At 43.3% G+C, this 144,179-nt stretch overlaps 3 protein-coding genes and 1 pseudogene across 5 annotated transcripts; 1 reads left to right on the top strand and 3 right to left on the bottom strand.

Annotated features, from left to right (window-relative positions):
* Window positions 1-44,639: 44,639 nt before the first annotated feature.
* On the bottom strand, window positions 44,640-73,371 carry DCTN6 (dynactin subunit 6). Its single transcript, XM_010370888.2, has 7 exons — window positions 73,262-73,371; window positions 65,325-65,389; window positions 54,308-54,413; window positions 52,262-52,350; window positions 49,810-49,857; window positions 48,643-48,785; window positions 44,640-46,173 (listed from the first exon to the last, which is right to left on the bottom strand). The coding sequence occupies exons 1-7, from the start codon at window positions 73,282-73,284 to the stop codon at window positions 46,075-46,077; spliced, it is 573 nt and encodes a 190-aa protein (XP_010369190.1). The 5' UTR covers window positions 73,285-73,371; the 3' UTR covers window positions 44,640-46,074.
* Window positions 73,372-77,269: 3,898 nt separating this feature from the next.
* On the bottom strand, window positions 77,270-78,175 carry LOC115899624 (annotated as a pseudogene). The gene has a single exon (XR_004059247.1). The product of XR_004059247.1 is annotated as a protein phosphatase 1 regulatory subunit 14B pseudogene (transcript).
* A 4,398-nt stretch (window positions 78,176-82,573) lies between these two features.
* MBOAT4 (membrane bound O-acyltransferase domain containing 4) lies at window positions 82,574-96,786 on the top strand. Its single transcript, XM_010370892.2, has 3 exons — window positions 82,574-82,775; window positions 89,329-89,553; window positions 95,551-96,786. Exons 1-3 carry the CDS (start codon window positions 82,657-82,659, stop codon window positions 96,512-96,514), a joined length of 1,308 nt encoding a protein of 435 aa, XP_010369194.1. The 5' UTR covers window positions 82,574-82,656; the 3' UTR covers window positions 96,515-96,786.
* On the bottom strand, window positions 89,739-135,608 carry LEPROTL1 (leptin receptor overlapping transcript like 1). 2 transcript variants are annotated; one of them, XM_010370889.2, is made up of 4 exons: window positions 134,690-135,608; window positions 128,030-128,105; window positions 125,519-125,705; window positions 89,739-90,811 (listed from the first exon to the last, which is right to left on the bottom strand). In XM_010370889.2, exons 1-4 carry the CDS (start codon window positions 134,703-134,705, stop codon window positions 90,581-90,583), a joined length of 510 nt encoding a protein of 169 aa, XP_010369191.1. In that variant the 5' UTR covers window positions 134,706-135,608; the 3' UTR covers window positions 89,739-90,580. The 2 variants fall into 2 exon arrangements, with proteins under 2 accessions (XP_010369191.1, XP_010369192.1); XM_010370890.2 differs by lacking the exon at window positions 89,739-90,811 and adding an exon at window positions 122,325-124,660 and having other exon boundaries at window positions 134,690-134,825.
* Between the last annotated feature and the right edge of the window lie 8,571 nt (window positions 135,609-144,179).

Raw genomic sequence — 144,179 nt, 5'->3', positions numbered from 1 at the left:
AGACTGTCTTGCAGCTAGGTGGGGTTATTATTAAGTTTTGGCCAATGAGTTGTGAGCAGAAGTGGTGTATACCATTTCTGAGTCTTGCCCTTCTAAATCCTGAGCATATTCCTCCCTGGTGTGTAGGTGTGGTGCTGGGAGCTAGCTTTGATCTTGCAGAGAAAAGCAATACTTTAAGACATGGACTGCTGGGAAACAGAGAGAGAAAAAGTCTGGTTACCTGGATGTCCTAATGCCTCGGAGCGCCCAGCCTCCCTGGACTGCCTGCCTCCAGATATAATAGGTAAACTATCCTGTTGGAGCTATATTTGGGGGTCTTTTGGGCAGCAGCAGCAGTTTAGCCTATGCTGTAAATAATTTATTACTCAAGCTATTTGAAGGAAAAAAGAAAAGAGGACAATAAAGGGGTACTATGCAACCCAAGCAGTGGAAAATGCTGCCCAGCCTTAGGGAGGAAAAGGAGCTAGGAATTGGAGTCTGGGGGGAAACCCACATATACCTTTTCTGACTCTCATCCCTGCTTTGCTCTGCACACCTGCTTCAGTTGTCTGTCCCCTGCAGAACAGCTTTGTCTGATTCTGCACTTACACAGCTCTTAGGGCTGCCCCACTGTTTCCAGTGTATTTGTTATTGTTCTAGACACAGGTCAGCAATAAGCAGTGGTTTCAATCTCACTTTCAGATTCCTGAGAGGAAGGATCAGATTTGCCTGTCCCGGGTCAGGAGTTCATCCGCGGAGCTGTCAGCTAACTATGAGCAAGACAGTGAGGGTCAAATACTGTCAACTGGGGGCTGGGCGTGGTGGCTCATGCCTGTAATCCCAGAACTTTGGGAGGCTAAGGTGGGGGGATCACCTGAGGTCAGGAATTCGAGACCAGCCTGGCCAACATGGTGAAACCCCCGTCTCTACTAAAAATACAAACATTAGCCAGGCGTGGTGGTGGGCAGCTGTAATCCCAGCTACCCAAGAGGCTGAGGTAGAATAATCGCTTGAACCCAGAAGACGGAGGTTGCAGTGAGCCGAGATGGTGTCACTGGACTCTAGCCTGGGCAACAGAGTAAGACTCCATTTCAAACAACAAAAACAACAAAAACACCTATCAGCTGGCTACCTGGACCCCAACCCACGGAGTGACAGAATTTTTGGACATGGTCATGGCTCTTGCACTGGGAAGGACCTCCTGATATGGCTTGGCTCTGTGTCCCCACCTAAATCTTATCTCGACTTGTAATCCCCACGTATCGATGGAGGGACCTGGTGGTAGGTGACTGGATCATGGGGGCAGTTTCTCCTGTGCTATTCTCACGATAGTGAGTTCTCAAAAGATTTGATGGTTTTGTGCTCTCTCTCCTGCCGCCTTGTGAAGAAGGTACTTGCTTCTCCTTCTCCTTCCACCTTGACTCTAAGTTTCCTGAGGTTTTCCCAGTCAGGTGGAACTGTGAGTCAATTAAAGCTCTTTTGCTTATAAATTACCAAGTCTCAGGTGGTATGTTTATAGCAGTGTGAGAACAGACTAATGCAACACCCAAAGCATCTACTCTGCAGGGTAAAATCAAACTTCCTTAGTTTGATGTATAAGGCCTGGTGCAACCTGATTCCACCCCATTTTCTCTCTCACCTGCCTTCCCTACACACATACCCACTCCCCACAATGAACATACCTTATCTCCCACAAGACTACAGGTCTCTGCACATGCTGTTCACACTCTGGAATTTTCCTCCTTCTTTTCTGCTTGGTTAGCTTCTATGCATGCTTCAAGAGCCTACTCAAATGTTGCATTCTCTTGAGTAGACAACTTGATTCTAAGTTTCATTTTACTGGAATTTTATCAGCTCAATTGCCATTGTGATAACACTTGTCATCCCTGAGGAGGAAGTAATAGATGTCTCATTAACATGAAATGTGCACAGTAAACTGCTACAGGACGTTCTACTCACCAGAAATTTCTATGAACTGGCATTTCTAAACTATGCAATTGCAACTGATGGCAACACTAGAAGATACAAAGTTGTTTCACAAATCAATTAAAAATAAAGTGAGGTGTGAAAGAGAGAGATGCTTTCTGACCAGACTGCTAGTTGCCCTGTTTTTATTTTATTTTATGTTTTATTTGAGAGGGTCTTGCTCTGTCACCCAGGCTTGGGTGTAGTAGTGCCATCATAGCTCACTGCAGCTTTAAACTCTTGGGCTCAAACAATCCTCTTGCCTCAGCCTCCTGAGTAGCTGGGACTACAGGCGTATACCACATGTCCAGCTAATTTGTCCATTTCTTTATTTTTGTAGAGATGGAGTCTTGCTATGTTGCCCAGGCTGCCCGACATTTCTAACTAGGCTCATCACTGCCTAACAAAAGGCTACATTTCCCAGCCTTCCTTGTAGCTATTTGTGGCCATAGGAGTAGGTCCATGCCCTAGAATGTGAATGGAAGTGCTAGGTGTGACTTCTGTGTTCCTTGCTTAAAAGCAAAATTGCATGCCCTCCACTTTTTCTCTTCCCTTCTCCAGGGTGAAGCATGGATGAGGTTATGACTCAGCTTTGACCATGCGGCCAAAGACAACATCCTAGGATCTGTGAGGCAAGGGGATGGGAGGAAGCCATGGCCCTGACTGACCCGATGGAGTTGAGTATCCCGACCAGTCTGGACCATCCACCCCTGGTCTTTTGCTGGAGAAATAAATTAATTGTATCTTCTTTAAACCTCTGAGTAGCTTATCCAGTATCTTATGTACCTCTCATATGTATAATTATATCTTATAATTAAGATTAGCAGCTTAGCAGCTTAGCCAATGCTATGGATATGGATAATTTTATATATATAAATGTTAAATAATTTTATATCTATATATGTATAAATAAATTTATATCTATATTATGTATAAATTTATAAATTATTTACACAAATTTATATATAATATAAACATAATTTTATATCTATATTATGTGTACATACCTTTATTTACACATAATGTAGATATAAAATTATATCTCATACATAATTATATATAATATAAACATATACCTTATATATATAATTATCCATATCCATAGCATTGGCTATGAAATATATGTGTTTCATATATATTTCATATATAGCTGCTAATTAAGATTAGTAGTCTGGGCTCGGTGGCTCACAACTGTAATCCCAGCACTTTGGGAGGTTGAGGAGGGTGGATGGCTTGAGCCCAGGAGTTCAAGACTAGCCTGGACAACATGGTGAGACGCCATCTCTATGAAAAATACAAAAATTAGCTGGGTGTGGTGGCCCACACCTGCAATTCCAGCTACCCAGGAGGCTGAGGTGGAAGGATCATTTGAGCCTGGAAGGTCGAGGCTTCAGTGAGCTGTGATCACACCACTGCACTCCAGTGTGGGTGACAGAGTGAGACTCAGTCTCCAAAAAAAAAAAAAAAAATTTAGCAGCTTAGCCGTAGCAGCTTAGCCAATGCTATAAATATGAATAATTATATACATCATTTATATATAATTATCTGCAATTAATATAAATATATCATATATAATTATATATGAAATATAAGTATATAATTATCCATATCCATAGCATTGGCTAAGCTGCTATGACAAATATACATACATATATACACATGTATAACGTGTATATCTATATGTATATACTACATAATATATAATAGCATATATGTGTATATGTATGCACACATATTTGTTGTAGCAGCTTAGTCAATTTTTTCTTTTTTTGAGTCGGACTCTCACTCTATTGCCCAGGCTGGAGTGCAATGGCATGATCTTCAGCTCACTGCAACCTCTGCCTCCTGGGTTCAAGCAATTGTCCTGCCTCAGCCTCCCAAGTAGCTGGTATTACAGGTGTCTGCCACCACACCCAGCTAATTTTTGTATTTTTAGTAGGGATGGGGTTTCACCATATTGGCCAGTCTGGTCTCTTGGCCAGGCTGGTCTCGAACTCCTGACTTCATGATCTGTCTGCCTCAGCCTCCCAAAGTGCTGGGATTACAGGCGTGAACCACCGTGCCCGGCTGCCAACGTTTTAACATAGCAGCTTAGCCCTTTCCTAGGCAGAGCAAGCCATGCAATTCTCTGGAACAGAGGTGAAATCTCTGTCATCTTTTCATTTCCAGCCCCCGGATAGCCCCTTACAAACAACGAATGTTCAATAAACCTCTGCTGATTGAATGTGTGCCTGAACTGGCAAGAACTAAGGCAGTAAAACATGAGTTGGGCCAAATATGAAGGGCCTGGGATGTACCAGTTAGGAATCTGGACTTTGCTCTTGCCCACACACATTTTGGTGCCGTCAAAGGTGTAGGGAAAAAGAACCTCACCTTTTTAGGCTTCCCTGAATCGTGTTGGCTGGGGTGACACCTGCTGGCAAATTGAAATACTGCAGCCTCAATCCGTCTCCACCAGAGATCCAGGAAGCCGTTGTTAAATATTGTTAAGTTACAAATAGGAGGTGCTGAGGAAAATATGATGAATAGCAATAGCTTGGAAATACTCTGGGCTAGTCATGGTAATGGGTGCCATAGTGGGGATGCAGAAACCTTTTGACAGTTCTGTGATGGTGAGTTTCAGGGTTTGGTTTTGTTAAGAGATGGTCTCGGTCCTTTGATCTTGATAAGCTGTAAAATGCCTCTCCCACATTTTCCTCTTCCTGGAATTGATCCTTCGTTATCTATTTGCATAGCTTTTGATTTTTCTCATTTCTGCCGAAGGGGTTAATAACCATGACAATGTTATTTGAGTCAACTTGTGAATCTGATTAAAAACAACGCAAAAAAAGGAACTACCACCCAAAAACCAACCAACAATGCCCCCCTCCGCCCCCACAACACTTATGAAAACAGAGCAGTTGGGCTGGGTGCAGTGGCTTATGCCTGTAATCCCAGCACTTTGGGAGGCTGAGGTGAGAGGATCACTTGAGCCCAGGAGTTTGAGACCAGTCTGGCCAACATAATGAGACCCCATCTCTATTTTAAAAAGAAAAGAAAGATAGAAAAAGAAAGCTGAGCAGTCTTCCCAGGTGAGATAGTGCATCAGTGCTCCTTGGCTGGGCCCACTGGGGGAGATTTCTCTCTGTTCTCATTTTTGAGAGACAACAAGATGTGCTATTCCTAAACACCAGTGTGATCACCCCTAAGGCCTGTGCAGCTGCTGCAATGATCATTTGCCCTTTTGCTTTGGCCTCCCGAAAACTTGGAGAGAATCCTAGTCCTCTTCCAGCAACTGTAGAAGACTGTGCTTTTCCCAGCCTGGGCAACATGGCAAAACCCCGTCTCTACTAAAATACAAAAAATTAGCAGGGTGTGGTGGTGCGTGTCTGTAATCCCAGCTACTCCGGATGCTGAGGCAGGAGAATCGCTTGAACCCGGGAAACAGAGGTTGCAGTGAGCCAAGATCATGCCACTGCACTCCAGCCTGGAGACAGAGCGAGACTCTGCCTCAAAAAAAAAAAAAAAAAAAAAAAAAAAAAGACTGCGCTTTGCTCAGTGCTAAAGACATAACCTGGCTTTTATTTTTTTTCTTCTCTTATTTTGCCCAATCCATTTGGTATTTTTGTAAGCCACCTGAAATCCCAAATACATTAGGACCAAACATTAGAACAAGTGGCCCAAGTAGTGCCTTGGTGGTGGGGCTGGGGAGTCATAGAAGTGAGGGAAGAAGCCAGGTGTGGTGGCTCACGCCTGTAATCCTAGCACTTTGGGAGGCCCAGGCAGGTGGATCACCTGAGATCCAGAGTTCAAGACCTGCCTGACCAACATGGTAAAACCTCGTCTCTACTAAAAATACAAAAATTAGCCGTGTGTGGTGGTGGGTGCCTGTAATCCCAGCTACTCGGGAGGCTAAGGCAGGAGAATTGCTTGAACCCAGTGAGAGACAGGACTAGCTGGATTTCCTAGGCCAACTAAGAATCTCTAAGCCTAGCTGGGAAGGTGACTGCATCCACCTTTAAACACTGGGCTTGCAACTTAGCTCACACTCGACCAATCAGGTGGTAAAGAGAGCTCACTAAAATGCTAATTAGGAAAAACAGGAGGTAAAGAAATAGCCAATCATCTATTGCCTGAGAGCACAGTGGGAGGGATAATGATCGGGATATAAACCCAGGCATTCAAGCCAGCAACCCGCTACCCTCTTTGGGTCCCCTCCCTTTGTATGGGAGCTCTGTTTTCACACTATTACATCTTGCAGCTGCACTCTTTTCTGGTCTGTGTTTGTTATGGCTCAAGCTGAGCTTTCGCTCGCCGTCCACCACTGCTGTTTGCCACCATCACAGACCCCCGCTGACTTCCATCCCTCCGGATCCGGCAGGATGTCCGCCTTGCTCCTGATCCAGCGAGGCGCCCATTGCTGCTTCCTATCGGGCTAAAGGCTTGCCATTGTTCCTGCATGGCTAAGTGCCTGGATTCGTCCTAATCAAGCTGAACACTAGTCACTGGGTTCCAGGGTTCTCTTCTGTGACCCACGGCTTCTAATAGAGCGGTAACACTCACTGCATGGCTCAAGATTCCATTCCTTGGAATCCGTGAGGCCCAGAACCCCAAGTCAGAGAACACGAGGCTTGCCGCCATCTTGGAAGTGGGCTGCCTCCATTTTGGAAGTGGCCCGCCACCATCTTGAGAGCTCTGGGAGGAAGGACCCCCGGTAACACCAGGAGGGGGAGGTTGCAGTGAGCCAAGATCGTGCCATGCACTCCAGGCTGGGCAACAAGAGTGAAACTCCATCTCAAAAAAAAAAGAAAGAAAGAAGTGAGTGGAAGACAGATGTGAATGAGGGACGGAGGTTAGGAAAGGGCCCATACCTGGGGAAGCAGGGCTTGATTAAGCATTGAAAGGTGACACCGATGGCAAACAATGCAAGGTGGGCTCACTCCCATCAACTGGCACCATTTTCTGATAACACTTCTCCTGGCCTCTTTAAATGACAAAGACCTGTCCCTTGAGTTCATTTTTAAAATACCTGGTGATAGCCTGGGCAACATAGCGAGACCCTGTCTCTACAAAAAATGAAGAAATTAGCTAGGCATGGTGGCTCATACCTGTAATCCCAGCTACTCGGGAGGCTGAGGTGAGAGGATCTCCTGAGCCCAGGAGTTTGAGGCTGGAGTGAGCTATGATTGCACCACTGCACTCCAGCTTGGCAGACAGAGCAAGACCCTGTCTCAAAAACAAAATCTCCCAGCTATAGATCCATGGCTTAGTCCTATGGGGAATGTGGCAGCCAACCTCCCAGATGGCACCCTGTGGAGAGTGGCAGCCTGCCTCTGGGATGGCACCCTCCAAGGAGACACTCTCACCTCCTGGTTTTGTCTGTTTGTGTGTAGCTCCCTCCCCCACTGAGAAGGGCCAACCTGTGTAACTTCCCTGGTAACTGGCCACCTCTCCACCTCTGAGGTGATGAAACAGGACACCAGCATTTCCACTGTGGCTGTCACGTCATCCAGAAGCCCAGTTGAACCAATGTCTAAAATAAATACACTCAGCCCTGCTGAAAGTAAGAGGGGTACCCTTCGGTCATGGTTTGTACAGAGATTTTTTTGGGCACACGTTTCCTACGGTGAATGAAGTTACAAATAGCAGGCAGCTGCCGCTAGAAGGGGCCAAAGGCTTCCGCCCACTTGTTGAGATGTTTTCATAACCACGCATGTCTGTGCATTGAAGAGGGACCTGGAGCTTTCTGGGTGCTTGGTTCCAGCTGCTGGACAAAGCCGGGCTTTCAGATCCAGGCAGCAACAGAGGCTGGAACGAAGCCTTCAGACTCAATGTCCAGCTCTTGGCTGGGCGCGGTGGCTCACACCTGTAATCCCAGCACTTTGGAAGGCCAAGGCAGGCAGATCACCTGAGGCCAGGAGTTTGAGGCCAGCGTGGCCAACATGGTGAGACCCTGTCTCTACTAAAAAAAAAAAAAAAAAAAATGCAAAAATTAGCCAGGCGCAGTAGCTGATTTAGTAATCCCAGATACTCGGGAGGCTGAGGCAGGAGAATTGCTTGCACCTGGGAGGCGGAGTTTACAGTGAGCTGAGATCGTGCCACTGCACTCCAGCCTGGGCGACAGAGCAAGATTTCGTAAAAGAAAACAAAAACAAAAAGGTCCAGCTCCTTTGCACAGTCCCTGTCTGTTTTCTAGGCAGGCAGGTAATCTACAGTTGCTGGCGTCCGATGCTGCTCCCTGGGCTCTAGAATCCTTAGATGGGCCAGGCCTTCAGCCCACCACTGGCTCTGTTAACTCCATACCTGAACCCGTCCTTCCTCTCCCTCCCAGCTGCAGCGAGAAGGTCATTACTGCATGTCTTCAACACCCCAATGCAGGGAAGTGTGGCAGAACCAAGTATAAATATTTAGAGTGGCAAATAGGAGGTCCTTGCTCTCTGGAGCCAAGCGTGTGTTTCTGTCCTACCACCAAGTGATCAGGGAGGATGGATGGGACAGCAGGAGCTTGGGGCTAGCCAGGAGGTCTACCAAGGGCAAGGTGCAGTAAGACTACAGAACTCAGAGGGCTGTGGCTCTGCCTCTGAACATAGTATTTACCTGGGTGGGTTTCAGTAGCTCCTGTTTCACCCTAATGGAGACTCAGAGGCTTGGGTTGATGATGGGAGAGAATTGATCTGAGTGTGAGGCTGCTGGTGTAGTGTGTGTGTGAGTGTGTGCGTGACTGTGTGTGTATGTGAGTGCATGTGTGGGTGTGTGCGTGTATCTGTGTCTGTGTGGCAGAAAGTGGTGTTTAAGCCCAGAAAAACTTCCCAGTACTTTATTGTTGAGGGAGAAGACTGAGGAGAGAGGTTTATTTAAGCAGTTAGACCTAGCCACACACACAAAATAAATGAGACAGGAGGACTATTTTCCAGTGTCTGTGGTACCCCAGGACTGGACAAGATCTTTCCTGCTCATTACCAAAGTTCATTCAAATGATCCCAGGGGTGGGTGCATGAGAGGGCACAGGGTGCACCACAGAGGGGTCGGGCACTGATAAAAAAGGAAGGAAAGTTCTTAGAAATAGAGCTGAAATCAACTGCTCAGGAGGCGTGAGCAGGTTCAGGAGAGCTGGGTGGCTACCCAAGCTAGGGCACTGTGCACACTGGATGCCCAAGGAGAGGAAGGAGGTGGGGAGCAGGGGGGGGAAATAAGGGAAAGACAAAAGAGGAAGGTCAAGGTCAGAGCAGCTGACCCTGTATTCCCGGACTCCACCACACTACCTACCACGGGTGCCTGCCCTTCTTTAAAGAACATCAGGAGAGTAATCCCAGCACTTTGGGAGGCCGAGGCAGGCAGATCACTTGAGGTCAGGAGAACCAGCCTGGCCAACATGCTGAAACCCCATCTCTACTAAAAATACAAAAATTAGCCAGGCATAGTGGTGGGTGCCTGTAATCCCAGCTACTCGAGAGGCTGAGGTATGTGAATTGCTTAAACCTAGGAGACAGAGGCTGCAGTGAGCCAATCGCACCACTGCACTCCAGCCTGGGCGACGAAGCGAGACTCCAAAAGAAAACACAAGACATTAGGAGAGAAATTGAACACAGATTCTATGTTGGACAATAATATTGTACCAATATCAAACATCTTAGGCATAATACTGGTATTGTGGTCATGTAGGAGTGTCTTTGTTGTTTGGAGCACGGACTGAAATGTTTAGGGATGAAGTGTCTTGGTATGTGCAACTTTCAAGTAGGTCAGTAAAAAGAAAAGAAGAGAGACAGAAAGAATGAAAGCCAGTATGACAGAACGTTAACGATGTAGAGGTCTAGGTCAAGGATCCAGGGGGCTTCATGGTACTATATTTAAGTTCTTCTCTAGGCTCAAAATTTCAAAAAAAAAAAAAAAAGTTAGGGGAAACAAATTACTGGTGCATGACAACATGGATTAATCAACATGCTAATTAAAAAAGAAATCAGACAGCCAGGTGCAGTGGCTCATGCCTGTAACGCCTGCAATCCCAGCACTTTGGGAGGCTGAGGTGGGTGGATCATGAGGTCAGGAGTTTGAGACCAGCCTGGCCAACATGGTGAAACCCTGTCTCTACTAAACATACAAAAATTAGCCAGGCATGGTGGCAGGTGCCTATAATCCCAGCTCCTTGGGAGGCTGAGGCAGTAGAATGGCTTGAACCCGAGAGGTGGAGGTTGCAGTGAGCCGAGATCCTGCCACTGCACTCTAGCCTGGGCGACAGAGTGAGATTCCATCTCAAAAAAAAAAAAAAAAAGAAAAGAAATCAGACAAAAGATCAATTAATTTGAAATTCTAGAGCATGTAAAACTCTACAGTGGAAGATACTAGAACAGTTGTTGCCTCAGTGTGTGAGTGTTTGTGGCAAGGGCTGGGGAGTTGACTGGGAAGGAGCGTGGGGAAACTTTCCATATTTCTAAAGGGATTTAAGTCATGGTGTGTAAAGCATTATTCAAAACTGGGCAGATGTATACCTAAGATTTGAGCATTTCATGGTATGTAAAATTTATATCAAAAGGGAAAAATGATTTAAAAAGAGTTGGGGGCATCTGGGCGCAGTGGCTCAAGCCTGTAATCCCAGCACTTTGGGAGGCCGAGATGGGCGGATCACGAGGTCAGGAGATCGAGACCATCCTGGCTAACACAGTGAAACCCCGTCTCTACTAAAAAATACAAAAAACTAGCCGGGCGTGGTGGCGGGCGCCTGTAGTCCCAGCTACTCGGGAGGCTGAGGCAGGAGAATGGCGTGAACCCGGGAGGCAGAGCTTGCAGTGAGCTGAGATCCGGCCACTGCACTCCAGCCTGGGCGACACAGCGAGACTCCATCTCAAAAAAAAAAAAAAAAAAAAAAAAAAGAAACAGGGTTTCACTCTGTCACCCAGGCTAGAGTGCAGTGGCACAACCACAGCTCACTGTGGCCTTGAACTCCTGGGCTGAAGCAATTCTCCTGTCTCAGCCTCCTGAGTAGCAAGGACTACAGGTTCCTGCCACCACACTTAGCTAATTTTTAAGTTTTTTTGTAGAGACAGGGTCTCACTACTTCACCCACGTTGCTCTCGAACCCCTGGCCTCAAGCGATTCTCCTGTCTTAGCCTCCCAATATGTTGGCATTACAGGCATGAACGACTGCACCCAGCCTAAACATGTTTTTATTATGAAGGTAATACATGCTCATTTTAGCATTTCCATTAATTGGAAAATATAGCAATCACTGTTAAGGCTGTGTGCGTGTGTGTGCGCACACGTGTATTCCCAAAGCAAATCCACTATAAATGATTTAGGACTAAATGAAGCTCTGAAGTAATTTGCTTTGTCACAGCCAAAGCTTTAAAGCCAACATATTTTCAACCTGGAGGCTTTTTGTATTAAAGGTATATTCTGGCAAACAACTTAAATCTCTTAGAAAGAATATGGATACAGTTAAAAGTGGGGGGAAGTGGATCTTTGTGGTCCTTTCTCTGCCTGACCAGAAAGGAATGGCCAGCAGGTGGGGAGATCAAGGAGAAGGACGTGACCCCCTACACCTGCACACCGCTTGGCCCTTTGCTCACGGCTTCGCACGTGGTCTCTGTGAATCCCCTCAGATGTCTGCTGACCCTGGCAGCCAGATCCACGGCCCTTCTATTCCACACAAGTGCCAGAGCTGTGCTCAGACCCAGGTCCCTCTGAGGCCACAGCCCATTGTATTTAGTTTGCAAGGGTTGCCGTAATGAAGTATCACAAAGAGGCCGGGTGTGGTGGCTCACCACTATAATCCTAGTAGTTTGGAAGGCAGAGGCGAGAGGATCACTTGAGGCCAGGAGTTCGAGACCAGCCTGGACAATATAGCGAGATCCCATCTCTACAAAAAATTTTACAAAGAGTTGGGCATGGTAGCGCCTACTGTAGTTCCAGCTACTCGGAAGGCTGAGAGATGGGAGGATCCCTTGAGTCCAGGAGGGTGCAGTGAGCTATAATTACACCACTGCATTCCAGCCTGGGTGACAGAGTGAGACCCTGTTTCTTTTTTTCTTTTTGAGAGAGAGTTTCGCTCTTGTTGTCCAGGCTGGAGTGCAGTGGCACAATCTCGGCTCACTGCAACCTCCTCCTCCCAGGTTCAAGTGATTTTCCCGCCTCAGCCTCCAGAGTAGCTGGGATTACAGGCACGCACCACCATGCCTGGCTAATTTTGTATTTTTAGTAGAGATGGGGGTTTCTCCTTGTTGGTCAGGCTGGTCTCGAACTCTCAGCCTCAGGTGATCCGCCTGCCTCAGTCTCCCAAAGTGCTGGGATTACAGGAGTGAGCCAATGCACCCAGCTGAGACCCTGTTTCAAATAAAAGTAAAATCACAAAGAAAGTGGCTTAAAACCATAGAAATTTATTCTCTTGCAATTCTGGAGTCTAGAAGTTGAAAGTCAAGGTGTCAGCAGGGTTGGTTCCTTCTTAGGGGCCTGTATTTTTCTGTTCTCACACTGCCAATAAAGACATGCCTGAGATCAAATCATCTATAAAGTAAAGAGGTTTAATGGACTCACAGTTCCGCATGGCTGGGGAGACCTCACAATCATGGAGGAAGGTGAATGAGGAGCAAAGTCACATCTTACATGGTGGTAGACAAGAGAGCGTGTGCAGGGGAACCCCCCTTTATAAAACCATCAGATTTCATGAGACTTATTTACTACCAAGAGAAGAGTATGGGGGAAACTGCCCCCATTATTCAATTATCTCCACCTGGCCCTGCCCTTGACATACGGGGATTATTATAATTCAAGGTGAGATTTGGGTGGGGACACAGCCAAATCATATCAGGGCTCTAAGGGAGAATCTGTTCCATGCCTCTGTTCCAGCTTCTGGCAGTGGTCACCATCCTTGACTCTCCTTGGCTTATAGACAAATGCATCACTCCAATCTCTGTCTCCATCGTCTCCATCTCCATTTGTGTGTATGTCTCTGTCTTCACATGGCCTTCTTATAAGGACACCAGTCACTGAATGTAGGGCCCACCCTAATCTAGTGTGGCTTCATTTTACCAAGTTACATATGCAAAGGCCCTAATTTGAAATAAGGTTGCATTCTGAGGTTCTGGATGAATACGGCTTTGAGGTGGGGTTGTTGGGGGCACTATTCTATCTAGTACATCAACGTTCAAACGTTATACTTTTTAGCCATCAGCAATGACAGCACCTGGGTATCCCTAATGGTTAAGTCCCTTTATTGTGAGCAATAAAGACAAGGGAAGAAGTGAAAAAAAAAAAAAAAAAACCAGAAAGTCTTTAAACTTGAACTCTGCTGAAATACACTTGACTAAAGTTTTGTGCAGGCCCCAGGAGAGCACAGATGAAGATTTTGCTGACTTCCCTGTTGCCTTGGAGAAAACAGAGGAGCAGTTCCTTGCAGGGGGAAACCCTCTAAGACATGGATAATGAAAGCAAACCTCATGGAAACATAAGGCCTGGATCACAGCTAATTTAGACAAGAAAATAGTGCAATGAATATTATGCAACCTATAAAATTGTCTTTAAGAAGAGTTCTAAAGTACATGGGAAAATGCTTATGCTGTAATATTAAACAACAACAACAAAAAGCCAGCATTCAAAATTGTCTTTGCAACATGAGCTTAACTATGCATAAAGGGGAAACATTCCCAGAAAATAAGTCTAGTGCCAACAGAGACATGAGGAGATAGAAGCAGAGCACTGTTGCCTTTTATTTTATATGCTTTTGTATTGTTTGATTTGCCCCCAATAATAATGTAGTACTTTTTGATCTTTGCTTTATTAATTTTTTTTTTTTTTTTTTTTTTTTTTTAAGAGAGAGGGTCTTGCTCTTTCACCCAGGCTGAAGTGCAGTGGTGTGATCATGGTTCGCTGCAACCTCCACCTCCTGGGCTTAAGCCATCCTCCCACCTCAGCCTTGCAAGTAGTGGGGAATACAGGCACCAGCCACCATGCCTGGCTAATGTTGTTGTTTTTTGTAGAGACAGGGTCTCGCTATGTTGCCCAGACTAATCTCAAACTCCTGTCCTCAAGCAGTCCTCCCACCTCAGCCCCCTAAAGTGCTGGGATTACAGGTATGAGTCACCCCACCCAGCCATAGTACTTTTTAAAAATAAGCTTTGTACTTAAGAATAGTTTTAGATTTACAGAAAAGTTACAAAGATAATAGAGTTCCCATATGGTATCCAGTTTCCTCAATTGTTAACATTTTATATTTGTCACAAGTAATGAACCAACATTGATACATTATTATTAACTAATGTCCATACTTAAATGGAGTTTCTCAAGTGTTTTTTTAATGTCCTTTCTCTGTTCCAGAATCCCATCCAGGATACCACATTATGTTTAGTGGTCATGTCCCCTTGTGACTGTGGCATTTTCTCAGACTTTCCTTGTTTTTGATGACCTCGACAGTTTTGAGGAATACTGGTCAGGTATTTTGTAGAATTTCCCTCGATTTGGATTTGTCTGCTGTTTTTCTCATAATTAGACTTGGGTTATGAATTTGGAGGAGAAAGACCACAGAAGTTAAGTGCCATTCACATCACATCATATCCAAGGATACATTACTTTTGTAATGAAATATACAATGAAATATTAAACAAGGCCGGCATTCACAATTGAATATATGTTTTATAATGAAACATACAATGAAATATACAATGAAAAGGATATATTACATTTGTAATGAAATGTACAATGAAATATCATTTCTTTTTGTTAGTTTTTTTTTTTTTTTTGGTTTTGTTTTGTCTTTTTCTTTTTTTTTTTTTTTTTTTTTTTTTTTTTTTGAGACGGAGTCTCGCTCTGTCGCCCAGGCTGGAGTGCAGTGGCCGGATCTCAGCTCACTGCAAGCTCCGCCTCCCGGGTTCACGCCATTCTCCTGCCTCAGCCTCCTGAGTAGCTGGGACTACAGGCGCCCGCCAGGTCGCCCGGCTAGTTTTTTTTTTGTATTTTTAGTAGAGACGGGGTTTCACCATGTTAGCCAGGATGGTCTTGATCTCCTGACCTCGTGATCCGCCCGTCTCGGCCTCCCAAAGTGCTGGGATTACAGGCTTGAGCCACCACGCCCGGCCTGTTTTGTCTTTTTCTAGAGACAGGGTCTTGCTATGTTGCTCAGGCTGGTCTTGAACTCCTGGGCTCAAGTGATTCTCCCACCTCAGCCTCCCAAAGTGCTGGGATTACAGGCGTGAGCCACTGTGCCCAGCAAAACATATTCCTAAATAGGATTATGCCAAAAAACTGTTTGACTCTGGGTGGTGGATTATAAGGATTTTCTAAATATTTTCCTTTACAGTTTTCTATAAAAAGCATACAATATATTTTATAATTTAAAAAATCCTACTCTCCCTGTGGAGACGGGAGGGAGGGAGGGAGGGAAGCATCCCGGGGCCTCAGCCTGGCCTGCGTGGGAGCCTGGCCTGCGTGGGAGCAGAAAGTGTCAGAGTGATGGGGAACACACCAGGACTTGGCTGCATGCTGGGAGCAGTCAAGATTACTTATGGCAGGACAGAAAGTAACAGCAACAAAAGGAGAGCGAGGGCCAGGGCTGGGAAGACAGCTCTAATGAGAACATTGAGATGCATTCCAGGCGAAAGGGTAACCCAAAAATGTAAGCAAGCCTAGAGCAGAGATTAGTTATAGCCAAATAAGTCAGGCAGAACTCAGAGGGTGCAGGCGGCTTCGGGGAGGGACAGGCCACCTCTGTGTCTCCAAATCCAGCAACCTGAGGCTTTGTATAAATACTGACTTTTTAGGGAAGACACAGAGGAGCCTCTCTCTTTTTCCACTGGAGGGATTAAGAAGAATTTATTGATTTTCAAACAGGCTGTTTCTAATCAGGGCTTATTTTAGATCTAATAAGGCTCTTATTTTTTTTAATTGGGTACAGAGAAGGGAATTTAATGTCAGTCTCTGGGTAAAGTATTTTTAATTACTTTGGCTGATGTTACATTGAAACTAAGATTGTAGGTCACGCACAAATCCCAGGGAACTGGTCCTACAAGGATATTCTACTAGAATTAGGGGAGGCTTGCACAGGGTGTCTCCCAGCTCTTGGTCCAGCATGAAGATGACTGGGCAGATGGGCTGGCATCCATAGATGGGGTAAATGATGATAACTTCCAGAGGAAACTGTTTTTTTTTTTTTTTTTTTTTTTTTTTTTTTTTTGATAGAGTCTTGCTCTGTTACCCAGGCTGGAGTGCAGTGGCTTGATCTCAGCTCACTGCAATTTCCACCTCCCAGGTTCAAGTGATTCTCCTGCCTCAGCCTCCCGAGTCGCTGGGATTAGAGGCATGCACTGCCACGCCTGGCTAAGTTTTGTATTTTAGTAGAGGTGGGGTTTTGCCATGTTGGCCAGGTTGGTCTCAAACTCCTGACCTCAGGTGATCCGCCTGCCTCAGCCTTCCAAAGTGCTGGGACTACAGGCGTGAGCCACCGTGCCCAGCCTAAACAACCTTTTTTTTTCCCTTTAATTTATTTTTTAATTTTTTTAAAATTTAAATTTTTTTTTTTTTTTTTTTCGAGACGGAGTCTTGCTCTGCTGCCCAGGCTGGAGTGCAGTGGCCGGCTCTCAGCTCACTGCAAGCTCTGCCTCCTGGGTTCACGCCATTCTCCTGTCTCAGCCTCCCGAGTAGCTGGGACTACAGGCGCCCGCCTCGTCGCCCGGCTAGTTTTTTTTATGTTTTAGTAGAGACGGGGTTTCACTGTATTAGCCAGGATGGTCTCGATCTCCTGACCTCATGATCCGCCCGTCTCGGCCTCCCAAAGTGCTGGGATTACAGGCTTGAGCCACCGCGCCCGGCCAAAATTTAAATTTTTTAATAATAGAGATGGGGTTCACTATGTTGCCCAGGCTGGTCTCGAAATCCTGGGCTTAAGCGATCTTCCTGCGTCAGCCTCCCAAAGTGCTGGGATTATAGGCGTGAGCCACCACGCTCGGCCTTTTAATTATAACTGGCAAACTTCTACACATCCCTCAAGACCCAAATCAAGTGTTCTGTGAAGTCTGCTCTATGAGCCATCACAGCAGCTCTGACTTCTGCCCCCACTATGGAATGTCACAGCTACTTTAATTATTGCATTTGTCACATTGCACTACAATCATTAATTTATGGTTCTGCTCCCCAGGTAGACTATAAACCTCAGAGAGCAGAGGCTGTAGCTTATTCTCATCTAGTATGCCTTTCTCCTTCAGGGTAGCTCAGTTATTAGAAAACAGAAGGCACTCAAATAAGAAATGCTTTTTCGGCCAGATGCGGTGGCTCCTGCTTAATCTCAGCACTTTGGGAGGCTGAAGTGGGAGGATTACTTGAGCCCAGGAGTTTGAGACCAGCCTGGGCAACATTGCAAGACCCAATTTCTATAAAAAAATAAACAAAATTAGCCAGGTGTCCTGGCACGTTCTTGTAGTCCCAGCTACATGGGAGGCTGAAGCAGGAGGATCACTTGAGCCTGGGGAGTTGAAGCTGCAGTGAGCCAAGACATCACCACTGCTCTCTAGCCTGACTGAGTGACAGAGTGAGACCCTATTAAAAAAAAATTGCTGGGCACGGTGGCTCACGCCTGTAATCCCAGCAATTTGGGAGGTCGAGGCAGGTGGATCACAAGGTCAAGAGATCGAGAACACCCTGGCCAACATGGTGAAAACCTGTCTCTACTAAAAATACAAAAATTAGCCGGGCGTGCTGGCATGCGCCTGTAGTCCCAGCTACTCCGGAGGCTGAGGCAGGAGAATTGCTTGAACCCAGGAGGCAGAGGTTGCAGTGAGCTGAGATCGTGCCTCTGCACTCCAGCCTGGTAACAAAGCAAGACTCCATATCAAAGAAAAAAATTTAAAAAGCTTTTTCCCTGAATAATAGACTTAGCTATCCTTCTGTAGATCTGGTGTGTCTAGATGTACTGTCACATGTGCATCTAGTCAATTTTTGATTTACTAACTTTATGAGGATTCATTGTTGAGCACTTCCTATGAGTGTAAGTTCTGTGCTAGACATAAAACTTCTGTGCAAGGTTGTGTAATCATGCTGTGGTGTAGCCCTTGATCTTTAAAGAAATACGATGGAGGAAAATATTAAACCGTTAGAGAATAGAAGAAGATGTAATTATAAAAAAATTCTAAGTCAAGTGCCCCCATGCATGATGAAGATGGCGCTTGTCAAGGGGCTGAGGCAGGGGAAGCGGCAATGGCTGGAGTCATCAGGAAGGGCTTTCTGGAGAAATGGGGGTTGGGTTGAGACACGGAAGACAGGGACAAGCAGCCAGGTGGAAGGAATGGCGGAGAGCTTCAGACCTGCAGAGCAGCCTCCAGGAGGGGATGGAGCACAGAGGGGAGGGGATGGTGAAGAGAACAGAGTGGGATTCCTGATTGCAGCTCAGTCTTTGAGGTCCACACCTAAGCTGTAGTGTAGGCCAGGATGACATCACGGACACTCGCAGTGAACCAAGAGGCCAAGTGCTGAGTGAGCACAGCTGACACCAGAAGCTTGCAATGATCTGAGTGAAACTGGGCCCAGGGATACAGCATCAGTAGGCAGACAGTGGGGGCCCTGGAGGCAGCGTCTGGATAACCAACAGGGATGGGGCTATAGGAATTGGTGAGATCTGGCAGTGCAGGCACCAGAACCCCAGGAAGCCGGATGATGCCACCGATTGTTGTGTCCCTATCCCTGCTCCTCCCTCCGAAACACGCCTCTTCTCTCTACGGTGCTTCACGGCCCTAAGTTATTCCTGAAGACTAAGAAGGGGCAGGAGGAAAGGAAAGGATGGGTTGAGGTGATATCTAGAAAGGAAACAAAATTCTGAGTGGAGGGAATTCAGGAAGAACCATGGCACTTGGGTAAGGTTTTGCTGGACACCACGCTATGGCAACCTGCTAGCACTGCGCCCTGGGCAGGCTGCCTGATCTCTCTGAGCCTTAATCTCATTTGTACAACTCAAATGCTCATCCTTCTCTTCTGTTTGTAATTGATGGGTAAATATTGTATATATTCATGGTGTAAAATTTCTTTCTCTCTCTCTCTCTTTATTTTTCTTGAGACAAGGTCTCACTCTGTCATCCAGGCTGGAGTGTGACGGTGCAGTCATGGCTCACTGCAGCCTCGACCTCCTGGGCTCAGGTGATCCTCCTGCTTCAGCCTCCTGAGTAGCTGGGAGCACAGGTACACACTGTCACACTTCACTAATTTTAAAGATTACTTTTAGAGACAGGGTTTCGCTATGTTACCGAGGCTGGTCTTGAACTCCTGGGTTCAAGTGATCTGCTAGCTTTGGCTTCCCGAAGTGTTGGGATTACAGGTGAGCCTCTGTGCCTGGCTTAAAGCTATTTCACACATACATTACCTCGTATATTTATTTTTTGGTGGTGAGAACATGTAAAATGTACTCTCGGCAATTTTCGAGAATACGATACATTGTTATTAACTGTAGTCACCATGATGTCTGATATGGTTTGACTCTCTGTCCCCACCCAAACCTCACCTCGAATTGTAATCCCCATGTGTCAGGGGAGGGGCCTGGTGGGAGGTGATTGGATCATGGGGGTGGATTTCCCCCTTGCTGTTCTTGTGATACTGAGTTCTCACGACGACATCTGATGGTTTAAAAGTGGTTCTCTTATGGCCAGGTGCAGTGGCTCACACTTGTATTCCCAGCACTTTGGGAGGCTGAGGCAGGCGGATCACCTGAGGTCAGGAGTTTGAGACCAGCCGGACCAACATGGAGAAACCCCATCTCCACTAAAAATACAAAATTAGCCGGGCGTGGTGGCAAATGCCTGTAATCCCAGCTACTAGGGAGGCTGAGGCAGGAGATTCACTTGAATCTGGGAGGCCGAGGTTGTGGTGAGCCGAGACCACGCCATTGCACTCCATCCTGGGCAACAAGAGCGAAACTCTGTCTCAAAAAAAAAAAAAAGTGATTCTCTCCATGTACCCCACCCCTGCCCCACTCCTGCCACCTTGTGAAGAAGGTCCTTGCCTCCCCTTTGCCTTCTGCGGTGATTGTAAGTTTCCTGAGGCCTCCCCAGTCATGTGGAAGTATGAGTCAATTAAACTTCTTTCCTTTATAAATTACCCAGTCTCAGGCCGTTCTTTATAGCAGTGTGAAAGTGAACTAATACAATGTCCAATGCATCTCTTGAACTATTCCTCCTGTCTGATATTTTGTGTTCTTTGACCAACACCTCCCCAGTCCTCCCCGTCAACCTTATGGTGCAGTTTTTGGGACATAAAGCAAATGAGGCACTTGGCTGCAAGCGACTCACTGGGATCATCTAAAGTGCGCGGAGGGTGATGGCCAAGTTAATTGCAAACAGTTCATCCCAGCATGGCCCTCCCAGCCTCATGGCGACCTGGGGCAGACACACAGCGAGGACTCACTATGTGTGGGATGAAGCTCAGATCCGGGGGTGAGCCCGGGGTGCAGAGTGGCCCCGGCAGCACGGCCACTTTTCTGTGCACTGAGGAGCAGGCGCTCTCATTGGCTGCCACTCTGTCGTTGATTCGCCAAATCCTCTTTGAGGGCCTACTCTGTGCCAGACCCTGAGTGGGTGCTGGGGACGCAATTTGGTCTCTGCCTCTCTGTGGTCTTTTGGCTTCTGTGCCCTGTCCCTCACTGCTCAGCTCCCCCTGCCTGCATTAGTTAGTGGTCTTTATTTTTCGAGTGTCTCACTGAAACCCCACTCAAACTAACTGAAGTAAAGGGAGCCATTAGGAGATCCTAGTATAAATCATCCACTGAAAGAAAGGCAGGGGTGGGCATGGAAAATAGAGGGAGGCAGCGGAGAATGAGGCTGGCTTCTGGGTTGACAGACCTAGCTCAACAGGGAGCAAGCTGGGATTTTAAAATAGCTGCAGTTGGGTGCGGCTACTCACGCCTGTAATCTCAACACTTGGGAGGCTGAGGCAGGAGGATTGCTTGAGCCCAGGAGTTCATGACCATCCTGGGCAACATAGTGAAACTCTGTCTCTACAAAAAATAATTTAAGAATTAGCCAGGCATAGTGGCATGTGCCTGTGGTCCCAGCTACTCAGGAAGCTGAGGTGGGAGGATTACTTGACCCCAGAAGGTCGAGGCTGCAGTGAGCCATGATTAGGCCACTGCAATCCAGCATGTGTGACAGAGCAAGACACTATCTCAAAAAGAAAAAACAAAGAATTGGGTTTTTGTCTCTACTTAACAAAGGAGATTTCTTCCATTATACCTCCCCAAGTTCCAAACTCTCCAATATTTTAATAGTGTTATGCTCTAATTTAGAAACTCTGCTCTCATTTGAAATTTACTGAGGATCTGTATAACAATAATACTAATAAATAGCAATTGTTGGCTGGGTGCAGTGACTTATCCCTGTAGTTCCAGCACTTTGGGAGGCCAGGGCAGGAGGACTCCTTGAGGCCAAGAGTTTGTGACCAGCTTGGGCAACATAGTGAGACCCCATCTCTACAAAAATTTAAAAACTAGTCAGGTATGGTGGTGCATGCCTGTAGTCCTAGCTACTCAGGAGGCTGAAGTGGGAAGATTGCTTCGGCCTAGGAGTTTGAGACTTCTGTGAGCTATGATGTCATCACAGCACCCCAGCCTAGGTGACAGAGCAATGCCTTGTCTCAAAAAAAATAAAAAATGCCAGGCATAACACCTATAATCCCAACAATTTTGGAGGCCAAAGCAGGTGGATCACTTGAGCCCAAGAGTTGGAGACCAGTCTGGACAACATGGTGAAACCCCATCTCTACAAAAAAAAACAAAAATTAGCCGGATGTGGCAGTGCATGCCTGTAGTTCAAGCTACTAGGGAGGTTGAGGCAGGAAGGGATTTTGCTTGAGCCCAGGCTGGGATTTCAAGACTTCAGGAAGCTGAGATCACACCACTGCACTCTGACCTGGGCAACAAAGCAAGACTCTGCCTCAAAAAAAGAAAATAAAATATCTGGTAGATACTAGGCAGACATTTTTCTGAGCATGGTTTTGATCTTTTGGTAGGAACAATCCAGGAGAAAAACAAGAAAAAAAACTTCTTAAGGATCTGCTATTCCTTGGCTGAAGGATCAGGTATCAGGCTGATTGATGAAGGTCATGACGTGCAGCAGTTAGAGAAAAAAAGCCCTCTTCTCATGATCAGAAGAGCCGCATGGCATGTGTGAGCCAGTTGCTATCCTGCCTCCTTCAAGGTTAAGTACCTCTAAAAACTACATGTGTCTGTTGGAAATTTTACTTAACCCAAGAAATAAGCAACAATGTGTGATAGGGCCATAAAGAGTTCTGCACCTATGTTCAGATTATTTGCAGAATCATTTCTATTACAATTCTGACCTGTGTACAAACAAATAGACTTCTTAATGCATGGATCAAGTCTGATAGTCACCTCTGAAGATTTTTAACATGGGAATGTGATGGGGTGGGACTGGAGAACTTAACAATCATATTAACAGCTGCATAAGTCATTTTCTCATTTTTCTACTTTTCATAATAATCATGTAACTATACATATGTTAGTATTAATACTATTTCTTGGGTTAAATAAAAATTCCGAAGGACACAGGGCAGATTTTGGAAGTTCTTAACCATGAATGAATCAAAATACGATAGTGATTAGCCTTAGATAAATCCCAAGAAAATTACATTCATTTGGTGGATTGAGACCAAATGCAGATTTTTTTTCTTTTTTTTTTTTTAAATAAAAAGGAGACTCACGCCTGTAATCCCAGCACTTTGGGAGGCCGAGGCAAGCAGATCACTTGAGGTCAGGAGTTTGAGACCAGCCTGGCTAACATGGTGAAACCCCATCTCTACTAAAAATACAAAAATTAGCTGACGGTTGTGGCAGGCGCCTGTAATCACAGCTACTCGGGAGGCTGAGGCAGGAGAATTGCTTGACCCTGAGAGGTGGAGGTTGCAGTGAGCTGAGATTGTGCCACTGCACTCCGGCCTGGGCGACAAGAGTGGAACTCCATCTCAAAAAAATAAATTAAATAAAATAAAACAAAATAAACATTTAACCCTCAATTTTTCTTTTAAAAAATTAGTATTTTCTATTTGATTACTATTGGAAATTGACCATGTCCACATTCCCTCTGTGTTAGTCCGTTTATGTTGCATAAAGGAATACCTGAGGCTGGGTGATTTATAAAGAAAAGAGGTACATTTTGGCTGTACCTCTGCAGGCTGTACAAGTATGGCACTAACATCTGCTTGGCTTCTGGTGAGGCACCAGGGAGCTTACAATCATGGCGGACAATGAGGAGAAGGCAGTGTCACATGGCAAGAGCGGGAGCAAGAAAGACAGGGGGGAGGTGACACACTTTTTTTTTCTTTCTTTCTTTTTTGGACAGGGCCATGCTCTGTTGCCCCTGCTGGAGTGCAGTGGCACAATCATAGCTTACTGCAGCCTCAAGCCCCTGGGCTCAAGCCATTCTCCTATCTCAGCCTCCCAAAATTCTGGGATTATAAACATGAGCCAGTCCACACTGTTTTAAACAACCATATCTCATGTGAGCAAGAACTCACTCATTACTACAAGGAGGGCACCAAGCCGTTCATGAGGGATGAACCCTCATGATCCAACACTTCCCACTAGGCCGCCTCTCCAACACTGGAGGTCAAATTTCACCATGAGATTTGGAAGGGACAAACATCCAAACCATGTCACCCTTCCTTTCCTTCTTATCAATTCATAAAACAGAATATACTCCACCTATTGTTCCTCCCCTCACCCCAAATCCTCTTATTCTCATTAAGGAAGAGTTGCCAAATAATAATATTTGATGGTAGTTTCTGATACGAGAAAGAGAATTAGATAGAGGCTGAGGGCACATCCAACAGATGTGGGCAAAGGGCGAGGTCATGTGTATGGGGAAATCTGTAAGATATCATCTAGACATTTTTATTTTGACAATACATTCCCTTATTTGAAAAAGTAGTTTTCCAATGTCTCATGGCTGTAATATCAATACTTCTTCTTTCTTTTTCCCCCTTTCCTTCTGTGAATGGAATAATCCCAAAACTTTGGGAGGCTGAGGTAGGAGCACTGCTTGGAGTCAGGAGTTCGAGACCAACCTGGGCAACATAGCAATACCCCATCTCTACCAAAAATTTAAAAATTAGCCGGGCATGTTGGCAAGTGCCTGTAGTCCCAGCTACTTGGGAGGCTGAAGTGGGTGAATCGCTTGAGCCCAGGAATTTGAGGCTATAGTGAGCTATGATCACACCACTGCACTCCAGCATGGGCAACAGAGGCAGACCATGTTTATTAAAAAAACCAACCAACCAACAAAACAAAAAGAAAAATCTGGACCGAATTCACAGCATTAGAGCCATTTTTGCTGTGAATTGCTTTTTGGTTCTAATTCAGTTATTGAGTGCTCACTATGTACTATGCTGAGATACCTGGGGAAAGGCCAGGCTTTTACACACTACCTTCGGATATTGTCTTAGGTGAATCAAAGAATAAAATGGAACTAGGCATGGTGCCTCATGCCTGTAATCTCAGCACTTTGGATCGCTTCAGTCTTGGAGTTCAAGACCAGTCTAGGCAACATAGCGAGACCCCATCACTACCAAAAATTTAAAAATTAGCCAGGCACGGTGGCATATACCTGTGGTCCCAGCTAGTTGGGAGGATTGCTTGAGCCCAGGAGTCTGAGGCTGCAGGGAGCTATGATCACACCACTGTACTCCAGCCTGGGTGACAGAATGAGACCCTGTCTCAAAAAAAAAAAAAAAAAAAAAAAAAAAAAAAAAAAGAGTGGAAGGATCTAAGGATTTGGAGGGAGGCAAAAGGGAAGAGCTACAGGAAGGCATAAAGAGAACCTTGGCCTTTAGGCCTAGATGGGATCTTCCTGGCTTTTTCTTTCTTTTTTTCTTTTTTTTAGGACAGAGTTTCATTCTTATTGCCCAGGCTGGAGTGCAATGGCACTGTATTGGCTTACTGGTCTCCCAGGTTCAAGCAATTCTCCTGCCTCAGCCTCCCTAGTAGCTGGGATTACAGGTGTGCACCATCATGTCTGGCTAATTTTTTTTTGTATTTTTAGTGGAGACACGGTGGCACCATGCTGGCCAGGCTGCTTTCGAACTCCTGACCTCAGGTGATCCACCCGCCTCAGGATCCCAAAGTGTTGGGATTACAGGCGTGAGCCCCTGCGCCTGGCCTCTTGCTGGCTTTTTCCAAGGTCAGCAGTTGTGCTATTGATGCAAACCACTGTCTGTTGTAGCAAGTGAGATTCTCTCTCCACACCCCACACTTGGGCATTGCTGGGAGACTCTAGGAAGCTCTGGGGTCTTAAAGGTGTACAAGTTGGTTATTGAGGGCAGTAATCTCAGATCCAGATGTGCAGTGATAAGAGGAAAATCCTGTTTGGTTGGATTCTGCAGTCTCTCTGACCTGCACTGGAAATATTTTCTGAGGACCTTCTAGCTGAAAGCTTCCTTTATTGTTTCATCGTGTGATGAAACAATAGCCTTACTCTTTTTTCTTATTTGTCATGGCTACCAAAAATCACAGAGATGTTTTTCAGACCAATATATTGGGGACCTTACTGCTTCCAAATTTTCCAGGCAGAGAAGGAAGAACTAAACTTATGGTGAAAGAGTACTGTGAGTTTAATTATTGTTTTTTATTTCCTGAAATGCAAGGCTCAAAAGTTCCTGGGTCAAAAGAATGCAGCTGGGGCATGGTGGCTCACTCACACCTGTAATCCCAGCACTTTGAGAGGCCAAGGTGGAAGGATTATTTGAGCCCAGAATTTCGAGACTAGCCAGGGCAACATAGCAAAACCTCATATCTATTAAAAAAAAAAAAAAAAAAGAAGAGTGGGCTCACACACTGTCCAGTAGAACTTGATGCTGGACTGGGCTGGAGGGTCCACCCAATGGTGTCTTGTTCCAGAATTATTTTAAAGCCTTAAGGATGGATGTACTGGAAACAGTGGCTCCAGCCTGTAATCCCAGCACTTTGGGAGGCTGAGGCAGGAGGATCACTTGAGGCCAAGAGTTTGAGACCAGCCTGGGCAACACAGTGAGACTTCATCTCAAAAATAAAAAAAATAAAAAAAAAAATGAATGAGTGTAGCTGCAACTTCATTTGGTGACACAACATGAGTGAGAAGCATAATATTGGTTGTGAAATATAATACTATTAGCTACCTTTTATTAGCACCTCCTGTGTTCCAGGTTTTCTGCTAACTGCTTTGTGTATCTGGTCTCAAAGTCAAATCATCTCACAATCAGTCACAGTGGTTAGTCAGGGCTAGCACATCTGCTTCTCCACATTCCCTGTTGCTCTGTTCATTTCTACTTTATTAATCTTGATGTATATACATTCTCAGTCTTAACCCCCTGCAAATTACCATTAGAAAGAGGAAGCATACAAATCAGGGAAACAAATGTTTGGCATGATTTTCTAAAGAGTGATCAATTGTGAAGGCTTTGTTTGTTTTTAAATTCTAAAGACTAGGAGGTGTATTTGTACTTTTTACTAGGAAGGAAAACAACCACCATTCTTGCTGAATTATTCTGCTAATGTTTACTTTGTTGAAACAGTGGTATTTTATGCAAACAAAACAGAAAAGTCTCTTTTTGGGCATGGCAGGGGGCAAAAGCCTTTCCTCTATTACTAGGAACTGGTTGAGCATCCCTAATCCAAAAAATACAAAATCCAAAATGCTCCAAAATCCAAAACTTTTTAAACACGGACATGATGCTCAAAGGATTGGAGCATTTTGGATTTCAGATTTTTGGATTAGGGTGCTCAACTGGTAATTACATAATGTAAATATTAAAAAAAAATAAAAACACTCTCAAATTCAAAACACTTCTGGTCTCAAGCATTTCAGAGAAGGAATACTCAACCTGTATTCTGGAAGGACGCTTTGTCATTTCCATCACTGCCCATGGGTCGTAATGGACTTGTGGTGTGTCAAGTCTTCTAGAATGAAATCTGACTTACTCTCCTTTTCAATATAAATCATGTGTAGTCATAGACACATAATCTTTGCACTTGTCCTCAGGAACAATGTATGCAGGTGTGTGTGCATATAAATAAGTAAACCAAAAATAGTATTCTAAGCCAACTGATGGACCCTGTCCCTTTGGCCAAGGGCATTCCAAAGTTAACTTGAAAAACTAGTTCAGTCCATGATGGGAAGGGGACATGTCAGACATGCCTCCTCTTTCCCTCCTCCCTTTTGCAATTCAGGCCCAGCTGACCAACATTAACATCAACACAGAGACCTGAAGACTGATAGGACAGACTCTTTAAGTCTGAAAAGAAACATTTACAGTCTATTCTTTCTGAAGCCTGCTACCTGGAGGCTTCATCTACATAATAAAACTTTCATCTCTACAACCCCTTATCTTCACCCAGACATTCCAGGTCTTTAGAAAAGAACTCTTTCAACCAATTGCCAATCAAAAAATCTTTGAATCTGCCTATGACCTGGAATGCCACCCCCACCTTCCAATGTCCCACCTTTCTAGATGAAACCAATGTACATCTTACATGTGTTGATTACATGTCTCCCTAAAATGTATAAAAATATATAAAATTAAGCTGTAGCCTGATCACCTTGGGCACATGTTCTTAGGATCTTCTGGGGCTGTGTCACAGGCCATTCATTGGTCACTCATATTAAGGGAGGAGACCACCCCTCATATTGTCTTATGCCCAATTTCTGCCTCCAAAGAAAGAAAAAGTAAAAACTAAATGGCAGAAATGAAATCCACAAGCAGACAGCCCGGCACCACACCCTGGGCCTGGTAGTTAAAGATTGACCCCTGACCTAATCGGTTATGTTATCTATAGATTACAGACATTGTACAGGAAAGCACTGTGAAAATCCCTATCCTGTTTTGTTCCGATCTCATTACCAGTGCATGCAGCCCCCAGTCATGTAACCCCTGCTTGCTCAATCAATCACAACCCTGTCATGTGCACCCACTTAAGAGTTGTGAGCCCTTAAAAGGGACAGGAATTGCTCACTCGGGGAGCTTGGCTCTTGCGACAGGAGTCTTGCCGATGCCCCCCGCCAAATAAACCCCTTCCTTCTTTAACTCGGTGTCTGAGGAGTTTTGTCTGCGACAATATTTGGCTCAGAATAAATCTCTTCAAATACTTTACAGTGTTGGACTCTTTTTATTTTTGTGACAAATATGTAGTATATATGTAATCATTTCTTTTTTATTTATTTTTTCTTTCATTTTTTGAGACAGTGTCTCATTGTGCTGCCCAGGCTGGGGTACAGTGGCATGATCTTGACTCACTACAGCCTCGACCTCCTAGGCTCAAGTGATCCTCTCACCTCAGCCTACTGAGGTAACTGGAACTACAGGCTTGCACCACCACGCCTGGCTAAGTTTTGTATTTTTAGTAGAGACAGGGTTTCAGCATGTTGCCCAGGCTGGTCTCAAACTCCTGGGCTCAAGTGATCCTCCCCTTCAGCCTCCCAAGTGCTGGGATTACAGGCCTGAGCCATCACTGTGCTTGGCTTGCATCATTTCTTTAAGCTGTTTCGCTTCTCCTAAGTAGCCCTACAAAATAACACAAAATAATTATGCACAATAACCTAATTGAAATATAAACTTTTAAAAGAGAATTTAGATTTCCAGAGAGGAGGACAGCTGCCCATTGACAAGAACTCCTGCCACTAGGAAGCCTTATTGGTTTTTTTGAGACAGGGTTTCACTCTCATTGCCCAGACTGGAGTGCAATGGCGTGATCTCGGCTCACTGCAACCTCCGCCTCCCAGGTTCAAGGGATTCTCCTGTCTCAGCCTCCCGAGTAGCTGGGACTACAGGCATGCACCACCATGCCCGGCTAATTTTGTATTTTTAGTAGAGACACGGTTTCTCCATGTTGGTGAGGCTCGTCTCGAACTCCCAACCTCAGGTGATCCACCCGCCTTGGCCTCCCAAAGTGCTGGGATTATAGGTGTGAGCCACCGCATCCAGCAGGAAGCCATTTTCGAGGGGTCTTCTGAAATCTGAGAGAGACAACATGACACCTTCACTGGAAAGGCAAGAAAAGCCACTGTCAGCTGGCAACTGGCTCCCATCACTTGGATGGTATTAAGTCCTGCGGTGCTTCCTCTGGGGCTGGGAACTTACCTCCTATCCCGGTTATACCATCTTTGGGAGAGACTTTGGGAACATCAGTGTAGGTTGGCCCTCAGAAATCAGGGCTGTTAACTCAAAGTTACTCTCACAAATTTCCAGGTGCCTCCAGGCAAGGTGTAAAAGAAACTACACTTTGGGAGGCCAAAGCAGGAAGACTGCTTGAGGCCAGGAGTTTGAGGCCAGCATGGGCAATATAGTGAAACATCATCTCTACATAAACCTTGAAAAATTATCCAGGCATGGTAGCATGTACCTGTAGTCCCAGCTACTCAGGAGGCTAAGGTGGGAAGATCACTTGAGCCTGGGAGGTGGAGGCTGCAGTAAGCCATGATTGTGCTTAGGTAACAGAGTAAGACTCTGTCTCAATAAATAAATTAAATTAAATTATGGATAAGAAAAACACTAGTAGAAAATCTAGTAAGGTGAGGCCAGGCACAGTGGCTCATGCCTGTAATCTCAGTACTTTGGGAGGCCAAGGCCGGCAGATTATTTGAGCTCAGGAGTTCAAGAGCAGCCTGGGCAACATGGTGAAACCCCATACCTACTAAAAATACAAAAATTAGCTGGGTGTGGTGGAGCGTGCCTATAGTCCCAGCTACTCAGGAGGCTAAGTTGGGAGAATCACTTGAATCTGGAAGGCAGAGGTTACAGTGAGCTGAGATCACGTGGGATCACGCCACTGCATTCCAGCCTGGGCAGCAGAGCAAGACTCCCTCTCAGAAAAAAAAAAAAAAGGAAAAGAAAAAAAAGAAGAAGAAGAAAGAAAAGACAAAAGATAATCTAGTAATAGTAAAGTGGTATCAGTACTTGTCTCTTGGCTGGGTGTGGTGACTCACCCCTATAATCCCAGCACTTTGGGAGGCCGAGGCAGGCAGCTCATGAGGTGAAGAGATCGAGACCATCCTGGCCAACATGCTGAAATCCCGTCTCTACTAAAAATTGAAAAAAAAAAATTAGCTGGGCATGGTGGCATGTGCCTGTAGTCCCAGCTACTCAGCAGGCTCAGGCAGGAGAATCACTTGAACCCGGGAGGCAGAGGTTGCAGTGAGCTGAGATGGCGCCACTGCACTCCAGCCTGGCAACAGAGCGAGACTCCATCTCAAAAAAAAAAAAAAAAAGTAATTGTCTCTTTATGTTGGGATTGTGAATGTGTTTTCCTTTTCTTTCCTTTTTTCCCAAATTTCATGTACTGAATGTGACTTATATTTATAATAAAACTAAAATCTACAAAAAAATTTCTAGCCTTGTTTTGCAAATTCAAGTGTAATTATTTTTACCCTTTGAGGGGTATGTGCCACCTGGGAAACTTTTAAAGTTTTTCAGAGATTTTGAGGTCTGGCCTGGGGGTGTCAATGCACAGCCAAGGTCAAGGGCTTCCACGGACTCTCATAATCTGGATGTAACCCTTCTGTGAGGTCCATGGCAAATGGGACCCTAGACTAGAATAATCACAGCTGAAGGGAGTGCTCACAGTCATCCACTACTGTATTGAGCACCCCTGACATAACTAACTCCATCTTAGAAAAAGACTCCATTTTATATTTCACAGGGGACTCTGCCAACAAGGATAAGACGTTTTGTTTAATAAACAAATAAAAAGGTAAAGACTGCATCCAACCAGATAAAGACACAAACAAGCACACTCTTCCAGGATCAGTTCTCACCAGAGGACTCTGTGACTATAAAAGGTCAGGCTTTCAGCAGCTCGAAATGGCTGTCTTAACTGACACGGTCTGGCAGTCACTCATGATAAGAACTGTGCATCTGCCTCTGAAGGTTCTGCCACCTGAAACACTCTTCCTTTAAAGACCGACCTGGCCGGGTGCGGTGGCTCAAGCCTGTAATCCCAGCACTTTGGGAGGCCGAGACGGGTGGATCATGAGGCCAGGAGATCGAGACCATCCTGGCTAACCCGGTGAAACTCCGTCTCTACTAAAAAATACAAAAAAAAAAAAAAAAAAAAAAACTAGCCGGGCGAGGTGGTGGGCGCCTGTAGTCCCAGCTACTTGGGAGGCTGAGGCAGGAGAATGGCGTAAACCCAGGAGGCGGAGCTTGCAGTGAGCCGAGATCCGGCCACTGCACTCCAGCCTGGGTGACAGAGCAAGACTCTGTCTCAAAAAAAAAAAAAAAAAAAAAAAAAGAGACCGACCTGGACCAGGCCCAGACTCCTTTTGTCTCTGCTCCCCTGGTCTGGTCCATTAACCCTTTCTCCTATCTCTTTTTTCTGAAATTCGGGAATACTTAGACAAGCAAATTCCTTTTCAAATGAGTGGAGTAGGAGACATGGATGATTTCTCTCAGTTCCTGCCCCTCTTTCCTGAGAGCTGCCCCTGTTCAGGAGCAGTAGTTGTGCTTGCAATATAGGACCACACTCTCTGGATCCTAAGAGTTTCAAATTGGGACTGTGAGATGCTACTTAGTCATTCCTGCAGGGCAAGCAACAGAAGACACATAAACCAGGGAGCTAAGAGCTGCCACGGTGGATCTTGTGCATGCATAAGCAGCGACCACATGTGACTGCTGAGAGACCTACAGAGCAGACAAATTTGGGAGAGAACGAAAGCACAGGCAGCCAGCGCCGGCTTCCTGGTCCAGCCCTCTGTGGGGCTGGCTATCCTCGGTGCTCTTGGAATCCATGAGCTATCTCCAAGGCCTCCCAGAAAAGGCCTTTTGCTTAAGCTAGTTTGAAGTAGTGTTTTTACCTCTTGACCCCCAAATCCTTAATTAGGAAAAATGGTAACCAAGGCAAAATGCATAACTTAAGCAATAATTAACATCGAGATAGAAATGCGAATGGAAGCAAACATTAAGGATGTATTAGTCACCTTTCCCTGTTGAAAATCTCAGAGCAATCATTCTTAGCTTTTTGAGGATGGCAGTAGTCAGAATTTTTTTTCTTTTCTTTTTTACTTTTTTTTTTTTTTTTTTGAGACAGGGCTTGCTCTGTCATCCAGGCTGGAGTGCAGTGGTGTGATCACAGGTCACTGCAGCCTCGACCTCCCAGGCTCAAACCATCCTCCTGTCTCAGCCTTCCGAGTAGCTGAAACTACAGGCAGGTGCCAACATGCCTGCTAATTTTTGTATTTTTTGAAGAGGTGTCTTCCTATATGACCAAGGCTGGTCTTGAACTCCTGGGTTCCAGCAATCCTCCTACCTTGGCCTCCCAAAGTGCTGGAATTATAGGCATGAGCCACTGTACCCGGTCAGTTATAAATTTCTTTATAAAGGATAAGATTATTGTTACTCTGTAAATTTACTTTAATTTCTTTACCTGATAGCTCAATTAGAATTATTACTGTTATCATTTGTTCAATAATCTGATGTAAATTTTTAATACTTCAGCCATTAAAATATAGCATTGTGTAGAATTAGTTGAAATTTTTTTTTTTTTTTTTTTTTTTTTGAGACGGAGTCTCGCTGTCACCCAGGCTGGAGTACAGTGGCCGGATCTCAGCTCACTGCAAGCTCCGCCTCCCGGGTTCACGCCATTCTCCTGCCTCAGCCTCCCGAGTAGCTGGGACTACAGGCGCCGGCCACCACGCCCGGCTAGTTTTTGTATTTTTTAGTAGAGACGGGGTTTCACCGTGTTAGCCAGGATGGTCTCGATCTCCTGACCTCGTGATCCACCCGTCTCGGCCTCCCAAAGTGCTGGGATTACAGGCTTGAGCCACCACGCCCAGCCAGAATTAGTTGAAATTTTATTAACACGTTGTGCACAATTAGTTCACCAAAATCAATGAATTTTACCTTGTGAACATTATTAAAATACTTTCCAAATGCAAATTGTGATGCGTTTGTAAATCAGACTTTGTAAATGTCTTGTTAAAATGGATTATGAATAGTTCACATAGAAATTGAAGAACTTCTTCTGTGGGTTACCCTTGGGTGGCCTCTACTGAACTTGTAATTTATCAAAGAAGGGTCAAGCAGGTGTCAACGAAAAGAGTTAAACTCTGTACAATATTTGAAGAGATTTATTCTGAACCAAATGTGAGTGACCATGGCCCGACACAGCCCACAGGAGGTCCTGAGAACATGTGCCCAAGGTGGTGGGGGTGCAGCTTGGTTTTATACATTTTAGGGAGGCATGAGACATCAATCAAATACATTCAAGAAATACATCAGTTTAGTGCAGAAAGGCGGGACAACTCAAAGCAGGGGCTCTCAGGCTATAGGTAAATTTAAACGTTTTCTGATTGACAGTTGGTTGAGTTTGTCTAAAGACCTGAGATCGATAGAAATGAAATGAAATGTTCAGGTTAGAATAAAAAATTGTGGACATCAAGGTTCTTCTGAAGTCTTCTAGTGGCTGCCCTGAGACACAATAGATGACAAGTGTTTCCTATTTAGATGTTTAAAAGGTGCTAGAGTTTTAATTAATCTCTTCAGGATTGGGAGGACCTGGAAGAAAAAAATCTAGCTATGTTAACAGAGATTCTTTACAGATGCAAATTTTCCCCCAGAAAGAACAGCTTTGCCGGGCCATATCAAGATATGGCAAAGAAACATGTTTTGGGGTAAAATATTTTGATTTTCTTCCTTGTCCTGTGATGTTATGCCAGAGTCAGGTTGGAAAGTAAGTCATGATAGATAGTGTTAAATAAAACCCATCTGATGAGGATTTGTGGTTTGTAGGGCATGACTCCCCAGTCCCCTTAGATAGAAATTTGGGCAAGATTAAAAACAAAAAATCAAAGCTTAGTCTTCATAGGTATCCAAGTCAGACTGTCTGTATTTGAATCCAGGCTGCACTACTCACCACATAACCTTGGGCTAGTTATTATATTTGTTTCCCTGACAAGATTTCTCCACTGGAAAATCAGGTATTAGTGGTATCTAATCATAAGGTTTTTGTGAGCTTTTAGGAAGAAAATCCATTTAAAGCACCTAGGAAAATGCCTAGGACACAGTAGGTAACCATTAATTTCTTATCTCTATGATTAACGTAGAATATTAGTAGCTATTGTTAAGCTGCTTCTGTTGAAAGACCCTTTTCCTGACTTAAATTAATCAGGACTTTCTAGAGGGACAGAACTAATAGGATAGATACATATATGAAAGGGATTTTATTAAGGAGAATTGACTCACACAATCACAAGGTAAAGTCCCAAGATAGGTTGTCTGCAAGCTGAGGGGCAAGGAAGGTAGCGGTGGATCAGTCGAGTCCCAAAACCTCAAAAGTAGGGAAGCCAACAGTGCAGTCTTCAGTCTGGGCCAAAGGCCCGAGAGCCCCTGGCAAACCACTGGTGTAAGTCCAAGAGTCCAAAAGCTTAAGAACTTGTAGTCTGATGTTCGAGGGCGGGAGGCAGCCAGCAAAGGAGAAAGATGAAGTCCAGAAGACTCAGCAAGTCTGCTCTTCCATCTTCTCCTGCCTGCTTTATTCAGCTGGCAGCTGATTAGATGGTGCTTACCCAGAGTAGGGGTGAGTCTGCCTTTCCTAGTCCACTGACTCAAATGTTCATCTCCTTTGGCAACACCCTCACAGACACACCTACGAACAATACTTTGCATCCTTCAATCCAATCAAGTTGACACTCAGTATTAACCATTACAAGCCTTGTCCTGTGTACTTGTGCTCATAGAGTAAGGGCTAAGGTTGAGTCAAGGTCAAGGTCCAGTCAAGGCTTTCCTCTTGATATGGTTTGACTGTGTCCCCACCCAAATCTCATCTTGAATTGTAGCTCCCATAATTCCTACATGTCAAGGGAGGGACCCGGTGGGAGGTAATTGAATCATGGGGTGGGTCTTTCCCATGCTGTTCTTCTGATAGTAAGTCTCATGAGATCTGATGGTTTTTTAAAGAGGAGTTCCCCTGCACATGCTCTCTTGCCTGCCACCATGTAAGACATCTCTCACTCTTCCACCAAGATTGTAAGGCCCCCCCAGCATGCGGAACTGTGAGTCAATTAAACCTCTTTCCTTTATAAATTACCCAGTCTCGGGTACGTCTTTACCAGGGGCATGAAAACAGACTAACACACCTTTCCCGTGAAACTTCCCTGTTTCTCAAAGTGAGTATCCTCTTCAGGTTCCCTGGGCATTCCTCCATACCGAATTGGAATTAACTGTTTAGCTGGGCTCCCTCTCTAGACTGTAGGTACTCTGAAGACAGGAACTGTGTTATTCTCTGAACCCCGTAACAGTTTGTTGAATAAATACATGAATAAAAAAGAGCAGGAGCTCTCCTGAGAGGGAGCATAGAAGAGGTTATTGAAAACATGGAAGAAGTTGGGATGAGAATAAAAAGGGTCTCACAAATTTAGGGAAAGACTGATTGTTCTGTAGCCATGGTAACAAACAGCCACCAGAACCAATTTTAAATCTGTTCAATTAATTCGTGACAACTAGCCTCAGTGAACATGCTTTTGCAAACCAACCAATCAATGTCAGCCTTTGCTTATGAAAATCAGCTAATAAGAAAGGATTTGGGGCGGGTGTGGTGGCTCACACCTGTAATCCCAGCACTTCGGGAGGTGGGTGGGTAGATCACTTGAGGCCAGGACTTCGAGACCAGCTTGGGCAGCATGGTAAAAACCCCATCTCTAATTTGTAATCCCAGCTACTCAGGAGGCTGAGGCAGGAGAACTGCTTGAACCTGGGAGACAGAGGTTGCAGTGAGCTGAGATCACACCACTGCACTCCGGCCTGGATGACAGAATGAGACTCCATCTCAAAAAAAAAAAAAAAGTAGCTGTGCATGGTGGACATGGTGGCGGGCACCTGTAATCTCAGCTACTCGGGAGGCTGAGGCATCCTTATAAAAGAGACCCAAGGAAGATTGTTTGCCCTTTTGCCATGTGAGGGCACAGTAAAAAGATGGCCTTCACCAGATATCAAAACTACCAGTGCCTTGATCTGGAACTTCCCAGCCTCCAGAACTGTGAGAAATACATTTCTGTTGTTGAAGTCCCTCAGTCTATGGCATTTTCTTATAGCAGCTTAAATGGACCAAGACATGGAAGACAGATGCTTGTCCTTGATCTCATATGACTCTTCTTTGGTGCAGAGCTTTAAAAATACAGAAGGGGCCACATATCTTGCAAAAAGAGGAAGGCAGCCTTAGCAAAATATCATTTACAACATGAGAGATTTCACCCTTAATTTTCAACATTCAAAACTGAAAATGCACTTGATTTTATGTGGGACAAACAAAATTTAATAATTGTAACTTAGTAAAGAGCTTTTTAATTTTTCTAATTGCATTATGATAAAGTTAGAATGTAAAGAATGCCCTCTGGGGCAGGGTGTTGTGGCTCACACCTGTAATCCCAGCACTTTGGGAGGCCAATGAAGGAGTATAGCTTGAGCCCAGGAGTTAGAGACCAGTCTAAGCAACATAGGGAGATCTTGTCTCTACAAAAAGAATTTAAAAATGAGCTGCACATGGTTGTGCGTGCCTATAGTCCCAGCTTATTGGGAGGCTGAGGTGGGAGGATCATGTGAACCTGGGAGGTCAAGGCTGCAGTGAGCCATGATAGTGACACTGCATTTCAGCCTGAGTGAGAGACCCTTTCTTAAAAAAAAAAAAAAAAAAAAAAAATGCCATCTGGGATTCAATATAGTCATTTTTTTTTTTTTTCTGATTACAAAGTCTACTGAACATGGGGGCAAAAGTTCACTGGTTACAGCAACCAAAAGTGGAAGTCTTCCCTTTCGTGCTAAGCATTTAAGCAAAATATATTACACATCCACAGCAGTGCCAGGTAGCCTTAAGTAAAAAGGGAACATATTTTAGGCACAGTTGCAGGATAAGTTGAAAGACTTGAAATTGTTCTTTGAACTAACAGGCGTAGATACTGACATGGTTTGGCTGTGTCTCCGCCTAAATCTCATCTTGAATTGCAACTCCCACAATTCCCACATGTTGTGAGAGAAACTTGGTGGAAGGTGATTGAACCATGGGGGTGGCTCTTTCCTGTTCTGTTCTTGTGATAGTGAGTTGGTCTCGGTCTCAGTCTCATGAGATCTGATGGTTTTAAAAACAGGAGTTTCCCTGCACAAGCCCTCTTTCCTTGTCTGCCACCATGTGAGATGTGCCTTTCACCTTCTGCCATGATTGTGAGGCCTTCCAGCCATGTGGAACTGTAAGTCCAATAAACCTCTTTCTTTTGTAAATTGCCCATTCTCGGGTATGTCTTCATCAGCAGTGTGAAAACAGACCAACACAGATACATTAATGATGATTAAGTCCTAAAAATCTATTCTATTACAATCAAGCACAGCTAGCCTACAGATAAGGGATGCCAAAGTATAATCTTCATAAAAATGAGATTGTTCATTTGAAAGTATACATGTGTCACTGACACTGAGGATGTGTTGACGCCCAGGCAATTCATTTCCTTATACCACTGTTTGGCAGCTCCTGGAAATGTACTGTAGAAATTCTGATTCTTCTTCTTCTTCTTCTTTTTCTTCTTCTTCTTCTTCTTCTTTTTTCTTTTTTAATAGAGATGAGGTCTGGCTGGTCTCAAACTCCTGGGCTGAAGCAATCCACCCACCTCAGCCTCCCAAAGTGCTGGGATTATAGGCATGAGCTACTGCACCCGGCCATCCTGACTACACAGTCAGAATCTGTAGTTGGTTGGTTAAAGAAAAAAGTCAGCTATATGGGGCTTCATAAAATTATAATATATATCTTCAAAATTTTATTTTTAACTTAAAACATAAACAGGTTTATCTACCCATCATTCCTTTGATGTCAGGCTAAGACCTTTGCTTTGCATGTGGGCCTGCTGACAGAGGCTGCACAGAGGACACTAATCAGCACAGCAAGAAGCATTATCAATTTCAGCTTCAGTAGAATGAGGACTCAAGACACTTATGAAGCAAAATGAGGGCAAAGTCTTACATTTTAACATTTCTCTCTCCCTCCCAAACATTCATGGTTGTTTTGCCCACACCTAATTCCACAGCATTTTTTTCTTTAACAACATGTCTTTATCAGGTCTTTCCCAAGTTTTCAATTTATTTTCATAGAGATTATTCTCTTCACACTCATAACTGTTTGATTTTGGTAATACTGAATTAAATTACATCGTTAGTAAGTACAACTTGCATAAACAAGTTTTGGAACAAATACAACTGATTTTTTTTTTTTTTTTTTTTTTTTTGAGACTGATTCCTGCTCTGTTGCCCAGGCAGGAGTGCAGCAGCGCAATCTTGGCTTACTGCAGACTCCGCCTCCTAGGCTCAGGCAATCCTCCTGCCTCAGCCTCCTGAGTAGCTGGGATTACAGGGACCCACTACCACGCCCAGCTAACTTTTGTATTTTTAGTAGAGATGAGGTTTCATCATGTTGGCCAGGTTGGTCTTGGACTGACCTCAAGTGATCCATCCACCTCAGCCTCCCAAGGTGCTGGGATTACAGGGGTGAGCCACCATGCCTGGCCAAATACAACTGATTTTTGGAAAGCATACAACTCAGGGAGAGTGGTGATTAGCCTACCAAGGAGCAGACGACTTCCTAGTAGGGGAAATTTGGGTTCTGAGCATCAGGCATTATTTTTCACAGAGAACAGAGACTGGCTCAAAAGTCTGAACCATACAGGTAGCTAACGAAAGCTGAGTTAGTTTAAGAAATGGAAAATCTAGGCGGGGCATGGTGGCTCACGCCTGTAATCCCAGCACGTTGGGAGGCTGAGGCAGGAGGGTGGCTTGAGCCCAGGAGTTCAAGACCAGCCTGGTCAACATGGTGAGTCCCTGTCACTGAAAATTTAAAAAAGGAAAAAAGAAAGTCTAAATTCAGGGACTTAGCACCACTCAAAAGGAAAGGAACTGCTCCTTGTTTTGTTTAATAAAGTATTAAAGTCTAAAGTATCCTTAAAATGGGTCAGAAGGAGCGATGGCTCATGCCTGTAATCCCAGCACTTTGGGAGGCCCAGGCAGGCGGACAACTTGAGCCCAGGAGTTCGAGACCATCCTGGGAAACATAGGGAGACTCCATCTCCACAAAAAGAAATTTAAAAAATTAGCTGGGCCTGGTAGCACAAGTGTGTGGTTCCAGCTTCTCAGGAGGCTGAGGCAGGAGGATCACTTGAGCCCAGGAGATTGAGGCTGCAGTGAATCGTGTTTATACGCCTGCACTCCAGACTGGGTAACAGAGCCAGCTCCTGTCTTCAAACAAAAATAAATAAAACTCTCCAAGAGCACCCATTTGCTAGACACTGTGATGGTGGGAGGGGGGATTATACTGTCTACTGGTGCCCTCTTGTGTTAAAATAACGGGTCTACATGGGGATTATGAAGCTTTAAGAATGCATCTATCTGACAGATCGTCTTTCACCTTGGATTGCACATTAAAAATTAGCCCCAAAACGATTACAGTGGTGGTGCTCGAGGTGGGGCCATGGAATCAGAAGTGTTTTCTCCCCACCTCCTAAACTGTGTAAAATGAAATTATTAATGTATTACTTTTACCAGCAAAACACACACACACACACAAAACAGAACAAAACACCACGACAAATTACCACTACAGTTAATTAGTTGTAACAAGCAGACCCAGACGGGGCACAATGGCTCACACCTGTAATCCCAGCACTTTGGGAGGCTGAGGCAGGAGGATTGCTTGAGGCCAGAAGTTCAAGACCAGCCTGGGCCATATAGCAAGACCCTCTCCTCTATAAAAATATAAAAGATTGAGCTGGGCATGGTGGCACAGTCCTGTAGTCCTAGTTTCTTAGGAGGCTGAGGCAGGAGGATTGTGTGAGTCCAGGAGTTTGAGATTGCAGTGGGCTATGATTGTGCCACTTGCACTCCAGCCTGGGCAACAGCAAGACCCTGTCTCTTAAAAAAACAAAACAAAACCCCAAGCAGACCCAATTTAAAGTTTTGTATGGAATGACCTGGAGCCCCAGCATCGGGTACCCCTTTGGGTAATTCTTATTGATTCAATGGGAAGATCAAACAACTCTTTTAAAATTTCCCTATTGTTTTGCCAGGTAGGAGTGAAGAGTACTTTCCTTCAGCCCTCCTGAAGTTTCAATTAATCCAAGTCTATGAAATGAACTGACAAGAGGCTGATTAAGAGAAAAGGGACACACATTTAGTACATGTGTTACTGGAAAGGGATCCCCTTCCAGATCGCAAGAGAGGCTTCTCAGATCTCGCACAACAAAGAATGCAGGGTGAGTCCACAGAGTAAAGTGAAAGCAAGTTTCTTAAGAAGGTAAAGGAATAAAGAATAGCTACTCCATAGGCAGAGCAGTGGCATGGGCTGCTCGACTGAGGATGCTTATAGTTATTTCTTGATTATATGCTAAATGAGGGGTGGATTATTCATGAGTTTTCTGGGAAAGGGGTGGATAATTCCTAGAACTGAAGGGTCCTCCCCTTTTTAAACCATATAGGGTAATTTTCTGATGTTGCTATGGCATCTATAAACTGTCACGGCACTGGTGGGAGTGTCTTTTATCATGCTAATGCATTATAATGATAATGAGCAGTGAGCACGACCAGAGGTCACTTTGGCCGCCATCTTAGTTTTGGCAGATTTTGGTCGGCTTCTTTACCACATGCTGTTTTATCAGCAAGGTCTTTGTGACCTATATCTTGTGCTGACCTCCTATGTCACCCTATGACTTAGAATACCTTAACCCCCTGGGAATGCAGCCCAGTAGGTCTCAGCCTCATTTTATCCAGTCCCTACTCAAGATGGAGTCCCTCTGGTTCAAACACCCCTGACACATGCATGGAAGCATCACAGGAAAGTGAGTCCTCAATACCCAATGAGATTTAGAAGCTATATCCCCTTCTCCATAGGGGAGAGGGAAGTGGGGGATGTAGGCAACTTTTAGAGGAAAAGTAAATAGTTTTTAGGGAAGGTGAATGGAGACAAAGAACAGATAATGGTGTGGGATGAAGTTCATCTGGACTCTGGATGTGGTGTTTGAATTTCAGTCTCTTCCGTGATGAGTTTACTCTTCCTTGGTTGATGAAAAACAAGGGAGAGGATAGAATACAATTGTGTTCTCTTCTGGCAGATCTTTAGGTAGATAAGGAAACCTCAAAGAAAAGCCTCTTCTGGCATCTGCTGATTCCCAAGTACCTTCAATATAAAATAATCAGCGTACCAAGGTGCCATATTTGGGGGTGATAACCCCTGGACTCTTTCAGTCTCATGTAGTTGAAGAACTTAAAGACAGGCAAAGCCTTTAGGAAAGGTGAATCCACATCTGTTTTCCCTATTTGCATTTAGGAAGCCCACTGAATTATAGAGTATCTACCTTAAAAGGTTTAGTCTTCCAATAAAGCAATGGAGAATGTGCTTAAGATCATCAACTCTGGAGCCAGAATGCCACTTACTAGCTGAGTGGACTTTTGGCAGTTACTTAACCTCTTTGTGCCTCAATTTCCAGTTCTGCAAAATAAGGCTATATAGTAATATCACCTACCTCATTAATACAGTTAAATGAAATAATGTGCAATTAATGAGTTACATGTAAACTGCTTTTAACAGTGCTTGGTATGTTGTCAGCTCTACGCAAACTCAATGCGATTTTTTAAAAAGTCAGACTTGACAAAGTATATTAGGGTTAAGAATAGTTCTTGTATTATTTCTCCCGCTCAGTATTCTTGTCTCTCAAGGTTTTTGTTAATAGTTTCTGTTAAGCCTCAACAAGTTAAACTGATGCTTAATGAAATTTATGTTATATTTAAGGGAAAGTAATCTAAATTTCTAAGAAGATAGGTGTGGCAAAATAAAAAATATTTGGTCTTTGTCCCTGGTCCCTGGCACAGAGTTTCTCAAGCCCTTGGAAATTACTGGGTTGTTTGTTTTTTTTGAGACGGAGTCTTGCCCTCAGGAGGAGTGCAGTGGTGCCATCTTGGGTCACTGCAACCTCCGCCTCCCGAGTTCAGGCAATTCTGCCTCAGCCTCCCAAGTAGTTGGGATTACAGATGCCCACCACCATGCCTGGCTAATTTTTGTATTTTTAGTAGAGATGGGGTTTCACCATGTTGGCCAGGCTGGTCTTGAACTCCTAACCTTAAGTTATCTGCTTGCCTCAATCTCCCAAAGTGCTGGGATTGCAGGCGTGAGCCATCATGCCTGACCAGAATGTACCGTCTTTTGTATGCTAATGAGAACATATGACTAGAGGATCAGAACTCTCAGCCCTGACCCACAAACTCCAGGGAGGTTAGAGGGACTACACACTGGATCATAAAAACTCCTGAATGATTAGATTTGGAAAGCTTCCAGGCTGGTGCTGTGCTGGGAGGCTGACGTGCTCAAAGAAGGAATGGAAACCCTGTGCCATCCCATCCCATCTCATGGCCTTGGCATTTCTTCCTTTCAGCTGTTCCTGAGTTGTACCCTTGTAATACATCTGCAGTAGTGAACACACACTTTCCTGAGTTCTCTGAGTCATTCTAGAGAATTACTGAGCCTGAGGGATCATGGGAATACCCCAATTTGGAGTTGGCTGGACAGAAGTATGGGTAGTTTGGGCACCCTATTTGATGCTGACAAATGAAGTGGGGGTAGTTCTATGGGAGTGTGGGGTCTGGGCTAACTCCAGATAGCATCAGAACTGTACTGAATTGCTGGACATTCAGTTGGTGTTGGAGAATCGGTTGCTGGTGTTGGAAAAACCACACATTTGGTGTCAGAAAACACTACACAATGGGGTTTCAAGTGGATAAGATGACCTCTGATGACATCATGTGCCATGGCAATTAATATACAGCAGTCCTTCCCAAAGTCATCTTCCTCCCAGTGTGGAGACTCTCTAAAGAGATGCTGATAGTGCACTAGGAGAAACCCAGATGTAAATGGATGTGTGTGTACATGCTGGGGTTTAAAAATATGAGCATGGGCTGGGCATGGTGGTTCACGCCTGTAATCCCAGCACTTTGGGAGGCGGAGGCAGGTGGATCACCTGAGGTCAGGAGTTCGAAACCAATATAGTTCGAACCTATAACGTGGCGAAACCCCGTCTCTACTAAAAATACGAAAATTAGCTGAGCATGGTGGCACACGCCTGTAGTCCCAGCTGCTTGGGAGGCTGAGGCAGGAGAATCACTTGAACCCGGGAGGCAGAGGTTGCAGTAAGCCGAGATCATGCCACTGCACTGCAGCCTGGGTGACAGAGCAAGACTGTCTCAAAATAAATAAATAAATAAATAAATAAAATAAAAAAATAAAAATATGAGCATGAACTCTTTGATGCCATTCCCTTTAAAAGGTAGAGCCTAATTCCCCATCCTTTCAGTGTAGAATGGACTTAGTGACTCAATTCTAACAAATCAAATTCAGTGGAAATGATCGTGTACAACTTCAGAGACTAGGTCATGAAAGGCCCTGTGGCTTCCGTCCTCTCTGGGATCACTCATTCTGGAGAAAGCCAGCTGCCATGTCAAGAGAACACCCAGGTAGCCCTGTAGAGAGGCTCATGTGATGATGAACTAAGGCCTTCTGGCAACAACCATGTTAGTGCGCCATCTTGGAAATGGATACTGCAGCCCCAGCATCAGCTAAGACATACACAGATTCTTGATTTTCAGAAACTGAGTGAGCTAATAAGATGTGTGTTGTTTTAGTTTTGGGGGTAATTTGTTACACAGCATACATAACTACTACAGTGTGTGCTTATGGATGAAGTGAAGTTTCATCGCTGTTTCCAGACCTTACACTATTCAATTGGCGAAGATCCATCATCTTGACCAAAGAGCTAGTGCCAGATTGCAATAAGATGATTTGATAAAATGGTTTCTCTCTTTTCCCTGTCCAGTTACTACCCCATGTCACACGGGTGTCTGGGTTCTCCTAACCACTTAGCTTATTTGTCTAGAATATTTGGGATGCAGTTTGAGTGTAGTCTCAAGTGAGACAGAGTGCCACTAGGAGAAGGCTGACAGCCTGGCTATGCAGAAGCCCCAAAGAGTGAAGTTTGCAGTTATCTGTCTGAGCTTTGGTTCTCTATCCTGAAGAATCAGAAACTATGTTTCATTAGAATAGTCAGAAATTCATAGACTAAACTGACAAACTTGGGGGCAGAACCACACAAACAAAATTCACGAGACTGACGTATAAACTAGAGAATTTCTCTAAATTTACTATGTGCAGAATGAAATTTTGGTGCCCTTAAGCAGAATTCTCCCTCTTCCTGAACAATAATAGCTTAAACGCCATATTAACAATCAGAAGATGGTTCAGTTAGACTTGTAATTAGTGCCAAAAGAAGTGGCAAGTCTCAAGATATGTTCTCCCTAGGCCACATACCTTGGGTGTTGATAAACTAGTCCTAACTGAAGTAGAGAACATTTTGGGTCACTGAATTACTCACATTTCTTGGATGCAGGACTTCCTTTTCATGGATAACACTGTATACACACTGTCATATTTTGTTTCTTCAAATCCCATTTTGGTGAGTTGATAATTTTGGTTATTTTCTTTCCTCAAATGAGTTAATATCATGTAATAACCTACAGTGTACCTGGGAAGCACTGAGACTCTCCTCACTATGTGTTGATTCTCTGGTGATTTCTTCTTATCAAGTCCTTAGAAGGTATCTCACTGTTGCCCCACATAGTACCTGTGTAGTTTGGAAAGGCCATTTACTTAGCATATCAGAGCCTGTCCAGAGAGAATACATTAGAACCAGTATAGAATTTCAAAGACTGTCTTGTAATTTCTGATTTCTTTTATCTAGAAAATTTCCAAGATCAACAACATTCTGAACTGATCACCAGGGGGTTGAAAAATGAATAAATAGCAGTTAACAGAAATAGGGCATTTATGTTCTCCTTTTCAAAAGCTCAATGTTCCATCCAGTACAGTATAGTTTTCCAAGTTTAGTCATGAGTATTCTTACCAAAATCATTCCAATTTTGAACAATTGGGCTAATTTGCATTGTCAGTTTCAGAAATTCAAAAATATATTTTTCTCTATTCACAATTAAAAATTAAATTTTGAGTCAGGAGTTTGAGACCAGCCTTGGCAACACAGCAAGATCCTGTCTCCACAAAAAGTTAAAAAACATAAAAAAGCCAGGTATGGTGGCTTATGCCTGCAGTCCCAACTACTCAAGAGGCTGAGGCAGGAGGATCACTTCAGCTTGAGGAGGTCAAGTGATCCATGCGAGCAAAGACTGTGCCACTGCACTCCAGCCTAGGTAACAGAGTGAGATCCTTGTCTCTAAAATAAATAAATAAAAATTAAATTTTGAGAAAATATCTTAGTATTTTAGTATCTTAGTATTAGTCAATATCTACTAATTCAAAAGTTGAGAAGTATGTTCCAGTAAATGTATACTTGAATTACTTTAAAAATTTGGAATTATAAAATTCTCAACATCTTGCTCACTACAGACAATAGAATAATAAAGCTCAATGATGAGTGATTAGTACTATGCTAAAATATTAACAATTTCAGAAATTTGTATAAATTTCAAAATTTCTTTTAGTTTCATTGTCCTCAGAAACCCAAGAATGCCACTCATTTGTATTCTACTGAAGACATCTTTCCCTGATTACTTTTGTTTCACCAAAAAGAAAAAAAAAACATTATTTTTCTTAAAAACAAAGTGAAGTCTAAATTAATTCAATAGCTACTGAAATTTCACCTGAAATTTTAAACAGCTACAAATCCACAAGAGGAAAAAGTAAACACATTAGCTTTAATACAACTAGTACACAATAAAAATTAAGAGAAAAGATTAATTCAAATAGAAAACCTGATTATGCCCACTAAAGGCGCTGTTATCAGCCTTTTTATTCGGTTTAGTCTATGCTAGAATGTAAATACATAAAAGTATGTCTTTTCTTATCATGGGTAGTCTTTCACATAACTAAAATTTGTGGCAGCAGTTTATACAACAAAAGAAAAGCTAAATCTGTAAATTATCAGAAAAGAAGCAAGGATATATGAAAATAATACATTTATATAAATTACAAAGGACAATTACAATAAAACTCCATTAGTTTCCTCTCAACCCAATTTTACAAAATACAGTGAACACGTATTATTCTGTGCATTGTTAAGAGTGCATAAACACTGTGGGCCCACTCAAAAGACAGTGGTCAAAGACAAAATGTTATCTTCATGTCATATACTGTTCTTAGTTCTTTACTGGAGTTGAGCTTCCTTTCATAGTCTTCTTTAGGTGGTGGTAATTTGGCAAGATTTTCATCAAGAAATCCAGCTGTAGTGTCTGGGGCTAAAAAGATAAGGTAATTAAAGCTGACTGGCAGAAAGCAAAGTCAAGAGTACCACGCAGCGACCAGGCGTGGTGGCTCATGCCTGTAATCCCTGCACTTTGGGCGGCCCAGAGAGGAGGATGATTAGAGCCCAGGAGTTCCAGACCAGCCTGAGCAACATAGGGAGACCTTGTCACTACAAAAAAGTAAAAAATTAGCTGTGTGTGGTGGCACGACCCTGTATCATAGCTACTTGGGAGGCTGAGGTGGAAGCAGGGCGGCGGGGGTGCAGGTGGATTGAGCCCAGGAGGTTGAGGCTGCAGTGAGCCATGATTGTGCCTCTGCACTACAGCCTGGGTGACAGAGCCAGACCCTGTCTCAAAAAAAAAAAAAAAAAAAAAAAAAAAAAAAGTTCCAGGTAGCAATGGCTATTAATAAATAAGTTGTGGAATTACAGGTGATTTTCATTGACTCATTTTTGCTTACCTGCTCTTTTTTTTAAATTTATAATGAACATATGCTAACTCTAGTTACAAGAAAAAGCCAACAGATTTTATATATTTATATAAAAACATACAGAAGTCACTTTTCAAACTCGCTTTTGTAGATTTCATCTTGGCTTCTGAGAAGTTAAAAAGTTCCGATTACAGAAGATGACATAATTAAAACACCCAGAGTATTTTGTTTTCCACGTAACCTACAGAGCCACACAGCTGAGGTGTACTTGGGTACACCTGTCTGATCTTCACTCTTTATATATTAGTACTGCCCAGATTTTCCTGACTGTAAAACTCACTGCAGTACTTGTAAAAAATATAGCTTTTTAGGCCCCTGCCCTAGCACTGTGACTCAACAAGTTCGGGGAACCTTTATTTTTAATAAAGACCTCTATATAGTCCTTATGATTAGTGAAATGTGGAAGACAATATTGCGTATTATAAAATAATAAGTTTCAGATATTCTTGCTCACTTAATTCTAATCTCCCTTCCCCAACACCAGCTTCATTTCCCAGTCTTCAGTCATTTTTGCTGTTATGTAGAAAGTAAAAAAATGACTAGATTTGGCCTTATTTCCTTTTTAGTCTATAGAGTAATACTTGCTTATAGTAATAAGAATAATGACGCCAAACATTACAGAAATAGAGTAACCCAGAAAGAACTGGAGTTTTGATTCCTGATAAAATATGGCTAAGAATCAGAGGCATAGTTATGTTTTGAAACTACTCTTTTTTTTTTTCTTTTTTTTCTTTTTTTGCGACAGATCCTCACTCTGTCAGCCAGGCTGGAGTGCAGTGGTACAGAGCTTACTGCAGCCCTGACCTCCTGGGCTCAAGCGATTCTCCCACCTCAGCCTCCCAAGTAGCTGGGACTATAGGTGAATGCCACCAGGCCCAACTGATGATTTTTTATGGTCTCATGATGTTGCCCAGGCTGGTCTTGAACTCCTTCCTGGGCTCAAGTGATCTGCCTGCCTTGGCCTCCCACAGTGCTTGAAACTATTTTCTTTAGTGGGAAGAAAAGGAGGCTAGGCAACTGAAGAAATATACATCGAATGTGCCAAGCAATGAGGCTCAAAACTGCAATACAAATGTCTTATGTCCAAAGGAAGCCCAAATGCCCTTTTTCATCTCCTACTCTAATATTAAACTCCAAATATTTACTCTACATTATTCTTGATCTGAGTTTCTAGGAGGAGATAATTTTTCAAGCCAGGAAAATATTCAAACACACTTTCTTATTCACAAACTGTGTTTATTATGAAGCTATGGCAATAAACTAAATAGACACACCCCAGGTAGAGGCACAGGATAAATGTAGTATGGTCATTCCTTAAATTTGAAGACTGATATTTTAGGAGTAAATCAATATGGCTTGTACGGTTTGTTTACGCATTGTCAGTGACAATGCATGAGACCAAGAGTAACATTTCTGGATCTTTTCTCATAACTGACTTGTCATCGTCATCCTTGTATATATTTTTGATATTAACCTAAAGACTAACTGAACTGCAATTAAATCCTGGTTTCAGGGATTGAACTGCAGTTAAATCCTGGTTTTTCGGGATGTTTCTCATTGTTTTCTTTTTATTTATTTATTTTTTGAGTTGGGGTCTCTGTTGCTCAGGCTGGAGTGCAGTGGCATGATCATGGCTCATGGTAATCTCACACTCAAGCATTATCTTCCCACCTCAGCCTCCTCAGTAGCTGGGCTATAGTCATGCCCCATCACACCTGGCTAAGTTTTTCTAGTTTTTGTAGAGACAGAGTCTCACTATGTTGCCCAGACTGGTCTTAAATTCCTGGCCTCAAGTCATCCTCCTGCCTCGGCCTCCCAAGTGCTAGGATTCCAGGCATGAGTCATTGAGCCTGGCCTCTTTTATTTTAATTATGTTCTTCTTAAATAGTGTACCTGCTGCCTCATGAAGACAATTACATTGTATTTTGGGAAAATTAGCAGACAGAACTCTTTTTAAAGAGAGGTTCTAGTACCTGCGGTCGCTCAGTCTGCACCCGACGAAGGCAGTCTGCACCATAGATCACCGTATTCTCAGGGATGACTTCAAATGTATTTAGGTTGCAACAAGCCCCAATGATGCAGCCACTTGTCAATATTACATTTCTGCCTACATATGCTGCAATGAAAACATAGAAAGAACTGCAACTTAAGACATCAAATGATTGCAACACTTTTTTTCCTAAGATGATTTAGGTATAAAAATGTAAACTGGCCTTAAGAAAAAGTTAAAGAAAATACATCAGTTTGGAGTTTGTATGGACAACACAGAGGCAGGCAGTACAAGCCAGGGTCAGATGGATTCAAAATGGAGCTCTGCTGCTATTTGTGTGACCTTGGGAAAGTCACTGCAAAGTCTCTAAGCTCAAGTTCATCTATAAAACGAAGAGGCCACTCTACTTCACAGTTTAAGGAATAAATGCAAGAACAGATGTAAAGTGATGAGCACAGGTTTGAAACACAGTAAGCACAAACAGAAAATGCTGATGATAATAGTGATAATTGATAATCCAAATTAAAATAAAAGTCATTAAGTAGATTAACACAAAGTATCACTTTATTATTTAAAAAAGCAGCATTTTCTTTCATGCCACTCAGGACCAAGAAAGATAACCCACTATTCTAAAGAACTGTCATCATCCAGGTTCTTTCTGGACCTTGGTGGGACAAGCTCTTGAAGTTGCTTCCTAGTAGTGACACAGACTTTACGTAATCTCCTGTCTGGTCCCACTTACAAGCTCATGATATTGGTTTCTGATTGGTTAGGGAAAAGTATTTCTGAAATTAAAGAAAGCAACTGCTAGAGACACTGTGATTTTTCCCCTCCTTTAATTCTACAACAACACTAACCAACTAAAATTTCAGAGACTAGTATTTAGTAGAAATCTTTTCGGAATCTTTCATTTAAACTTTATGGTTTAATTCAATCCTGTACACAGCTGCTTTTAAATTTAATGTATTTAACATTACCAGACAACCACATAACCAGATTAGGTTCCTTACTGGCAAAGAATTAGTTTGCCAGCTATTGTAGCCCCCTTCCAAGCACACCACCTTGCCAGTTTGTATTAGGTTGTTTCCCAGGACAACACAAAGAGAAAAGAGGTCACTGCTTTGACAATAAAACTCTGAACATAGCTTACCTTTTGATTCAATGACATTATTATCTCCCATCTTCATAGCTTGGGAATCTGTAAGCCAGAGTTAGGTAAATACTATAAATATGTTCACCTTTAGTCCCCACTAACAGTATGTTTTTATATTGCACTGGGACAAAGGACAGAGGTGTCAGATGGGCCATGCAGGCTCACCCTCACCAGAACTCTTTGCTCTGGGCAATCTGTGGTAACGGTTTAATCTTTAAACATAAATATCTCTAGGTATAAATAAATGACTTGTTTTTGAAGAAACGAGTACCTTATACCCTGATTTTATGAGTATTTTCATAATTGTTTCAAGATAATTAAAATTATCCATCACCCAATCATTTAAACACTGTTAAATTTTGATATATCTTTATATAAATATATAGAATTTCCTGTATATAAGTGGGAATCATACTGTATAAACTTTTTTTTTTTTGAGACAGAATCTCGCTCTGTAGCCCAGGCTGGAGTGCAGTGGCGGGATCTCAGCTCACTGCAAGCTCTGCCTCCCGGGTTTACGCCATTCTTCTGCCTCAGCCTCCCGAGTAGCTGGGACTACAGGCGCCCGCCACCTCACCTGGCTAGTTTTTTGTATTTTTTAGTAGAGACGGGGTTTCACCGTGTTAGCCAGGATGGTCTCGATCTCCTGACCTCGTGATCCGCCCGTCTCGGCCTCCCAAAGTGCTGGGATTACAGGCTTGAGCCACCGCGCCCGGCCAATAAACTTTTATAGGTAATTCAGTTCACTTAAATTTGCAAGCATTATTCCACGCTATTAAAATCTTTAGGCCAGGGAGGGTGGCTCACATCTGTAACCCCAGCACTCTGGGAGGCCAAGGTGGGAGGACTGCTTGGGCCTAGGGGTTCAAGGACCAGCTTGGGCAACAGAGTGAGACACCATCTCTACCAAAAGTAAAATTAGCTGGGCACGATGGTGTTCGCCTATAATCCCAGCTACTTGGGAGGCTGAGATGGGAGGAATGCTTGAGTCTGGAAGCTGAGGCTGCAGTAAGCTATGATTGTGCCACTGCATGCCAGCCTGGGTGACACAGCAAGATCCTGTCTCAAAAAAGATAAAATAAAATATTTGAAAACATAATTTTAAAAGACTGATTAATGGTCCTAGTGGTTTTATGCTCATAGTTCAATTTATTTAAATATCTTGCTATCGTTGAACATTTAGATTTTTCCTTCTAAATATTTTCTACTATATATTGTATGTTTTACTGACACCATAAGATTCTACTATCTTTTTTTTTCAATCTTTTTGAGACGGAGTTTCGGTTCACTTGTTGCCCAGGCTGGAGTGCAATGGTGCGATCTCGACTCACCACAACCTCCGCCTCCCAGGTTCAAGTGATTCTCCTGCCTCAGCCTCCCGAGTAGCTGGGATTACAGGCATGCGCCATCACACCTGGCTAATTTTGTATTTTTAGTAGAGACAGGGTTTCTCCATGTTGGTCAGGCTGGCCTCAAACTCCCAACCTCTGGTAATCCGCCCGCCTCGGCCTCCCAAAGTGCTGGGATTACAGGCATGTGCCACCGCGCCTGGCCTGATTTTACTATCTTTTTAGAGTACTAAACTAAGCAAAAGAACTGGAGACATTCTGGGGGAGGGGGAAAGACAACACATGAATAATGGAATATTTTCACCCCTACACACCATTTTCTTGAATCAGACAATGTGTTGTCTACCTAAACCTATATAGGAGACACACTGACAAAGTTGGGATTCTTCAATCAAGAAGGAAGCCGGCATTGCTGTTTCTATGTTTATTGTCACTTAGCCATTGCTACCTGTCAACCAGCAAAAGAAGTGGTTACTTTCAAAGGGCTGAGCTAAAGATATGTGTGTGTCTGCGTTTGTCTAAAAATGGCATACTTACTTTATTGACTTATTTACAGGAACAGAAGGGACCATTTTAAAAATATATACTATTCAAAAAGTCTGTTCAAAGAGCTACGTGACCTACTTTTATTTATTTTTATTTTTATTCTTTTTTGAGATGGAGTCTTGCTCTGTCACCCAGGCTGGAGTGCAGTGGCACAATCTTGGCTCACTGCAACCTCCGCCTCCTGAGTTCAAGCAATTCTCCTGCCTCAGCCTCCTGAGTAGCTGGAATTTCAGGCATGCGCCACCGTGCCCAGCTAATTTTTGTAATTTTTTTTTTTAACAGTAGAGATGGGGTTTCAACATGTCGGCCAGGCTGGTCTTGAACTCCTGGCCTCAAGTGATCTGCCCACTTCGGCCTCCCACAGTGCTGGGATTACAGGCATGAGCTACCGCACCCAGCCTGGATGACCTACTTTTAAAAATGTAATTATAATATATATTATGAATGTAAGTATATTTGATAGACAAATTGTGACAGTTTTACAATTTCTACAGAAGACTTAGGTACTAAAGGACAGCCGGGAATTATTTATGGTAGATTATTGTAAAGGATACAACAGCCAACTTCAAACACATTATTGGTGCCAATGATCATAGGTTTTGGTTCTGGATCTTCAGTGTCAGGAGTGATATTATCTGGGTAACTATAAAAAGAAGAAACAAATCATCCAAAAAGTCAGTAACACGATAAGCAATCTTCTTCCCATTTTCGAATTTGGGTTAATTCTTTAAATTTTACCTACATCAAGCTTAAAAGATATGACTATGTAAGTTATTTCTTTTTTTGTTGTTGGTTTTTTTTTTTTTTTGATACGGAATCTCACTCTATCATCCAGGCTGGTGCAGTGGTGCCATCTTGGCTCACTGCAACCTCCATCTCCCGGGTTCAAGAGATTCTCCTGCCTCAGCCTCCCAAGTAGCTGGGACTACAGGCACGTGCCACTAGGCCCGGCTAATTTTTGTATTTTTGTAGAGATGGGGTTTCAACATGTTGCCCAGGCTGGTCTCGAACTGATCTCAGGTGATCCACTAGTCAGGGCCTCCCAAAGTGCTGGGATTACAGGCGTGAGCCACCACGCCCAGCCTATGTAAGTTATTTCTTAATTTAAGTCATTCATTCATCCTGTATGCTAGAGCAGGCTTGATTTTGAGTTGAAGAGAGCTACTGAAAAATAAAGAAGTCATTGGTGTGTAGAGAAGAACAGCCTCCCTTAGTTTATTTATTTTAGTTTATTTTATTTTTTGAGATGGAGTCTTGCTGTGTCGCTCAGGCTGTTTTGCAGTGGCACAATCTTGGCTCACTGCAACCTCCGCCTCCCAGCTTCAAGTGATTCTCCTGCCTCAGCCTCCCAAGTAGCTGGGACTACAAGGTTGGGTGCCACCATGCCCAGCTAATTTTTTTTTTGTATTTTCAGTAGAGACGGGGTTTCACCATATTGGTCAGGCTGGTCTGAACTCCTGACCGCATTCATGATCCACCTACCTTGGCCTCCCAAAGTGCTGGGATTACCCGTGTGAGCCACCACGCCCGGCCTACTTGAGTTTATTTTTTAAATTCAAAGTCCAGTGGGTCTTCTCCAGGACAAAGGAAAAAAGATGCTAGCTATCTTTTTAGGCTGTTAATTAGAATCAAAATCATGCCTAACTTGAAAATTTTCCACTCTTAATAATTATTTGGGATTGTGAAACATAAACAGATATTCACATAAAATAATTATTGCTATTAGTTAGCTAGTTGAAATACTTGGAAGATAAAATGTTTGTGTTCTAAGAGGAGGACGCCATTTTTAAATGGTGTTTTATCTCTGACAGTTGAGTTACTGCAGAATATAGCTGCTCTTAATTGACTTACACTGAAGGTGCCAAATGTATTTTAAATCCTAAGTAAGCATTAAATCAGTCTTTTTCTGACAGTTAAATATTTTCCCAAGGTCTTTCTTACAAATTCCATACATGGTTGCTATAAATTAGGTATAAGCTTGAATTCCTTCCCAAAATTTTATCTAGAAAGAACTTATAAATGTTTATGAAAAATTCATGGGTTTTACAGTCTGGTTCACTATGATCATGCACATGTTCTAGTATTTTATTATTTTTTAATCATTACAGTTAAAAAATTGCCTCTAGGACTCCACATTTTTCAACTATAATTCTGGGTGTCACCTGTGCAAAACATGTGAAAAAATATATTAGATTTAAATTCACATGTTTAGGCATGAGTAATAACATTTCAGCTAGAATCGAAAAATCCAAAAAAACTCTCTGCAGGGTGGTGGGCCCAGCACTTGGAGGCTTGAAGTGCTCAGGAAATGTTTGCTTAAGGAATGGGTGAGAAAGCCACATGTAAGGGGAAGATGACCAGGCCCAGCATCAAAGATTCTAGGCAGCTACTCAGCTCTCTCATCTTGGACAAGTCTTTTCCCTCATATGGTTTTTGGTTTGCTTCTTTACTTATGTTGAAAAAGACCCTTAATGTTTCTCTAGCTCTAAAATAGTAGGCCTCCTAGATGTCAGTTGAAAAGGTTCTTACAGACAGCTAAATTTAAGAAAAACCATTACCCATGGTCCTTGGTTCACAGTATGTATAAGAGTCTTACTCACGCATTTATGATAAGGGCCTGTTCTTCTATTAGGTTCCCTTCGCCAATCACTATTGGCCCAGCTTCTGCAATAATTCGTGCTTTAGGGTGGATCACTGTCCGAGGTCCTGTTAAAAATAGTTTGAGAAGAAATTAGTGGTGGAGGCTATGCTTCCAACAGGAGGGTAGAAGGTGACTGAGGATGGGTGAGGCTGTTGGGAGGAACATTTTCTAAGTATGTGCCAGGCACCAAGCTAGGTACTTCACAGATACTATCTCCCGGGCTTTATCATCAGTAGTCAGGGCCAAGTTGCAAGCAAATGTGAGTGGAATGGCACAGGCACTACAGCCAGACAGCTCTGGCTCAGCCTCCACTCGGAAGCTTCCCATGATCTCAGTGGTGAAACAGAGGTGATGACAACACCAGTCCCACAGGGTTGCTGTAAGGGCTAGGGGTGATAATGTTGGGAGACACAGCATGTGACACAAAGTTGGCAATAAAAATTAATTCCTTCTTTTCCCTCAGCAAGGTAAGGCTCTCTTTGCTTAACATGCTCTGCTTTCTTATGTGAGTGTGCCTCTGAATTAGTCTTTTTATTACATAATTAAGAAGAAATATGGAGGCCGAGATGGGCAGATCGCTTGAGGTCAGGAGTTCGAGATCAGCCTGGCCAACATGGCAAAACCCCACCTTTACCAAAAAATACTAAAATGAGCCAGGCATGATGGTATGTGCCTGTAGTCCCAGCTACTTGGCAGGCTGAGGCAGGAGAATTGTGTGAACCCAGGAAGCAGAGGCTGCAGTGAGCTGAGATCATGCCACTGTACTCCAGCCTGGGTGACAGAGCAAGACTCTGTCTCAAAAAAAAAAAAAAAAAAGGAGAAATATGGGTGGACAGAAGTCAGAAATTATGGGATCTAACAGCTTAGCTCCTCTGTCAGTGTCCCTATTACGAGTACACCTACTGAAAGGAGGCACAGCTTCTGCCGTCTGGCCCAGGATATGATTCAAACCAGTGAAAGCTGAAAAGGTTAAAGGGAGGCAGCAGAAGGACCCAAAGGTGATCACTGGAGTCCTAGGACTTTGGCCTGGGGAGCCCTGAGGCGATGCCTCCAGTCTCGAATTGAAGGGAACAGCCAGAGCCCTCATTACTCTCACTTCACCAGTACGGTACCCCGCCCTGAGCCTGGAATGCTAACACACTCCCTCCCAGCTTTATCTACCACAGGCTGAGGGTTCTGGTGATAATGAAACCACTGATGGGAAAACAATAGCCTCCTTCAGCCTCTCTCCAATACCTATCCCATGTAACCCTCAAGGCAATTTTTATGGGTAAACAAAAGCAGATGAAATAACTGACTCTGAAAGTAAGGGAGGGTGGACAGAAGTGTTGACGGAGGGGGTGGGGGATTAGGAAAGTGACACTGTCCAAGAAATTCGGTATGCAATTGTGTAAATTGGTTTTTTTTTTTTTAGAGACAGGGTCTCATTCTATCACCCAGGCCGGAGTGTAGTAGCGTGATCATAACTCCCTCCAGACTTCAATTCCTGAGCTCAAGCAATCCTCCTGCCTCAGCCTCTTGAGCTGCTGGAACTACAGGCACATGCCACCACATCCAGCTAATTTTTAGAGATGGGGTCTCACTATGTTGCTCAGGCTGGTCTTGAACACTTGGCCTCAAGAAATCCTCCTGCCTCAGCCTCCCCAAATGCTGGGATTACAGGCGTGAGCCACTGTGCCCCACCTAATTATATAAATTGTCGATTCATAATTATTATCTGCCTGTGACAGCTGAGATGCCTCACTATATGATATGTGGCAACAAAAATAAATACATGTTATTTTTGTCCTTTTGAACTTTTTATCTTGAAAACTGGGAATGCTTAATATACACTCATTCACAAATGTACTAAAAATAAGGAGGTGTTTCTGGTGCCCAGAGAATTGGAGAGAACCTCAGGGACGCCTATTCTTTTTCCTGATGAGGAATTGCTGGAGGTTGATAAGGAGGGTGGGGGCCTAAAACAGGCTGCTCAGTCCAACACCCCAACATTTCTTATCAGGACGCACAGTCTGGTAAGAAATAACAAGAGAGTGGCCTTGATCTCTCAGTCACTTCTGGCTTTCCAAATCTTCAGCTTTTAAAGTAAAATTTCCCAGGCATATTCTCCTATTCAGGATGGAAGATTTCAGGATAGAAGATGGGATGGATCTCTGAGATCCCTGGGAAGCTTCTCAAGTTGAACATGAGTGTAAATGTGTGCATCTAATCTTTTACTTAAAACAAACAAAAAATATATATGCATATATATACACATATTCACAGATATATACATATTTATATAATAACATGATTACAAAAAATTCAAACAAAGCAAAAAGTGAAAGATCTTCTTATGCTAATCTCATTACCTAGAGGTAACTATTCTTAAAAGTTTGGGGTATATTATTCCAGATGTAAGCTCCACTGTACACTTAAGATATGTAAATATTGCTATGGGCGGTGGCTCATGCCTATAATCCCAGCACTTTGGGAGGCCGAGGTGGGTGGATCACTTGAGGTCAGCAGTTTGGGACCAGCCTACCTAACATGGTGAAACCCTGTCCCTACGAAAAATACAAAAAAATTAGCCAGGCATGGTGGTGCACACCTGTGGTCCGAGCTACTCAGGAGGCTGAGGTGGGAGGATCACTTGAACCTGGAAGGCGGAAGTTGCCATGAGCCAAGATCACACGACTGCACTCAGCCTGGGTGACAGAGTGAGACTCCGTCTCAAAAAAAAACAATAAAAAAAAACTGTAAATATCACTCCATATAAGCTATATCTCATTAAAAAGTTTAAAAATAAATATGATTTGGAGAAAAATATGCATTTTAAGCACACTTCTTTCAAACCAAGAAATAGCACCTATTCTTCTACAATTTGTTTATTTCATGGTGATTTTTCCATGTAAGTATATCTAGATAGATATTCTTTTTAATGGCTGAAAAGTATCTCATTTTATATTAATATACCATAATTTATTTCACAGGTCCCTTAATAATGGCATTTTAGACATCCCACTTTTGGGGCTGAGGCCCTAAACAATAGGGAAACGAGCAGTGGATTTCTTTTAAAGGAGAAACTGTAAGGCTTCCAGCTGTGGGAACCAACTGAAATTTATAGTTTGCACCACACCAGGTTTATATTTTACGTCAAAATATTCTATGATAACAGGACACAATCTGCCTCTTTTAGGTTCTTTGTAATCAAAGCCCCAGCCAGCCCCACCCCCCGCCTTGTCTAGAAAGTCTAGACACCGGACTCTATCACCTAAAGGTGACGTGCTTACTCTCACAAAGGCTTGTTTTCTCATCTATAAAAAGAAGAGATCTGTAACCTACTTCATTGGGCTGAAATGTGAATTATATGAAATAATGTTTGAAAGAGGGATTGTGGGGTCTGGACCATGGTTCTTAAAAAATGGGATATTTATCACTATTTACTACTAAGAGCTAATGCATAACTTTTTCATAGTAAGCAAAATAACGTTCTGGTCTGGGACACAGAAGAAAAAGAACCGCTTTGCACCTCTACTCATGTATCAGGGTAATACCTCCTGTTAGCCAAGGGGAAAAATTCCACACCACATGATCGGACAGTAAAAAGATTAAGGAAAGTATTTTCCATAACTAGCTTTAAAAATCTTAGATATGGGGCTGAGCACAGTGGCTCACACCTGTAATCCCAGCACTTCAGGAGACTGAGGTGGGAGGACTACTTAAAGCCAGGAGTTCCAGACCAGCCAGGGCAATGAGTCACACCCCCTTCTCTACAAAATGAAAAATTAAAAAAAAAAATTGGCCAGTTATGGTGGTGTGCATCTGTGGTCCCAACTACTTGGGAGGCTGAGGCAGGGGGATTGCTTGAGTCCAGGGGTTCAAGGCTACAGGGAACAATGATTGTACCACTGCACTCCAGCCTGGGCGACACAGCAAGACACTGTCTCTGACAGTGTCTCTTTTTTTTTTCTCTAAGGGGGAAAAAAAAAGATAGGAGGAAGTGATCGTCACGTCTGTGACAGAAAGCAGATCCTTTGCCACTGCTAGATAAGTAGCAAGTAGCCAGAGACACTAGATATTCTGCCAGTCATCAAGCTGTAGCTCTTGACAAGACAAAGATACCCCTGGGACCTGTGTGTTTCTTTAAAACTAACGAAAACAAGTGATAGTTTCATTTTTCCCTTTCAAAAATGACTAATCCATGTTTCTTACATAAAGAACCCAAACAAATAAGGACACTTTTTAAAAATTTTTAAACATTTTTTTCAGAAGATACCAGAAGCACACATTTTTAAAAATCAAAATAGGCCAGGCGTGGTGGCTCACGTCTGTAATCCCAGCACTTTGGGAGACCACAGCAGATTGATCACTTGAGCACAAGAATTCGAGACCAGCCTGGGCAACATGGCGAAACCCCATCTCTACTAAAACACCAAAATTAGCCGGGCATTGTGGTGGGCATCTGTAATCCCAGCTACTTGGGAGGCTGAGGCAGGAGAGTCACTTGAATCCGGGAGGCAGAGGTTGCAGTGAGCTGAGATTGCGCCACTGCACTCCAGCCTGGGTGACAAAGTGAGACTCTGTCTCAAAAAAAAAAAAAAAAAAAATTAAGATAAACCTAAGTCCTGTAAGACATCTTACACAATATTTAAAAAATAATATGTGAACTATTTTAAGCATGTATTTTATTATTATTACTGTCTTTATCATTATTAATGATTACTAAACAAGTAACTGGAAAATGCCTGGTTAGAAATCTGAGGGCTGTGTCCAGAGAGGGAGAGAAAGCACCGCTGCATTTAGGTGAGACCAGTGATTTAGACACCACCTCCACCTGCTGGCAGCATTGCAAACTACAGGTCCCAGTGTTAAGCGGCTGAAATAAAAGTTTGAGAAACCATCACCTTTAAATTGTGAGGTGACAGTAAATGTCACAGGCAATAATACATCAAATAGGTTATCTCAACTTCTTGTGGGTCTTTTCTGGGCACAGAATGAAGTGGTTAGCATAAGCAGACTTCAGGATATGTAACCGCTAAGATTTTGGTTTGGTCAACTTTTTTCTTTTTGGATACAGTCTCGCTCTGTCGCCCCGGCTGGAGTGCAGTGGCACGATCTCGGCTCACTGCAACCTCCGCCTCCCAGGTTTAAGCAATTCTCCTGCCTCTGCCTCCCGAGTAGCTGGGACTACAGGCGCCCACCACCACGCCCAGCTAATTTTTTGTATTTTAGTAGAGACGGGGTTTCACCATGTTGCCCAGGCTGGTCTCGAACTCCTGAACTCAGGAAATCGGCTCGACTCGGCCTCCTAAAATGCTAGGATTGAAGGCGTGAGCCACTGCCTCTGGCCTGAACTTCTTAAAGGAAGGCTGTGATTTCTGTGAATGATGCGGATAATTCTGTCTGTGTGGTCTGATGATGGGAGGTTGGGCAGCAGAGAGTCCAGAGCCCAGCAACTCAAGCACCATTAGAAATAGCACACTGAAATGTGGCCACGGTTCACTTCATGCTTTTCTGATGCCATGAGCACTTTTATTATACCTAGATCAGGTCTGAATTCAACATGAAGTTTAAGGGTCTTGAGGTTAAAGTGCTTTAAAACTAAAACTCTGTCACCATGGAAAACACTGTTTGAAAGCTTGCTGTGAACCCTGGCGCTCCTTCTGGCAGGGTAGTTTGTGTATTTTCTTACCAAATGTGCTGAAGCCCTATTTGGCTTATCTCCTTGTTTGGATAAATGTGTCTAGAGTTGGAACTGCCTTACTGGCTGATGAATTATTTTTCTAAATGGGTTGGCTGGGCTTGGTGCCACATAGCCAGAAAGATATTCCTTGCATCCAATTTCCATTTCCCTGGTAAAGGACACTTTTCCTGTCTATCTTTGCCACAGAAAGCAATTTTTGTATACATTTCCATTTGTCAATAAATAATTCAAAAGGCCTTAAGCTCTGTTTTTGTGACAACTAAACAATTTTCTTGAACTGTAAGCTGAAGTACCCGTAAGAGTGCTTTATAGGTGATAATTTCTCAAGTCAAAGCCACTGTTCTGCCTTACTGAAAAAGAGTGCTGCAATGAAAGGGAGGCTTTTGGTCTGTATTAAAACTCTCCTAGAGATACTAAATAAGTGGGACAAAGTGCTTCTAGCACAAAACATTTCCACTGTGAAGAATTCTGCCTTCACATACTGATGTCCTGACTAAGTCCTGTCCCAGCCTCTCGCCCTGTAATGGACCATGGGACTGTGCTTCAAGGTACCTTTCGGAAAGGTTTTCAGCTCTCACAGATTTACGGGAAATAATTCACGGCCCATGAATTAAGGCAGACTAACTAAAAATAGGCTTGATGCTATGAAACCTTATTTACCCAAATTATAATTAACAAGTCGGCTGTTACTTTTCCCAGGCTTTGTCTCTGAACAGCCTTGAATAAGGGGGTCAGGCTCCAGCAGAGTTTCAAGTTATAGGGTTTCTGGTTAAGGACCATACTTCCAAGCATCCAGCTAGTTTCTCTGAAAAAACAAATACCTGCTTTTCTAGGAAAACAGATTGAGTTTAAAGTTCCATTAGCCTGAAACATAGCAAAGGAAAACATTACTTTCTTCCTAAAATATTTCAGAATGGAATAATTTGTAAAAGTATACATGACTAGAGGATGGAAAATTACACAAAACATCGTGAAAAAAAAAACTATGAATTAAACTATAGTTTATTGCTACTTAACTCAGATAAACTAAGCAAAAGCAACAATAAAAGCCCTAAGATGAAAAATAAAGCAGGGTGGTGAGAGTTGTAATCAGATGACTTATCTCCACTCTTTGCTTTTATAATTATATCTCCCAGGAGCTTTTTAATCTGATGCATTACATCAGAAAAATGAGTTAATAGAAGCCAAAAGACTTGAGACATTTTATACCAAATACAACAATGACAAAAATGATTATCTAAATACCAATTCTGGAAAATTCCCGTATTATACAGTTGAAGATAAGAAACATACATAACAAAAATGAGACAAGAATTGTAGAAGACAGAACCATCGGTAACTGTAACACTCTTCTGAACCTTCATTTTTCCTCAAATTTTCCTTAACTTTTAAAATTGAGTTTTTTTCTCTTCAGTATTTGAGCAAAAATTTTCTTGTTTTGAAACACTGGGTCAAAGTAAATTTAACAAGTATTCACTTGGAGGCCATCTGCTGTGATAAACTTTAAATCGCTAGATATTTCTTTTTTTTTTTTTTTTTTTGAGACGGAGTCTTGCTCTGTCGCCCGGGCTGGAGTGCAGTGGCTGGATCTCTGCTCACTGCAAGCTCCGCCTCCCAGGTTCACGCCATTCTCCTGCCTCAGCCTCCCGAGTAGCTGGGACTACAGGCGCCCGCCACCTCGCCCGGCTAGTTTTTTGCATTTTTAGTAGAGATGGGGTTTCACCGTGTTAGCCAGGATGGTCTCGATCTCCTGACCTCGTGATCCGCCCGTCTCGGCCTCCCAAAGTGCTGGGATTACAGGCTTGAGCCACCGCGCCCAGCCAATCGCTAGATATTTCTTTCCTTAAAAATGTATTACCACTTCTTATGTTATAATCCATCACTGAAAATCTGTGTTAACTTTGGAGGCCGAAAAGGGCAGATCATTTGAGGTTAGGAGTTTGAAGTCAGCCTGACCAACATGGTGAAACCCTGTCTCTACTAAAAATACAAAAAAAAATTAGCCAAGTGTGGTGGCACATGCCTGTAATTCTGGCTACCTGGGAGGCTGAGACACGAGAATCGCTTGAACCCAAGAGGTGAAGGTTGCAGTGAGCCGAGATCACGCCACTGCACTCCAGCCTGGGCAACAGAGTGAGACAGACTCTGTCTCACAAAAGAAAAAGAAAGAAAGAAAGTCTGTGTTAAAATGTCATTTTAACTATCAGAATTGTGCACCACCAGCTAGTGGTCAAAAACTAGTTGAAGGGCCAAGAGCGATGACTTACACCTGTAATCCCAGAACTTTGGTAGGCCAAGGCAGGAGGATCAGCTGAGGCCAGGAGTTTGAGACCAGCCTGGACAAAAATACAAACATTAGCCAGGTGTGGTGGTGCATCGCTGTAGACCTGGCTACTTTGGAGGCTGAGGTGGGAGGATCACTTGAGTGCGGAGGTTTGACACCGCAGTGAGCCATGACCACACCACTGCACTCCAGCCTGGGCAACAGAACAAGACCTTGGTTCTAAACAAACTAACTAACTAACTAACTAACAAACTAGATGGAAAATAGCTTTAAACAATGTACCTCCTTATGTAATATATATATATATATTTTTGGAGACATGGTCTCATACTGTCATCCAGGCTGGAGTGCAGTGGTGCAATTATAGCTCACTGAGCCCTCCCAAGTAGCTGGGACTACAGGCATGTGCCACCACATGTGGCTAATTTTTCCCTTCCTTCCTCCCTCCCTCCCTTCCTTCTGCTAATTTTTCTTTTTTCTCCTTCCTTCCTCTCTTTCTCTTCCTTTCCTTTTCTTTCTTTCCTTCCTTCTTTATTTTCTTTCTCTCTCTCTCTTCCTCTCTCTCTCTCTCCCTTCCTTTCCTCCCTCCCTCTCTTTCCTCTCTTTCTTTCTCTCTTCCTTCCTTCCTTTCCTTCCTTTCTCTATCTCTCTCTCTCATCCCACTATATTTTCCACACTGGTCTTGAACTCTTTCTGGCCTCTGCTTTCTTAAATAATTTCAACATGTAGGGAAAGTAGGAACATAAGAGGCATAAAGGGGGAGGAGCACAACGTAGTGAAAACCAGAGGGAGAAACAGGAAAGTGAATACTGATCCCTGATACCCCTAAAACTCAGTCCTAGGCAGTGGTCCACCAATCACTGGCAGCTACCTTCCTTGCACAGATAATGCCTTTACAGCCCAGAAAATCTTCTGTAAAAGATGTTATTTCAAATCTGAAATACATATCCCCCACCCACGTAATGTCTGTGTATATTTATGCCTGCAGATGTAGCTATACCATCTACATATCTATCTTATAGTAGACATTATATAGTTATTTAAAATGGGGTTGTTGTGGGGCCAGGTGTGGTGGCTCACACCTGTAATCCCAACACTTTGGGAAGCTGAGGCAGGAGGATCGCTTGAGCCCACGAGTTTAAGACCAGCCTGGCAAAATAGCGAGACCCTGTAACAAAACAACAACAACAACAACAACAACAACAAACGGAGTTGTTGTAACATGGAGGGATTTTTTTTTAAAAAAAGACAAAATGTAAAATGGGGAAGAAGTAGAAATGCCAGGGAAAATCTACATAATTACTTCAGTCTTACTTTCCTTCTAACTGAAGAATGATTGTAAACTACTATAAGGTATTATTCCTAGAATATCATGATGATAGCCACAATTATAATGCAGTAAAATGATGAGTAAAAAGAACACAGAGGAGCATTTTGATAAATATGTGGTCCCAGTCTGCAGTAGATTGTAAAAAATTAAAAAACATGGCCCTCCTCATTTTCCTTCATAAACACTTTGCAAGTGGTTTAGATAATACAGAAGACAAAGAGTTAACACAGCACTGAAAAGAAACAGGGCCATTTTCTACATTTTTAAAGTATCTCAATTTAAAATAATTAAATCAACCAACCTGGCAAATTCTTAACAATGTTCCCTAATACTGGCACAATCTCCACTGGTTTTATAAGACAAGATGCCTAAATTGTTTGGAGGCTTGGATATTTTTGGGGAGAAAATATGACGTTACAGGGTTTTTTTCTATTAAAGAAACTGTTCATTTAAGGAAATAAAGTGTATTTCCTCTCTGAAAGTGTAATAGGTCACTGAACACTTTAGTCTGGTGGCATACAGGTGACATGCGGCTGTTGGTAAGAATGAGCTCACACTAATAAAACTGCAAGGGCACCATATCCAGGCAAACCCCAGGTAAAAGAACAGAGTAAAATGTCTGAGGAACTTAGTCAAGTTCATGTAAGTAAAATGTTGGACTTGAGCTCTGGCAAGGCTACACTGAGAAGATCTGACCACGTTAACAGCAAACGGTTATTGACAGCTCACTACTCACAATTTTCATGTTCTCTTTCAAGAAACCTAAGAGGTAGACACTACTATTTTGCATGTTATGAAAATTGCTCATTGCCATCCAATATCTCTTCTCCTCTTTTTCCTTGTAATAGAACCCTGATCTCATTAGCAGCTGCAATGCAACCAGCTAAGACTACATCTCCCAAACTCCCCTGCAGCTTGATGTGTCTCATGGCTAAGACAATCTCATGGACACATCAAGCTGCAGGGGAGGGTCGTGTGGAACTTTCAGGAAGGCTATTTAAAGGGAGCTGACTCACAGCTGGGACACATGCCCTTTTGCTTCCATGCCTCCCCTTTCTCATCCAAGATGACAGTTGGTGCTCTAGCCATCACTTCCTGGCCTACAGGACGGGAGCTCCACGCTGGACAATCAACTTATCAGCCCTGCATTACTTACCTCAAAACTTTTTATACGAGAGAATAAACCTCTGCAGGTGTAAGCCACCCCTACATGCAGCCAAACTTGATCCTGATATACACAATTATATAGATGGGGAAAAAAAAATCAAGGTTAGAGAGGTTAAGTAATATGTCCAAAGTAACCCAGCAAGAAAGGAAAAGGGAGCAAAGCAGCCCAGGTCCGTTGACTCCGTGGCCCACGCTCTCCACGAAGCTCCACAAAGGCAGCACCGTAGCACAGTGCCTGGCACATTGCAGGTACACAACAGATCTCTCTCAAATACATGAATGACTTTGTTATACAGCCTCATTAGTATTTCAGATAGGAGTTTAAACACAGCCTCCATCACACTGTATTCCTTCAGAAATTTTAAACACATAGGAGAAAATGCATTATTTTGTCAATAAAACTAGGACATCCGTGAAATAAACATGGAAGACAGTATCTAATTGTAAAGCACTAAAATAGATTAAATCACACTAATTCTTGAAAAACAGTAAATAAACTATTTTCTTACCGATAGTTACATCTCCTCTGATTTCACTTTCTACACATACCACTGCTCCAGGAGCAATCTTCACACTGTAGCAAGAAAAAGGTAACATTTACCAGGGGTAAGATTAAAAATACTGTTGGAGAAGCTACCCTGACACTGTAATGAAAACAAGGTTTAAAAAATGATGGAAAAAAAGACCAGGTGCAGTGGCTCACACCTGTAATCCCAGCACTTTGGGAGGCCGAGGTGGGCGGATCACCTGAGGTCGGGAATTCGACACCAGCCTTACCAACATGGAGAAACCCCATCTCTACTAAAAATACAAAATTAGCTGGGTGTGGTGGCGGGCACCTGTAATCCCAGCTACTCGGGAGGCTGAGGCAGGAGAATCGCTTGAACTTGGGAGGCGGAGGTTGCAGTGAGCCGAGATTGTGCCATTGCACTCAAGCATGGGCAATAAGAGTGAAACTCCATCTCAGGAAAAAAAAAAAAAAAGATGGAAAAATGGAGTCAATGGTAAGAGGGTAAGGTTGTAATAGATTATAAATTTTTCAATTGGTATACTGTCCATCATCCCAAATCACATGTGCTATAGTATTAAAATGCTTGAGAAGAGTTTTGAACCTTTTCTTTTAATACCAGCATGTTTCTAAACAGCAAACAGCTGAAAACAACCTAGATATTCATCAGTGGAAGACTAGTTAATAAATTATGGTATACTATGGACTATTACATGGTCATGAAAAAGAATGAATAATCCCTTGTCAAGATTTTGGAATGGCTGTGCACAGTGGCTTACACCTGTAATCCCAGCACTCTGGGAGGCCAGGAAGGGGAATTGCTTAAACCCAGGAATTCAAGACCAGTCTGGGGAACATAGTGAGACCTCATCTCTTAAAAAAAAAAAAAAAAAAAAAAAAAAAATGGAATGATCTCCAAGCTATATTGTTAAAAGTAAAAAAAGTGAAGTGAGAAAATGGACAGTATGTAATATGCCATTATTTTTGTAAAGGCAGGGTGAAAAAATATACATTTAAACTATTTAACAACCAGCAAAGTAATACTTAGAAATTTAAAATTTACAAATATTTCTATTTACTCTCATATATATATATATATACACACACACACGAGAAACTTTTCACAAAGTAATATAAATTGTAGTACAAATTGTTCAAAAGACTAATAATTTCCATATAACTTATTGATGCTTTTTTATATTCTGCTGTTATCTTTCGTTTGACAAAGCTGTATGTAAACACTGACCCTAGCTGAACCATGAACTGACATGAGGAAGTGCATCAAATGACTTCCCCATTACAGTGATGGTTATTAGGAAACTTCTTTTCATTAAGAAAAGAATTTTTCTTTCTTTTTTTTTTTTTTTTTTTTTTTTTTGAGACGGAGTCTTGCTCTGCCCCCAGGCTGGAGTGCAGTGGCGCGATCTCGGCTCGCTGCAAGCTCCGCCTCCCGGGTTCACGCCATTCTCCTGCCTCAGCCTCCTGAGTAGCTGGGACTACAGGTGCCCGCCGCTACGCCCAGCTAATTTTTTTGTATTTTTAGTAGAGATAGGGTTTCACTGTGTTAGCCAGGATGGTCTCGATCTCCTGACCTCGTGATCCGCCCACCTCGGCCTCCCAAAGTGCTGGGATTACAGGCGTGAGCCACCGCGCCCGGCAAGAAAAGAATTTTTCTAAATGGCAATGACATTCATGGTGTTAAATCTGCTCTCAGCTACTATGAAATAACACTAACATTTTAGATATTTTGTCTTTGTAATTTTGTTTGGATTTTTCAAAATTTTGATTTCCAATTGTTCCACTTTGGGCTGGGCATGGTGGCTCATACCTGTAATTCCAGGACTTTGGGAGGTCAAGGTGGGTGGATCACCTGAGGTCAGGAGTTTGAGACCAACCAACCTGGCCAACATGGCGAAACTCCGTCTCTATTAAAAATACAAAAATTAGCCGGGCATGGTAGTGGGCGCCTAGAGTCCCAGCTACTGGGGAGGCTAAGGCAGGAAAATGGCATGACCCCAGGAGGCGCAGCTTGCCATGAGCCGAGGTAGCGCCACTGCACTTCAGCCTGGGCGACAGAGCAAGACTCCATCTAAAAAAAAAAAAAAGAAAAGAAAAGAAAGGTGTAAATGTTTGTGCAAGAACACTTATGTAAAAATATTAAAACACGATTTTACCTGTTCTATCTATGTTGAAATACCATATGCATACATCTAAGCAGAGACTAGTAAGTAACAAAGTAAAAACCTCTTCCCTCTCCCAGGTTGGACATCACTGAATGAGTAGAAGCACGAAAGTCATGAAGAGAAAGGGAGCAGGTAAGGCTGAGAGGAAAAGCAGGACCAGCCCATTAACAAGCTTGTACACCATGACAAGGGATTTGAATTTGCAACTGTAGGCAAGAAGTCACTGAAGGATTCCCATTCCCAAGCCAACAATGTCACAAAATGGTATGCAGATAATTGACACTTGTATGAAGAAGTACTTGGCGGTGGTGGGGGTCAGGGAGGCAGCTGGTCTAATCCTACAGAGATAATGCAGGCCTGAAATGCTGTATTAGTCCGTTTTCACACTGCTATACAGAACTTCCCTGAGACTGGGTGATTTATAAAGGAAAGAGGTTTAATTGACTCACAGTTCCACATGACTGGGGAGGCCTCAGGAAACTTACAATCATGGCGGAAGGTAAAGGGGAAGCAGGCACCTTCTTCACAAGGCAGCAGGACAGAGAGACAGTGAGAGGGCAGGGAAAACTACCATTTATAAAACCATCAGGTCTTGTGAGAATTCACTCACTATCATGAGAACAGCATGGGGGAAACCACTCCCATAATCCAATCACTCGGATTACGCGTCCCTTCCTCAACAGGTGGGCATTATAATTCAAGATGAGATTTGAGTGGGGACACAGGGCCAAACCATATCAAATGCACTGGTAGCACATAGGAGAAGCTGCAGGTATGTCTAGGAAATAGAAACAAGACTTGGCAACAAACACATTTAATAAAAATCTGGTTTCTAGGCAACGTTGAAGGTAGGTACTTTCCATTCCTTGTTACAGGCCCCAAGGACCATAAAGTGTGTATAGTCACATCCCTCAGTATCCAGTATCTGGGAGATTGGTTCCCAGACCAATCCTCAGATGTTCAAGTCTCTGATATAAAATGCTGCAATATTTGCATAAAGCCTATACACATCCTCTCATACTTTGTCATTTCTAGATAATTTACAATACCTAATATAATGAAAATGCTATGAAAATAGTTATACTGTATTGTTTACAGACACAATTTTTTTTTTCCTATTTTCAATCTGAGGTTGGTTGAATCCATGGATGTGGATGGATATAAAGAGCAAACTGTATTTGCTTTCTTCTCTGTGGAGGGGAAATAAGTTTGACTAGTGTATTAGTCTGTTCTCACACTGTTAATAAAGACATATCTGAGACTGGGTAATTTATAAAGGAAAGAGGTTTAATTGACTCACAGTTCAGCATGGCTGGGGAGGCCTCAGGAAACCTACAACCATGGCAAAAGGGGAAGCAAACACGTCCTTCTTCACATGGTGGCAGGGAGGAGAATGAGTGCCCAGTGAAGAAAGAAGTCCCTTATAAAACCATTAGATCTTGTGAGAACTCACTCACTATCATGAGAACAGGATGGGGGAAACGGCCCCCATGATTCAATTATCGCCACCTGGTCCCTCCCACAACATGTGGGAATTATGGGAACTACAATTCAAAATGAGATTTGGGTGGTGACACAGCCAAACCATATCAACTACAGAAGGATGGGGGTGAGGGGCATGGAGTGAAATAAGGAAACTGGTGCCATCCTGTCCCCTTCCTGGGAAGTGATGATTTCTGATGGAGAGGGAAACTCAAATTCCAGGGCTCAAAATCAGCTGCTCTGACTCGCTCTGACTCAGCTTCATTTATGCCAGAAAAACAACCCAAACCAGCCTGGGTCACATGGTAAAACCCAATCTCTACAAAAAATACAAAACTTAGCTGGGTATGGTGGCTTACACCTGTACTCCCAGCTACCTTTGGGGGCTGAGGCGGGAGGACTGCTTGAGCCCAGGAGGTAGAGGTTGCAGTGAGCCGAGATCGCACCACTGTACTCCAGCCTGGGTGATGGAGTGAAACCCTGTCTCAAATAAAAAAAAAAAAAAAAGAAAGAAAGAAAAAAAGAAAAAAGAAAAGAAAAAACTAACCAAAAGTCAGGAGCCAAGGAGCAAAGTCAAAGCCTCTAGGTTTCTGATCTGGAAAACTAATGGCACCATCTGAGAATAGCCTATGGGAGGAGGGGCAGATTTCAGAGAAAAAAGTCATTTGGCTAAATTTTAGATTAACTCAGTCTGAGGTATCTATGGAATAGTCACCAGATATGCCCAATAAGTAATTGAAAATACAGATTTTGAAGCTCACAAAAGAGTTCTAAAAATATAGCTGTGAGAGTCAGAAGGGTAAAGATTCTTTCATTAACATGTCTCTCCATCATTTCTATGCCAGAATCTTACCCCAAAGTATTCCCTAAAATACAGGCAAAGTAAGATGAAAACTATTTTTCAGATTGTACCAATTTCCCTACTAGTGTGATGAACTAAAAAAAAAAAAAGACACACACAAATTTTTCTTTCACAATTTAGGGTGGACAAACCTTCACACCGCAGGGTATTTTTAAAGATCTAAGTAAAGAAAAAAATAATGTATTAAATAGAAAACACTAATAATCCCTGAGTCTATCTTCAAGAAATGGTTTTGAGAATAGACACAGCTCCAGCTGTTTCCATCATTTTGTCAGGCTCTGACTTTTTACAAGGCATAAGTCAATGAAATCGTACCAATGGTCCTTCTGGGTGATACAGCCTGTCAAGAGTCAATCTGGGCCAGGTGCAGTGGCTCATGCCTGTAATCCAGCACTTTGGGAGGCCGAGGTGGGCATATTCCTTGAGGTCAGGAGTTCGAGACCAGCCTGGCCAACATGGTGAAACCCCGTCTGTACTAAAAATACAAAAATTGGCCAGGTGTGGTGGTGGGCACCTGTAGTCCCAGCTACTCGGGAGGCTGAGGCAGGATGATTGCTTGAACCCGGGAGGCAAAGGTTGCAGTGAGCTGAGACTGCGTCACTGCACTCTAGCCTGTGCAACAGAGTGAGACTCCATCTCAAAAAAAAAAAAAAAAAAAAAAAAAAGGAACCAGGCATGGTGCAAAGCTTTCACTGCACTCCAACCTGAGCGACTGTCTCAAAAAAAAAAAAAAAAAAAAAAAGTCAATCTGCTGAAATAACAGAAAATATGTAGCCCTCCTACTGTATTGGAGAAGAAAGATTTTAGTAAGATTAGAAGAAAGAAATTAGAAGAAAGTAAAAGAAAGAAAACTTTTAGTAAAAGCAGAAAATCATCTGGTCTAACCCTCTCATATTACAGAAAAAACTGAAATTCAGAGACTAGAAATTTCTTGGAGCAGAGTTCATTCCTGGGGCATTACTGTCCTGAAATCAGTCATCTCTCTTCTAGTTGAAAGTTTTCTGGAAACATCCTGTCACTCCAGATGTTTTTCCATGATAAATGAATGACACTGTCCTTGAATGTATCACCATCTGTAAATGTCATTTCTCTGATACTTTTCATTTAAAGTGGGTTTTTATGGTAAAATATGCAGTTTTATTAAGCCCTGGTCAAATAAATTAGCCTCTATAAAATGTCTCTTGTTTTAGACCTTATTTCTCATTGCAATTTTCCATTTCCTCAGCTTCCTTCTCATTACGAAAAGAGCATTATCTAACATTTAACTTGTCCTGGGCAACTGAGAGTAGGAGAGACTCACAAGTGCCCCCTGCCTTCAGTTTTACGCCCAAGGGAGAGATTCCAGGTAATGCTTGCATCACAATCAGCACACTTCTCAGTGGGGCAGGGAAGAATTAATTCACAACTAGGCCAACTAAAACGTGGTCCCAATATCTCTGCAAGGACCCCTCTGTGTCTCGGAGTGGTGGGAGCAGAGAGGTGAGTCGGCAGATGGGAGGGCAAGACTTAACCTCAGATCTGTTAAAGTAACAAGTCAACAATACCTTCATCTTCACTGTAAGCTACTATCTACTGCACATAATATTTATAACACATCTGTTCCTCTTTAGCTTACGAAAAAAAAATTATAGAGTATCTGCTTAAATGGAAGAAAAATCTAAATTTTAATTTATGGCACCAGAAACAATGTCAGTTTTCTTTTTCAAAAAGAGTCAGCAGAGGGAGCTCAACACTGCTGCTGTTCGAAATGGCTTTACTTTTGCACTTGTGTCATCCCAGCCACCAACAGCCACCAACAGACCCCAGCAATGAAGACTACCGGAGAAGAAGCCAAAATTGCCGTCCTCACATGTTTACAAAGGAGCTTGTCCACTCCACGCCTGGCAGAAAATGTCACAGTTCTAACCTTATACACTATTGGTGAGAATGTAAATTAGTTCATCTATTTAAAATAGTATGGGAAGGGCGCGGTGGCTCAAGCCTGTAATCCCAGCACTTTGGGAGGCCGAGGCGGGCGGATCACGAGGTCAGGAGATCGAGACCATCTTGGCTAACATGGTGAAACCCCGTCTCTACTAAAAATACAAAAAATTAGCCGGGCGTGGTGGCGGGCGCCTGTAGTCCCAGCTACTCGGAGGCTGAGACGGGAGAATGGCATGAACCCGAGAGGCGGAGCTTGCAGTGAGCCGAGATCGCGCCACTGCACTCCAGCCTGGGCGACACAGCCAGACTCCGTCTCAAAAAAAAAAAAAAAAAAAAAAAAAGAAAGAAAATAGTATGGTGACTTCTCAAAGGACTAAAGACAGAAGTACCATTGGACCCAGCAATTCATACAGAACTACCAATCCAAATGGAACTACCATTCGACCCAGAATCTACTCAGAGAAAACCATCGTACTAAAGACAATTAAACTCCTTTGATTATCACTGTACTACTCACAATAGCAAAGTATGGAATCAACCTAAGTGTTCATCAACGGATGACTGGATAAAGGAAATGTGTATCTATACGATGGAATACTACAGAGCCATAAAAAAGAAAGGAATCATGTCTTTTGCAACAACATGGATGGAACTGGAGGCCATTACGGTATGAAATAACTCAGAAACAAAATCAAATGCACATGTTCTCACTTTTAAGTTGGAGCTAAAATGAGTACACAGAAACATAAAGAGGGAAACTGAACAGACACTGGGTACTCTAAAAGCAGCGAGGGTAGGAGGGGTGTGAGGGCTGAAAAATTACCCATCGGGTACAACGTTCACTATATTTGGGTGATAAGTACACTAGAAGCCCAAACTTCACCATTACGCAATATATCTGTGCAACAAATCTGCGCATGTACTCCCTGCATCTTAATATATAGTGTGTGTGTGCGTGCGTGTGTGTCACAGTTCGAGGCGCGGCCCCCTTTCTGACAGCGACCATAAATCCCTTTACACACACCACCCTCCAGAGACAGGAAGGGCCTGGGGTGCGGCCAGCACTGGCGTGGGGGTCTCGCAACATGCAGCAGAGAATCCAGCGCCAAGCCGTGGGGTACAGCCGCCCCAAGCACCGCCGATTATGCGGGAGAAGGGAGCCGGCCTCCCCCCGCGCCGCAGGAAAAAGCTGACGTCACCCTCCCCTCGCAGCCCCGCCGGGAGACCCCCTCTGCGCAGGCGCCTGCGGGGAGGGAAGGACAGACAGGAACAAAAACCTTCCAGGCGGTGACTCCGCGTCCCTTCTCAGCCCTCCCCGCCCCCACTCCGTAGCCCCCTCCCTCAGTGGACGCCAGTTCTGGGCTTGAGGTACCTTCAGCCCGAAGGCCCAGGATGAGACACCCTCTGAGTCGCCACCATTGGCGACCAGGAACAGGTTCCACCCCTACGCAAAGCTGAGAAAGGGCTTTTCTCAAGCAGCAGACCCACCTCTTTTGAGTCTTCTCCGCCATGGTACGGCCCCAATTGGAGCGGAGATCTACACCACCGCCTGGGTAGAGCGATAATTCCACACGCGATTGGAGCGCCTGGCAGGGTTGGGAAAGGGGTGGAGCCGGGGTGGGGCGAGGACTCTGCGGGGCGGGGCCAGGGAAGCTTGCGGCTGTTGTTAGCGTCGAGGCTGGGTGCACAGTACTGTGCGTGGCCGCGGGGCGGGGCCGTAGACCCTAATTTGGAACAGCCATAGGCTGGACACAGGCCAGCACTTTGGGAGGCCGAAAGGCCGAGGCAGGAGGATCGCTCGAGGCCAGGAGTGCGAGACTGCGAGACCAGCCTGGGTAACATAGTGAGACCCTCTCTTCCTAAAAAAAAAAAAAAAAGAAAAAGCCTGTCACAATGACCTGCGCCTGTACCCCTAGTTACTCGAGAGGATCGCCTGAGCCCAATGAAGCTGCAGCGAGCTATGAGCATGCCACTGCACTCCAGCGAGCTGTGAGCATGCTACTGCACTGCAGCCTGGGCTACAAAGCTAGATACTATCTCTGATAAAAGAATAAAAGCTGTTTATTGCAATCCAGTGCGCGTCATTATGCCCTCATTTTACCCACTTGCGTAGGCGTGATCACACCCTAAAGATATTCCTCTGACCTCACCGTTGCTTCTTTTCAGCCTCTGCCTTTCTCTACACATTAGGACTTTTCCTGGCCCTTTTCTCTCTCTATCCTTCCTGTAGGTTAAGTGCCCTCCACCTGCTTGCTCTGTAATGAATGTCTCTGGTTCTGCCCGCTCTGCCGATCTTCACACCTGATATTCGGTTGACTGATTGACATCGCCACTCAGAGTCGTATGGAACCTAAAACTTCCAGAACTTCGATTAACACTCCCGTCCTCCCTCCAACCTGCTGCTTTTTTGATCCACACCATTTGCCCAGTTGCTCAAGCCAGACACTCGAGAGTCACCCTGGCACTTCTCACCCCTACATCTGTAATAGACCTGCAAGTTCTGCTTGTCCTAGCTTGGGTCTCATGCTTACACTTTACCCTGTCAACCCGACCACCTCTGTAATCTAATCTCAGCTGATGTGTCTCTCTCAATTGTTCGCTCCTTCCATACTTGGCCTCTGAAATCACACTCCCTCATCTCACCCCCCCAACCCTGATCCAAGTAGTTCTCCTGTAGTCAAAATCATCCTCTAAAAGACAAATTGAGGCCGGGCGCGTGGCTCACACCTGTAATTAATCCCAGCACTTTGAGGGGCCGAGATGGGAGTATCGCTTGAGGCCAGGAGTTGGAGACCAGCCTGGTCAACACAGCAAGATCCCATCTCTATATTTTTTTCTATAATGTATTTTTTTAAAAAATGGAAAAATAAATAAGAGCCAAATTCAGTTATTTGATTTCCCCTTCCTCTTAAAATCCACACTGCTTTCCAAAACCTATCTCTGAGCTACATCCAGCCCCTGCCTACTTCTCTCTTCTCTCATTTCGTGTTCCTCTTCCTCTTTCTGTGTGTTCGATCACACACTTATTCTCCAAAAAAGCAAAGCTGACTCTCCACCCCCAACCGCTTCCACTTGCCCCCACCCTAACACCTTCTGACCCTTTATCTCTCAGATGTCACATACTCAGTTTTCAACCAGAGAAACAGAAGTAGTAGTAGATGTATATCAAGAGGTTTATTGTAAGGAATTGGCTTATATGATTGTGGGGCTCCAGCTAAGCAAGTCCAAAATCTGTACACTATGCTGGAACTCTCATACAAGGGCTATTGTTCACCGGAGGAATTTCTTCAGGGAAGCCCAGCTCTGTCTTATGGCGTTCAACTGATTGAATCGGGCCCACCCAGATTATCTAGGATAATCTCCCTTCCTTAAAGTGAACATCAGTTCACTTTAGGAGGGATGGACTTTAATCACATCCACAAAATACCTTTACAGCAGCATCTAGATTAGTGTTTGACTAATGACTTGGGAATGTAGCCTAACCAAGTTGACACAAAAAAAACTGACCATCACACTCAGGGACTTAGTTCTTTCTGGCTGCTATAACAAAATACAGTTGGCCGTTTGGGTTTGACATCTGTGGTTGGTTGACATCAACCAACGTTGGATCAAAAATTTGGGAGAAAAAAATTACACAAGTTTCCAAAAAGCAAAACTTGAATTTGCTGCATGCCAAGTACTACATTGAAGCCATGTGAATGAAGTGATATGTAGGAATTGTATTAGATATTCTGAATAATATAAACATGATTGAAAGGATATGGGAGGGTATGCATCAGTTAGTTATATGCAAATATTACACCACTTTTTATCAGGGACTTGAGCATCTGCAGATTTTGGCGTCAGGTATCCGGGAACCAGTTCCCCAACCATACTGAGAGACAGTTATACCTTAGGCTGGGTATAGTAGTCCTTTCTTATCCTTGGGGGATACATTCCAAGACCTCTAGTGGATGCCTGAAACCACAGATATTACTGAACCCTCTATATACTATGCACACATTTCCTTTTCCTCAATAGTTTCATGGATAAAAGATTTATTCTTACCATAGATCTTAGCAACCTCAGAATATAGGTTTGGTTTCTTTCCTTTCTAAATCAAGAAATTTTCACGTTTTCACTTAAAAAAAGCATTTTACAGTTTCTCTTTGGCAGATCCAAATCACCAGCACCGCTGCTTTTGTGCTTTGGGGCCATTATGAAGTAAAATAAGAGTGACTTGAACACAAGCACTGTGATACTGCAACAGTGTATCTGATAACTGAGAAGGCCTTAATGGGCAGGTAGTATCAACAATGTGGATACTGAGGACAAAGGGATGATTCATGTCCTGGCCTAGAGAGAGCAGGATGGTATCAGAGTTCATCACGCTACTCAAAATAGTGTGCAATTTAAAACTCAAGAATTGTTTATTTCTGGAATTTTCTATGTAATATTTTTGGACTGACTTTGACTACAAGTTACCGAAACCCCACAGAAGATGAAACCATGGATAAGGGCGACTACCGTTATTTATAAGCAAAGACATTTATTGCTAACAGTTGTAGAGGCTGGGGAGTCCAAGATCAAAGCGCTGGAGATTCTGTGTCTGATGAGAGCCCTCATCACCTAATCACCTCCCAAATGTCCCACCTTTTAATTGCCAAGTAGTCAATAAAATATCAGTTGTGAAGCTCGGCAGAGAGGACAGAACCTCGAAGGTTTTATGTCAACATATGAATTCTGGAGGGACACAAACATTCAGACCATAGCACCATTTAATAAAAAATAGGCTACCCTTCCTGTTCTAATTATTTTCTCTATGGGGTAAGGATTGCACTTATCACTCTCAGTTCTATTTAGGCAGGAATTCAGCAAACTAGACAAGAGGGTGATATAGAGGCTTGGCAGTTCCCTATTAGAATACACCCACCTGATCAGCAGGGAAACATTATAACTACATTTGAGCCTTTTCCTTTTAATAACTCAAATAATTTAAACAAGCTATTAATCAGTATGGACCGGGTTCTCCTTTTGTAATGGGACTGTTAAAGAATGTTGCTGTTTCCAGTGGAATGATTTCTACTGACTGGGATGCTTTTACTTGAACTTGCCTGACTCCTGCTCAGTTCTTACAATTTAAAACTTCGTGGGCAGATGAAGCTTCTGTTCAGGCTGCTTGCAACGCCCAGACCCAACCTCAAATTAATATAACTGCAGACCAACTTTAGGGTTGGCGGCAGGGCTGGTTTAGATGCACAAGTGGTCATGCAGGATGATGCCATAGAACAGCTTAGGGGGGTGTGCATTAGAGCTTGGGAAAAAATCACACAGGTGGAAAACAATATCCTCCCTTTAGTGTTGTAAAACAGGGACCAAAAGAACTGTATGTGGATTTTACAGCTCAGTTACAGGAGTCTCTTAAAAAGGTGATTGCAGATTCGGCTGCTCAGGATATAGTGTTGCAGTTATTAGCTTTTTTTTTTTTTTTTTTTTTTTTTTTTTTTTTTTTTTAGCTGCACCAAAGGCATCTCCTAGCTTTATTAACGGGCCCGCGCTGCAGAGTCAATATAAAAACACAAAAAGTCCCATCAGTTTAATAACAATAAAAAACCCCAAAAGTGGAAAACTGAGGGGGCAGGGGAAGAGACCCCTGGGCCAGGGGCACGAGGAGCCCTGCTCATGGCACCAGGCCTGGCCGCAGGGTCCCCCGGTATTGCTGTTGCTACGAGGTCGGGGGGCAGCGATTGTCCTGTGGGAGCCACCGTTCGCCTGGGTCGGGGACCCTCACTTCTTCTGGGGTGTGCTCAGCTTCTGCATGCCCCGGATCTTGTCCAGCAGGCCAGAGATGAAGGCCTCTGTGGGTTTGTAACAGTCAACCAGCAGCTCCTTGACCCTGGCAGCCCGGGCATCATCACTCTCCATGTCCAGAAGCTCATCCACATCAATCTCCAGTTCTGGGATCTCTTCTTCCTGGCAGTCGTAGAGGCGCGTAAGCTGCTCCAGGATCCACTCCTCTAGGTTGAGGCGCTTCCGTAGTTCCTTGCGGTCATACTTGACGGTGACCTTCCCTTGGCGCCTCACTGGGCCCTCATCGTCCGCGCCACCCGGGCCCTCTCCTGCGGCCCCGGGGGGGCTCTGAAAGTAGACGCGTGGTCCTGGGCCGCCACTGCCCGGCCCGGGGGCCGGGGCCGCCAACGCCGCGCCCCCCGCCGGGCCGCTGTCCGCCTGGCGGCCGCCGGGGCCACGTGCGCGCGTTGGGCCCCTCCCTGCGCCGCCGCCTCCGGGACGCCCGCCGGCTGGCTCGGGTTAGCTCGCCCGCTCAGCTCCGCGCGGCTCCGCGGCGAGGGCGGCGGCGGGGGCGCCCGGGGGCAGCTGCAGCATGCGGAGCCCCCGGGCCTGGCCTGGCCGCGCCCCGCCCCCTCCCCGCTGATCCGCCCGCCCTTTGTCCCCCGCGGCCGCCGCCCGAGCTCAGTTATTAGCTTTTGACAATGTTAATCCGGATTGCCAGACTGCTCTGCGACCTATTAGAGGGAAAGCACATTTAATTGATTATATCAAGGCCTGTGACAGTATCAGAGGTAATCTGCATAAAGCTACTTTGTTGGCACAGGCAATGGAAGGACTGAGAGTGGATAAAGGAAATACTCCATTTCCTAGAGCTTGTTTTAACTGTGGGAAGCATGGTCATACTAAAAAAGAATGTAGAAAAAATCAGCAAGTCAGGCCGCCAGATAGGGGAAAAAAGAAAACTGTTGCGCCTGAAATTTGTTCAAAATGCAAAAAAGGAAAACATTGGGCTAATCAGTGTCACTCTAAGTTTGATAAAGATGGGAACCCCATTTCGGGAAACGCCATGAGGGGCTCGTCCCGGCCCTGTTCTAAACCCGGGCATTTCCAGCTCAGGCCATTCGCACCCCTGTGCAATGTCTGTCCCCCACCACAGCCAGTAGTGCCACAGTAGATTTATGCTGCCCAAAAGTTGTGAGCCTTCTGCCTCGGGAACCACTGCAAAAGGTACCAGCAGGAATTTGTGGACCCTTGTGAGGGGGGACGATGGGATTACTTATAGGAAGGTCTAGTTTAAATTTAAAAGGGGTACAAGTACTAACAGGAGTCACTGATTCAGATTATAATGGGGAAATTCAAATTGTTATTTCTACTTCTGCTCCCTGGAAAGCAGAGCCAAGAGAGCGCATAGCACAACTCCTGATTGTGCCATACGTGGGAAAGGGGAAAAGTGAAATTAAATGAACAGGAGGATTTGGAAGCACAAATAAACAAGATAAAGCAGCTTACTGGGTAAATCAAATTACTGATAAACGTCCTACCTGTGAAATAACTATTCAGGAAAGAAATTTAAAGGTTTGGTAGATACAGAGGCGGACATTTCAATCATTTCTGTACAGCACTGGCCTTCCGCATGGCCAATCAACACGCTCAATTTAACATAGTTGGAGTTGGTAAAGCCCCTGAAGTATGTCAAAGTAGTTATATTTTGCACTGTGAAGGGCCTGATGGACAACCTGGGACTATTCAACCAATTATAACTTCTCTACCTATAAGTCTATGGGGAAGAGATTTGTTACAGCAATGGGGAGCACAAGTTCTAATTCCTGAACAATTGTATAGCCCTTAAAGTCAACATATGATGCATGAAATGGGTATGTCCCTGGTATGGGACTAGGAAAAAATTTGCAAGCTTTAAAGGAACCACTTCAAGCAGAAAGACAAAGTTCCCACCAAGGTTTAGGATATCGTTTTTGAGGGCGGCCATTGTTAAAAGCCTCCAGAACCTATACCTTTAAAATGGTTAACAGATAAGCCAATTTGGATAAAACAATGGCCGCTAAGTAAAGAAAAACTGGAGGCTTTAGAGGAATTAGTTACTGAACAACTAGAAAACGGGCACATAGCTCCAACATTTTCCCCTTAGAATTCTCCAGTTTTCGTAATTAAGAAAAAATCAGGTAAATGGAGAATGTTAACTGACTCAAGAGCCATTAATTCGGTTATACAACCTTAAAATAATAACTTGGGGTCGAGGTTATGCTTGTGTTTCTCCAGGACTGAATCAACAGCCGATTTGGATACCATCAAGACACCTGAAACCTTATCATGAGCCAGATGCCGAGGAAGGGATTCTGGGAGGATCCTGAGGACCCCCCGGTTGCACCCATCTCAAGACTGATGCTGAGGAGAACCCCAACTGTCATGAGCAACACCCCCCAAACACAGTCACCCACCTGGGGACAGATCAAGAAGCTGTCACAGCTGGTGGAAGAAAGTCTGAGGAAAGCGGGACAACCAGTCACAATGAGTAATTGAATGGTAGCTATGATCGCGGTGATCACCATTGCTGTGAGTATTCCTTCAACAAGGGCTGACAAGAGAACAATTATACTTATTAGGCATATTTATCAATCCTGGCTGGCAATAATGCCTGGATGTAATCACCCTACGACACAGTTACACAGGCTTTCTGACCTCAGTATTTACCATAATAAATCTGCTCCTATAATTGAATTGAGGCATACTGCCCTCAAAAACCTATTTGTAAACAGAATTGGACCTGGCCAGAAATAATGAACATACTCGTTTGGGAAGACTGCATTGCAGAACAGGCAGAGGTGCTGTGCAACGATTCCTATGGAATCATTATTAATTGGTCCCCTAAGGGGATGTTTAGCTTAAATTGCACCTCTCAGTCTGCATGCCACAGCCACACTATATTCAGCTGGTCTGAACAAAATGGTCAGATGGTAGAAATGGTAAGAAGTATGGCAAGAGTTCCTATTATCTGGAACCATGGCGATATAGTGGCACCTCAACCTCAAATGATATGGCCCGCTGTAGGAGCTAAACATAAGGATTTGTGGAAACTATTAATACTCTTAATAAGATCAAAATTTGGGAAAGAATAAAAAAAGCATCTAGAAGGACACTCTACAAACTTGACTTCGGATATTGCAAAATTAAAAGAACAAATATTTAAAGCATCCCAGGCACACCTGACGTTAATGCCAGGAACTGGAGTGCTTAAAGGAGCTACAGACAGATTAGCAGCTAGTAACCCACTAAAATGGATAAAAACACTTGGAAGCTCTGTGATTTCAATGATGATTGTGCTTTTAATCTGTGTTATGTGTCTTTGTGTAGTCTGCATATGCAGATCCCAACTCCTGCAAGAAGTAGCTCACCGTGACAAAGCTGCCTTTGCTTTTGTTGCTTTGCAAATCAAAGAAGGGGGACATGTTGGGAATAGGCCCCCAAAATCTGGCCATAAACTGGCTCCAAAACTGGCCATAAACAAAATCTCTGCAGCACTATGACATGTTCATGATGGCCATGATGCCCATGCTGGAAGGTTGTGGGTTTACCAGAATGAGGGCAAGGAACACCTGGCCCACCCAGGGCGGAAAACCGTTTAAAGGTGTTCTTAAACCACAAACAATAGCATGAGTGATCTGTGCCTTAAGGACATGCTCCTGCTGCAGATAACTAGCCAGGTCCCATCCCTTTATTTCCCATAAGGAATACTTTTAGTTAATCTGTAATCTATAGAAACAATGCTTAACACTGGCTTGCTGTCAATAAATATGTGGGTAAATCTCTGTCCGAGGCTCTCAACTCTGAAGGCTGTGAGACCCCTGATTTCCCACTCCACACTCTATATTTCTGTGTGTGTGTCTTTAATTCCTCTAGCACTGCTGGGTTAGGGTCTAACCAAACTACTCTCGGCATTCCCATTAACTGTTTTACTGTTGCCTAAGACTTTGTGCCTTCTGTGGCCTAGAATAAGCAACCCATCTGTTTGGAAACATCCTTTCATAGAGAGCCAACTTCAGCATTTCCACTCTTCCAAAATCCTTTTTGATTCTGTATGTCTGCAGGTGATTATTTATTTATCCCCTTCTGTACACCAGTGTACCTACAGTTCTTTAACAAAGGTATTTATTTCCATTTCTGTTTCTCTAGTAGACTGAGAGCCACATGAGTGCAGGACTACGTCTTACTCATTCCCATATTTGTAGTGCTTAGCAAAGAGTGTCATAAAATGGTAGCCCAATAATGCTCGTAATGTTAATTATTGAATCACTTTACCTTCAGCTACATTCAATCAGCCAGCTTTATATGCCATGCTTTTACATGCTTTATCTGATTTTCATAACGGTTCTGTTGAGACAGGCATAATTATGTCTAATTTTAAGGTGAAGCTTAGTCCCAGAGAGGTGATGTGACTTGCTCAAAGTTCCCCAATCAATAAGATTTGCCGACATGGCAAAACCTCATCGCTACAAAAAATATAAAAATTAGCCGGGCATGGTGGCACATGCCTATAGCCCCAGCTTCTCAGGAGGCTGAGGTGGGAGGGTCACTTGAGTTGGGGAGGTGGAGGTTGCAGTAAGCTGACATTGCACTACTGCACTCCAGCCTGGGTGACAGAGCCAGACCCTATCTCAAAAAAAGAAAAAGAAAATAACCTGCTTCCTTTCCTCCTGGTCACATTCTTGTTTCCCCTTTTCAGTCCACAGAGTTGTCTGTCCATAGTTGGGAAATGAGATTTTTCATTAACTTAGTGAAGAAAATATGACAGCGTGACAACTGGAAAGGCAAATAGTATGCTATGTCAATGAAACAAAGCCACAACTCCCAAAAGCAATGTTTTCAGTGCATATCATGATTAATGTTACCCCAAAATGTGTTTTGGTTTCCATAGTGCAGTTCCTCAATCAGAAAGCCAGTTTTTATTCTGCTTATCTCCAGAGCTTTTGTTTGCCTTTTGCTCACCCTAGCCCCACTAAACCAGATAAAAAGACCAGAGAGCCTGGTTGAGATTACTCTTGGAGGAAGGCATCACTTAAGGACACTGGAAAAGACAGGCTTTTTTATTCTGGTTCCTAATGGAGTGGCTTCGGCTGTTCTTTCTCCATCCTGTATCATTTTACCAGGGGGCTGCATTTCCCTTTGCATTTCTGTTCAATTATCTCTGCATCATGGATTCATTCTCCACTCGTGCCAGGTAGGCTGGATGGCTATTTTTACTCTTATATCCAGAAATATGATAGTGACCGGGCGCGGCGGCTCACGCCTGTAATCCCTGCACTTTGGGAGGCTGAGGCGGGCAGATTACTTGAGGCCAGGAGTTCGAGACCTGCCTGGCCAACATAGCGAAACCTTGTCTCTACCACAAATACAAAAAAATTAGCCAGGCATGGTGGCTCACGCCTATAGTTCCAGCTCCTCAGGAGGCTGAGGCAGGAGACTCGCTTAAGCCCAGGAGGTGGAGGTTGCAGTGAGCCGAGATTGCGCCATTGCACTCCAGCCTGGGCAATGGAGCAAGCCTCTACAAAAAAAAAAAAAAAAAAAGAAAGAAAGAAAAAGCCAGAAATACTATAGTAGGGCAAAAAGCAGAGTAGACTGCAGATGTAAAGATTACAATACATTAATTACAATTGTTTTTAACTTACTCTCACTGTCACTGATTATTGATTGCTTGATAATGAGTATGTGTAATAGAGTAAAACTAAATTGGAAATTCACACCCTGTCTGCACTGACGTAAGGTTTGCTGGGTTCACGTTAAATGGCAAGTGTATGAAAATAAACTCTCAGGAGAGACAGTTGTTGCAATGGTACAGGAATTCTCCAAATGGATATATCTCTGTCAACCATAGATCTCAGATATTCTTGAATAGACCTAATTTTATGGAATTTTATTGTTTTCGATCAAATTACATTTTACACAAAGTTACATCAGTATAAGTTTTATCATAACTAAATGTGATTTTTAAAGTGCCTTTATATGAATTCTCAGAGAAATGAAATAAGTCAAAATGAATCTTGTTAGATTAGCTATATGATCATTTGAAGTTCAAAAATTATTGTCACTAGAGATGTGATGACTTGATTTTAATAATTTTTTTAATATCAAATAACCTCAACACATTAGAGACAGTACCTATCTTTTTAGATTGTTCATGTAAGATTTTATTTTTTTAACATAGACAAAAGGCAAGAACTTAACTGAATGTAGAACAGAAATGGCAAGTGTATTGTTAACGTGGCTACATGATTTTCTGTTAAATTGAAAAGTTGCAAATACATCTTTAATTTTATTTACTTATATGTATTTTTGGAGACAGAGTCTCTCTCTGTCACCCAAGCTGGAGTGCAATGGCATGATCTTGGCTCATTGCAACCTCCACCTCCTGGGCTCAAGGGATTCTCTTGCCTCAGCCTTCCCAGTAGCTGGGACTACAGGTGCGCACGACCATGCCCAGCTAATTTGAAATACATTTTAAAAAATAATCCCAACTTTTATTTTAGATTCAGGGGGTATATGGGTAGGTTTGTTACATGGGTATATTGTATGATGCTGAAGTTTGGTGTACGATTGATCCCATCACCCAGGTAGTGAGCACAGTACCCAACAGTAAGTTTTTCAACCCTTTCCCCCTGACAGTCCCTATTTTTAACAAGGTTTTGTGGAATGTCCTTTCGTAAAGTGAAAATCTGTTGTCAAAGGGCCACTTCCTAATAATTCACTTATTTTGGGAATTAGGATTTTCATATATTGGGTTTCTTTCTTTTTTTATTATTATTATACTTTAAGTTCTAGGGTACATGTGCACAACGTGCAGGTTTGTTACATACGTATACTTGTGCCATGTTGGTGTGCTGCACCCATCAACTCATCAGCACCCATCAATTTGTCATTTACATCGGGTATAAGACCCAATGCAATCCCTCCCCCCCCCCCTCCCCATAATAGTCCCCGGTGTGTGATGTTCCCCTTCCCGAGTCCAAGTGATCTCATTGTTCAGTTCCCAACTATGAGTGAGAACATGCGGTGTTTGGTTTTCTGTTCTCGTGATAATTTGCTGAGAATGATGGTTTCCAGCTGCATCCATGTCCCTACAAAGGACGCAAACTCATCCTTTTTTATGGCTGCATAGTATTCCGTGGTGTATATGTGCCACATTTTCTTAATCCAGTCTGTCACTGATGGACATTTGGGTTGATTATATTGGGTTTCTTAAATAAAATATAGCTGTATCTAGATCAGTTAGGATTGTGGAATTTGATTAAACAATAGTATGATCACGTGTTCACGACTGTCTGATGGCCCTTAACTTCACTTATGGAGATTGGACTTGGGGAACAGCTGTAAAGAAGTTTCCTTTTAAGAAAGAATCTCAAAACAATAAAGAAACGTGAGTGCAAAAATTAGGATTAATCCTCATGGAGTTACCTTAGGGTGAAGATTGCTCAGTTTCTGGCTGGATGCAGTGGCTCACACCTGTAATCCTAGTAATTGGGAGGCTGAGGCAAGTGGATAGCTTGAGCCCAGGCATTTGAGACCTGCCTGGGCAATATGACAAAACCCCTGTCTCTATGAAAAGTACAAAAAATTAGCCAAGTGTGATGGTACATGCCTGTAATCCCAGCTACTTAGGAGCCTGAGGCAGGAGGATCCCTTGAGCCCAGGAGGTTGAGGTTGTAGTAAGTCGTGATCATGCCACTGCACTCCAGCCTGGGCAGCAGGGCGAGACTGGAAATAAATAAAATAAAAATAAAACAATAATAAAATAAAAATAAAAATAAAATAAAAAAGACTTCTCACTTTGGATTCAGCCTGTCAAAAAAATAAAAATAAAATAAAAAAGACTTCTCACTCTGGATTCAGCCTGTTGAGTCCTAACTCCCTCACCTAACTAAGTGTCCTTGTGTATGTGAATATACTTCACCCAAATGCCCTCTTCTTATCTATAAAACAGAAAACATAATGCCTATCTCATGGGGTTATTTTAAATATTAAATAAGTATATTTCTCATAAAGGATTATTAGCACAATGCCTAGAATGAAACAAGCAATCGCAAAGTCACACATTCTACATTGTCCATGTACAGACAATTTAATATTTATAAAACTTCTAGGGAGTTGCCTCTGGGTGGGAGGGTTGCTGTGTAAAGGATAAATGTTCCCCCTATTGTTTTCCCATAGCAGGGAAGTGAAGGACCACAGTGTTAACTGGGGCGTTAAGTGGGGAAGTCACCCCAAGCACAGGCTCAAAGAGAAGCACAGAAATGGCCCAGACTTTTGAGTAATAGATGCTTTCACACTGAGACACTTAACGTTCTCCCCCAAGAAAAAAAGTGGTTCTTGCTAACCTGTGCCTGGCACTGTGCCCAGAGCCGTAACACACATTTGCCTTGCAATGGTGTTTCCTGGTTCTGAGTTGGTAGAGAAATTCTAAGCTTCTTTGACTCGCTTTCCCTGACCAGTCAGTCCTTTTTTCTTTTCTTTTTTTTTTCTCTTTTTCTCTTTTTTTTTTTTTTTTTTTTTTTTTTTTTTTTTTTTTTTTGGAGACGGAGTCTCTCTCTATTACCCAGGCTGGAGTGCAGCAGTGTGATCTCAGCTCACTGCAACCTCTGCCTCCCGAGTTCAAGCGATTCTCCTGCCTCAGCCTCTGGAGTAGCTGGGATTACAGGGGCCCGCCACCGCGCCCTACTAATTTTTTTTTGGTATTTTTAGTAGAAACAGGGTTTCACCATGTTAGCCAGGCTGGCCTTGAACTCCTGACTTCAAGTGATCTGCCCGCCTCAGCCTCCCAAAGTGCTGGGATTACAAGCATGAGCCACCACGCCCAGCTATTCCACACTTTTTCTGACCCCTTCATTCAACTTTATTAATTTGGCACCAATTAAAAAACAAGCCTCCAGGGGCCGGGCGCGGTGGCTCAAGCCTGTAATCCCAGCACTTTGGGAGGCCGAGACGGGCGGATCACGAGGTCAGGAGATCGAGACCATCCTGGCTAATACGGTGAAACCCTGTCTCTACTTAAAAATACAAAAAACTAGCCGGGCGACGAGGCAGGCGCCTGTAGTCCCAGCTACTGGGGAGGCTGAGGCAGGAGAATGGCGTAAACCCGGGAGGCGGAGCTTGCAGTGAGCTGAGATCCGGCCACTGCACTCCAGCCTGGGTGGCAGAGCAAGACTCCGTCTCAAAAAAAAAAAAAAAAAAAAAACAACAAGCCTCCATATAATGCAGAAGGAAGAACCAAGTGTGCATAATGTGAACCTTCCCAGGCCTCTGCAGATCCACATCTCCTTGGCTTCTGAGAGAGGCATGATTCACAAACCATTTCATCAATGTGGGTATTTTACAACATTAAAAAAACACTGGCCAGGCACCCTGGCTCACGCCTGTAATCCCAAGACTTTGGGAAGCCAAGGCAGGAGGATTGCATGAGTCTGGGAGTTCGAGACCAGCCTGGGCAACACGGCAAATCTCCATATCTACAAAAAATATTTTAAAAATTAGCCAGGTATGGTGGTGTGTGCCGATAGTCCCAGCTACTAGGGAGGCTGAGGTGGGAGGATTTCTTGAGCTGGGGAGGTCAAGGCTGCAGTGAGTCATGATCGTGTCACTGCACTCCAGCCTGGGCAACAGGGACCCTGTCTTAAAAACAAGACAAACACTGCTCTTTTCCTCCCTGGCCACCTGAAAATTGGCCACTGTGATGAAAGACACAGCAGCTATCCAGACAAAGGAGTTCATAATCAACTGACAACTTCGGTGGAAACATACGGTCGTGGTCATCCTTCACTCTGGGAAGGCAACAGTACTGAGAAAGAAATTTGGGAAAAACTAGCCAAAATGTACAAGATCTCCTGGACATGATATACAAGATGGAGATCATCTTTGTATTTAGATTCTGACCGCATTTTGTTGTAGCAAGATAATTGGCATGATTTATGATTCCCTGGATTATGCAAAAAAAAAAGTGAACCCAAGCATAATCTTGTAAGACATAGCCCAGATGAGAGAAAAAGACACCAAGAAAACAGCAAAAGGAATGCAAGGACAGAATGAAGAAAGTCAGGGGGCCCCAAAAGCCAGTGTTGGTGCTGTCAAAAAGGAGTCCAGATTCTGCAATGGCCGGGCGCGGTGACTCACGCCTATAACCCCAGGACTTTGGGAGGCCAAGGTGGGCAGATCACCTTAAGTACAGTGTCTAACACTGTACCAGGAGTTTGAGACAGTGTCTAAGACTGAGGCCAAGAGTTAAAGAGCAGCCTGGCCAACATGGCAAAACCCCGTCTCTACTAAAAATGCAAAAATTAGCCAGGCATAGTGGCAGGTGCCTGTAATCCCAGCTACTCCAGAGGCTGAGGCAGGAGGATCGCTTGAACCCGGGAGACAGAGGTTGCAGTGAGCCAAGGTCGCACCACTGCACTCCAGCCCAGGCAAGAGAGTGAGACTCCGTCTAAAAAAAAGAAAAAAAGATTCTGCAATGACTTCATCTGCGGTGATTGTGCCGATTTTTCATGACAGGATATAATAAACTGTAACAACCTTTTGGGTTTTTTTAGAGACAAGATCTTGCACTGTTACCCAAACCGGAGTGCAATGGTGCGATCATGGCTCAAGTGTAGCCTCTAACTCCTGGGCTCAAGTGATCCTGCCCGCTCAGAATGCTGAGTAGCTAGGACTACAGGTGTGCCACCATGCATGGCTATTAAAAATTTTTTTTGTAGAGATGAGATCTTGCTATATTGCCCAGGCTGCTCTCAAACTCTGGCCTCTAGTGATCTTCCCTCCTTGGACTCCCAAAGTGCTGAGATTACAAGTGTGAGCCACTGTGCCTGGCCTAAACTGTATAAACTTTAATAAAACAAAATCCTAACTCATAAGATCTTAAGGTGCAGTAGTGAGGATGAAGGGTGGATATAAAGATTTTTCTGAGTTTTCACTTTTCAAAGGGAAGTATTGAGTCTCCTTTCTCTGTCAGCCTCTGGAATGCTTCCGGGTAGCGCAACCTGGTGAAAAGGAAGGCGCTCATCTTGAGAGGATGTCTTGGACGTTCTTCGAGATCCTTTACACTAGGTTCACAGCACGTTTCAGTCAGACAACGTACCAGGAGATTTCAAAGATGTCCTTGCTAGCCAGACTTCCAGGACTGTCAGGGGCAGGTGGTGGAATACCTTGGGTGGGAATCGCTTGAATGGTGGGCATCAAAGAGAGAGGTTCCAGGGCCACTAAGGCAGGAATTGAGATTTGTCTCCAGGCCAGGGATGTGGCTCATGCCTGTAATCCTAGCACTTTGGGAGGCCAAGGCAGGAGGATTGCTTGAGGCCAGGCGTTTGAGACTGGGCAACACACCAAGACCCCATCTCTAAAAAAATAAAAAGTTAACAGGCATGGTGGTGCATACCTTTAGTCCATCCCAGGTGGGAGGATCACTGGAGCCCAGGAGGTCAAGGCCATGATTGTAACTCTGTACTCACCCTGGGTGACAGAAAGAGACCCTGTCTAAAAAAAAAAAAAAAAAAAAAGAAGATTAAGAAGATTTGTCTCCAAGGCGGAAGTTTACAAATTTACCCTGGCTCTTTCTCCTGTGATTGTTTCCTTCTGAAGAACAAAAGGAAGGCCCCAGAGTGCTAACAGCACGGCTACTGTAGGTGTTGTGTGGGGTCTACTCAGATAGGGTTCCCTGGAGTGACATCTGCAGTGATTCCTTTGCTGTGTGGTTCTGAGTCATTCTCCCCAGGGTGTCCCTTCTCTTTCAGGTACCTCTTTCTCCTGGCTGGAGGAGGTGCCCTGGCTGTGGCTGCCATGGGTCCCTATGCCGTGCTCATCTTCACCCCTGCTGTCTGCTCCGTGGCTCTCCTCTATTCCCTGGCCCCGCAGCAAGTCCACAGGTGGACCTTCTGCTTTCAGATGAGCTGGCAGACCTTGTGTCACCTGGGTCTGCACTACACTGAGTATTATCTGCATGAGCCTCCTTCCGTGAGGTAAGCAGCCTGTTCATTGGTCATGCTCAGTCCTCCCGCGGTTTGCTTGTACCATGGCGGTAGCAGAGAGAACCTGGGTGTTGGGGTTGGAATCCTGATTCTTCCACATTTGACCAGTGTGACCTTGAGCAAGTCATTTTACCTCTTTCAGACTCATATCTTTTTCTGGAAAAAGACATGGAGCTAACAATAGTGTGTTGCAAGATTGTCATGAATGTTAATTAACCGCCCAATGGGTTCACCTTCTCCACTGCCTAGACAGACAGGGGAATTGCAACAGAGAAAGAGTAATTCCCAGAGAACTGGCTATGCGGGAGACAGGAGTTTTATTATTACTCCAAGCATTCAGGGTCGTCATAATCAGCTTCCCCGAGCATTTGGGGATCAGAGTATTTAAGGATAATTTGGTGGGTAGTGGGAGGCCAGTGAGTTGAGAGTGCTGATTGGTTGGGTTGGAGATGAAATCATAGGGAGTCGGAGCTGTCTTCTTGTACTGAGTCAGATCCTGGGTGGGGGCCACAAGACCAGATGAGCCAGTTTATCGATCTGGGTGGTGCCAGCTGACCCATCAAGGGCAGGGTCTGCAAAATATCTCAAGCACTGATCTCAGGCCTTAGAATAGTAATGTTATCCCCAGGAGCAATTTGGGGAGGGTCAGAACCTTGTCATCTCCAGCTGCATGACTCCTAAACCATAATTTCTAATCTTTTGGCTAATTGTTAGTCCTGCAAAGGCAGTCTAGTTTCCAGGCAAGAAGGGGTTTGTTCTGGGAAAAGGCTGTGATCGTCTTTGTTTTAAACTATAAGCTATAAACTAAGTTCCCCACAAAATGAGTCCCAGGAATGAACAAGGACAGCTTGGAGGTTAGCAGCAAGATGGAGTTGGTTAGGTCAGACATCTTTCACTGTCTCATTTATAATTTTGCAATGGCAGTTTCATTAGAATGAATATAAATGTGATTCTGTGGCTAATCATCGCTGCCACGTGTTGCCTACCTGGTGCAGTGTTTGGCACTGAGCAGTAGTTGTCATTGTGCCTGAGAGGGAGGGCAAAGCAGGAATCCTAGAGCCCACAGAGCAGGCCTGCCCAGAAGTGACTCAGCACTGTCTACCAGCCTCAGCACGGGTTGAGTGGACACTCCGCTTGCAGGTGTCAATCTTCCCATGGTGGCTGCTGGGAGAGGCAGCTGCTGTGTCAGTGTTTCTCTTCCTTCAGACTCAGCTGTTCCCATCTTGCTGAAGAAGAGTAGGCACCCCATCTAGAAAACAGAAATCAAGAGCTAATTACAGTCTAGAGAAGTGTTGTCATGAATCAGCAAGATCCGTGAGATGAGGGGAAACATTGCTTTGTGATCTGCAGATCTCATGTTCCTGGCTCTCTCTGGTGATCACAATTGGCTTCAGGGTCACTCGGTGCAGAGGCTGTGATGCTCCAGGTGGTCACCTATCTGATTCTAGCCTGTGGTTGGTTCACTTGCTTTGCCATCCTGACTATACCCAGAATTTTTTTTTTTTTCCTATGAAGACTATTTTCAGCCGGGCACAGTGGCTCACTCCCGTAATCCCAACATTTTGGGAGGCCGAGGTGGGCAGATCACTTGAGGCCAGGAGTTCAAGACCAGCCTGGCCAACATGGCGAAACCCCATATCTGCTAAAAATACAAAAATTGGCTGGGCATAGTGGCGGATGCCTGGAATCCCAGCTACTCGGGAGGCTGAGACAGGAGATTGCATCACTGCACTCCAGCCTGGGTGACAGAGGGAGACACTGTCTCAAAAAAAAAAAAAAAAAAAAAAAAAAATAGACTATTTTCACCAAAAGCTTCAGGTTGGCTGCTCTAAGAAAAAGGCAAGATGGCAGGTGGGTGGGGTGTAGGAAGTACCAAATGGGATGGAGTGAATCAGGATTTCAGTAGGGAGCTGGGGCCTGATGAGGCTGGGAGGGCAAGTTGAACAGGAGCTGGCTGGATGTGAGGGAGGCTGGAGCAGACCTGGAATGGGGGACTCTGCTAGTCGAGCAGGGCTGCTGCCATCACACGGTGCCACAGACTGGGTGACTCAAATAACAGAAATTCATTTCCTCACAGTTCTGGAGGCTGAAAGTCACTGATGATGGCGTCAGCAGGGCTGGGTTCTTCTGAGGCCATTCTCATGGCTTGCAGGTGGCAGTGTCCCCCTGTGTCCGTGTGATGGTCACTCTTCTGTCTGTGCATGCATCGGTGTCCTAATTGTTCTCATAAGGACTCTGTGCATATTAGATTAGTGCCATCCTAATGACCTCATTTAACCTTAATCACATCTTCAAAGACCCTAACTCCACATACAGCCGCATTCTGAGGTACTGGGGTCAGGCCATTAGCATAGGAATTTTGGGGACACGTTCAGTCCATAAAAGAGAGCGAGTGAGCAGAGTTTGGTGGCATTTGGAGGCTACCTTGCTTCCAGTGAGAATCAGTCAAGTAAGCAGGTCAGTTTTTCTTAAATCTTCAGACAGATGGATGGAGACAGCAGCAGCTGGAAGACTGTTGTTTTCTCTGCACAGGACAGCGTTTCTGACTGTAGAGTGTGTCATTGTAATTTTCTTTCCTTTTTTTTTTTTTTTTTGAGACAGGGTCTTGCTCTGTTGCCCAGGCTGGAGTGCAGTGGCATGCTCATGGCTCACTGCAGCCTCGACCTCCCAGGCTCAAGCAATCCTCCCACCTCAGCCTCCTCAGTAGCTGGGACCACAGGCATGCGCCACCACATAGGGCTAATTTTTCATATTTTTTTGTAGAAATGGGGTTTTGCCATGTTGCCCAGGCTGGTCTCAAACTCTTGGGATCAAGTGATCAGCCCACCTCACCTCAGCCTCCCAAAGTGCTGGGATTACAGGCGTGAGCCACTGTACCCAGCCTAATTTTCATTCGCTGTTCTCCTCAATGATCTTGCCAGCAGAATCTTTGATGGGGAAGCAGTAAGAGCTCAGGTGATTGGTTAAGACCATATTTCAAATTGCTAATGGCTCAGCACACACTGTGATCCATTCCTTAGTACAAATCCCACATTAGACAAAGTCTTACAGCCAGGACCCGGTTTGTATTTAAAATCTTCACCTTCCTATCTTTTCTTCACTACCGAGTTTTTGTTTCCTCGATGGCAAATTTCTCCCAAGTCTCGGATCCTAATTGTTGTAGGCCTTTCTTGGAAATATCATAATCAACATTTCCCACAATGTTCCTCATCATTCTCTTATTTGCATCTCTGACTAATGTTTAATTTCCCCATTTACTTGATCCTGCCTGATGTCACCCTAAATAACAAACAGAAAGAGGCTCCCTAAAAGAAAATGATGGGGCTGGGGGTGGTGGCTCACACCTATAATCCCAGCCCTTTGGGAGACTGAGGCAGGTGGATCACTTGAGCCTAGGAGTTTGAGACCAGCCTGGCCAACATAGCGAAATCCTGTCTCTACAAAAAAAAAAAAAAACCACAGAAATTAACTAGGTGTGGTAGCACATGTCTGTAGTCCCAGCTTCTCAGGAGGGAGAGAGGGGAGGATCACCTGAGTCTGGGAGGCAGTGGTTGCAGTGAGCCAAGATGGTGCCACTGCACTCCAGCCTGGGTGATAGAGTGAGACCATGTCTTAGGAAAAACAAAGCAAGAAAAAAGAAAGGAAAAGAAAAGAAAAGAAAACAATGCTTATGGCTGAGAGCAGTGGCTCACACCTGTAATTCTAGCACTTTGGGAGGCCAAGGCAGGTGGATCACCTGAGATCAGGAGTTCAAGATCAGCCTGGCAGACATGGCGAAACCCTGTCTCTACTAAAAATACAAAAATTAGCTGGGCGTGGTGGCGTGCACCTGTAATTCCAGCTACTCAGGAGGCTGAAGCAGGAGAGTCGCTTGAACCCAGGAGGCAGCAAAGGTTGCAGTGGGCTGAGATTGCACCACTGCACTCCAGCCTGGGCCGCAGAGTGAGACTCCTTCTCCAAAAATAAAAAATAAAAAAAGAAAATGATACGTATTTAGGGATTGGGCATTACAGTGGGAATATGTGTGCCATAGTATGTGTATTCAGGTAGGTAAAGGAAGACAAAGTTTTTGTTTGTTTGTTTGGTTGGTTTTTTTGAGATGGAGTCTCGCTCTGTCACCAGGCTGGCATGCAGTGACACAATCTCAGCTCACTGCAACCTCTGCCTCCCAGGTTCCAGTGATTCTCCTGCCTCAGCCTCCTGAGTAGCTGGGACTACAGGCACGCACCACAAAGCCCAGCTAATTTTTGTATTTTTAGTAGAGATGGGGTTTCACCGTATTGGCCAGGATGGTCTCGATCTCTTGACCTTGTGATCCATCTGCCTCGGCCTCCCAAAGTGCTGGGATTACAGGTGTGAGCCACCACACCCAGCCAGTAAGAGAAAGTGTTTTAAGAGAAAAATAAGGAGGATTATATAATTGTGTTGAAATCATTATCCTTGAATACAGGATCAATGACAAGGGTGATGCCAGTCTGTGGTTCGGCAGGCAGTGGCTGGGCAGGTGACCTCACAAAAGTATTTTTTTGGGTAGGGTTGCAATGGTTTTTGTGCAAGGTTGTGGTTTTTGCAGTCTTTTGTGGTAGTTTTTGTTATCTGACATACAAGCATTGAGAACCCTCTCTTCATACCTTTCCCTGGCTCTGTTTGTCAGAATTGTTTTGTTTTGTTTTGCTTTTTAACACAAGTGATTTCGTTTTTTTTTTTTTTTTCTTTTTCGTTTGCTTTTTCTTTTTTTTTTGAGACAGGGTCTCACTTGGATGCCTAGGCTGGAGTGCAGTGGTGCAATCATAACTCACTGCAGCCTTGAGCTCCTGGGCTCAAGGGTTCCACCCATGTCAGCCTCCCAAAGTGATGGGATTACAGGCATGACCCACTGCACCCAGCCATGATTCCATTTTTATTCCCACAGCTTTCAAATTGGAATAGTGTGTGGTTCTGAATTAATTCAAGAGTCTTCAGCTGTTAAAGTAAAATTTCCCAGGCAAATTCTCCTATTCAGGATGGCAGATTTCAGGATAGAAGATGGAATGGATCTCTGAGATCCCTGGGAAGCTTCTCAAGTTGAACATGAGTGTAAATGTGTGCATCTTTTTTTCTTTAAAACAAACAAGGCCGGGCGCGGTGGCTCAAGCCTATAATCCAGCACTTTGGGAGGCCGAGACGGGCGGATCACGAGGTCAGGAGATCGAGACCATCCTGGCTAACACGGTGAAACCCCGTCTCTACTAAAAAAATACAAAAATCTAGCCGGGCGAGGTGGCGGGCGCCTGTAGTCCCAGCTACTCTGGAGGCTGAGGCAGGAGAATGGCGTAAACCTGGGAGGCGGAGCTTGCAGTGAGCTGAGATCCGGCCACTGCACTCCAGCCTGGGCGACAGAGCGAGACTCCGTCTCAAAAAAAAAAAAAAAAAAAAAAAAAAAAAAAATATATATATATATATATATATATATATATATATATATGCAATATACGTACATATTCCTACAGATATACATATACTTATTTATAAAAAACACATGATCATTACAAAAAATTCAAACAAAGCAAAAAGTGAAAGATCTTCTTATGCTAATCTCATTCCCTAGAGGTAACTACTCTTAAAAGTTTGGGGTATATTAGTCTAGACTTAAGCTCCACTGTATATTTAAGATCTGTAAATATTGCTGGGGGTGGTGGCTCATACCTGTAATCCCAGTTTACACTCCCAAAGTGTAATCCCAGCACTTTGGGAGGCCGAGACTGACAGGTTGCTTAAGCCCAGGAGTTTGAGGTCAGCCTGGGCAACATAGTAAGACCCCATCTCTATAAAAAATAAATAAGATTGATTTATTTTAAGATTTATTTTTTGTGGGGTCCTGCAGGTCATGAGATTAATCTTAGCTATACAGACCTGTGTATTTCCTGTGAGATCATGTATGACAGACTGGAATAATAGAAAGAGAATAAATACAGAGTGTTTTTATGTTTTAAAAAAATTGTCTTGCAGGTTCTGCATCACTCTTTCTTCTCTCATGCTCTTGACCCAGAGGGTCACGTCCCTCTCTCTGGACATTTGTGAGGGGAAAGTGGAGGCAGCATCTGGAGGCATCAGGAGCAGGAGCTCTTTGTCTGAGGTTGTGTGTAAGGCACTGCCCTATTTCAGCTACTTGCTCTTTTTCCCTGCTCTCCTAGGAGGCTCTCTGTGCTCCTTCCAGCGATTTCAGGCTTGTGTTCAAGGGTCCAGTGCTTTGTATCCCAGGCACTCTTTCTGGGCTCTGAGCTGGAGGGGTCTGCAGATTCTTGGACTAGAATGCATAAACGTGGCAGTGAGCAGGATGGTGGATGCAGGAGCAGGACTGACCGATTGCCAGCAATTTGAGTGCATCTATGTTGTGTGGACCACAGCTGGGCTTTTTAAGCTCACCTACTACTCCCACTGGATCCTGGATGACTCCCTCCTCCACGCAGCGGGCTTTGGGTCTGAGCTTGGTCAGAGCCCTGGAGAGGAGGGATATGTCCCCGATGCGGACATCTGGACCCTGGAAAGAACCCACAGGATATCTGTGTTTGCAAGAAAGTGGAACCAAAGCACAGCTCGATGGCTCCGACGGCTTGTATTCCAGCACAGCAGGGTGTGGCCGTTGTTGCAGACATTTGCCTTCTCTGCCTGGTGGCACGGACTCCATCCAGGACAGGTGTTTGGTTTCCTTTGCTGGGCCGTGATGGTGGAAGCTGACTACCTGATTCACTCCTTTGCCAATGAGTTTATCAGATCCTGGCCCATGAGGCTGTTCTACAGAACCCTCACCTGGGCCCACACCCAGTTGATCATTGCCTACATCATGCTGGCTGTGGAGGTCAGGAGCCTCTCCTCTCTCTGGTTGCTCTGTAATTCGTACAACAGTGTCTTTCCCATGGTGTACTGTATTCTGCTTTTGCTATTGGTGAAGAGAAAGCACAAATGTAAGTGACATCTTTCCCTGGCTTTCATCTTATACACCCATGAAACAGTTTAGAAAGTGCCAGATGATGCATCAATAATGCGTACATCTGAACTTTTCCATAATAAAAATTTTTCTAAAGTTTTAGATGAATATACCCAGTGACTTGAAGTAGGAATTTGTGTATCTCCTTTAGCAAGCTATTCTGCTGGTACTGAGGATACGAAAGGGAAAAATACGTGGTTTCTTCCCACAAGGTTTACAGTCTAGATGGGGAAGCAAAGATTAAGTAAAGTGATACATAAAAACACAAGGTGCTGTGAATGAGATGGCAAACGCTCTACATATAGACACCCCAAAACTGAGTGTTCAGCTGGCCCACCTGATCCTGGAATGGGAACTTTAGCAACACAAAACCAAAACAAAACCTAACTCATTATCACATTGGTTTGTTATATGGACTACAGACTCATATCCATTATTAAGTTTGAAAATTATTTTCTAAATTTGAAAATTTGGGCCAGGTGCAGTGGTTCATACCTGTAATCCCAGCACTTTGCAAGGCTGAGGTGGAAGGATTGCTTGAGGCCAGGAGTTTGAGACCAGGTTGGGCAACAGAGCAAGACCTTGTCTCAAAATATATATATGTGTGTGTGTGTGTGTGTGTGTGTGTGTATGTATATGTATATTTGGGTGGGCTTGATGTATGCACCTAAAGACCTAGCTCCTCTGGAGGCTGAGAAGGATCTCTTGAGTCCAGGAGTTCGAGGCTGCAGTGAGGTGTGATTGTGCCACTGCACCCCAGCCTGGATGACAGAGGAAGGCCCCATATGCTAAAAAACATTTTTGGGCCGGGTGCGGTGGCTCACATCTGTAATCCCAGCACTTTGGGAGGCCAAGGTGGGCAGATCAGAAAGTCAGGAGTTCAAGACCAGCCTGGCCAATATGGTGAAACCCCGTCTCTACTAAAAATACAAAAATTAGCCGGACATGGTGGCGGGTGCCTATAGTCCCAGCTACTTGGGAGGCTGAGGCAGGAGAATTGCTTGAATCCGGGGTGTGGAGGTTGCACACTCCAGCCTGGGCAACAGAGCAAGACTCTCTCTCAAAAAAAAAAAATTTTTTTTTGAAAATTTGAAAAAAAATTGTCCTAAAAATAAATGGCTGATATTATTCCCAGAGATACGTTAATAAACTAAAAACCCACATGATAACTATTTGCATAATTGTTAAATACAAAGCTGACTCATAAACATGTCTTACAAAGAGATCAATAACAGGAAGTAAACACTACTTTAATATGACTTTGAGGGTGGGTTTGATTCTTTTTTTTCTTGGCATATCCTAAATAACTCCCTCTGTTTCTTCCTGTTAGAATTTAAAATACACAAGAGAAAAGTATCAGGACTTCCAAATTATGCAGTAGCAATATCATTTAACTAGCACTTACAAATTACTGCCACATCTGCAGGTCACCTGTACTGTTATGTAATTACCATTTTTCTTCAATCAACTTTAACTTACTTATAAAACTTACCCTGCTTCTAAGCAATGGCAGTGATGAAAATTGGGTTTGGTGTAGTAATTCTATTTTACTCCAGTACTCACTAAAAGAGACACATTCTTGTTCCAAAAAAAAAAAAAAAAAAGAAAAAGCCTCTTTATTTGTGTACTGTGTAAAACCATCTGCTTATCTAGGGTGACATCTATGACATCTATCCCACCATATGAAACATTGTACAGGTATCTCAGCTTGAGTATTCCAAACCAATCCTTCTCACCCTTTTCAAAATGTAAAATTGCAAATAAGCTTTTTGATGTGGTTTGGGTCTGTGTCCCCACCCAAATCTCACATCGAATTGTAATCCCCAGTGCTGGAAGAGGGGCCTGGTGGGAGGTGATTAAATCATGGGGGTGGATTTCCCCCTTGCTGTTCTCATAATAGTGAGTGAGTTCTCACAAGATCTGGTTGTTCATAAAAGTGTGTAGTACCTTCCTGCTCTTTCTCTTCCTCCTGCTCCAGCCATGTAAAGCGTGCCTCCTGCCTCTTCACCTTCTGCCAGATTTTTTTTTTTTTTTTTGAGACGGAGTCTCGCTCTGTCGCCCAAGCTGGAGTGCAGTGGCCAGATCTCAGCTCACTGCAAGCTCTGCCTCCTGGGTTCACGCCATTCTCCTGCCTCAGCCTCCCGAGTAGCTGGGACTACAGGCGCCCGCCACCTCGCCCGGCTAGTTTTTTGTATTTTTTGGTAGACACGGGGTTTCACCGTGTTAGCCAGGATGGTCTCGATCTCCTGACCTCGTGATCCGCCCGCCTCGGCCTCCCAAAGTGCTGGGATTACAGGCTTGAGCCACCGCGCCCGGCCTCTGCCAGGATTTTAAGTTGCCTGAGGCCTCCCCAGCCATGCTTCCTGTACAGCCTGTGAAACTGTGAGCCAATTAAACTTCTTTTCTTTATTGATTACCCAGTCTCAGGTAGTTCTTTTTTTCTTTTTTTTCTTTTTTTTCTTTTTTGTGGGAGACAGGGTCTTGCTCTGTCACCCAGGCTGGAGTGCAGTGGTGTGATCTCAGCTCATTGCAACCTCTGCCTCCCAGGTTCAAATGATTCTTCTGCCTCAGCCTCCCAAGTAGCTGGGACTACAGGCACACGCCACCATGCCCAGCTAATTTTTGTATTTTTAGTAGAGATGGGGTTTCACCATGTTGGCCAGGCTACTCTTGAACTCCTGACCTCAAGTGATCCATCCACCTTGGCCTCCTGAAGTGCTGGGATTACAGGTGTGAGCCACCACTCCCGGCCTCAGGTAGTTCTTTATAGCACTACAAGAACAGACTAATACACTTTTAATTGTTAAAACTTCACAAAGATAATACTAAGTTAGAAGTTATAGATAACTTAGAAAGTTATAGGTCAATGTCACTGATGGCAAACAACACGCCCAATCTTAGCACTCAGAACATAACACGACAAGTGGTGAGGGTCTTGATGAACAGAGATGGCAAGGATTTGTAGTGGCCTTGGTGGGGCACAGTGGCTCACGTCTGTAATCCCAGCACTTTGGGAGGCTGAAGCAGGAGGAGCTCTTGAGCCCTCGAGTTTGAGACCTGCCGGGGCGACATAGGGAGATGCCATCTGTATTAAAAAACACACACACACAAACCCAAAACTTGTAGTGACCTTACCCGGAAGGGCTCTATACTTTCTCTCACCATACTCAGTAGCCCAGAGGAGACAAAGTAGATAAACGGGGTTTCCCAGAGTTGGGAATAGTCAAAGAGACTCGGTCTCAAAAAATAGTTTCAGACTCTGTCTCAAAAAGAGAAAAAAAAGAGTGATTTTTATATGGTCACTTCTGGGCAGCTGTCTATGGGTGTGTGCAATTGATGAAAATCCTTTGAGAGGTACACTTTAGATGTGTGTCCATATATATGTTACACTTCAGTACTTTTTTTTTTTTTTTGAAACAGGGTCTGGCTCTGTCACCCAGGCTGGAGTGCAGTGGCATGATCTCGGCTCACCGCAACCTCTGCCTCCTGGGCTCAAGCAATCCTCCCACCTCAGCCTCCCAAGTAGCTGGGACTACAGGAGCGCACAACCATGTCTGGCTAATTTTTTGTATTTTTTATACAGACAGGGTTTTGCCATGTTGCCCAGGTTGGTCTCAAATTCGTGAGCTCAAGCAATCCAGTCTCCTTGGCCTTCCAAAGTGCTGAGATTACAGCCATGAACCACCGTGTCCAGCCCCGTAATTTTTTTAAGTGACTATTCTTCATGATTAGGGAAACGCTCATGAAGGAATGTTAAATTTAAAAAAGAACTTGGTTAACAAAGCCTTTTGAAATGCAATCTGGCCTCCAAATCTATCTCCCCACTGATGGCCAGGGGTAATTCTACTCCTCTGGTTAAACCAGAATGTCTGCTTCCTTCTTTTTCTATTTGCGTTCTGTAGAGAATGATTCATTTCTCTGGACAGTAGTAGAAAGAACATTTCTCTGGACAGTAGAAAGTGATTTGTGGGAATTGATCTAAGGAAAGAAGTTGGAGCCAAAGATGTAGACCGGAGCCATCTGTCTGCCCAGAGCGCAGCCCGGATCCAAGATGGGCAGAGAACAGAGAGGAGGTGTCTCCTTCCAGTTCTGTTTCTTTTGTTAGGTCTTAACTTGTTCACTTCCCAACTCCTGCCCCTGCTGCTCCCTCCCATTTGGCAACAGTTTCCCTACCCTTCATTACCCATTCTGTTTCTTCCAAGATGCTGCCCATTGCTCCTGAATTCCCTTTGCCACATGAATGGTAGTACCTGCTTATTAACACCCCACCCTCTCTTTTAAAAAAATTCAGTGACTACCCTTCTGGAATATCCTCTCATTAATGTGCTCTAACCTCACTTCCAGATCTGGGTTTGATGTTTTCCTTCTCTTGCTTGACCTAGAAGTAACCCTCAGGTTACCCCTGCTTTCTGTCTTGTTCCGGCCTGTTTATTGGCCCAAGCAGAATATATATATATATATGAGAATGAATCATTCTCTACAGAATGCATATATATATATATATATATATATAGAGAGAGAGAGAGAGAGAGAGAGAGAGAGAGAGAGACTGTATGTGTGTGTGTATATATATTTTTTTGAGACAGGGTCTCTGTCATCTAGGCTGGCATGCAGTGGCACAATCAGAGCTCACTGCAGCCTTGAACTCCTGGGTTCAAGCAATCCTCCCATATCTACCTCCCAAGTATAGAATAGTATTTTGACGAATTGTGCCTATCCTTATGAATGCAAGGATGGGGCCAGCTGTCTCTGTCTTGCAGGAAGTAACCCTGGACAAGTGAACTAAATTCTGTGGACCAAGTACTAGAGCTCAGTAACCCATGGCAACAGCGCCCAGTAGGCACATGCCTCCTGACCTCTGGCCTCCCACTTTCATCAGCCAAATCACTCTGAGAGGTTTGGCAGCTCTTTCAGGTCCCCAGGGGGCCTCATTCATTTGTTTGAAAATAGTGTCTGAGAGTTTGGTGATTAAGAAATCCCTAAGAGGAGGGTAAGCTAAGCCGTGAAAACCAACTCAGGATGCTGGCAAAGCTTAATAAGAAAATGTTTAGCAGAAAGCTATAGCATTAGCCTTTCTAAGAGCAGCAAGAAACTATAGCCTTCATTATTTATAGATTGAAATGACATCATTACCTAGGAAGTGTCACGAGAACTCAGGTAATCTGTCAGCATATTATTTAGTTTTTTCTTTTTTTGAGACACAGTCTCACTCTGTCACCCAGACTGGAGTACAGTGGTGCCATGTCGGCTCACTGCAACCTCTGCCTCCTGGGTTCAAGCGATTCTCACGCCTCAGACTCCCAAATAGCTCAGATTATAGGCATGCGCCACCATGTCCAGCTTTTTTTTTTTTTTTTTGTATTTTTAGTACAGATGGGGATTTGCCATGTTGGCCAGGCTGGTCTTGAACTTTTGCCTCAAGTGATCCTCCTACCTCAGCCTCCCATAGTGCTGGTCTGGCCTGTCAACCCATTATTCTGAATAATCTACCCTCATAGTGCAGCCCCATCCTTCTGAATCATAGCAGCTACTAAGCTGCGCTGGCCTCCTTCTTAATCTGTAGACAGTTGTTGTGATCAACAGTCAGCCAGTGGCTTTAATATGTGTCCCAGGTTTAGTGATCCACTCCAGTAGTTAAACTTCTCCAAAGGGGACAATCCAACCTTGGCCTTTTTCTTTTTTTTTTTTTGAGACGGAGTCTCGCTCTGTCGCCTAGGCTGGAGTGCAGTGGCCGAATCTCAGCTCACTGCAAGCTCCGCCTCCCGGGTTTATGCCATTCTCCTGCCTCAGCCTCCCGAGTAGCTGGGACTACAGGCGCCCGCTACCTCGCCCGGCTAGTTTTTTGTAGTTTTTTTTTTTTTAGTAGAGACACCTTGGCCTTTTTCTATCCATGTAGTTTCATAAAGCAAACCACAGGAAGACTTCACTGATATACATCCAGTCTGTTGATTCATCTATACTGGATTCATCAATTCCATGAGAACTTGGAAAAGGAGGCTGGTATGCTTTGAATGTGTCCCCTAAAGTTCAAATGTTGGAAACTTAATCCTCAGTGCAGCAGTGTTGGGAGGTGGGGCCTAATGGAAGGTACAGTCATGTGTCACTTAATATGGGGACACATTCTGAAAGATGCATTGTTAGGCTATTTTGTCATTGTATGAACATCATAGAGTGGCCTTACACAAAGCTGGATGGTCTAGCCTACTACACACCTAGGCTATATGGTATAACCTAGGGGTCTCTGACCCCCAGTACTGATCCATGGCCTGTTAGGAACTGGACCAAACAACAGGAGGTGAGTGGCAGGCAAGTGATTGAAGCTTCATCTGTATTTATAGCCACTCCCCATTGCTCACATTACTGCCTGAGCTCTGCCTCCTGTCAGATCGGTGGCAGCATTAGATTCTCATAGGAGTGTGAACGCTATTGTGAACTGTTGTGAACTGTTCTCCTTATGAGAATCTAATGCCTGATGATCTGTCACTGTCTCCCATCACCACCAGAGGGGACCGTCTAGTTGCAGGAAAACAAGCCCAGGGTTCCCACTGATTCTACATTATGGTGAGTTGTATAATCATTTCATTATATATTACAATGTAATCATAATAGAAATAAAGTGCACAATAAATATAATGCACTTGAATCATTTCGAACCATCCCCTGTCCACCACCTAGTCCATGGAAAATTGTCTTTCACAAAACCGGTCCCTGATGCCAAAAAGGTTGGGGACCTCTAGTATAGCCTATCGTTCCTGGACTGCAAACCCCCACAGCATGTTGCTACACTGGATAACGCAGTTCTAACACAGCAGCTACATCACTAGGCAATAGGGATTTTTAAGCTACATTATTATCTTATGGGACCACTGTCATATATGTGATCTGTCATTGACTGAAACGTCATTATGAGGAACATGACTATATTTAGGTCATAAGAATTCCACTCGTATGCAAGGATTAATGTTGATTATAAAAGGGCTTGAGGCTGCAAGTTCCATCTCTTTTTTAAAAAATATATATTTTTAGTTTCCTTTTTTTTTTTTTTTTTGAGGTGGGGTCTCACTCTGTCACCCAGGCTGGAGTGCACTGGCTTGTTCTCAGCTCACTGCAACCTCTGTCTCCCGGGTTCAAGTGATTCTCCAGCCTCAACCTCCCTAGTAGCTGGGACTACAGGCACACACCACTACACCAGGCTAATTTTTGTATTTTTAGTAGAGATGGGGTTTCACCATATTGGCCAGGCTGGTCTCAAACTCCTGACCCCAGGCGATCCACTCACCTTGGCCTCCCAAAGTGTTGGGATAACAGGCGTGAGCCACCACACCCGGTTGCAAGTTCCATCTCTTATTCTCTCTCATACATGCTCTCCTGCCTTTCCACCTTATGCCATGGGATGGTGTAACAAGAAGCCCTTTGCCAGATGTGGGCTCCTGGACCTTGGACTTTCCAGCCTTCAGAACTGTAAGAAATATACCTCTGTTCTTTATAAATTACCCAGTCTCAGGTATTCTGTTACAGCAGTACAAAATGGACTAAGTTAGAGGCACCCAGATGGAGAGTTTGAGGAATTCATATTGGCAGGCATTAGGAAATGTCTCAAACCAGAAAACTGCCAAGAGGTCGTGTTCTACCTCTGCCCTGAGGATGCCACTCAGCCTATGTGATCTCCCTTCTGCAGGTGATGAGCCCTCTCTCTGGTCACCTGAAAGGTCCTGGCAGCTGCCTGCCATGGCTGGGTGATGGGGGAAGAAGGATGAATTGATGAGGAGCATATTGATTTTGATGGTGAAGCAGGTCCAGTGGATGTGAAAGAACTGATTTGACCACCACATTCGTAGACATATCATAAAGACCCATAGATTATGGCCATTGCAATGACCAATTGCAATCATTAGCAATTCAAGTCACTTACAACAGATTCTTCACAGATTTATAACATAGGAGATGGTTCAGGAAATTTGATTCTCCATAGTCTAAGAGCTCAGTACTAACAGGTGAAGGGATAGTGATTATATTTTATGTGAGGTTTTTCCAAATGTCTAAATGCATCTATTTCCAAAGCATTTCAAAGGAAATGATAGAGTAAAATGACCATGACTACTTTAGCATTTTCTTCCTGATAATGGCTGATTCCGATGTTAGCAAAGCCATCTCATGGGGAAGCAGTCTGAACCCCTCTCCTCTAGGCAGGAGTTCTGGCTCTGTCCCAGTTCTAGCACAGGCCAACTGGGCGAGCCAAGCAATTCCCTCTGGGCCCCAAGTTTCCTAGTACGCCAAAACAGGATGTGGATAAAATATTCCTTTTAGAGTATTTAATTTTAAAAATGAAGGCATTATGATTGTATAAGTGCTCTATTAATTTTTCAACACATTAAGCAGAAAAAGTAAGGCACCCATCTCCCAACCTGCCTCTACTCATCCAGTAAGAATTTTATAGAAAGCCGTGGAAGAAAATCTGCTGAGTGCTCAAGGTTCTTTATAAATAGCCGGCATTTCCTATGACATTCCTTCCATTTGTTTTCTATTGTATAAAAAGAACAAAGTGATATTTTTGTGGCTCACCAAAAAGCTGAGAGTCGACAATAGTTCTCTCCTACTAAGAAAACACTGTTAACTTCTCTGACTCTTTCTTTCCTGAATAGTAGGTTTAATTTCTTAGTCTATATTTGGCAGCTCATAACTGTCAAATAGTTATTGATCTCCTTTGGCTCGTTTCCAGGAACAATCATAACAACAGCTAGAGATACCAGATTATTTCTAGGGAAGTATTTTTGTCTTGCTTGGTTCTTGCTGCACCTTTTTCTTCAGAAACACCTTTTAAGCTACAACAAGTGAGATAATTATGTATGTATGTTTTCCTTGCAGGGAATTTTGTGCAGTTCATAAGATTCAGGTGATACTTTGATTTAGTTTCATGGCCAATCTGGGTATGTTACATGAGGGCCTTAGGTGGATTCATTAGCCTGAGGACATGTGAGGTGATGTTTTCTGGCATTCTCAACTTACGAAAGGAATGCTTTCCACAACTTTGCTTCTAAATTGTTTGTTTAGAGTTTAGATGACATTTCCCTGTAGAAAGAACATTATGTTAACTCCTAATGGGTGACACTCATGGTAATGACCTGAATTCAAGGGAACATGTTGTTTAGGATTGAAGAGAAAAGCAAAGGTAATTTCCTCCCCATTTCTTAAATGTGCAGCTGACCCTAAGTACATTTTATTTTTATAATTCTTTCTGTTTATATAGTTATGCAAATAACTATATAATAAACTATATATATGAATTATATATGGACTTTGTTTAGATCTTGATCCAAATGAACCAACTTTGAAAGGATACTATAGGGAAATTTAAACAGTAACTGGATAGTAAAACTTTATTTTTAACTTTTTCAGGTGTAACAATCATGTTGTGTTTTTTCTTAAGAATAAGGAAGGGTCACATTTTAGAGATACTCACAGATTAAATTATATGTCTTGGATTTGCTTTAAAATAATCTAAGTTAGAGAGAATGGAGAATACATGGATGAAACAGAACAGCCACATGTTGAGAATTGTTGAAACTGGTTGATGGGGAGTTCAATATATTCTTCTATTTTTGTATAGGTTTGAAAATTTATATGAAAGCAAGTATGCAAGAGACTACTGGGTAGATAAGGAAGAGGGAAGTCAGGTACAGGAATTTCCATTCCCCAATACCTAATGAAAAGATCAAAAACTGCAAAAAAAAAATCACTGTGGCCCCAGTGACCCATCCCCTCTTCCGGCATTCTCATCATCCCACATTGAATCAAGGTTGGTCTGTGCGTTGAATATTACATGACAGAAGTGATGGTATGTCACCTCTGAGATTAGGTTATAAGAGACAGTTGACAGTGTGAGACTACCAATCTTACCAACTTTGTGTTTTGGTAGTTTCTTCTTCACTGCACTCTGGGTACAATGGCCTTGCTATATTCTGGGAAAAAAAAAAAAAAAAAAAGCATATTCCTCTCTTTGAGCCTTTGAAATTGCTGGTCCTTCTATCCAGAATGTTCTTACCCAGATGTCCAAGGAGAGAGATGCTGCTTCTTTACATTATTAATGTCTCTGTTCAAATGACAGCTTGCCAGAGAGGAACACCTTGTCTAAAATAAATCCCATTCCCACACCATCATTCTCATCTCCTCACTCTGCTCTATTTGGTTCATTTACTTTTCATTGATTGAAATTATGTTATTTATTGTTTGACTAAATGAATAAATTATAGGTCTGGATAGAGCTTCCTAAGCAGGAATAAGGATAGACATGGGAACCATGCAAACATACTTCGTACTTGAAGTTTGTATGTGTGTATATGTATGTGTGTGTGAGTGAGAGAGAGAGCGAAAGAGAGAGGAATGCTAGCATGACATCAGAAAACCTGACATATTTAGGAATAAATGTAGTAAATGACTGCAAGATCTGTACATGGAAAACTATGAAACGCTGCTGAGAGATGTTGCAAACCTCAATAAATTGAGAGATATACCATGTTCATTGATTGAAATACTCAATATTGTTGTGGCAGATTGCATTTTCCAGAGATGGACACATAATATATTCCTTCCCATATGCTTTTCTTGCAATGTAACATTAACACTCTTCCCATTGAATGGTCTATGGTCATTCCCCTTGAACCTGGAGGGATATTTACACAACTGGGTTGATCACTAGAGTATGGCAGAAGTGAAGCTTTGTGAATTCTAGGGTAGGTCATAAAATGTCCACACACTTCTGACTGGTTTTCTTGGGATGATTCACACTCTTGGAATGGATGTAAGAAAGCCACATTGCCATGGAGAGGCAGAGTTTTATGTGGAGAGGAGCAGAGACCCCTGGCCTTCATACTAGCTGAGCTCCCATTTAGACATCCAGCACCAATTGCCAGCTATGTAAGTGAACCATCTTGGGAGATGATCCACCAAACCCCAGCTGACACCATGTGGAACAGACAAACTCTTACTCTTAAGTCCGGACCAAATTACAGATTTGTGAGCCGAACAAATGATTATTGGTTTAAGTCAATATGTTTTGGGTGGTTTGTTATGCTGCAATAGATAACTGTTACAATTGTTAAGATTCATTCTCCCCAAATTGATCTATAGTTTCAATGCAATCCCAATCAAACTCCCAAAAGTTTTTTTTGAGAGGGAGTCTTGCATTGTTGCCCATGCTGCAGTGCAGTGGCACGATCTCAGTTCACTGCAACCTCCGCCTCCTAGGTTCAAGGGATTTTCCTGCCTCAGCCTCCCAAGTAGCTGGGATTATAGGCATGCACCACCACACCTGGCTAAATTTTTTTTTTTTGTATTTTTAGTAGAGACGGAGTTTCACCATGTTGGCCAGGCTGATTTTGAACTTCCGACTTCAAGTGATCCACCCGTCTTGGTCTCCCAAAGTGTTGGGATTACAGGCATGAGCCACTGTGTCCGGCCCTCCCAAAAGTTTTTTAAAATAGAAATTGACAAGCTAATTCTAAAGTTTATATAAAAATGCTAGACTGGGTGAAGTGGCACCCACCCATAATCCCAGTACTTTGGGAGGCTGAGGTGGGAGGATTGCTTGAGGACAGGAGTTTGAGACCAGCCTGGTCAACATAGTGACACCTTGTCTCTACATAAAAATTTTGAGCAAATTTTTGAATATAGAGTGAAGTAGGGATCCAATTTCATTCTTTTGCATGTGGATATCCAGTTATCCCAGCAGAATCATCTTGAAGAGATGATTCCTTCCACATTGAATTACCTTGACAACTAAAGTTAATTTATTTTTTTGTTTTTTTTTTGTTTTTTGTTTTTTTTTGAGAGGGAGTCTTGCTCTGTCACCCAGGCTGGAGTGCAATGGTATGATCTTGGCTCACTGCAACCTCCACCTCCTGGGTTCAAGTGATTCTCCTGCCTCAGCCTCTCGAGTAGGTGGGATTACAGGCATGCGCCACCACGTACAGCTAATTTTTTGTATTTTTAGTGGAAATGGGGTTTTACCATGTTGGCCCGGCTGGTCTCGAACTCCTGACCTCAAGTGATTCGCTCGCTTTGGCCTCCCAAAGTGCTGGGATTACAGGGGTGAGCCACTGTGCCGGCCTAATTTTTTAAAAAGATAAAAATAAAACAAAAAAGGAATCACTCGAATGCTTGGGGGAGCAGAAGGTAAGGAGCTCTCCACCAGCTTTCCTGTTAGTCCCCACACCCCTAATCCAGAGGTCAGGACATTTCTACTGCCATCCAGAGGCCAAGAAACCACTGCCAGAATCAAATATCCTCGCATTGGGTGAAAAACAGTGCAACGGAGTCTTGTCAGCCCCAGAAAATCCACATCAAAGCCCATATACCACTGCTGGCAGAGGAGGGATGTCTTTTGCTTTCCTTCAGGTGTCCGAGTCATTTCATGAGTTTATCTTATTAACAATATCCAGGCTGGGCATGATGGTTCACACCTGTAATCCCAGCACCTTGGGAGGCTGAGGTGGGCGGATCACTTGAGCTCAGAAGTTCAAGACCAGCCTGGCCAACATGGCGAAACCCCGTCTCTACTGAAAATACAAAAAATTAGCCGGGGGTGGTGGCGGGTGCTTGTAATCCCAGCTACTCGGGAGGCTGAGGCAGGAGAATCGCTTGAACCCAGGAGGCCAAGGTTGCAGTGAACTGAGATGGCACCACTGCACTCCAGCCTGGGCAACAGAGTGAGACTCTGTCTCAAAAAAAAAAAAAAAAAAAAAAAAACAAACAAAAAAACCCCAAAAACAATAAACAGCAAAACACCCAAAACACAATATGTAGATGAAACACAGAACCCTGGAGGTAACGGAATTGAGTAAATGTAGTTTCAAGGCTCCTGAGATAAAAGGGGATGGGAATCAGTGAACAATATACAGCTTATCAACCAGTCCCAGAAGAACAAATGCTACATGAGTCCATGTATAGGAGGTACCTAGAGGAGTCAGACTTATAGAAACAAAGTAGAATGGTGGCTGCCAGGGGCTGGGAGGAGGGGGAAATGGGAGTAGAGTTTGTCATGCAAGATGAAAAAGTTCTAGAGATCTGCTGTATAGAATTATGCGGGTATACAACAATACTGAAGTGTACACTTAATAATTTAACATGGTATTTCAGCCAATCCTGCTTAAAAAGAAAAACAAAACAGTTGGGTGTGGTGGCTCATGCCTGTAATCCCAGCACTTTGGGAGGCTAAGGCTGGTGGATCACTTGAGCCCAGGAGTTCAAGACCAGCCTGGGTAACATGGCGAAACCTTATCTCTAAAAAAAATTATGAAGATTAGCCAGGCATGGTGGCTCATGACAGTAGTCCCAGCTATATGGAAGGCTGAGACAGGAGGATTGCTCAAGCCGGACAGGCGAAGGTTGCAGTGAACTGAGATTGCACCACTGCACTCCAGCCTGGGCGACAGAGAAAGAATCTGTCTCAGAAACAAAATTAAACAAAGATGGTAGATTTCGTGTCATGTATTTTGTTACCAGACTTAAAAAAATATATACATATATACGTATGTGCATATACATATATACGCATATACATACGTGTATATGCATATACATACGCATATATATGCATATACAAATACATACAACTTATTAAGTGACCATTTATATTTTGCCCTCTTTATATTTTACAACTAAAAGAATATCATGTAACATCTTATGCATGTGCAGTCTTATGATAGTTCTTATTCTTCTATTTTTCCCCAAATGACTGGGGGAGATCTGGATCCATGCTGTTCTTTTATGTTTGTTATGGAGGAAGCAACTGTTAACAGATTTTCCAACTCAGAATCTGTTTCAAAGGGATGAGTTACTTGGACCCTTTTCAGAAACTTGTTTGGGGCAAAAATTATTAGTAATAATGACAATCAACTATAATTTTATCATTTTATTTGAGGTAGTTTAATGTGCAGCATTAAAAACATACATTTATTTATTTATTTATTTATTTATTTATTTATTTATTTAGAGATGGAGTCTCACTCTGTTGCCCAGTCTGAAGTACAGTGGCACAATCTCGGCTCACTGCAACCTCTGCCTCCCAGGTTCAAATGATTCTCCTTCCTCAGTCTCCTTAGTAGCTGGGATTACAGGCATATGCCACCACACCCTGCTAGTTTTTGTATTTTTAGTAGAGATGGCACTTTGCCATGTTGGCCAAGCTGGTTCTGAACTCCTGTCCTGAAGTGATCTGCCTACCTCGGCCTCCCAGAGTGCTGGGATTATAGGCATGAGCCACCAGGCCCGACTTAAAAGCTTATTTATTTATTTATAAGGGAAGACATAAGAAACTCCATTTTGACCTGTACCCTGAGCAATTGCTTTGCTATGAGATGCTATTAATCTGTAACTTTGCCCCAACCTTGAGCTCACAAAAACATATTTTGTATGGAATCAAGGTTTAAGGGATCTAGGGCTGTGCAGGATGTGCCTTGTTAACAAAATGTTTACAGGCAGTATGCTTGGTAAAAGTCATCGCCATTCTCCAGTCTCGGTAAACCAGGGGTTTCCTGGGCTGCGGAAAGCCCAGGGACCTCTGCCCTGGAAAGCCAGGTATTGTCCAAGGAGGTTTCTCCCCATGTGATAGTCTGAAATATGGCCTTATGGGATGGGAAAGACCTGACCGTTCCCTAGCCCAACACCTGTGAAGGGTCTGTGCTGAGGAGGATTAGTGAAAGAGGAAAGCCTCTTGCAGTTCAGATAAGAGGAAGGCCTCTTTCTCCTGCCCGCCCCTGGGAACTGAATGTCTCCGTACAAAATCCGGTTGTATGTTTGCTCAATTCTGAGACAGGAGAAAAACCGCCCTGTGGCGGGAGGCGAGACATGTTGGCAGCAATGCTGCTTTGTTATTCTTTACTCCACTGAGATGTTTGGGTGGAGAGAAGCATAAATCTGGCCTACGTGCACATCCAGGCATAGTACCTTCCCTTGAACTTATTTGTGACACAGATTCCTTTGCTCATATATTTTCTTGCTGACCTTCTCCCCACTATCACCCTGCTTTCCTGCCGCAGTTCTCTTGCTGAGATAGTGAAAATAGTAATTAATAAATACTGAGGAAACTCAGAAACCGGTGCCAGTGCAGGTCCTCTGTATGCTGAGCGCTGGTCTCCTGGGCCCACTGTTCTTTCTCTATACTTTGTCTCTGTGTCTTATTTCTTTTCTCAGTCTCTCGTCCCACCTGACGAGATATACCCACAGGTGTGGAGGGGCAGGCCACTCCTTCAGGAGATCTCAGAAAAAACTGAACCTGCTGACACCTTACTGTTGGACTTTCAGCCTCCAACAGTGAGAAAATAAATGTCTGTTGTTTAAACTACCCAGTCCGTGATACTTTGTTATTGCGCCCTGGCAAATTAATACAATAACCTTCCAGCTTTTTCCACATGTACATATGTATCTGTATGTACATATATTAATATATTTATGTTTTTCTGGCCAGGCACGGTGGCTCACACCTGTAATCCCAGCACTTTGGAAAGCCAAGGCAGTTGAATCACTTGAGGTCAGGAATTCGAGACCAGCCTGGCCAACCTGGTCTACTAAAATACAACCTGGCCTACTAAAAATACAAAAATTAGCCAGATGTGGTGGCTGGCACCTGTAATCTCAGCTACTTAGGAATCTGAGGCAGGAGAATCACTTGAACCCAAGAGGCAGAGGTTGCAGTGAGCCAAGATTCTGCCACTGCTCTGCAGCCTGGAAGACAGAGCGAGACTCTATCTCAAAAAAAAAAAAAAAAAAAAAAAAGCCAACCAAAACAAAAAAATACATATATATATATTTTTTGTTTTCTCAAAATATATATATATATTTTTTGTTTTCTCAAAATATATTTATATATATTTTGTTTTCTCAAAATATATTTATATATATTTTGTTTTCTCAAAATATATTTATATATATTTTGTTTTCTCAAAATATATTTATATATATTTTGTTTTCTCAAAATATATTTATATGTATTTTGTTTTCCCAAACAGTAGATTCACACTAATTTCTATTTTGTAGCCTGCTTTTTAAACTTTGTCTATAAGCATTTTTCTACAATGTAATTTTTAATAACCACCTAATACAGTCATAGTTGATTTAATTGATCTTCTGCTAACTTTCAGATTTTTAAAATTTTTTGTAGAAACAGGGTCTCACTATTTTGTCCAGGCTGGTCTGAAACTCTTGGCCTCAAGTGATCCTCCCATCTCCAACTCCCAAAGCACTGGGATTACAGGCCTGAGCCACCACACCTGGCCTCAAGATTGTTTTGATTTTTCAATACCATAATTAGTAAAGTGATGACAATATTCTGTCTGTGACTAATTCCCTAGGATTACAATACAGGGAGTTAGTAGGTCAAATGGTATGCATATTTTGAAGGTGTATAGGGAAAACAAACCGTTTTTTTCCCTCTACTCACACATCTCTCAATACTTCTGATCACCAAATGTATGGTTTTTTTTCTCCCCCATCCTGACCAATTCTCCAGCACCAGCTGGGTGTCCTATAATTCAGTTCATGTCTGATACTGACTACCTGGAGTTAGCATCAGATCCCACAGGGTGAGGGCCCAGTCCCACAAGATTGTGCCTCCCTTCAGATGCAATCACAAGTAGCAGGTCCCTAGAAAACCCACAATGTCTGTTTGACTTGGCTACAAATCAGAGGTTCTCACAACCCCCTTCTTGCATTTGACCATTTGCTAGAGCAGCTCACAGAACATAGGAAAGTACTTTATTACCTGTTTACCCTAAGGGATACAACTCAGGAACAGAAGGACATTTATCATGCAAGGCAGGGGTCCCCAACCCCCGAGTCCCACAACCCCCAGGCCAGAGGCCAGTATCAGTCCGTGGCCTGTTAGGAACCAGGCAGCAGAGCAGGAGGTAAGCAGCTGATGAGCGAGCATTACTACCTGAGCTCCACCTCCTGTTAGGTTAGTGGTGGCATTAGACTCTCATAGGATCACAAGCTCTATTGTGCATTGCACATGCAAGGGATCTAGAGATCTATGAGAATCTAATGCCTGATGATCTGAGGTGGAACAGTTTCATCCCAAAACCATCCCCTGCCTTCCTGTCCATGGAAAAACTGTCTTCCACAAAATCAGTCCCTGATGCCAAAAAGACTGGGGACCACTAACCTAAGAGACCTCAAAGATGTTAGGAGTTGTGTGCCAAGAAATGAGGATAGCAACCAAATTTTTTTTTTTTTTTTAAGACAGGGTCTCACTCTGTCACCCAGGCTGGAACACAGTGGCATGATCATGGCTCACTGCAGCCTCTACCTCAAGCCTTAGGTGATTCTGCCACCTCATCTTCCTAGGTAGCTGGGACCACAGGCATGTGCCACCATACCTGGCTAATTTTTTGTATTTATGTAGAGACAGGGTTTTGCCATGTTTCCCAGGCTGGTCTCAAACTCCTGGGCTCAAGCAATCCGCCTGGCTTGGCCTCCCAATATATTTCTTATTACATCACAACATTATAGAAGTCTAGGGCCGGGCGCGGTGGCTCAAGCCTGTAATCCCAGCACTTTGGGAGGCCGAGACGGGGGGATCACGAGGTCAGGAGATCGAGACCATCCTGGCTAACACGGTGAAACCCCGTCTCTACTAAAAAAAATACAAAAAACTAGGCGGGTGAGGTGGCAGGCGCCTGTAGTCCCAGCTACTCGGGAGGCTGAGGCAGGAGAATGGCGTAAACCCGGGAGGCGGAGCTTGCAGTGAGCTGAGATCTGGCCACTGCACTCCAGTCTGGGCGACAGAGCGAGACTCCGCCTCAAAAAAAAAAAAAAAAAAAAAAAAGTCTTTTAATATTCACTACCAAATTACATTTTAGAAGGTTCAGACCAACTACTTACACCCCCACCTAAAATGTATGAGAGTGATCATTTTCATACGTACTACCTGGGTATTATAATTTCTTAGAAACACTGGGTATTATAATTTTTACAGATCTTTGCCAAATTTGTAGGTAATATAAAGTATGATATTGATATTTAAATTTCATTTATTTGATTACTAATGAGAATAATGCCCCTTCCTGCACTCTTTATTTGCCACTTATTGGTTTTTATTCAGAAATTGCCTGTTTATATATTTTACTATTTCTCTCTTGGGCCTTTTACCTTTTCCTTATTTGTTTGTGCGGTTTTAAAGCATTCTCCTAAGCCTGGGCATCATGGTGAAACCCCATCTCTACAAAAAAAAAAAAAAATTAGCCAGGCATGGTGGTGCATGCCTGTAGTCCCAGCTACTAGGGAGGCTGAGGTAGGAGGATCCCATAAGCCCAGGGAGATCAAGGGTGCAGGATTAGATGAAGGTATGCATTTTTGGTAAGAATATCATGGAAATGGTGTGCTTTTCAGTGCATCATATCTGGGGGTACATGATACAGATTTTTTTTTTTTAAATTTTAAGATGGGGTCTGGCTCTGCCACCCAGGCTGGAGTGCAGTGGTGAAATCTTGGCTCACTGCAATCTCTGCCTCCTGGGCTTCAGCGATCCTCCCACCTCAGCCTCTGGAGTAGCTGGGACCACAGGCCCGCAGCACCACATTTGGCTAAGTTTTGTATTTTTACCGAGATGAGGCTTATCATATTGCCTAGGCTGATCTTGAACTCCTGCTCTCCAGGGATCCACCTGCCTCTGCCTCCGAAAGTGCTGGGAATACAGGTGTGAGCCACCACTCCTGGGCCACAGTATTTATATCAGAAAAAAGTCAAGTACTGTCCATGAGTTTCAGGAGCAGGAGAGAAATAGGGGAAGAGTTGTATAAAGAAGGGTGGTCGACTGTCTTGCTGGCATTCACTTTCCCCCATGTCTTGAGATCAGGCGTGGCTGTGTGACTTGCTCCGGCAATGAAAGGGGAGTAGAGGAGGAGCGTGTGACCTCCAGGTAGGAGATCTAACAGCCACCATGGAGGCCTCCATGCTTGTTCCCAAGTCTGCCAGAAGACGGACAGTGCTACTGATAGCCCAGATTCCTGAGACAATACTCCAGTAAAGTCACAGCCAATCTGTGATGTAGTGAGAAATAAACCTTTGTTGTTAGCCCTGAGATTTGGGAGTCGTTCGCTGCTGCAGCATAATTGAGCCCATCTGGACTCCATCAGGGAGTTTTCCAACTCGAATAAATGTCCACAATGGGCCATGCAGGGTTCTAGGTGGGTATCCAAAATGTCATGTAAGCTGGGCACACTAGCTCACGCCTGCAATCCCAACACTTTGGAAGGCTGAGGCAGGCAGATCACTTGAGGTCAGGAGTTCAAGACCACCCTGACCAACATGGTAAAACTCCATCTCTACTAAAAATACAAAAATGAGCTGGGTGTGGTGGCAGGTGCCTGTAATCCCAGCTACTTGGGAGGCTGAGGCAGGAGAATTGCTTATGCCGGGGAGGCGGAGGTTGCAGTGAGCCAAGATCACACCACTGTATTCCAGCCTGGGTGACAGAGCCAGACTCCATCTCAAAAAAACAAAACAAAACAAAAAATGTCATGTAAGATGTGTCATTCTGAGCATAACTTTTCCCTACCTTCCTATCCAAGCAGATGGCAGGTTCTGGGTTCATTGTCTCAGGACGAATGTTAAAGGAAGAATACATTGGTGAATAAGGTTTATCCGTATTAAGATTATACTATGTGTCTTTGAATCAAATTCATCTTTGTGATAAAACAAAGAGCCTCTGAGGAAAACCAAAATGAAGTGTTTTCCCTAGGGTTCAGTCCTGGGGCAGCCCAATTGGATTTGGGTGCAAAAAATGTAAAATATTCTCTAACTTTAACCCTCATCAGCCTGACTTTGTACAACAGTTGTTAGGGTCTTCCTAGGCCGGTGGGTGGCTCCAATGCCTAAAACTGTAAAAACGGAGCTTTGGTGTGTTCTCGTTTCCTCAGTGGTGAGTTCTCCGAATTTGTTTTCTCCCTGCGCTGTTGAGTGATCCTCTTTGCACGGAGACCCCCTGGCTGGACGGCCAGACGTGCCTGCTTGTGGGTCTCACTAAAGGGAGAGGCACAGGATTTTCCCAGCATTAGGGATGCAAACGAGGTGCTGCTGAGCAGAGGGGCCAGTGGCTGCTCTTCCAGACTTAGTATTCTTATCCTCGCTACTGCAGGAAACATGTTCTCTCCGGCCCAGAATGGAGGGTGAGACGGAGACGCATGTGTACGTGGAGCTACGCAGGCATCTGCCGGCTTGGATGCTCCCCTGCGGCCTCCCAAGTCCTCTCCCTGCAAGTTGCCTCAATAAGTCCCCTCCTGCTCCTGGATTCCACCACTTGCAGCGATGATAGTCTCTTTGGCAGGGCTTCCACCTTTTATGGTAGTATTCTTCCACGCTTGCTAGCAGCATTTTAGGCTGCAGTTTCCCTGTTCAATACGATCCCGTATGTTTTCGTTTTCTCAGAAATGTCTTAGTTTCAGATCCACCAAGGCTTCCCTTTCTTGTTTTAACTTTGCCAATGTATTTTTCTGTTCTTTTTTGTTTTGTATTGTTTTGAGACAGTCTTGCTCTGCTGTGCAGGCTGGAGTGCAGTGGTGCAATCTCGGCTTACTGCAACCTCTGCCTACCAGGTTCAAGCGATTCTCCTGCTTCAGCTTCCGGAGTAGCTGGGATTACAGGCATGAGCCACCACACCCGGCTAATTTTTTTTTTTTTTTTTTTTTTTTTTTTTTTTTGTAGAGAGGGGGTTTCACCATGTTGGCGGGGCTGGTCTCAAACTCCTGACCTCAAGTGATACGCCCGCCTCAGCCTCCCAAAGGTCTGGGATTACCACCATGCCTGGCCTATTTCTCTGCTACACACACACACACACACACACACACACACACACACACACGTGTATCATTTCTAAGATTTGGTGCAGGAGTAGGGATAGGGAGGATCACATGCTTAGTCCACTAGATCGTTAAAATGTGTTTTTAAAGAGTTTGTCCACTTAAAAGAGGAAACTGCTTAGCAATACAGGTAACTGGTAAGAAACAGTGAAAGTAACGGCTAACATCTATCATTCACTCCCTATCTATGTGAGCTCTCTGCGGGTTACATTTAAATCTCACCACCACTTTATGAGGTAGATACTATTAGTATATTCACTTTACACATGTGGAAATGGGACACAGGTTAAATAACTCAGCTAAGGTTACATCACTAGTATCAAGAAGAGCTAGAGGTTGGGTGGGTGGTCTGCCTCCAGAACCTGGTGTGTAGCCCTTAGGCTGTGATGTGTGCTACAAAATGTAAACCCTCCAGGAATTTAAAAAATGGTTACAAAGGCCGGGCATGGTGGCTCACGCCTGTAATCCCAGCACTTTGGGAGGCCGAAGTGGGTAGATCACTTGAGGTCAGGAGTTTGAGACCAGCCTGTCCAATATGGTTAAACCCTGTTTCTACCAAAAATACAAAAAAAAAAAAAAAAAAAAAAAATTAGCTGGGCGTGGTGGCGCGTGCCTGTGATCCAGCTACTCGGGAAGCTGAGGCAGGAGAATCGAACCCAGGAGGTGGAGGTTGCAGTGAGCCGAGATCGTACCAGTGCACTCCAGCCTGGGCGACAGAGCAAGACTCCGTCTCAAAGAAGAAAAAAGAAAAGAAAATGGTTACAAAGTTAGCGTCCCAACTCTGAATAGTGTTTTGTTTGGCAAGGGTCTGAAACAAGGCAAATCGTGGCATATCTAAGTAACGGGTGGATATGATGAACCAGCTTGGATCTGTGGTCCAGAACCTTGGTTTTTATTTTCAATCTCTCCCTCACTACTCCTTTACTCCTACCCAGGTGATATGGGTGCGCAAAAACTTGGTAGTCATCACTGACTCCACTCTCTCTTCCACACAACTCATCAGCAAACCTTTTATTCCTTTAAAATATAGCCTGACTCTCACCACTTTTTATATCTCCATGGTATCTGGGATCTAGAGATCAGGGTGTCAGAATCAAAAAGCTGTCCCCAATTGCCTCTGAAACCACAGGACGCTGAAGAACCCCAGACTGCTGCTCCAGAGGAACTCTCACATCCCTATGACCCTGCTGGCTGACACAAGACCCGCCAGAGAAAACGGCCCCCCACCCAACCTCTGCCTCCCAGATCTTTCCCTTCCGTGAACTCCACACTTCTCTCTTGGCTTGGAGAGGAATCAGCTTCATTTGATATATTTCTGTCTCTCTCTTGTCTCATTAGATTACCACTTCAGAGAGGGACTGTGCTCCAAGATTTTCCTCTTTCCAGTAGTACCTGGAATGCTGTCATGTGGCATGTAACTGCCACTGGGAACAAGGAAGTTTTCTAGAGTTTTAAGCTGAAACCAAATGTGGAATTTCAGCATAACTATCTCATGACATACCCGAAGCGAAATACAGAGATGTGAACACCAAGTTGTTTCTACCTAATTCATTGGACATTTCTTAGCATCTGGGTTTTTAAATGTATATATTTTTGAAATCACTGTTTTAATCATTGTTCTGATTCAGTTGATAATTTAATAAATTAAATTATTTAATTTAAATTACTAGGCCATTTACATGAGTAAATGACAAACATCATTTCTAGTATGAAGTATAGCTCGAAACCACCTTCTTTTTCTTTTAATTCTCAGGGACTAACACCTTTGTCTTCACTGCTACACTCAGTTAATGTTTAGAGCCAATTCTTGCTTATGTTTTGGAAGTTGATGATTTAGACCCTGACAAAAATAAATCCATCTATACTTGGTTTAATCCTAGAAAGTTGTTTTAGTTGTAAACCCTTTTAGAAACAATCCTCAAATAGCTGACATAAGTAAACCTAGCTTTCAGAAAAACATCTGTCCTATTTTGGGGAGGTTCCCAAATCTACACAAGTTCATTTACTTTTATGTCATAGTTGTATTTACATATTATACAATAAACTGATCTACCAAGAGAAAAAGATACTTTCGATATTAAATGCCAGACACACTATATATCAAGATAATTAATTAATACTAATGCTCTTACAAACAGACATGGAAATACTTAGGTTTAGTCTTGAGTATTTTATTCTATTTGCTGGTTTCTATGGTTGTAAACTGCCACCACGCTTCCCTTTCATAGTATTAGACGTTCTACTTGCTTTTTTTTTTTTGAGATGGAGTCTCGCTCTGCCACTCAGGCTGGAGTGCAGTGGCACGATCTTGGCTCACTGCAACCTCTGCCTCATAGGTTCAGGCGATTTTCCTGCCTCAGCCTCCCAAGTAGCTGGGACTATAGGCACCACCACCACACCCAACTTAATTTTTTTATTTTTAGAAGAGATGGGGTTTTACTATGTTGGCCAGGATGGTCTCGAAGGTCTGACCTCAAGTGATCCACCCTCCTCAGCCTCCCAAAATGCTGCGATCACAGGTGTGAGCCACTGCGCCCAGCCTCTACTGTCTTTTGAAGTAAAAAAAAAATCCTGATTCTGCCCCCACTACACACACACACACACACACACACACACACACACAGAGTACTGCCTCTAAATACAAAACTCCCCAGAATTACAGTTGAAAGATAAATGTTTTATGGTCATAATCTCTCACTCATAGAAACAGGTTTGGATTTTCTCTGTTCCCACCACCCTCTGCTGGAATTTACAAGCTTAACAGTAAATATTTGAATCGCTGTGACTAACCATGTGTATGGGCATAAGCCACATAAATCACAGATGAATTCAAATAATCTTCAAGAGACTGGAAGCAAACCATACAGTCTAAAGTTTCTTGTAAAAATAATCTGTAAATCTGTCTTCATCCCTAAACTTTTAGTAACTAAACACAAAGGGTGAAGTGAGATATAAGACCCCAGAAATCAGATAAAGGTCTATGAATATCTTGAGCTCAGAATAAGCCCTACATTAAAGCGTAGTAAACTTAATTATAAGGCTTCTTCCGCTGCACAGCACAGTAACACCTCCCTTATGTGGTGCTCCTTTTGCAATCTCAGATTATCTAGTATACAGTTAAAAATTAATTTTTTTTCTTAAAAAAGCCTTTCAAGAGGAAGAATACCTATCACAAAGTATTTCATTTGTGCAAGAGGTAGGAGGCACCCTAATTAACTCCACTGATGTTGTACTGTGTACAGAAATGATAATTGATTTAATAAGCTTGGTTGCCTTATTTTTTTCCTTGACCACTTTCCACTCTTCCTAATATACTGTAAATCAGCAACTTGGAAACAAAATAAGTTAAGGGGTGCTAGAAACAAATACTCAGTTGTACGAAAAGGATCAAACACACAATTCCAGAAAACTACAGGTCTGCAGCCACTTACGATCGGGGAGGGGGGGACATAGTTTATGATGATAGTCCTAAATTACCAAGGCAAAATTAAAGTGGTTTAATATATTCTAAGAAAGCACAAGTGTACGATCCACTTAATACGTTCAAACGATTACAGTAAAACAAACATTAGTTCTTAGTAAGTTAAGCTTCATTGATCTGAAATATTTACCTACAGGATACGTTTTCTTCCTTGGGAATGCCATAAAATGAACAGACCTGTAATAAAATCAGAGCTCCTAATCTTCACTGAAAGAAAGGGCAATACAAGCTTATAGGGAAGAAATACGAATTTCAATTTCCCACCAATCGTATACATCATAAAGCATCCTGGGACCTAAAACACACATATCACTTAACAATAACGTGTTGCTTGTTAACTTTGGTGCATTGATTAAAAGTTGTCTGAAACTTAAGAATCTAGTCACATTCAATATAAATATCCTAGACTTTAGAAATCTGGATTATTTTGGCCAAGTGTGGTGGCTCACGCCTGTAATCCCAGCACTTTTTTCGGGGAGGTAGTGGTGGTGGGGGGCGGTGGTGGTGATCACTTGAGGCCAGGAGTTTGAGACCAACGTGGCCAACATGGCAAAACCCCATCTCTACAAAAAATACAAAAATTAGCCCGGTGTGGTGGTGCATGCCGATAATCCCAGCTACTCAGGAGGCTGAGGGGCAGGGGGATCACTTGAGGCCAGGAGTTTGAGACCAGTGTGGCCAACATGGCAAAACCCTGTTTCTACAAGAAATACAAAAATTAACCAGGTATGGTGACCCATGCATGTAATCCCAGCTACTTAGGAGGCTGAGGCATGAGAATCGCTTGAACCTAGGAGGCAGAAGTTGCAGTGAGCAGAGATTATACCACTGGACTACAGCCTGGGCACAAAGCAAGTCTCAAAAAAAACAAAAAACAAAACTGGATTATTTTGACAATGCCCCCAAAATCATATTAGAGCAGACATTTAGTGTCCATGGCCTAACTTTTTAAAGTATATGATGAGATTATAATTAGGACAATTTGGGACATGATTAATGTTTGAAAAAAGAGAACAGTACTTTTCTCTCTTCATAGTGTACCAAACAGAAACATTTTTTGTTTAAAATATTCGTAAAAAGTAACATGCTATAATAATGAGTAGTAATAAATACATAGTAAGTAGTCATAAAAATGTTCTGAAAATTTAAGAACAGGTAGGACCTTGCCTTTAGATCAGTAGTAGTCTCAAATGTCAACAAAACCTTCTATGACTTTTTGTAAAAGATTTTGTAAAAATTCTACTTCCCAGATTACCAATCCTTTTACTATAGCTCAGAATCACAGGGCTGCATTGTAATATCTGTTACTACGGTTTCCATTTTATTTTGGAATGGAAACTTCTGCAAGTCTAACATTATACCAATGTCATCTTGCTTTATATCACATTATTAAAATGGTTAATGCACTTTACAACGAAAGTGTGCAATATATTTTAATTTCAAAAACACCCACAAACTAAAATAGGTATTTAAAATCTTTATTGTTTCATCATCAAAAGTTTTCATTCCATAGAAGAATGGTAATGCTGTATCAGTGCATATTCTATGGAAAATTCATATCTCAAGTAACTAGCCTAGAAATCAGAGACAGCACTATGTCAAGCTAGTGTACAAGGTCAAAGACACAATGCTGCCAATGCAATTAGTATATAGAAAGAATATGCAGCTGTTAGAAAAAGAGTCTATGGCCAAGTGGATAAAACAGTAGCAGTGCACTGCACTGACATCTAGAACAGAAAATGGGGAAGGACTAGAGAATGCACTTCCTGCAAAAAAAGTCCAGTAGATCACAGGCACAAAGAGTTCCCAACTGTCTCACCAGCTGTCTAATTCATGTGTACCTGCACCTTCCTCTTCAAGTCTGAACATTATAATACCACAAGCCACTTTCAGCCTCAAGTGTGAAGGCTCCAGCCACATGCCGATATTTCATCCTGATATTTCATCCTGCTTCCCGTCATCTCATATCTAAAAGTCATGGCTTAAGTTAAGCAATAAAACCTGTGGCTTTAGGCATCTTTAGTAAAAAAGGTGAACAAATCCCAAATTTATTCCCATTTTCTTGAGAAATAAACATCATAAAACAACAAAAGATAGCTGTCATGATTACTGAGTTTTGGCTGGTGGCGAAATAATTTTTATGTAAGTATACTGAATAAACATACAAACAAATATTCTTAACAAAATACTGTCAGACCAACTTGAATGTTTTTATAACCCACTCCCGAAAAAAGTCCTGATAATTGTTAGATGTAAACGACCACTACAAATTGATCATGCCTAGTTACTGGGAATTTTTTGGTCACGTATGTTTCTGAAGCTGCTATATAGCTGGACTTGGCTACTTTGTATTAACTCACACAACAAATGCCTTTTTTAAGCAAACAGCAGATCTATCATGATGAAATCAAAATCAAAACAGTTCAGAGGTATGCAGGAGACTTGTCTTAAATACTTTTAAATTACATATGATATAACCTTAGAGAATAAGAACTACCATTACCATGGTCTAAATCTTAAACTGTTAATGCAATGAATTATCTGTAAGACTAACAAGTTACTTGTTAATCATGGCAAGGCCTTGTCGGGGAGGGGGCATTCTGAATGTATGGCATAGCAATTATTTTCCAGGTAAGTAAACACTTCTAAGTGTTATTAAACTATATTTGAAAAGTTATTTTATGTAATATATACAACATACAAAATAAGTCAAAAGGAGGAAGCAGAGGAAGGTTTTCTGGCATATATGATGCAAACATACAACTGTCCCTCATCAGTAGTGGTTCCATGTATGTCCATTTTAACAGGGTAAAACATGAAAGGTTGATAGGAGATCACAAAGTTCACTTATAAATAGAAACAGGATTCAAAAACTGGAATTTCAATGTCATTTCTTCCCACATTGCAACTCACTCTAACGATAATAAACATAAATAAAAACCTTATCTCAAAAATCTGTTTTTACACCCTTACCTTAAAGTTTAACATAAATTCTTCTAACAATTGAGAAGAAAAGCACTCCTCTGTAGCAATTCCATAAAATAATTTTCAATTCACAAAACACCTGTCATTAGTAAAACCAGCAACCCTTATGGAGGGCATGGGCATTAACACTTGGCCCCTCTGAGGTATAAATGCAGCTATATTTGCACTGAGTATATAGTCTATAAGGTATGCCAACCATCTGCATGTTTGCATAACATTGGGAGTGATGTCATCCTGACTGATTGAAAACTTACTTTTACAATTTTTTGTAATAATGGAGGCTAAATAATTTTAAGAGAAAAGATGTACTTGCCCAGTAATACAGCCGGCAGAATTCTGAATTCCTAACCAATATAAATGATTACATTAAAAAAGTGTTTAACATTGCATATTGATTCCAAAAAAATCAACCAAACAGGAAAAACACATAAATATTTAAATTCAGCAGGACACCACAAAAAGCATACTATAGATAAGTGTGAAATCAGTCAGGCTTTTCCAAAAGAGAAAATCCTTTTAATCCTTCAGCAAGTCTCTGTGAAAATAGTATGCTTACAATAAAAGTGAGAAGGGAGCACCTAAAATACCCCCAACAGGCTTGCTCTATCATTCAGCATTAACTGCCCCGTCTCCTGTGTGCGTGAATGGCCAACGAATGACAGGAAGTCCATTTGACAATAGTTCTGTAATTTCTTTTCACCACTGCTGCCAGCTGAAGTCGTCGTTGCTTCCAAAGACCAAGAAAAAGCCTAGTATAGTTGCAAAGATGACTGTGTTTCCTGTGAGAACAAGTGCACAAGCTCCCCACTCAATCTATGGAAATAAGATACACTGAGTTAACAGGCGTGAAAAACAAAAGGAAAACAAACAAACAAACAAAAAAAATCAAGGCTCCAGTTGTATCCTAATTATGATCTAAAAGAAACATGGCTTGTAACAGTAATTGTCACAGTGCTGAACACATACTTAGTGGTACTTTTATACTACTGTTTTCATTTACCATTGGTTCCTTTAAAGAGAAAGTCAGGAAATGACCATTCAAAAACAAGCTTGACTTCTGGGCTATGATGAAGCAGCATAAAATTCTACAAGTTTCTGTTTATAAAGGAATGTGCTTACTCTTCCTTAATCTAAAAATCTGTCTAGAGTAGATTAAATTTTAGCATATCACAGATGGAAACATACCCGTGTACATTCTTTTGAAGGGGTGGGAAAACAATTGCCTTCTCCATATGGCTGTCTTCTCTACCTCCCCAGAGATGAAGGCGCCAAGTGTGGATCAGTGAGTTTGGGAGGAAGAACTGAGTACCCATAGCCAGCCCCTTCCCCTCTTCAGTGCTCTTCCGCCTGCAGAGCACATACATCTTTTCAGGTCTTCCAGATTTTAAGTTTTACAGGATAGGCCTGGGTTGTTCAGCACTGGGGGAGTTGATATGCTCAACTCTGACAGTTAAGTATTAGCAAGCCAACAGCTGCTGCAGATCCAAGCCACGTTCTCAAATATCTCTTTTTTTAGTTAACAAGAACAAACAATAAAGAGAGATTTTAATCTCTGTCTTCTAGGCTCTTATGTCTTTCATCTCTTTTCATGTCATTAACAAAAACTTTGCTTGAGAAAAATTTAACACATGTTCAATATAAAATCATTAATGGAAGAAGATAATCACTTACCAGATGCGCTCTGGCAAATACAATAGGGAGTCCAAAAGCTGACACAACAATGCCTGTTGTAAGAAAGATGGCAAGTTCCTTACAAGCGTTACTCATAGCATCTGTATCATCCACTAATCTTCTTGCTATGCAGTATGGAATAGGTGAAAGGATGTAAAAAAATAGAACAAAGAGGGGCCAGTATTTGCTAGAAAAAGAAAAATAAGTTAATGTAATTTTTGCTATGTCATTTTCCTACACACAAAATATGGTCTTTTTAAAAAAATCAAGATTCATTCCCTTGACTTCTAATGGATGATACCCAACCTTAGCATAAAGCTGAATCAACCCTAAACTTCCCTTACATCACAAGGAACTCCCAAATTACAGAAATCAAAATACAGAAAAGCAGCTAAAAGTAATTTTGAACACTTTCAGTCAGAATATAGAATTTATCACAATAAAAATAGATGGCTTTTACTCTACCATGTAGTTAATTGTATTGTACCACAGTCATTTCCTGGTTTTGATAACTACAGTTATGTAAGATCTTACGACTCTGGCAAGCTGTGTGGAGGGTACAGGGGATCTCTGTGTATGATTTTTGCAACTTCTTCAGAATCTAAAATTGTTTCAAAATAAAAAGTTAAAAAGAAATAGATGCCCTTAAAACTACCATAGAATAAAATCCATATCATGGTGGAGATCTGATTATACAGAGGCTAATGATAAGCAGCTATTTATGTTTCCTAAATTTATTTTTATTTTTATTTTTTTGAGACGGAGTCTGGCTCTGTTGCCCAGGCTGGAGTGCAGTGGTGTGATCTCGGCTCACTGAAACTTCTGCCTCCTGGGTTCAAGTGATTCTCCTGCCTCAGCCCCGCTGACTAGCTGGGATTACAGGCGTGCGCCACCACGCCCTGCTCATTTTTTATTTTTAGTGGAGATGAGGTTTCACCATGTTGGCCAGGCTGGTCTTCAACTCCTGACCTCAGGTCTAGGCCTCCCAAAGTGCTAGGATTATAGGTGTGAGCCACTGTGCCTGACCATTTCCTAAATATTTTAAGAAAAAAAATTAAAAATTGAATATATGCTTAAGAAAAATAATTCAAACATTACAAAAGCACAAAAAGACTAAAAGTTCTCCAAATATCCTCTTGCCCACTCTCCTACTGAGCTTCTCGGGGACTCTTCCACATTTCCACATAAACTTTAAAATATGAACGGGTCCCTGCAGTTTCCTAACAGTGTGTCTTGAACATATTTACATGTTAGCACTTACAGCTCTTCCTCATTCATTTTAAGACTGCCTAGTATTTCCATTAATAGATTTACTATAATGCAACCATTTTTCTTCTGAAGGACATTTAGGATGTTTCCAGATTTTTTTTTGGCTCTTATAAATAAGGCTCAGATGAACCAAACAAAACCAAAAACCAAAAAACAAGGCTGCTTGAACATCCATACTCTCCCCCACTAAATGTGTCTATGTAAACATCTGCAAGTGGGTTTGCATGAGTGAAAGGGCTACCTCAAAGAATATATACTTTGAGAGCTACCAGCAAAGTTATCGCCAAGAAAACTACCTATGTGTACTCTCCCACAGCACAAAAGAGTGCCTGCTTGCACTGTCTCTTGTCTTTGCCAATGGATTTGGCTTAGTTTTGAGTGAGGCTGGGGATATTTTCATGTGCTTATTAGCAATTTGTAGTTCTCTTTTTGTATTTTTTTTCTATTGAGTTGTCCATTGTTTTCTAATTTATCTAAATGTTAAAATGCTAACTTTGAGAAGTTCCTTCTATCCTAAGGAAAGCAATTTTTGTTTTTTGTTTTTTTCTGGAAACGGAGTCTTGCTCTATTGCCCAGGCTGGAGTGCAGTGGCGTGATCTCGGCTCACTGCAACCTCCGTCTCCTGGGTTCAGGTGATTCTCCTGCCTCAGCCTCCCGAGTACCTGGGACTACAGGCATGCGCCACCACGCCTGGCTAATTTTTTTTTTATTTTTAGTAGAGATGGGGTTTCACCATGTTAGCCAGGCTGGTCTCGAACTCCTGACCTCAGGCAATCCTCCCACCTTCGTCTCCCAAAGTGCTGGGATTACAGGCGTGGGCGAGCCACCGCACCTGGCCGGAAAGTAATTGTTTACATCTCTTTTTTTTTAGTCAATTGTGCTTTGACTGCTTATGGCATTTTTTTTGCAAAACGACATTTTAAATTTTCTTGTAATTAGTATTATCAATAGGTGTTAAAAACTGAGCAGGAGGGCTGAGGTACTGTGTAGCTATCTTGCCATTGCAGACTCAGCAGTAGTGAAAGAGCAGGTAACAGCCAAAAGTCTTATTTGCATTTTGGTGTCCTAAAATCTTTAGAAACAAATTTTAAGTGATGATTTTTACAAAGGTATGTGTTTGGTAAGTGAACACTTCTCTGCTTTACTTTTATAGTAGTAAAAAAAAAAAAAAATTTTTTTTAAGCTTTTAAAAGTAGAAAAATTTTACCCTTAAATATTCAGAAAGACAAACATTTTACATACTTGTATATTGGAAGGGCACATCCAAGCATCAAAAACATCAGTCCGATCGCTCCTCCAAAGGACAAACTAATCAAAGCTGCAAAGCAAATAAAAAGTGCAATAGGAATATAAATTAGTTAAATAAATATTATTTTATTAATATCAGCAGTCTGAATATTATCTGTAACCTCAGAAGCAAAAATCCCTCAAACGTATTAATAGCAAGTTGCCATCAAAAGTGTAAGTTATCTAGTCTTAGAATAAGTCTTCTGTGGTACCTTCAGGGCAAAATAAAGTGACACTGACTTTTCTTGTTTTGTTTTGTTTTTGAGATGGAGTTTCACTCTTGTTGCCCATGCTGGAGTCCAATGGCTCGATCTCGGCTCACTGCAACCTCTGCCTCTCAGGTTCAAGTGATCCTCCTGCCTCAGTCTCCTGAGTAAGGTGGGATTACAGGCATGCACTACCACGCCCTACTAATTTTCTATTTTTAGTAGAGACAGGGTTTCTCCATGTTGGTCAGGCTGGTCTCGAAATCCCGACCTCAGGTGATCCACCTGCCTTGGCCTCCCAAAGTGCTGGGATTACAGGCGTGAGCCACCGCACCCTGCCAGTGACACTGATTTTTAAAGCTCTAACCTACTGCTAGTACCCCACCACATTCCCCAATTGCTGGTTCCCTTTCTAAAGAGTCACAGTCCACAGCCTCAATGCTCTTCTGGGCATTAGAATTATATTTACTTCACAGATCACTACAGTTTTGAAAAAGCAGTATATGGAGAAACTCCACATTCTCAAGGTTACTGGACTTTAAAAGCCTCATACTATAGGAAAACCTCTTCTTAATCAGCTCCTGTTTCTTGCATATATACTCTCAATGTGCATAAAACTGACCAGAAAAAATGCCTGAGGATATTTGTAGTTAATGATTTTAATCAATTAATTTTGTTGCAGATCTTTAAATCGTTTGCAAAAGTAGAGCTGGGTTTCCTTCCCTAATCTACATTAGAAAATCTGTATAATGGGTTATAATCCCTCTGAGGTATCACTATTTTAAGGTGTTATTATAAGCAATAGATGCATTCTACAGGTGAAATATAGTTTCTAAAGCTACACACACACACACAGTAGTACATTTTAAGGTGCTCTCACATGTTAGTGAATAGAAACAACTTTCTTGAATAGGCATAATCAATGACCTAGACTAAAGCAAAGAAATAAATGATAGCCGAGCGCAGTGGCTCATGCCTGTAATCCCAGCACTTTGGGAGGCCCAGGTGGGCAGATCACGAGGTCAGGGGTTTGAGACCTACCTGGCCAATATGGTGAAACCCTGTCTCTACTAAAAATACAAACAATTAGCTGGATGTGGTGGCACATGCCTGTAGTCCCAGCTACTCAGGAGGCTGAGGCAGGAGAACTGCTTGAACCCGGGAGGGGGAGGGAGGTTGCAGTGAGCCTAGACTGTGCCTTTGCACTCCAGCCTGTGCAACAGAGCAAGACTCCATCTCAAAAAGTAAATAAATACTGATAAATTTATGTTGAGTTCTATGTAACCTGTATTTCTACAGTTACAGCGGCTAAGAAAATAACTAGTTTTGTTGTTGTTAGGCCATTTTATTAAAATTCAGAAGTTAAAATTCGAAAGATTTGAAGAAGGTCTAAAAGTTACCAGGACAAAGGCTAACAAAGAGAAACCAAAATGAACAGGAAACAGGTTAAACTTTGCCAAGTACTACTGATGTACTCTGCAGAACTAAAATGGTTGTAATCAAGGACGCCCAATGACATAGTGGCTGGCAGATTTAGTTTTTGGTTAGATCGCTGATGCAGGTCATGTCAACCCCGAACACAGTCACTTAGTCCTGAACACCATCCTATTTCCAGCTACAGGAAAAGAACTGCATTTTTATTTTACAGCAAACGAGGCACTTCAAGTTTACAGGGGAATGCAATATAAACTGTAAGGAAAATTACAGAATTTACCATTTGTTTTCTTCAGTTCCAAACTGGTTCTCAAGACCGGGCCCTGCCCGCCTCTCTTGTGATGTGTCACACCAGACTACTACAGTGTCCCTGAACCCTCACTTTAGTTACACTGGCCCTCTTTCCTTTCCTGGAAATCAGCAGTCTCGCTCACTCACGTGGCCTGTGCATACTGTGTCCCTTCTGCCTCGTACATTTTTTTCATTCACTGAAGAAATATTCACTGAGCACTAAATATGTGACAAGCACTGGGGATACAACAGTGAATGATGCATGGCCCTTTCCCACTCCTCTCCCCTTTCTTCCAACTTAACTCCTGCTTTTCCTTCAGATCTCAGCCTCTCGGGTAGCTGGGACTCCAGGCACACGCCACCATGCCCAGCTAATTTTTTTTTTTTTTTTTTTTTTTTTTTTAGTAGAGATGGGGTTTCACCATGTTGATCAGGATGGTCTCAATTTCTTGACCTCGTGATCTGCCCGCCTCGGCCTCCCAAAGTGCTGGGATTATAGGTGTGAGCCACTGCACCTGGCCCCAGTGAAGTTTTTCCAAACCTTCTGACTAGACCAATTCCCTGTTACATTCATTTATTCATTCCTCTAACAAACATCTATGGAGCACCTAATGTGTGTCAGATACTGTTCTTGCTACTGGAGACAGAGCAATGACAACAATCAAAGCTTTTGCTCTCACGGAGCTTATGTTCTAGTGGGAGAAGAAAATGATTTTTAACAAGCAAGCAAATAAATGTCAAGTGATGACAAATGTCAGGGAGAGTAAGGGATATTAGTGCTAGTCTAGACACAGTGGCCAGGGAAGGCATCTCTGATGAGGCATCACCTGAGCAGAGATCTGTGTTAAGGGAGGGAGGAAATCACATGGATATTTGGGATGAGTATTCCAGGCAGAGACCCGTGTATGCTGAGGCCCTCTGTCCACTGAATGCCTCTCCTTTGCTCAGTTATCAGCTGTGATTTCCTACTGGTTTGTATTTTGTCCTTCCTTCTCAACTGTCCATTTCATGAGAAGGGGGAGCAAGTTTTTCTGTTGTGATGGTCGTGCCCTGGCTCTTAACACTCAACAAATATTTGTGGAATGAATGTAGCAGAGTGGAAGCAGCATGGAACTGACAGTAAGGAGGGTCTGAGGCCCTAACGGCTACTAACTAGTTGTCCAAGTAATTTATGAGTCTCAGTTCTTCCTCTTTAAAACGACAGTTAGACTAGATCTTAAAAGCAGATAATTTTCTGAACACTAAAGGTACTGTTAAGACAGCTAAGTCCATTACTATAAATACTACCTAGTAACACCTCAATCATTCAGAAGCCATTTATATGCAACTTAGAATCCTGGAGAAAACAAAGGCCACTAAAAAAAGACAAAATAGATGTTAGAAAGCCCATACACTAAAGCCAACATTCTCTATAAAAAGACCCTTAAGTTCTTATTTATATTAATTCATTTTCATGACACAGTTGTTAGGTGGGAATTCAGAGTACAACACATTTTTATTTTAAAGAATCACCTATGCTCACTTATATATTTTTCAATAGGTAAATCATACACCCAGAACAAAAATTAAGTAAAAAGGAACTTTCCCTTCCCAAAAGTAATCACTATTACCTGTATACCTTGTGACACAAAATTTTCTAAGTTTGATTATCTTGCTTCCCACATTGAAACAAATGGGAACTAGGAGAAAGAATTGCATACAAGTAAGAATTGCCCTCTGACAGGAGGCAGGAAGCAAAAAAATATATATATTTAAACCAGGAAGAAAAATCTCAAAAAGCATGTTTATGGTAATCTCTGCAAGAGGCAAGCCACCTTAGGACCATGATGGCCTCTGAAGGTGACTGTTCTGTGACAGAACAGTCATTCATGTTCTTATCAAAAAAGAAAGTCTAAATTGACTATTCTCTTGCAAAGTTAATGAAAAATGATTCCTTAAAAAAAAAAAAACAAGGTCTAAAATGAGATAAGGCTCAAGTATCAAAAAACAATTTTAAAAACATAAACCAATATTGTCTTATTATAAGTGTTATGAATAGGAATATTGGAATAACATTAATATATTTATTTATGCCTGAGATTCCAATTCCTTTTAAATGCTGTTGTATAATGAAAAAGTAAGGTCCTTGGAATTGTTTGGGGGAATTAGGATACCTTGAGATAATACTTCCATTCCATTAAATACTAAATATAATATATACTATATATAATTATATATAATTTATTATATATTATATAATATAATATGTATAATACGATAATATAATATATAATATATGTATATAACATATAACATACATTATATATTATATATACATGATATATAATATATAATATACATAATGTATATATACACATGATATATAACATACATAATACATTCTAATATATAATTATATATAATATATTAAATATATATTATAATATATAATATATAATTTTATTTCATATATAATTTATTATATATATATATTTTTTGAGAAGGAGTCTCACTCTGTTGCCCATGCTGGAGTGCAACAGCGTGATCTTGGCTCACTGCAACCTCCACCTCCCAGATTCAAGCAATTCCCTGCCTCAGCCTTCTGAGTAGCTGGGATTACAGGTGCCTGCCACCATGCCCGGCTAACTGTTTTGTATCTTTAGTAGAGACGGGGTTTCACCATCTTGGACAGGCTGGTCTTGAACTCCTGACCTCGTGATCCACCCCGTGGAGACGGGGTTTCTCCATGTTGGTCAGGATGGCCTCAAACTACCAACCTCAAGTAATCCGCCCGCCTCGGCCTCCCAAAGTGCTGGGATTACAGGCGTGAGCCACTGCGCCGGGATTAAATACTAAATTTTTAAAAAATATTCATAACACAGTTTGATGTGACATCTCATCTCCCAGTCATACCGAATAAGGTAGCCAATTAGAGGTTAAATAAATTGCTTATCAGTATTCTCAAAACTTGTAGTTTCTTCAATCTTATGAAATTGGCAACTAGGCAGATTTATATTTACATTTCATCATTTGTAGACAAACTGTTTCTTAAATGACACATCAACAAGGCAAGAATTCATATAGTAATTGTGTGATGCAACATTTGGAAGGCAAAGCTTAGGTAAGTCTGGTTTCTACTCCCAAAGCCTCTAGGCTAGGGATGGAGCAGCCCAATTAGAAAAACTCTCTAGAGACAAGATGCTCACTCTGTGATTACAAAGAAATTAGAGTAGGAGGGACCACTTCTCTAACCTGGGAGGTACCAGAAAATCCAATATATCAAAAAGTAATAGACAAAAGGCTCAAGAAATGCCTAATGGTCTCTAATTATAGCAACACTCCTTCCTAATATAAAGATGATATTAGGCCAAGAGAAAGAAACATACTGACTCACAACAACCAGAAAATCCTGCTGAAATCAAAAGTGCAATTCACCTGAGGCACCTTCGTCAGTTTAATGCAGTATTTCCCTAGGTCTGGAGAAGTAAATTACAGAGCGATTTTCTTAAGAGACTCCCGCATTAATGACACTGAAGAAACGGGGAAGAACAGGGAAACAGGCAACATCCTAAAAACCACAGCAATTCACAGTAACTGCCTTTCACATAAGGGTTTAAAAGAGTCTATTATAGTTCAAAAGGAGATTACAAAAAGTATCCCAGTTGCTTAAATGACAAGGTTTTATATGGGAAATGAAATGTTTCCAGACATTGAAAATAAACAAGAAACAGTAAGACCGACCCTGAGAAAAAAAACTCGATTAAGTTTTCCTTAGAGAAGAAAAAAATACAAAGAAAACCACTGCTCCCAAAGTAGTTCCTGCTTCCTGCCTGACTGCCCTTCTACAAAGCGGCAGGTCAAGAAATCAATGTAATTAGTTAAGCAGTAGTTGAAAACTTTGCTTCTCATCACACTGACAACAAAACTACCTAACAGTTGGAACAAATGCAACATTCCTTTTTTTAAAAGAAAATACATGAATAAGCCAGTAGTTTTTCATTAAGTTGTAACACTATTTTCTCTTTAAAAAAAAAAAAAAAGAAATACTTTGCAATTTGAAAAAGCCTCAGGGTGCAACTGCAGAGAGGGAAGTGAGCCAAGAGCACTTTGGGGTCGCTACGGGATCCACTCTAGGGTCCAGACACCGCAGATGAAAATGCACCGGTTTCGGGAGCCTGTAAAGCTTCCGGCGCGGGCGGCCGGGGTGGACATGGGGCTCGAGGTTTCGGGGAGACCCGTGCAGTGCCCGCAGCCCGCATTTGTGCCTTTCGGTGGAAAATGACTGGTTTTCCATAGCTGGCATCTCCAGCAGCCTCAGCCTCCTCAATCCCACGCTCTGCCTGCCTCTCTCTTGGATGCAAACTCCTCCAAAACGTGTGTGGCCGCCCAAGTCGCGACGGGACTCCTCACTGACCGCCAACCACTTCATATTTTGTCCGGGGTACGATAGGTGGGAGAGAGGCTGCCGAAATCGGCAGGAAGTGGGGGCTGTCGGGGGAAGCCGGAGTCGCAACCGTCCCTTGCCTGACGGCGCCGCGCCCACCTTCGGGCCAAGGGCAAGGCCGGGGCGGGGGTCGCTTCCCCGAAGCAGGGACCCCCACGCACGCGCCCGGGCCTAGAGGGGAAGTGCGGGGGCCCCGTGTGACCCCCGGCCCATCTTCCCCGGCGGGCCCCAGCCCTCCCGCGTCCCGCACCCCAGGCCCACCTTTGATGCCTGCCATGGCGGTGACGTCCCTCCTGGCTCCACGACCCGAGGCGGCGGCGGCGGCCAGGAGACCCAAGACGCGCTACGGCGGCCAGACAACACCCGGAAGTGCGCGACGCAGCACTTCCGCCGGCGGCTTGGGCTTGCGCGGGCTGGGCTGTGTGGCCGACCCCTGCCTCCCTTCTTGGCCGGTCTGCAGATCGCCGCCGGCCAAGGCTTATCACCGCCGGCCGAGGCTTATCACCGCCGGCCGAGGCTTGCCGCCGCCGCCCCGACTGGGGGAATGAGCCGGCGCCAGGTCTTGAATTCCCGTCAGGGCCGGTCTGGGGGCTCCCTGCTGAAGCCCCTGTCTCTGATCCCGCAACCTCCCGCGTGCTTTGGGAACGGATCGCGGGTGGCGGCCGTCCTTTGGATGCATGTGTGATGGCTTTTGGCTTAATTTCACATTCTTTGTTTTGTTTTTTGATACAGGGTCTCTGTCGCCCAGGCTGGAATGTGATCACGGCTACTGCAGCCTCTGTCTCCAGGGCTCAAGTGATTTTCTCACGTCAGCCTCGCAGTAGCTGGGACCACAGACATGAGCCACCATGCCTGGCGTTTGTTTTGTTTTGTTTTGTTTTTTGTAGAGAGGGGGCGGGGTGTGAGACTCTCACCTTGTTGCCCAAACTGGTCTCCTGAGCTCAAGGATCTGCCCTCCTCAGCCTCCCAAAGCGCGGGGATTACAGTGTGATACCCTACCTTGTTTTAACCTGATTGACTCTCTCTTAGCTGAGAGAGCCGGACAGACTCCATTTTGGTTTCTTCGCTTGCAGACCCTTGTCCCCCTCCGTTAAGGACATAACTGGTGCAAGCTGACTCCAAGCATATCCAGGAATGCGCTTATTGATAAGATACTGAGGCAAGCTGTACCAGCAGCTCCTGGGAACGTGCTCAGTTGATGGTACCCAAAGCCCCTGCGTTTATCACTTTGTGATAATTTAAGACCCATGCACCTGGAACTGTTTATTTTCCTGTAACTGTTTCTGTAACCATTTATCTTTTAACTCTTTGCCTGTTCTGCTTCTGTAAATATTGCTTCAGCTAGACTCCTCCTCCCCGATTTAGACCAAGGTATAAAAGGAAATCTAGTCCCTTCTTCAGGGCCAAGAGAATTTCGAGCTCTAGCCGTCTCTCGCGTCTCTCGGTCGCCGGCAATAAAGGACACCTGAATTAGTCTCAAAGTGTGGTGTTTCACTCGGTTACAACAGGTTTTGCCATGTTGGCCAGGCTGGTCTCAAACTCCTGGCCTCAAGTGATCTGCCCACCTGGGCCTCACAAAGTGCTGAAATTACAGGCGTGAGCCACTGCGCCTGGCTCTCAAAAAATGTGTAAACAATTTTTTCTACTTATAAATATTTACATTTCCCAGACCAGGGAGAGGAGGCAACTCTTACGCCCCAGTAAACAGCATTTTTTTGCCCCAGTAAACAGCATTTATTGGAGTCTGTGAAAACGTTACTGAAGTAGACCTTATCTTTCATTAGTTTTCCCCTATATATTTATCTTGTTACAATCTACTGCCCCACATCTCTACTAAAAATACAAAAATTAGCCCGGTGTGGTGGCGTGTGCCTGCAATCCCAGCTACTCGGAAGGCTGAGGTGAGAGAACTGCTTGAATGTGGCAGGCAGAGGTTGCAGTGAGCTGAGATTGGGCTACTGTACTCCAGCCTGGGCGACAACTAGAAGTCCAAACCCTTTCCTTTGTTTACTTTTTCATTATGCATCACCCTTTGTTAAAATGATCCAAGGTCCCAGGCCTAATTACTTTTTGAGTTTTCACTTCTTTTCTGTGAAGACTCCTTGTGCATGCAAAATAAACCTTTTTTTTCCCCCTGGTAATCTGTACTTTGTTAGTTTAATTCACAGTTCTCAGCTTCTGAACCTAAGAGGGTAAAGGAAGTTTTTATCCTTTCCTACACTAGGAAAGATGGGTAAATAGTCCTATGAAAACTTTTGATTACGATCTGCCAGGGAAAATTTCCCCCAAGGAGAGACAACACAGGGAAGAATAAATGTGTTAATAGAGAAGGGAAAAGCCATCACAGGTGGCGGGGTGTGTTGTGTTTGTGTGTGTGTACGTGCATGTGTGTGCGTGTTTGTGTGTGTGCATGTGTTTGTGTGTGTGTATGTGTGTGCGTGTTTGTGTGCGTGTTTGCGTGTGCATGGGTGTGTGTGTGCGTGTTTGTGTTGTGTGTGTCCTTGTGTTTGTGTGTGGGTGCGTGTGTTTTTGTGCATGTTTGTGTATGCGTGTTTGTGTGTGTGCGTTTGTGTCTGCGTGTATGTGCGTGTGTGTATTTGTGTGTGCCTGCGTGTTTGTGTGTGTGTGCATGTTTGTGTGTGCACGTGTTTACGTGTGTGTACATGTTTGTGTGTGTGCGTGGTGTGTGTGCGTGTTTGTGTGTGTTATGTGTGTTTTTGTGTGTTTGTGTGTGTGTTTGCGCGTGCGCATGTATGTATGTGTGTGTGGTGGGGAGTTAGGAGCTTTGGCAGCAAATGGAGCAAGGAGCTTGCTTGGTCCCTTGGAGAGAAGAGAGGTGGCCAATGGGGTTGGTCAAGGTTGGGGTGGGGCAGCATGCTTATATAGTAGGGCCGTACACAAGGAGTTTTGGCTTTTTTCTCTGAGCAATAAAAATCTTTTGAAGGTTTTAAAAGGAAGTAGGTGGGGGTGAGTTACATACGATTTGAATTTTTAATTTTTTTTCAGTCATCAGACTAAGATAAAGTGGCGTATAAGACTTTGTTGAGTGAATGTTTAGAAGAGATATTTCCAATATGCTTTTAAATGAGAGCAACTGGGAAGTTTGAGGCATTACCCACTCCACTTCTCTCTACTATTTCTAGAGTTGAATTACAATTTAAACAATAGCAACAACAACAAACAGGTCACTTCTTGAGTCTTAATGCACCAAATGAGTCTATGGGTGTTTTGTAGGAGAGTAGATTTTTTTCTGTTCAAGTTAGTGCAGAAAGATCTACCATCTCTTTCCTGTATCATGAAAAAAATTTTCATTCAAGGATGTGGTAACAAAACCACAAGGCACACTTGAACATATGCCATGGAAATGCACCCTGTTTACACGGAATCTGTGAGCCACCAGCTCCTTTCCCTAAACTACTGAAGCAGGCATATGCGTCCTTCTCCCCAGCCATCTTGAATGGGTAGGTAGAATTCCTGGAGAAGTGAATAATTCCATCTCACATGTCACCCACCACAACACCTTTTCTTGTTTTGTTCTTTGAACCCACAATATCTGAGACAGGTCGTAGTCAGTTTAGAAAGTTTATTTTGCCAGGGTTAAAGACGTACCCTTGACACGTCCAGGAGGTTTCGATGACCTGTGTCCAAAATGGTTGGGGCACAGCTTGGTGGTATACATTTTGGGGAGACATGAGACAGCAATAACTGTATATAAGGTATACATTGGTTCGGTCTGCGAAGGGGGACAACTCAAAGTGGGGAGGGGGCATCCAGGTCATAGGCAGATAAGAGACAAATGGTTGCTTTATTTTTTATTTTTTATTTTTTTTGAGACCGAGTCTTGCTCTGTTATCCAGGCTGCAGGCTGGTGTACAGTGGTGTGATCTCGGCTCACTGCAACCTTCAACTCCTGGGCTCAACTGATTCTCCTGCCTCAGTCTCCCGAATAGCTGAGATTACAGGTGTCCACCACCACGTCCTGCTAATTTTTTTTTTTTTTTTTTTTTGAGGCCAGAGTGCTGTGGCACCCTCTGTCTTCTGGGTTCAAGTGATTCTCCTGCCTCAGCCTCCCAAGTAGCTGGGATTGCAGGCATGTGCCACCGCACCTAGCTAATTTTTGTATTTTTAGTAGAGATGGGTTTAACCATGTTGGCCAGGCTGGTCTCGAACTCCTGAGCTTGAGTGATCCACCTGCCTCGGCCTCCCAAAGTGCTGGGATTATAGGCATGAGCCACCGTGCCCAGCCTCTTCTGAGTTTCTGATTAGCCTTTCACTGAATACACAATTTACAGGTATAGTCACTTATGCTTTAGTCTGGTTTAGTGAAAAGACAGGCAAAGGAAGCCATCAGATAAGCATTTGTCTCACAGTGAGCAAAGGGTGACTTTGAGTTCTCTCTTCCTTTGTCCACAAGGAATATCCTTGAGGGCAAATTGTGAGGTAGGTATATAGCTTTATTTTTTCATTTATTTTTATTATTTTTAAATTTTTAAATTTTATTATTTTGTTATAAATTTCCTCCTTTTTTTTTCTTTTCTTTTTTTTCTTTTTCTTTTTTTTTTTTTTTTTGAGACAAGGTGTTATCCTGTTGCCCAGGCTGCAGTGCAGTGGTGCAATCACAGTCACGGCAGCCTCCTGTCATGGCAGCCACCACCTCCGGGGCTCAAGTTATCCTCCTACCTCAGCCTCCCGAGTAGCTGGTACCACAGATATGCACCACCACTCCCTGCTAATTTTTTCGTTTTTGTAGAGGCGGGGTTTTGCCATGTTGTCCAGGCTAGTCTTGAACTCTGGGGCTCAAGAGATCCTCCCACTTTGGCCTCCCAAAGGGCTGGGATTACAGGTGTAAGCCACTACGCCCTGCCTGATTTCCTCTTTTCAGTACAAATGTGTTGGCATTACAGATGTCCTTGACAACATTCACGGGCAACTGGGATTATTCAGCAGGTTACAGGAATCTATATTCTTTTCTTCCATGGTCACAGAATCCTAAGAGATTGTGCTCTTTATCTTTCCCATGAGATTCACAGTGTTTCCAGCACAAAAACACTCATTACTCTAATGACTATTTTTGGTTTACTGTTGTAGGGACCAGTCACTTGAGACCTTAAAAACAGTGTTTCTAAATGTTGTATTTCAAGGACCACCTAAAGCAGAGTACTTTGGGATGCTTTCCAAATTCTTTTTTTTTTTTCGAGACGGAGTCTCGCTCTGTCGCCCGGACTGGAGTGCAGTGGCGGGATCTTAGCTCACTGCAAGCTCCGCCTCCCGGGTTTACACCATTCTCCTGCCTCAGCCTCCCGAGTAGCTGGGACTACAGGCGCCCGCCACCTCACCCGGCTAGTTTTTTGTATTTTTTTTAGTAGAGATGGGGTTTCACCGTGTTAGCCAGGATGGTCTCGATCTCCTGACCTCGTGATCCGCCCGTCTCGGCCTCCCAAAGTGCTGGGATTACAGGCTTGAGCCACCGCGCCCGGCCTTTCCAAATTCTTGACTGCTACTCCAGACCTTCTGAATTTAGAACTCTTGTGGGTAAAGCCCGGAATCTAAAAATTTAACAAGCACCTCAAACGATTCCTATGCAATCTAAAGCAAAGCTTGAAAATCATTGTCTGAAAAAAGGTAGAATGTCAGTTTTCTTCACCAGTTTTCCAAGAGAACCCTAAATGCTAGTTAATGTCATATCCTTTAAATGTTCTCTATTGTTATGTAATAGCTAATTAGTGTTACCTTTCAGTTTTAATACTTCTTATACAGATGGTTTCCCATTCTCCAAAGTTAAATGGTAAAGATGAGAATGTGGATGAGAGGAAGGGAATTCTTACTTTTTGAGCAGGTGCTATATGCCTGGTGCTTTAGTATTCATCTCATTTAATCCTCTTCACAATTTTGTAAACTGGGAATTACTAACACTTACAGGTTGATTCAGAGAAAACTCAGAGAAAAAAAATTTTTTTTGAGTCAGGGTCTCACTCTGTCACCCAGGCTGGAGTGCAGTGGTGTGATTTTGGCTCACTGCAACCTCTGCCTCCCAGGCTCAAGCTATCCTCCTGCCTCAGCCTCCCAAGTAGCGGGGACCACAGGTATGCACCATCTTGCCTGGCTAAATTTTTTTCTTTGTAGAGACAAGGTCTTCTTACGTTGCCCAGGCTGGTCTCGAACTCTTAAGCTAAAGTGATACACCCACCTCGGGCCTCCAAAAGTGCTGGGATTACAGGTGTTAGCCACCACACCCAGCCCCTCCTGTAGACTTTTAAATAATCTCCAAATTATTTATAATACCTCATGCAATGTAAATACTATGTAAATAGTTGTTATACTGTATTGTTTACAGACATCAGAAAGTCAGTCACCAGAAAGACCATGTGATTAGAGTGTTAGAGGGTTGGAACTTTCAGCTCACCCACCAACTGACAAGAGAGGTGGGAGGAGGGCGGCTGGAGATTAAGCTCTATACAAACTCTAGACAACAAGATTTCATGAGCTTCTAGGTTGCTGAATACAGGGAGGTGCTGGGACGGTGGGGTGCCCAGCGAGGGCATGGAAGCCCCATGGCCTTAATTCTTATCTTTGCCCTATCCATCTCTTCATCTGGCTGTTCGCCTGTATCCTTTATAAATCCTTTATAATAACAGTGGTAAACATAAAGTATTTTCCTGGACTGAAGCCTGAAGTGGGGGCAGTCTTGAGGATAGTGGGCCCTTAACTTGAATTGAGTTATAGGACATCATGTTGATGTCCTTTAGAGTTGGTTGGTATGTGGGAAAATACTCCCCCAGCTTCCCTTCCGGTCACAGAACTGCTCTGTGTTGTGTGACAGTAAAAAGGAGAAAACAGTTTGTTTTTTCCTTTTACAGCCTCATTTAGCTCTCAGCTCAAATGGTAATTTCTCGAGAATCTTTCTGGGCTATCCTACTTATTATAGCACTACCTGTCATATTGTTCTGTTTTCTTCTTCAAATACTTATTATTATTTGAGATAGAGTCTTGCTCTGTTGCTCAGGCTGGAGTGCAGTGATGCAATCATGGCTCGCTGCAGCCTCAACCTCCAGGCCTCAAGTGATCCTCCCACCTCAGCCTCTTGAGTTTCTGGGACTACAGGCACATGCCACCACATCTGGCTATTTTTTTTTTTGAGACAGAGTCTCACTCTGTCGCCCAGGCTAGAGTGCAGTGGTGTGATCTTGGCTCACTGCAAGCTCTGCCTCTTGGGTTCACGCCATTCTCTTGCCTCAGCCTCCCAAGTAGCTGGGACTACAGGTGCCTGCCACCACGCCCAGCTAATTTTCTGTATTTTTAGTAGAGAAGGGGTTTCACCGTGTTAGCCAAGATGGTCTCGATCTCCTGACCTCATGATCTGGCAGCCTCAGCCTCCCAAAGTGCTAGGAATACAGGCGTGAGCCACCGTGCCTGGCGACATCTGGCTAATTTAAAACATTTTTTTTTTTAAGAGATGGGGCCTTACTATGTTGCCCAGATTGGCCTCAAACTCCTGGTCTCAAGTGATCATGCACCTTGGCTTCCCAGAGTGCTGAGATTACAGGTGTGAGCCACCGTGCCTGACCCAAGGCACTTACTTATTTGCAATGACATAATTTGTTGGCTACCTCTCCCACTAGAATGTTTATTAGTACAACCTTTCATGTTTTGTTCATGACTGTCCAGAACTGTACATAGTGCATGGTGAGAATCTCAAATAACAAAAATTCTGTTGTTAAGGTAATTAGTGATTTCTACATTGTAAAATTCAAAGACCAAATTTTGCTTCAAGCTTTCAGCAACAATGGACACTGTTGACCATTCTTTCTTTCTCTCAATTACCATATCCTATTTTCCTAGTTCTTCCTCCTGAAGTAACCAGAGGTTACTTCTCAGATTCTTTCTAGAATCTTCTTCTGCTCAAGGTTCAAATGTTAGTGTTCCCATAGCCTGGGCCACCTCTTTTGTGGTATCTCAATTCTCTCCTTATGTTACTGTATCTCTTCTCACATGTCTCAGTTCATTTTGTGTTGCTATAACAGAATACCTGAGACTGGTAAATTTATAAAGAATAGAGATTTATTTCTTACGGTTCTGGAGGCTGGGAAATCCTAAGTCCAGGGGCCTGCATCTGGTGGGGGACTTCCTGTTGTGTCATTTCATGGTGGTAGGCAAAAGAGAAAGTGAGCTGAACTCATCCCTTTTATCTGGAACCCACTCCCCAATAACTAACCCACTCCTGTGATAACAGCATTAAGAGCTCTGCCCTCATAACTTCATCACCTCTTAAAAGTCCCCTCTCTCAACACTATTGCTTTGGGGATTAAGTTTCCAACACATGAGCTTTGGGGGACACATTCAAACCATAGAATCCTGACATTAAATGCTACCTTTATATTTACAACATAACTACCAAATTTACCTTAGTTTTGAACTTCCGACTTCTACAGTATATCTGTTTATTTGACATGTCTACCTGGATGCCTAATAGTCACCTCAAACTTAAGAGAATAGAATTCTCTATGATCTCTATTTCAGTCCTTGGTCCCACCATTCCTTGGTTCCACGCCGAGGTCTCACTGATCTGCCACCTCTTATTCCACTCTTCCCCTAACTTACTTTGCTTCAGTTATGGCCTTGTTTGCCCCTCTTATCCCCCAAATTTTGTTTTATTCACTGCTGTATCCCCAATACTGATAACAATGCCTGGTAGGTACTGTTAGGTACTAGTAGGTGCTCAATATAATAATCTGGTAAACATAAAGTGTTTTTTGAGTTCTATGAGCCATTCTAGCAAATTATGGAACTCAAGATGGGGGGTCATGAAAACCCTAATTTATTCGTTGAGAGGGAGTCTCTCTCCGTGGCCCAGGTGGAGTGCCGCAATCTTGGCTCACTGCAACTTCCGCCTCCTGGGTTCAAGCGATTCTCTTGCTTCAGCCTCCCGAATAGCTGGGATTACAGGTGCGTGCCACCACGCCCAGCTCTTTTTCCTGTTTGTAGTAGAGATAGGGTTTTACTATGCTGGCTAGGCTGATCTTGAAGTCCTGGCTGATCTTGAAGTCCTGACCTCAGGTGATCCACGTGCCTTGGCCTCCCAAAATGCTGGGATTATAGGCATGAGCCACCACGCCCGGTCTGGAAACCCTAATTTGTAGCTGGTTGGTCAGAAGCACAGGTCACAACCTGAGACTTGTGATTGATGTCTGAAGTGGGGGCAGTCTTGTGAGACTGAACTCTTTATAGCATCTGACCGAATGACTCTTCCTCAAAACACAAAGCTAGGGCTTTTGCATCCACTCTTCCCCGGATGGGAAGATGAGTCCCCTGATCTTTGTAGGGCTAGTTCTTCCTCATGATTCAGGTCCCAAGCTTCAAAAATCACTTCCTCAGCAAGGCCCTCCCTGAAGTTGTGTCCCCAGGCTCCATTGTATCACCCTGTTTTTTCATCAATGTAGTTATCACTACCTATTATTTTTGTTGCTTAATTGGTATGTCGTTTGTCCTATTCCTTTTTTTTTTTTTTTTTTTTTTTTTGAGACGGAGTCTTGCTCTGTCGCCCAGGCTGGAGTGCAGTGGCGCGATCTCGGCTCACTGCAAGCTCCGCCTCCGGGGTTCAGGCCATTCTCCTGTCTCAGCCTCCGAGTGGCTGGGACTACAGGCGCGCACTACCGCGCCCGGCTAATTTTTTGTATTTTTTTAGTAGAGACGGGGTTTCACTGTGGTCTCCATCTCCTGACCTCGTGATTCGCCCGTCTTGGCCTCCCAAAGT

The sequence above is a fragment of the Rhinopithecus roxellana genome, chromosome 9 (assembly GCF_007565055.1).
Source record: "Rhinopithecus roxellana isolate Shanxi Qingling chromosome 9, ASM756505v1, whole genome shotgun sequence".
Taxonomy (NCBI): domain Eukaryota; kingdom Metazoa; phylum Chordata; class Mammalia; order Primates; family Cercopithecidae; genus Rhinopithecus; species Rhinopithecus roxellana.
The sequence above is the reverse complement of the archived record's forward strand: the minus strand, read 5'-3'. Positions and strand labels throughout refer to the sequence as shown.

What these genes read in the sequence shown, in the direction of transcription:
- DCTN6 (XM_010370888.2), bottom strand. Translation starts at nt 73,284, where the DNA reads ATGGCGGAGAAGACTCAAAAGAG. An exon ending in TGTGTTTGAAGTTGGCTGTT is followed by an intron (nt 49,858 to 52,261) that starts GTATCCTTTACA and finishes TCTGGCTTACAG; the next exon opens with ATTCCCAAGCTATGAAGATG. An exon ending in TAATGTCATTGAATCAAAAG is followed by an intron (nt 48,786 to 49,809) that starts GTAAGCTATGTT and finishes TTTTCATTGCAG; the next exon opens with CATATGTAGGCAGAAATGTA.
- LEPROTL1 (XM_010370889.2), bottom strand. An exon ending in TGTGCCCTTCCAATATACAA is followed by an intron (nt 125,706 to 128,029) that starts GTATGTAAAATG and finishes TTCTTTTTCTAG; the next exon opens with CAAATACTGGCCCCTCTTTG. An exon ending in TATTTGCCAGAGCGCATCTG is followed by an intron (nt 90,812 to 125,518) that starts GTAAGTGATTAT and finishes TCTGTTTTCTAG; the next exon opens with ATGGGGTGCCTACTCTTCTT.
- MBOAT4 (XM_010370892.2), top strand. Translation starts at nt 82,657, where the DNA reads ATGGAGTGGCTTCGGCTGTTCTTTCTCCATCCTGTATCATTTTACCAG. An exon ending in TCATTCTCCACTCGTGCCAG is followed by an intron (nt 82,776 to 89,328) that starts GTAGGCTGGATG and finishes CTTCTCTTTCAG; the next exon opens with GTACCTCTTTCTCCTGGCTG. An exon ending in CATGAGCCTCCTTCCGTGAG is followed by an intron (nt 89,554 to 95,550) that starts GTAAGCAGCCTG and finishes ATTGTCTTGCAG; the next exon opens with GTTCTGCATCACTCTTTCTT.